This window comes from Myotis nattereri, assembly GCF_964212035.1.
Source record: "Myotis nattereri genome assembly, chromosome: 6".
Taxonomy (NCBI): Eukaryota; Metazoa; Chordata; class Mammalia; order Chiroptera; family Vespertilionidae; genus Myotis; species Myotis nattereri.
In genome coordinates, this window is record NC_138081.1 from 77,568,105 (window position 1) to 77,712,283 (window position 144,179).

The window sequence follows — 144,179 nt, forward strand, 5'->3', positions numbered from 1 at the left end:
TTTTGTCTAAAGCTCATATTTCCTCAGTTGTGTTTACACTGTAATGAACCATTTCAGAATAAAAACTCCGGGAGTACATTTTACATAACAGTGCAATGGGATGCACCATGGAGAAGCAACGGGGTGTAGTGAAAAACATGTGGATTTTGGAATCAAATGGACCTAGACTGCTGTGCTTTGAAATGTTACGTTCTGCAAAAAGACTTGCACAAGAATGCTTACAACAGCTTTATTTATATTAGCCCAAACAGAACAGCCCAGGTGACCATCAGCAGGAACATGGATAAATAAACTGTGATAGACTCACTCCTGGAATACTATTTAGATAACAGCAGAATGAACTACTAGTACACACAGAACCATGGATGAATCTCAAAATCACGGTCAGTGAAAGAAGCCTTACACAAGAGTACACACTCTGATTCCATTCTGCGACGGGCTAGAACTGGCAGAGGCAAGCCGTGTGGAAACTCATCAGAACATTGGTGCTTCTAGAGGTTGAGGTGGAAAGTTACTCAGAAGAGACATAAAGGTACACTCTGGAATAATGAGATGTGGATTGTCCATATGCATGTGCTTTTCTGTGCTCATAAAATGACACCCTTAGGATTTGTGCAGTTCATGTCTCAAAGGAAAAAGAAGAACCTGAAGATATATTGCCGGAGACCATTCATTGTCTTCACTAGCTGAGTTTAGACAGAGACCCCCCAAATGCTAGTAGCCCTTGAAAGTCCTAGTAAAGGTCAGGGCTTGAAAGTCCTAACAAAGGTCAGGGCTGTGCACCACCCAGTTAATCTAGGAACCACTCAGTTAATTTAGGTAATAATAGTTGAAGCATCCCCACCTTAGTTCCCTTAATTCCTTAGATACTTATGTAGATTCTTGTTGATTATTGTTAATCAGATACCCTGCCTACTCCCGGAAAACTATTGATGAGCTAATCAGATACTTAGTCTATTCCTGGAATTTGTCCGCTGATCCCTGTGTCATTGAAACCTCCTTACCCTAGGGCTACCCCAAACAAACCTCCTCACCCTAGGGCTACGCTAGACCAAATAAAAGGTTGGACCGGCCTGAGCATCAGTGGAAGTCTTTCGGGACTTGCCCGCCTGGTCCCCCAATATTGCAAAATTATCTCGTGTCTTTTCCTCTCATTTGTTGTGCGGCTCCTCTTTCAGATACCGAACCCTACTCCACACAGAACGTGGAGGGAGTCATACTCGACATCTATTGAATTCCAGTTGATGATACACACACCAAAGTATTTCAACTTACTTTGACATGCATGAAAAGTAAGATGGATCAATGGATGGATAGAGGGATTTATATATAAGTAGCTGGGTAAAGAGCATGCATAGTAAAATGTTGATTATAGGATCTAGGTTTTCCCTTATGATTGACAATTGTCATGCTTAAAATATTAGAAAGTGGTTTTTGACCTGAGGTATGTTCCATAAATTTTGAAGTTTCAATTTCTGCAAAATGGAGGCAATAGTGATACCATTATAATAACCTGGTTTTTAAATAACAGGAAAGGAGTAACGGGAAGACTAGATAATACAGACATGCCATTTATACAGCTCTGTCAGGAAGCTGCAGTTAACATTCTCCAAGGCTGTTCCCCATAGATCGCTGAGGGAAGGGACTGGACAATAGACGCGTGCCCAGTGAGGTCTGGGTGACATGGGAAGATATTTATCTGTCAGTCACATCTGGGAGCAAGTCAGTGGCCAGAATAGGTGTGGCCACTGCAAGGGTGCAGAATCTGAGATACTTAACTCCTAAACAAAGGAGACCCACACCTCTCTCTCTCTTGCCTCTCCTGCTTGCCCACACTCCTGGGACTCCTGTCGCAAGGGGCACAATCCCCAGGATTCATGCATGTGGCTCACAGCCATGTGGGACCCACACAAAGGACGAATGAACTGAATCTAGTCTGATGTTACGTCAGACCTGGCTCTCCCATGGAAGGGAAACTCTGGATGCTGGTCCTACTTTGGGCTCTGCTGGGGCCCCAGCTGCACAATTTCCAGGACTGGTTTAAGAGACATGGGACTTTGCAAACTAAAAAATATAATTCCCATGCCAATAAAAACCATTCACTCTCCCGTGCGAGTCTCAGAAAATTTCTTAAGATAGCACAAGAACCCTATTCTCACTAGTGTCAGGGAAATTGGACCCACTGATTTCTCCAGCAACAATAGTATTCACTTCACAAAATTGTGAATTTTAAGAAAAATTGCCACGAAAATGGGCTTGGTATATAGATGTTCACACGCTATATGAAGTTGCTTGCCTTCTCTTTCATCCCCTCTTACCTGTCTTGTCAATTTACGTAATGATATGTATTTTTGGATTTGATAGCATTGCCTATGAGCCAGTGGTCTAAAATGGTATGTATCGAAATTAATGAGGCCACATGGGATGAATTATCTGCTGATTATACATCACTTGAGTGGAGGAATAGCTTTCAATGATGGTAATGGCTCAAACTCCATGGAGGAGGGACAGCCTGTGTTGACACTTACTTTAAAGTGATTGACAGGGAGGAGAGAGAGAATGGACCAAGCATTATAAGTAATCCTCATATAGGTTTTGATATTAAAAAAAATAAATAGTTATTTGACTCACATTGTGAGTGCTCGTTTACTTAGATATATATTGAGGTTTCTACTACATGCCTGGTATTGTTCTCAGAGGTGGAGATACCAAGATGGGTGAGTGCACAAGACAGATGTGTGCCTGTTGTCTTGGAGTTTACATCCTGGTAATGATAAAGTTAGTTGGATTCATAGGGGTCAGTTTTTTTAGCCAACAAATACTTACTGAGTATTTACTCTGTGCAAGGCACTTGGAATATCATAATACATCAATACACATAGCCCATGCACTTGTGAATCTTACTAACTAGCAAGTCAGGTAGATTTAATAAAATCATTGCATGTAACTATAATAAATACATTGTAAGTGTGCAAAAGACTGGGTTGGGGCAATACAAGGTTCTTAAACAGATTTAGGCAGGAGACTATTCCACTCTAGGCTGGGTAAAAATAATTTCCTCCCTAAACTTTTCTCTGAGTAAAGAGAGTAAAGTCAGCACAGAACAGAGATTGGGATAGCCAGTGGCCCAAGTCAGGCTAACAAAGGAATGTCAACAGAATTGGTGCACCAGGAGGCTTTGTGGCCAGTCGCTTTGTTTGCTTAGTCCTTTTGATTTCTTGTTGGCTTATGCCTTAGGAGTTCCTGTACAGTTGGGCTACAGATAGCAAAGTGAGAACTGTTGAATTGCTTTCAGCCATTGTAAGGATTCTGGAATTAGGTTTATCTTTTGCCTAGCCAAAGACTACAACAAACACCCCAACACTTCCATGGTGCCAAAAATCTGCTGGAGACACAGAGCTGGAATTTTAAAAAAAACAATTATACCACTGATTCATTGTAAGAACATGTCCCCCAGCTGAGGTCATTAGTTCTGAACAGAAGGAAGATTAAAGCCAAGAAAATATGGAGAGCTGGTGAGAAATATGTGCCTCACAGATAAAACTGCTGCTCCTACAATCGCCACACATTCTGGGCACAAATAAAATCTAAGGCATCATTGCATTACACATTTTTTTTTTTTTTTTTTTTTTTTTTTGGTGGGGACAAGCTGATCTGTGGGATTCTGAACTACTCATTTCTTCATCAGGAGGGGACTGAGCTATGTTTGGAGACTTCCATTTTTCAGCACTATTAGCAGACAAGAGGTGTATAATAAATACTAGTTGAGTTATTACAAGTTTGTTTCTATTTATTACCTGATTCCCTGAAGGATAAGAAAGATATGAAAATATCTAGTGAAGAGCAAAGGAAATGTACAGGTGATATATTCATTTAGAGCTATGTCATGATCCAGCCAAAATACTGAAAGTGAGTCCTGTGTGAGTTAGCTTCTGCCTCTACCAGCATAAATTTGTCCAGAGGAATGCCTAGTCTGCAAACCATATTTCATGGCATCTTCTTAAGGTCAAGATGGGCTGAAAGTGAAGGAATCCAAGAAAATCAGAGAAGGACAAGGCTGGGAATGTAGGATATAGGAAAGTTAGAGGATTAGGCCACCTGGCTTCGTGGTCTCAGCTCTGCCACTGACTAGTTGGGAGGCTTCAGGCAAGTTACTCGGCCTTGACTCTTCTGTGATGTGGGTGTCTGCCTCACACATTTTTCTCAAAAGAATCATTTGAGTTCATCCCCTGATCACAATTTCTGGCACCTAATAGGTGCTCCATAAATTTCAGTTTTCACTCCTAATGGTTTTCTACAATAATTCTGATTTCTGCTCAAGATTTTTCAATAAATATGATTTGTGACTATGTAGCTGAAGGCAAACTATCCTAAAACTCTGTTAGACATTTTCTATAAATATACTCACAACTCAGGAAAACGTCCTCTTTCCCAAGGCCTGATCTTGTTTCAGATTGTATGACCATCACACTCACACGTGGGCACTTAGTCTGGCCTCTCTGAGTGGGAAACACCTCCTCCTACAGTCTATCACACAATCTGGCAGACTTAGGGTTGGTTCTTCTCTTAAAGACAACTGTGCATGAGTAAACTGGATGACTTTGCTCTCATCCCAGGGGCTAAGAAGCCCAAATAATCTATGCATTCTGAGTGTGTGTATGCCTAGTCTCGGGCCTTGATTTGTCTGACAGGCTCTGGAGAGGGAGCGTCCATAAGGCATTCACCAAATCAGGTTGAAACAATTAAGACGTTTCATGCTTTGTGTACACTGGTGAGTGTCATGACTCTTGGAATAACAGCATTCTTGCTGAAAAATTGACACACTTTCCCTCCTGGTGTGTGTTGGCATACAGCGCTCCTCTCTCTGCGAGGCTAACGGATACCATCTGCGAGCGTTCTGGGCCCTCGCTCTCAGCCCGCGATTGAATCTGCGCCTCTTTGCAAAGGTGCGGGCAGCAAGCGCTGCCCCTCGCTAAGGGCTAAGGGCCAAACGCGGTGCCCGACCTCCCTTTCTCCGCCAGCCTTTTAACCCCCGGCGCCCCGCTCTGCCTCCGAAGGCGAAAACAGGGCGGGGAGACCGGGCCCGCCCACTGCCTGTGATAGGCTGCTTGGAATAGCAACAGCCTGTGTCACCGAAAAGGGCAAAGCCTTCGGAAATAGAAACAAAGTTGGTCACAAATCACATTGGCTTTGCCCGAAGTTTTTTTTCACCTTCTTGAGCATGCGACCATGGGGCGAGTGAGCACTGCCGTCGCGGGGGGCAGCCGCGGCGGTGCGGTGCGGAGGGAAGGGCTGTAGCTTCTGCCATGGGACCTGTTGAAAGCACCGAGGGCCCGAGTCTGCTGCACCCGAAGGAGAGCCCGGCCGACACGGACGGCTGCGACAGAGCCAGCGGCGGCCGGCATCCTCCCCCGGCCAGAGGTAAAGGGAGGCAGACGGGCTGAACGCGCATCTCCCGTGTGTGTGTGTGTGTGTGGTGTGTGTGTGTGTGGTGTGTGTGTGTGTGTGTGTGTGTGTGTGTGTGAGCGTGCTGGGGGCGCGGAGAGAAGGGGACAGAATCTGGTGGAAGGAGTGACAAGGAGGTATAATGTGACAATCGAAGTTCCACGAATTGCTGGGCTGGGTCCCAACGATGGTGCGGACAACGTAAGGCATAAATCTTTTTTCATTTTGAGACGGTTGACCAGGTAGTCACGTGTCAACACACAGGCACCCACACACGGGCATACACACGTCTTCTCATTTGTCACAAATGGACAGCTGTCACAAGTGGACATTTTTAATCAGCACTTTAAGTAGGCTCCATGAAGTTATTAGTTACATAATCGATGAACACAACTTTGTTTTTAAGGTCCCAGCATCTGTTCGTAATGAATTAGAGCTTTATGCTATTCGGAGCCTAACACTGCTGCCGTCTTGCTCCTGCGTTCTTTAAACCCAGCCTTTTGAACGGAGGTTTAATATGTTTTCTCCTGGAGGTGAAATTGGCAGAAGTTTTAAATCATTTCAGTTATCTTTGCTACGCCAAAGATAACACTTTTCTTCACTTCCACAAGTACAACTCCCACACACACATTGCATACTTGTAGTTGCCTCTTCCTATTCATTCAGTGTGTTCTCAAAAGAATAGACAAATGTATTTGAAATGAAGCCAAACACAAATAATTCTCCCCTTCTTAATGCTTTCCTCAGCTCTGCTCCCCCTAACCATACAATACACCCCCGGGCCATATATTGAGATTTCATGAATAATCCAAAACACCAAGTGATAGAAAAAGCATTCACCTTGGAATGGCTCTACCTACTTACTTTTGCATTGTGGGCCTGTCTGCTCTTGGAGTTCAATCCAAGACCGCTCTCACGGAGGCACAGAGTGGCACCTCCTGGGCGCTGAGAAGCTGTCCTTCTTCCTTGTCCTGCTCCCTGCTCAGCCTTCTCTTGATTTCCCACTTCTAGTAAAAAATGAATAATATTTGAGGTCATCTTTCAATGGCCCAGTCCTCTCTTAAGCAAGGCTTTCTCTAAGTGTGTTCTCTGGCTGGAGTCTAAGGGCAGGCAAGGGAAACTTGTATTTGGGGGTAAAGAGAAAGAGCTACAAAGTTCTCTCTGAACTTCTGCAAGATTGAGCTGAAGGGCAAGTTGAGGCTGGGACATCAACAAAAAGGTGATAATGATGACACACAGAAGATGAAAAGAAACTTTTGCCTGGAGAGACCTCCACTGTAACAATTTAAAATTGACTATTTAATTTTGATATGGCTTTGAAAGCACAATGGACTCTGAATAGGTTAAATAAGGTAAGATGTGTGTATATTTGCAAAGGTTGAATACATGCACAAAATGTAATTTAAAGTGCAACTGTTTATTTTTGAAAAGAAATGAAAAATGAATAAATACTATAAATTATCTTTTATTATGTAGAAGAGGAAGCCTAAATGTTTCCCTAGAAGTTGAAATTAATACAGCTTTGATTTGTGCTGTATATGGTTTATATTTAGATAAATCCAAACCTCTTATTATTACTTTTGTAATTTCTTTCTAAGTTGTAAACATCTCCTGGTACCCAAAGGCAATTATACATACATACGTATATAATGAATGTGTAGTACAGACTCGCTCTACTTAACCTTGGCTATTGGGATTATATTTTAGTTTGTTTGATGAAGATGTTGCAGCTTAATGAAATAATATTTGGCAAATATTCCTTTTGACTTCTTTATATTTTTAAACTTCCACGGTTTCATTCAGAGTATTTAAAATATGCTTACTAATGATCATACTATTCCTGCATTTGAAGGTAGTCAGTTTTTCTCTGAGTTATACAGTCTAGGACAAGATACTGAAAAGTGAAACAAAACAGAAGGCCTAAGCTCTGTGACTGCACCCCTTAATGCTGTTACACACAATGAAAGGTGTTGGAAGTTCTTCCTTGACCAACCCCTCTTAAGCTGGAAAGAATGCTTTATTTCAATGACTAGAAGCTAATGAACTAAAATTCATTTTCAAAAATCTATGACACAAAGTGGGTACATGTTTAGTCAATTGTTCAATGTTCATAGACACGTTATAATTGACTTTATAGGGCAGGGTTGAGCTCAGTCTGAAATCCTAGTGCTTAGAGCCAACAACAGATATAGGTGAAGTCAGAGACATGGCCTTCTGCAGCATCCCACCCAAGCAGGACATGAGGCCAGAAGATGTGTGGTTGGCCCAAGTATATGCAGTGGCTGGTGCAAAGCTGACTGCGGCCACCTCTGGCCTAGGCCTAATGCTGTTCCTCCATCTCAGACGCTGGGTCTTCTAATTTCATGACTCAAACACCAGGCGAAGGTGAAGGTTTCCTTAAGCCCCTCTCCCCTCCTCTCCCCGCCAGCACTGCTTTTTCTTCTGGGATCTACCCTGAAGGTCAGAAGCCAAGAGCGATATTCTCTGCGTGGGTGCAGTTCTCAGCACTGCAGGTCCAGTGCTGACACATCAGAGCCTAGATCCCTAGAACTGGACTCACTGATCCAGCAGAAAGGGCTGTACTTCATGCTAAGACCCTTCTAAATCCCAGATACCACAGGCTGAGATTTAATAAATGCACACTTGGCCAGTGGTCGGCAAACTGCGGCCCCGTGAGTGTGGCTCTTCCACAAAATACCACGTGCGGGCATGCACATACAGTGTGATTGAAACTTCGTGGCCACACTCAAGGGGCCAAAGAGCCGCATGTGGCTCGCAAGCCGTGGTTTGCCGACCACGGCACTTGGCCAATCAGATAAATACTCTAAGGCAGTGGTTCTCAACCTTGGCTGCACATTAGAATCACCTGGGAACCTTTTTAAAATCTTCATTTCTGGGCCTCATCCTCTGGAAATTCTGTTTCTTTGGAGGCCCAGAAATCAGGATTTTAAAAAGATTCCCAGGTGATTCTAATGTGCAGCCAAGGTTGAGAACCACTGCTCTAAGGCATTTTCAAATATGTTTAAAACTGAACTTTTTATGAATGGAAGCTGAGTAGTGGTCAGTACATTAGATAGGTAACCATGGTCCGCCTCATGGAAAGAGGGAGGTGGGGAAAGGAAGGCCCTATGTCCTGGCTTCCTCACTGCCCCCTCCCTTTCCTGAGCAGGCAGGATCCTGGCTGGGGTTCACACTGAGCAAACTGCAGGTCCATCACTACTCTGGTTAGGCAGGCCCCATTTCTTTGGTTGGGGCATATGTACTGTGCCCCCACTGAGTATTGGGCTCCCAGATTTAGCTCAACTGGCCTCTTGAATTCAGTCAGGCCCAGCTTTCTCAGGCCTCCTTGGGCAGCCCCAGGGAAAGCCTACTTGTAAGAAAGACTGAGGAGACTTTGGGGAGCAAACTTATCCCCGGGGAAGAGAGTCAGGCCAACCAGCTTGACCTGATAACAAAGCTTTAGGTGTGAGAGAAGCAATACTATCAATAGACCAGTCACTTTGGGAACCCAGGTCGGGGCCACTCCTAATTTTCCAGGCTTTCCAGAAATTAAAAAGTGAAGTGGCAAAACCCATGGCAAAAATTACGATGTTTTTCATGGTGCAAAATATAGATCTTATAACATAGAAACCCACACCTGAAACCTATATGATCATTTTAGCCAATGTCACTGAATTAAGTTTAATTTAAAAATCTCTCAGTGAAAAAAAAAAAAGGCAAAAAGTAGAAGTTTCTTAATCAATAAAGAGCATCTACCAAAAAAAAAAATTATTGTGTTTTAAAAACCTATATTTAACAAATAAATGTCTGACCACAATAACAGCAAATTGTTGTGTGTAGCTAGACATTCCCAAGGACGTGGCAGGATTTATGGACATGTGAATTTATGAGGACTTACAGACTCTTTTGTGTGGAAATACCACCAGATTTACAGATAGCCATCTCCCCTTCCACTTCAGTCACTTATCTTTCTGTCACTGTACATTTAACCTCACTTGGAAATCACATCAAAGCTCTAAGCTTGAGGCTTTTGATGACTGCAAGGTCTGGGCACCTGGCTTCTCCAAGATCTAGGAAGGGAGAAGCCCTAAACAAACATGGTGAGCTGTTCCAGGCTCACCCAGATCTTTCCTCCCACCCCCCACCCCCTTTTTTTTGAGGATGAGTGGCATTGATTTGCATGGAATTAAATACCTGGGTTTCTGAGGTCCCCTCTCCCTCCGTCCAGCCAGCAAAGAAGTCCAGCCAGCAAAGAAGTCCAGCCAGCAAAGAAGTCCAGCCAGCAAAGAAGTCCAGCCGTGTCCTTAGCAGGGCTGGGTTAAAGCCCTTGCCCACAGTTTCTGTTCCATGTTTGCACATTCCAGTCCAGCATCAGGCCAGCTTGTGTTCCCAGCTGTAATCCACCAGTCCATTGGGCATGGGGTCCACTTGGCCTATGGCTTCTGGGATGAACTGCCGCTGCCCACTGCTGCCCTGGTTGCAAGCCTCCTTAGTGTTTAGAAGATGCATGCCTGTGGGGGAAGTAGGGGGGAGGGGGAAGAACACAGGTGTGCTCTCAGGAGGGAGAGTGCGCTGGCTCACCCAAATCTTAAAGAGCTGTTGTTCCCCTTTAAGATCATGTCACCAAGAAGGGCAGAGAGGTTGCCACTTGGCACAGACCACCTCTTGGCTGTCACAGCGGCAGCAGCAGCAAACACACACATTAGAGGGAACCTGTGGTGGCAGGTCCTGGAAAACCCGGACAAAGGCAGGCCAAGGAGCCGCCAAGCAGTGCCGCTGCCCTGGATTGACTGAAATGAGCTGGCAGACACCAGTGTGCATGAGCTGCTTGTACAGTGAGTGTCTCCTCTGATAGGTCAGTGCCCTGTGCCAGCTGTTGATTATTTTAAACCTTACGCTCCTATCAGTAAGATTGCCAGCAGGGGCTGAGGCCTAGAGATCCCAGGAACATGCGCGCTGGTCGCTGATAGGACCTTAATGGGAGCATTTTTTTGTGAATTCTCCAGGGAGTACTTTTGAGAGGTCTAGATCTTATAGAAGCTGGTAAGAACAGAATTCAAAATACAATGACTCCACCCTGGAGCTGCCTGGGGTTAATTTCCATTTACAGGTAGATATCAAAGGTAAATCAGCTGGTTTAAAAATGCAATTTTTAATTGCTGTAGCTGTGCAGGTTTATATTTTTTGTCCAAGAATAGTTAGCTCTTAGATCTGGTTTTGTAGATAGCATTTTCTCAACAAGAGGAACCCAAGTGCTATTTAGCTTCGGGGTTGAAAGAGTTCTGAGAGCTCCAGACCTCCATTAGATCGCAATTAACTGGGGCTCTCGGAGCCTAAGCAGCTATTTACTCAGAGTTTATGAGCAAGAACTGGTTCTATAAGGTTCTTAAATTGAGAGGAGTCTGAGCTCCCAATTTCAGTACTGTTGCTCATAAACAGTCTTCCCCAAGAGGATGAGTTATTGGATAAAATAAAGGAATGAAAGCCATGTAAAAGGATACCAAGTCATGGTGATGAGAAGGGAAATGTCGGAATAGGCTTGTTCGCAGGGAATTATTTGACCTGTGGGGGCAGAAAAATAAATTTGCCTCTTACCTTTCTAAGTTCTGCCTGGACTAATAAATTAACAGGAAACAGATGAACAGGAGAAAATGACCACACTTATTACATATGTACATACAAGGGCCCCAAAAGAATATGAGACGGGAAGACAGATGAGGCAGTTAAGGCTTATATGCCATCTTCCGCTAAGGAGGGAGAGGGATCTTGTGGTTTGGGACATCATAGGGCAGGAAGGTCATTCATATGCAGATGAAAAGCAAATGTTTGGTAAATAAATGTTTGCTGGGCCACATTTAACAGTGGGACACAAGAAGACTGATCAAAAGGGGCCTTGCTAGGTTCCTCTCTATCACACCTAGTTCATATTAAACTGTAGTTGGCTATGTGGTAGCTCTCTTCCTGGTTCAGGTCCTCTCTAAATCTCACTAGGCAGTTAGAAGAAGGTCAATGATTTTCCCCTGAGTCTTTCTTTTCTAAAAAATAACCAGCCTAAAACAATCAATATTCCAAAAGGCATACTTTGGGGGTACCAAACCCTTTTACCCCTCAGACCAAAGACCACATAAGAATTATTTTCCGCCCTAACCAGTTTGGCTCAGTGGATAGAGCATCGGCCTGCGGACTCAAGGGTCCCAGGTTCGATTCCGGTCAAGGGCATGTACCTTGGTTGCGGGCCCATCCCCAGTAGGGAGTGTGCAGGAGGCAGCTGATCGATGTTTCTCTCTCATCGATGTTTCTAACTCTCTATCCATCTCCCTTCCTCTCTGTAAAAAATCAATAAAATATATTTAAAAAAAAAATTCTTTCCCGTCCTATCTTCCCTCAAAAAGTATCCAATAATAGCTAATGGCACAAAACCTGAATCCCTCTCCCACCCCTAATGCTTCCCAGCTGAAACTTTGGCTCAAATATATTATCTTTACAGTAAATCATATATTCATGTGGTTTTTTCTACTTTATTTGGGCTCAATGGTATTATTTTCCTTCTTATGTCACAGCACACTCATTTATGCATGTGCTAACTGGCTGTGTCTCAGTGATATACTAATTTTTTATACAATTTAAGTAGAAGTAATAATAAGACTAAGGTAACTTATCATGTTATTCTAATTTTAGGAGGTTTCATTCTTTTTTAACAATGACTCACTTTATACTGTTCTGCCAAAATATCAGGGAGAAAAATGCAATCTTTTTTATGTAACTTGTAGGAATGTGTTTTTCCTTAAGTAAATCAAATGTAATTTACCTGTAAACTGTTACATTTTGTTGCCCTTGGAAACACTTGTTTCTTAGAAACACATCTGACTCAGGTCTGCCTGGCATTGCTAAGCTCTGGGAGTGTTAACTATGTCTGTATTATTTTATCCAAAATGTTGTGCTCCTGCACACACCTGTTGCCACACTTTGTGGAAGTTGAAGTCAGGAGCTATGTGCAATGCTAACTTAGTAACCTGCCTGCAATGCTACCTCACCTCAGGTGTGCAAGGCTTTATAAGAATAGGGTGAAAGTTGCAATTAGAATTAATTTGTACAGTGAGAGAGCATTCCCAAGCTGAAAAAAAAATGTTTTATTTCCATTGGGAAACAAAACTGCAGAAACCCCAAGACAAAATCACAGGTAAAATGTCCCATGTTATAGGCCCACTTATGCAGGTGTTGCCAAAAACAAAGGAATTCGAGAATTTATAAAAAGGCATAATTGTTATGCTGGATACAAGTATCATTTTACTTTCTTTGCTATCAGTAAGAGAGACTATTTCGAAGTTTTAGTTCCCTGTTATAGATTTTATCCCATCGTTTAGACTACACAGATCTTTGTTGAAGATTGTGAGCCAAGAACTTCCATTAATATTTTCACTTTTTATCTTTACAGTAAGCCAATGAGATAATATTGCCCCCATTTCACAGCTAAGGAAACAGACAGAGAGAGCAACAGCCATGCACCGGGTCTCTCCTATCTCATTTATTCTCATAACAACTTTATAAAGTAGGTAATAGTATCACCTTTATTTTAGGAATGAGGACACAGAGGAACAGAAACGTTAAGAGACACATCAAGGACTAGCTGGAAACTAATCAGGCGCCCTGATTCCAGACTGTTCCTTCACCATTAAGACCAGGTGACTCCTAGAGAGAAGCAAAGTGACTTGCTCCAGGTAGCTCCGAAATCTGAACCTCAGAACCCTAAATCCAAGCTAGGGTTTTTTTTTCACTTGACCAACCACCCAGAACTGATGTCTTTACCTCCTGCTCTGTTCTGTGACCTGACCAGGTACACTCATTTCAGAACTTTATTGTGTTCTAGTTTAGCTAGTTTCCTAATTTTACATGTAGCGTGTCTTTTTCTATCAGATTACAAGTTCCCAGATAAAATATGTATTCTTGGATCTATCAGAGCTCCGAGTTCGGACTTAACCCTAAATAAAATGCAAGCATGGAGGTGAATATAAAATAGGGCAGTAGCCTGGCTGGCATGGCTCAGTGGTTGAGTGTCGACCTGTGAACCAGGAGGTCACGGTTTGATTCCTGGATCATCGCACATGCCCAGGTTGTGGGCTCGATCCACAGTGTGGGGTGTGCAGGAGGCAGCTGATCAATGATTCTCCCTCATCATTGATGTTTCTATCTCTCTCTCCCTCTCCCTTCCTCTCTGAAATCAATAAAAATATATTTAAAAAATAAATAAAATAAAATGGGGCCGTAAAATGTTAGATTTCCAGACTCTCACTGTGTAACCCTCGTTGAAAGAATTTTCACCAACTAGAGAAAGAGATGTTTCATAGCCCCTTAGACACGTCTTTAGAGGGAAGTTTTGGTCCGCAGTGCAATTCTTCCCATCCTGTCTTGTCATTATTATTTCTCTTTCTATATCTCTTCAGGGATTACAATTTCTAAGATTCCAGCAACTTCGGGCTAGATGGGAAAGACAGTGTCCGTTGCATTTTGGGACGTGAACTCAGTGTAAGAAGGGGCAAAGCCTCGAGGAGCCACTGGAATGTGCATTCTAGAAGTTGTAGTTTTTCATGTGCTATTTTTGACAAGCAAAGGACCCACAGTCTGCTTTAAATAATGCAGGAATAATGTCCCCTATTCACAGTCAGGGGGCCCTCCAAAAAATTTCTTTCTGAGTCCAATGGAGTCAACCAGAAAAATAACTTCCAAATGTCAGAAATCTGGCTAGTAACTGTGCATAGCAATTGCTCCTCCAGGCCTAAGAGAAGCTTACAGCTGCACCTGGGCAGCTAGAATGAGGTCAGACACTGCCAGCCTAACAGCTGTTGAAACTACCTTCTGGTTTTCTACCTTTCCTACCTGGAGCTAAGAGTCAGATACTCTCTTCTTGGTCTCTCTTGCAGCTAAGTTTGACCACAGATCCCACTGATTCTGGTTAATGAGATTCTGGGCACTTCTCACAGGGTTTTGTTTTGGTTTTGCCCCGTTTATTGGGGTGACTTTGTAGGGGAAGAAAAAACGTTTTCCTCAATCCTTTCAGGGTCCCACGTTGGATCTGAAGATTAAACTGACAAAGACAGATTAATGGGAGAAAAGCAACCAAGTTTCTTTAATACAGGTTTTACGAGATTTGGGAGTCTTCACAAGGAAATGGAGACCCACGGAAATTGTTGAACCTCAGTATTTTTATGCCAGGTTTGGTGTAGAAATATGAGAGGTGAGGGAGTATGAGATACGTGTAATAAACTGGGAGAAATTTAACAAGACCAGTTTGTTTGGATTCCTCCTGGCTTCTTTTTGGAGATAAGATCATTCCTTGTCTCTAGTACAGGGAGGGCACTTCTCACAGGGTTTTTTTTCCCCCTTTATTGATTAAGATATTACAAATGTGTCCTTATCCCCCCAATGACCTCTCATCCCCCCCAATCCTGCCCTCACCCTCACCCCCTGTTGTCCACATCCATCGCTTATGCTTATCTGCATGCATATAAGTCCTGTGGTTGGTCTCTCCCCCTCACCCCCACCCTCCCCTACCTTCCCTCTGAGTTTTGAGCATCTGATCGATGCTTCTCTGTCTCTACATCTGTTTTTGTTCATCGGTTTATGTTGTTCATTATAATCCACAAATGAGTGAGAGCATGTGATATTTATCTTTCTCTGACTGGCTTATTTCACTTAACATAGTGCTCTCCAGCTCCATCCATGCTGTTGCAAATGGTAGGAGTTCCTTCCTTTTTACAGCAGCATAGTATTCCATTGTGTAGATGTGCTGGAGTTTTTTAATCCATTCATCTGATGGGCACTTAGGCTGATTCCAAATCTTAGCTATGGTGAATTGTGCTGCTATGAACATAGGGATGCATATATCCTTTCTGATTGGTGTTTCTGGTTTCTTGGGATATATTCCTAGAAGTGGGATCACTGGGTCAAATGGGAGTTCCATTTTTGAGGAAACTCCATACTGTTCTCCACAGTGGCTGCACCAGTTTGCATTCCCACCAGCAGTGAACGAGGGTTCCTTTTTCTCTGCATCCTCACCAGCATTTGTCATTTGTAGATTTGTTGATGATAGCCATTCTGACAGGTGTGAGATGGTACCTTTTATGACCTGCTTCAGGGGGAAGAGTTAGGGGAAGGCCAGAGGGACCCTTCTGCTTCTTAAACTCCTTCAGCTGAAAATATGCAATATGCCAAGATACCATATTTTGGAGCACTGTGTCCTGAACTTCATCATCTTCCAGGTGCTTCTGGAAATTTCCTTTCCTGGTAAAAGGAAAGAAGTCTTGCCCTAAGCCTTCTTCCATTGTCTCTTGCCTTTGAATCTAGTTGTGAGTGAATCTTATGCGTGAGGCTGTGGCAGCCACCTTGGACCTATGATGACAAGTCTGAACAAAAGCCAACCCTCTGAGGAGGCGGGAACAGCAGGATGCATAGAATTCTTTGGAGACACCAAACTCAACTTGGTCTTCTCTCTAATTATACAACAGGTGCCGCGATGTTTTAAGCCTTTGCTTGTCAGGCTTGTGGTTTCTTGAAGTCAGAAATGTCACCACTGATTTGTGGGGACTGGGTACAGAGAATGCAGCAGATATGGTTTTTGGCAAGCATGTTTTAAATACAAAGGCAATGCATGCATTCTAAGATTTCTTTTTACAAGAAACAAGTTTTGTAAAGTATCTTATTTCTGTCTTCTATAGTTTTTTTTTTTAAATCAACTTTGAAAAAAGAGATTTAAGTCAACATCTAATGAATGGTAAGAGTAAACGGAGGTGAGGCTGGAGCTAGCTGAGAACCAACATGCAAACAGGCCTATAGAAACGCGGACAGAGTGTGAGGAGGCTAAAAGCCCAAGAGAAGAATTGTTACCTGAAATCTGTGATGTGGAGGATAAATATAAGAAGTTATTCTAGATGCACATAAAAAGGACAAGGAGACAGAGATAAGAGAAGAAATGAATATATATATATATATATATATATATATATATATAATCATGCTAAAAGAATGATTCTTAAATAATCTGGGAGAAAAATACCCCAAAATACTAGAAGAAATCTTTTTTTAGTAGAAGGACTCAACTAGTTGCACAAAACCATAGAAGAAACAAGCACTTTATCCTCATTGAAGTTCCACATTGAAGGAGGGAAAAAAGGAAGGAAAGAAAGCAAAGTTCCCACCTTTTTGTCCGAGAAAGGTCAAACAATAGTAGGCACAGAGAGAGGCCAAAGTTTTGTGGTCTGAGTTTCATTGTATGCTAATGAAAGCATTGCCATGCAGGGGAAGAGGTAATACTGGTTAAATGGAGGCTCATACCCAATATTTACTACCACACTCATTCCAGGGATAAGAGGCCGCCTCTGGGACCTTTGTCAGCTGTGGGAAACACCACAGCTCATCTCTCCATGGCACGTGCCCTCTGGGAGAGAGTGAGGGAACTTTCTGGTTAAGCCAGAGCTGCTCCTTTGCTCCTCTTTCCTCATCCAACACCTCTACTGAGCTCTTGCATCAGGTACAGTGGGCCCCCATGATACAGACACTTCTGCTCTCAAGGAACTCCCACTGTAAGGTGGGAAACAGAGGTAAATGAGTATAACTAGAGGTGCTGTAAGGCCCCGCACACAAAGGCAAGAGAGAGCAGAGAGATTAATGCTAAGCAAAGAGAGGGAGTCTGGGAAGGTTTTGGAGAGGAAGGGATGTTTCAGGTGGATCTTCCAAGATAAATAGGGTTTCTCTAGACCAGTGGTTCTCAACCTTTCTAATGCCGCAACCCTTTAATACAGTTCCTCATGTTGTGGTGACCCCCAATTTCATTGTTACAAATTGAACATAATTAAAGCATAGTGATTAATCACAAAAACAATATGTAATTATATATGTGTTTTCCGATGGTCTTAGGTGACCCCTGTGAAAGGGTCGTTCGACCCCCAAAGGGGCCGCGACCCACAGGTTGAGAACCGCTGCTCTAGACTCTGAAGTAAGGGGAAGGCCATGCTGGGAGGGGGAACAGCATGAAGAGAAGCACCAGTCTGCAAAGGTACAGAGCATCTCCCAGAAACAGTGTGTGGTCTGCGTGGGCTGGACAATTGATACCTGGAGACGCAGGGAGACTGCACACCTGCTCCACTGCTAAGTGCCGAGTCCGGGCTGAGGCACTGGGCTGACATTCAATAAAATACAAATACACGAGTGACAATGAAACACTTCATGGTCTGTGCAATGCTTTTCGTGTTAGCAGGTTAATAATAACGGTGCTGAAAGCTTTAGAGAAATGCTAACAGTGTGCTGTTTAAATGCTAGGCTTTATGTAAACATTAAGTTCTAGAATAGATGCTAACCATTACGTAATACTAGGTATTAACCTTAGTCTGCTGACAAAACGGCGTGGGGGAGACCAAGGGCCGGTATTTACTTATTCACTCCAGAAACATTTATTGATTAGTCACCTTGTGCCAAAGACTAGAGGTGGGAATAGAGATATAAGTAAAGCAGAGTTGTTGGCTTCGGGAAACTTTCAGTCTAAGAGGGAGGACAAACAGGTAAATAAATGAATGCCTTAAAAAGTGACAGGTGCCCTAAAAACACACATTCCGTGCACAGTGGGGCTGGGGCCGGAGCAGCAGAATAAGGCAGAGCAAGGTGGTTGTCACGGGAGGTGGCACTGAGATGACTCTTGAAAGATGGTTGGTATTCAGGGAGAAGGAGCAGAGAAAGGGGAGACCACAGATACAAGGAAATTTGGGGGCTACTATAAGATTTCTCAAGCAAAACAAGAATTAAGGGGTCTTTTAAATTTGTGAAGCATTCACAGTTGGTCAAGCTGTATAATTACCTGGCTACTGTCCCCCCACCCCCGGCCCCCCCAAAAAAGAAAACATGGGTGCACATGCTTTTCATGCTGCAGGATTGGGTCAGCCAGCAAGTGTTTATTGTGTGTGTGTTATGGACATACGCTGTGCTAGGCACATGGGGAGAAGGGGAAAAGAAAGCAGGCAGAAACTCAAATATTGTGAAAAAGTTGAGTGTTTCCCAGTTCATTGTGGTTTCATCTGCGTCCTGGTGAGCTGGGCAGACAATGCAGCCTTTGTTGTAGTGGTGGCTGCAGTCTCCAGGCTTGTGGGGCTGCCTGTCCTTTGTGCAAAGCCTCCTGGCCGTGATCTCATTTGTGATAGGACCAGTTTCACTTCATTACCTGATTAAAGAACCCAATCCTCACTGCATCGTCAGACGGCTGGGCTCTGGCGAGGCAGCAACACAGGCGGTAGGCATGACCCAGAGCCTGTGGGACCAGCTGCTGGTCCCCAGCCAGTGGCCACTTGTGTGCTGTCCACAAAGGCTGAGCATTCCTTATGGCACTTTGGAGACCACAGGGGGCGTCAAGGAAGGGCCCCTGTAAAGCGAGGCCATGAGCAAAATGGCTGGGAAAGCTAACCTTCTTCGGGAACATTAAGTGCAGACTGTTTGATTTCAGGGTTGGGTGTTGGTTTTTTTTGGTTTTTTTTTGAAAAGATACTAATTGTGATTCCTTGCCCTGCTCTCTCCTTCAGCACTGGCTGCTGCTCCTGTCCCCTCAGCCGCCCCAGACTCTCCTATCGTGTTCAGGCAAATAGAAATCCCACCTTCCTGCCACTTCCTTTCTCTTTCCTCCTGTTCCCTGACCGATTTCCTAGAAGAGTTCTCTTTACTTTCTGGCATCCATAGGATAACATCTTGCTTTTATCATCGTCAGCCAAAAAGCAGACACAGGAAAACATCCACCCTTTATGTCTCTCCTCATTGTGTTTATGTGGTAAAATAGCACCAGGAAAATGATCTGTGAAGGAAGTTGAGGGGGAGGAAAACCTTTCCTCTACCCTCAAGGTTCTTCTGGCTGGTTTCATAATCAAACAGACATGAGGCGGATTAGCACGAGAAAATAACCAAATTTAATCACATACATATGTATGGGAATGCTGCACACATGAGAGTCAGAGGTAGAAACGGAAATGGAGGTCTATAGGACTTTCTGGGCTAGGGGTGAGGTAAGGTACCTTGGGGCTTCAAAAGGCAACTGCAGGGAGAGAGCATGTTCAGTAATAAGCAGTTTGCCCTGCCAAATAGGTGGGTAAAAAGATATTTCTGGTGATAACTCATATAATGGGCCAAACCCCTAATTTAATTTTTTCTAGGTAGTTAAGGGGAGGAGTTTCTCTAGGGCCCTTAGAGTCTTGGTCTCCTTTAGCTCACAATAATCTGCAAACCCCTGCGGCACATCTTGGGGGACTCATTCTGCATCGCTGCAAAGTCCTCAGGGGTCACAAGGCTGCCCTGTCTGGAGCATTAGGGACTAGGTTTCCACACTGAATTGGAATTAAAATCCTGAGTGGGCAGGCAGCAGTAACAAGTAGCAGTCATAAGGTGAGTGGGGAAGCTCGTTTGGGGTAGTACCCCTTAAAGCATACAACGGGGAAGGTATACTCCTCAAGTAACATTCAGACAATGAAGACCTTAGCTTAATTCTAAAGCATATAACCCATGTTGGTATACACATCCCCGTGTGAGAATAGGATCATAGAATCCTATTACAACTTTGTAAGCTTTTAAAGGCACATTCCCTAGATAGATTAGATAAAGGGATATTCAATTTTTTTTATATTGTAAAAAAAAAAAAAATTTAAGCAATTCTTTTTTTTATTATAAAGTCAATGTTTATTAACATACTGTTCATTTTCAAAATTTAAAAGAATTTACAAAAATTAATAATTTCTTTTTTTGTCAAACCTGTTTTCAAATTGATATCATTCTGGTCCAGGCACTGCTGATAACACAAAGCAATGGAATAGCAAACCTCAAGAATCATTTTGTTCAGGATTTGTGCGCCCTCAATTCAGCGACTGTTGCGGTTTTGTACCGTAAACTTTATCTTTTATGTATTGCCCCCCCCCCCAAAAAAAAAAAAAAACCTCTAATGGCACTTTAGGATACATTTTCTTTGTTTAAAGCTTAGTCTGGCTTCACCCATGATTTCAAACCAGTTAAACCTGAAAAGGAGTGAAAATTAAATGACTTATCAGATGTTAAAGTGTATATACCTTTTGGGGGGGTACCCAATATATGTATATACTGGAGTGGACCAAATAAGTAGGTTTACAGTTGTGAGCACGTGAAACACAGACGTTATTCTTGTGTTATTATTTATTAACCTGCAGGTCTTTTCCCATATGAACAACTGTAAACCTACCTTTGCTCACCCCTGTATGTACAGAGAGGCGGACACATTAAATTGTATTGCAGACAGTTTCTCTTCTCGGCCAGCTTGGTTTTGACAGAAAACTCTGCGGCTCGTCCTTCTAAGTTCTCCCCCAGTTAGTTGGGTCCTCACATCCACTTTCCACCTTCATTGTAAGCTCTTCCCCAGGAGCCACCATGGGGGGCAGCCAGCAAGGTGGGAGTCCCAGGAGGCGGGGTCCCGGACACCTGGGGTGGGGAGAGGGTGCAGCTGCTGCCTCTGTGGAGATTTGGAGGGTGGGGAAGAGGGTGTAAACAATTCTTCTTTAAAAATATTTTTTAAATTGATTTCAGAGAGGAAGGGAGAGGGAGAGAGAGCTAGAAACATCAGTGATGAGAGAGAATCATTGATTGGCTGCCTCCTGCACACCCCCTACTGGGGATCAAGCCTGCAACCGCATGTGGCCTTGGCCGGAATCAAACTTGGGACCCTTCAGTCCACAGGCGGATGCTCTATCCACTAAGCCAAACCAGCTAGGGCTAAGCAATTCTTATAGAAATAGCTTATTATACTCAGTGCTAGCTGCTGGGTCTCAAGAGGGACATGGACAAACTAGGATGATTTGTTTCCAGACCCTTTGCACACACCCCAGCCTGTCAGTGTCCTATGAGCCCTGGTTAAAAGAATGAGGCATATGAAATTATGTCTAGAAAGCAGAAGAAAAAGCTGGGTCCCTTTCCTCTTGGAAGATACTTCCCCCAGACTACAAGAAGCTGGCTTGTCCACCCCTTACTCCCACTCTTCCTTAATCTGTCACCTCAGGCTCTTTTTAAAGTAGGTTAATAGAGCACCAAAGGAAGGGACGCTGGTATTTCCTGGGGTCTTTCCTTCTGTGGGGAAGCAGTCATTCCCATCTAACAGGAGGGAAACACTAAGAAGGCGGCATGCATGGTCAAGGTGCCAAGGACAATCTTCTGCTGCTTGAGCAGTTCTGGCATCTATGCCCCCACGCCCTTGACTCAGTATCCCCATGCTGTCCTCTGTCACTCTAAATCCCCTTCTGGGGTGCCTCACTCAATCTGTCTCTCGAGTGTTTCATTCTCCAAATCACTTATTTCTCCAATCTGAATATCAGAGACCAATCGCTAAAAGATACATGCTAATTAACACATCGAATATAAATAAAATGAAGAATGACAAGCAGAGATGTGAAGCAATGTAATAATAGTCTTATCCAAATGTGAGAATTTAACCCAATTCTCCTTGTGGTTGAGGATTTTAAGATCATGTGGGAAAAAGAATATGTGGAAACTGAGGACATAAGTGAACCTATAATAGTGATTCGTGCACGGGTGGGGTCCCTGGGCCTGGCCTGCAGGGATCAGGCTGAAACTGGCTCTCTGACATGCCCCAAGGGGTCCCAGATTGTGAGAGGGCACAGGCCAGGCCAAGGGACCCCACCAGTGCACGATCAGGACCAGGGAGGGACTGTGGGAGGGCTCCAGGGCGTGTCTGGCCTGTCTCTCCAAATCCCAATCAGCCAACCCCAGCAGCAACCTAACCTACAGGTCGGAACATCTGCCCCCTGGTGGTCATTGCGCATCATAGTGACTGGTCAATCAGTCAAACATGGGACACTTAGCATATTAGGTTTTTATTATCTAGGATAATTATATGTAATAGAGACTCATTAGAATGTTAAGTTTCTTGAGGGGTAAGAGCTACATCTGTTTTTGTTTCATTGGTATATATGTACCCCCAAGTACCTAGGAAAATGCCTGCCATGTAATGTTGCAAATATTTATTTGTTTTCATGATTAGCTGGATAAACTGCTGGTTTAATTTCAATTCAGTGGCTTGTGTTCTTAAATTACTTTGATTTTATTTGATTATGGATTATTGCCTTCTTATTTGCTCCTTCATCTAATCGGGTGGGGAACATCCACCCTGCAGGCCTTATAAGGCCTGCGAAATCATTTGGTCTGGCCCTGCCAAGGCATTAGGGGTGAGTTGATTAAATGTCTGACCAAATATAGCAGGGTAGTTTTTAAGCTGATAATTTTATATGGCCTGAGAATGATGTTATAAATATCCAAATGGCCGTTGGCAGAAAAAAGGTACCCAACCCCTAATCTAAATATTCAATTCTTTTTCATTTATTTTTTGGAATCTCCCACTTCTTCATGTCCCACCAGGGTCCTGAAGCTGTAAAGTACCTTGGATATGTGTGGGGGGAAGAGATTTAGAATACCGTTATTTGACCAGCTTCTTTCACTAGAGCTAAGCAGTATTTTTAACCACACTCTCTGCCCCTGTTTCATCAGGTTTAAATAGCTTTAGCTCAGCCTGTGATCATTGTGTCTGAGCACATGTTTCTACTTCTTTTACACGCATTTTATTTCTGCTTCTTCTCCATCTCCTTTACTGCTACCTCCTCTTCTAAATGTTGGTGCACCCTAGGCCCAAGTTCTAGTCCTACTTCTCCTTTTTCTCTCTTCTGTCTCCCTGAGTGATCTCATTCATTCCCATTGCTTTAAATACCAAATACATGCCCCTGAATCCCAGATACATACCTCCATCCTTGATCTACCTTTTTAAGCTGCAAATCTCTATACTTAGTCTCTTACTTGGGTAAAACAAGCAAGACATTTTCATAAGTCTAAAATGGAACTTCTGATTTCCACTGCTCCTCCTCAATCTCTACGCAACCAACTACTCAAACCATTGAGCCATCTTGGGTTCTGATCCACTTCCTTACCCTCTAGTTCCAGTTCATGAGCATGTGTAGTCATTTTTATAACCTCCAAATTAACTCTTGAATGTACTTGCCTTCAGTTTCACTCCTCACACCCAAGTTGAAGCTAGCATCATCTCTTGTCAGGACTAAGGTAACGCATGGCTCCCTGCTACCCATCTTTGCCCTGGAAATACTCGTCTGCACACAGCAGCAAGAGACTCAGTGACAGTGCCCTCTTAGCAGTCAGTAGGCATTGACTCCATATAATTGGGATACAATAAAAAGTTGTCACTGTGACCTGCCAGGCCTACATGAAGTGTCCCCTCTGTACTTATGCACGTCATGGATGCCCTCTCCACCTACCTCTTCAAGCTTATCCTGTGCCCCACACATGATGTGCTGGCTGTTTGACAAGTTTGAAACATGATCTCAGGCCTTAGAAACGGCTGTTTCCTGTGCCTGCAATGTTTTTTCCTCAACTACTTTTTGTTTGTTTTGTTTCTGTTTTGACAAGTTACAGACATCTGTATACCTACCACCAAAATTAATATTAACATTTTGCCATTTTCCTCAGATTTTTAAAAAAGATATACTTTTATATATTTTTTTATTTATTTAAGAGAGGAAGGGAAAGGGAAAGAGAGATAGAAACATCAATGAGCAGAGAGAATCGTTGATCGGCTGCCTCCTGCATGCCCCACACTGGGGATCGAGCCCACAGCCCGGGCATGTGCCCTGACTGGGAATTGAACTGTTCATAGGTCAACACTCAGCCACTGAGCCACGCCGGCCAGACTTCCTCAGATTTTAACATTATAATAATAGAAAAATGGAAGTAACGATTGAGCTTTCTTCCTTATGTCCCATCCTTTCCTCCTTACTCAGAGCCAGTAATGGATATGGTTGGTTTCCTGCCCTGCATCCATGTCTCCCTCCCCTCTTTCTGACAGCCTTGACTTCTTTAAGGCACTCACACCTCCTCCAATTCCTCCCCACACCTTCATGTGCTTCAGCAAAAGCCAATGGTGGCCCAACTGTGGCCAAGAGACAGCAAAATGGCTTCCTGGGAGCTGTACTCATTCTCCCCAGGGTACACAGTGGGAAGCTGGTAGCACTTCTTGAGGCTCCTACCCTCTTTATTCTGCCCTCAAGCATTTGCCTTTAGAGAACCAGGGTGGAACCAGAGGAGCCAGGCTATATAAATTTCTGATCCAATGCCAAGGCAGGAGCTAAATGTACTCTTGTTTGTTCAGTCTTCATCATGTCATCTGCTTGTCTTGCATAACTGTTGGCTCAAAACTTAGAGCAACATAAACATCACAAATAGAAGGAACTAGCTTCCTAAATGTCTCCACCCTCCTCCCAAACAGAAAGAGGATTCTTTCTCTTATAGCTAACCATTTTTTTGGTTAGCACATTATCTTACTATATTCTACTTATGTGTGTGTTTGTACTCAGTGCTATGAAAAACTTACACAAGGTTAAGTCCCCATTCAGACATAAAGTGTTTAAAATGACAACCAGAACTGACCTCTCTGTTTCTCCTCTCTGCTTGCAGGGTGCGGCATGTTTACTCTCCTGTCATCGGTCACGGCAGCTGTCAGTGGCCTCCTGGTGGGTTATGAACTTGGGATCATCTCCGGGGCTCTTCTTCAGCTAAGAACCTTATTAGTCCTGACCTGCCAGGAGCAGGAAATGGTTGTGAGCTCCCTCCTCATCGGGGCCTTGCTCACCTCTCTCACGGGAGGGGTCCTCATTGACAGGTATGGAAGAAGGGCTGCCATCATCTTGTCGTCCTGCCTGCTTGGACTTGGAAGCCTAGTCTTGATACTCAGTTTATCTTACACGGTTCTTATAGTGGGACGCATTGCGATAGGGGTTTCCATTGCACTCTCTTCAATTGCCACTTGTGTTTACATCGCCGAGATTGCCCCCCAACACAGACGGGGTCTTCTGGTGTCACTGAATGAGCTGATGATTGTCATTGGCATTCTTTTGGCCTACATTTCAAATTATGCATTTGCCAATGTTGCCCATGGCTGGAAGTACATGTTCGGCCTTGTTATTCCCTTGGGAGTTTTGCAAGCGATTGGAATGTATTTTCTTCCTCCAAGTCCCCGGTTTCTGGTGATGAAAGGACAGGAGGAAGCTGCTGGCAAGGTTCTTCAAAGGTTGAGAGCCCTCTCAGATACAGTGGAGGAACTCACTCTGATAAAATCTTCCCTGAAAGATGAATATCAGTATAGTTTTTGGGATCTGTTTCGTTCGAAGGACAACATGAGGACCAGAGTAATGATAGGCCTAACACTGGTATTTTTTGTACAAATTACTGGCCAACCAAACATATTATTCTATGCATCAACTGTTTTGAAATCTGTTGGCTTCCAAAGCAATGAGGCAGCTAGCCTAGCCTCCACTGGCGTTGGGGTTGTCAAGGTCTTCAGCACCGTCCCAGCCACGCTTCTTGTAGACCATGTCGGGGCCAAAACCTTCCTCTGTGTTGGCTCTTCCGTGATGGCAGCCTCATTGGTGACCATGGGCATTGTGAATCTCAACATCCACATGAACTTCACCAATATCTGCAGAAGCCATAGTCTTATCAACCAGTCCTTGGATGAGTTGGTGTTTTATGGATCAAGAAACTTGTCAGCCAGCAATGAAACTCTTAGAGAGCCCTTTAAGGGGATCACTTCCCACAGCAGAAGCTCATTAATGCCCAGGAGAAATGATGTGGATAAGAGAGGGGAGATGACCTCAGCATCCTTACTAAATGCTGGACTGAGCCATACTGAAAACCAGATAGTCACAGACCCTGCGGAAGTCCGACCATTTTTGAAATGGCTATCCTTGGCCAGCTTACTTGTTTATGTTGCTGCTTTTTCAATTGGTCTAGGACCAAGTAAGTATTTCATTTTTTATTCCTCCTCCTTACCCCTTATAAAGGCTAGAGAATTGCTTTTGACCAATGAGAGCATCCCACTGCTATAGTATCTCATACACAGGCCTACTAGAAGCAGGACATGGATAATATCGGAAGAAAGTATGGCTGGCTTATACCTGCTTAGTGAAATGTGCAGGGCCAGTATCCACCCAAAGGGAAGTTTGCAATTATATGTCCCACAAGGATACTTTAACATCAATTGATTGGAGGTGAACCAGACTTTGAAAGATATTTATTGTCCAAGAGAATATATTGTTTTATGAAAGCAAAGTTTACTGAGATAACATTTTTTAAAATATCATTCCTGAGTTTTTCCATAGGTGAGAGGGGGAAAGTATCAAGGTTTTCTTAAAGACACTGTAGTGGGTGCATTCCAGTAATAATGAAGAAGAAGGGGATTATGAGATGGGAAGGAGAATGCATTATTTCTTTAAGCTATTTTATCCCTAGAATAACCTCCCAGGGTACTTTACTCTCCCCTTTGAAACAGAGAATGGGAGTCAAGTTACTCTTATTAAACAGAATACAAACAATTTACAGGGAGATAGCTACAGGGTGTTTTATTTTTGTAGCCAGTCTACTCCAATGACAAAGTTTAAACCCTTCTCTGGAGCAAAGTCTCTCGGTTTTGCTAGAATAGGCTGTTTGTTGAAGTTCCCTAGTCTTTTAGCCTCAGCCTGAAAGTCTAAACCTCTCTGTAGAGAAGTTGGAAAAGGTCTTTTGTATATCTCCCTAGAAAATAAAGTGCTTACTCTATCATCCTCAACTCCCACTTGCATGACTTTCAAGACCTTCCACCATCTCACCCAACTATATCAGGCTGTTTACACAACTCCTTGGGGTACCATTTATAATGTGGTTTATGGAGTTATGCTCAAGAGCCACCATTCATACAGGAGTACATACTAGTATAGACTCTACATGGACAGCAAAGTGAACAGTGCCCCTGGCATTGTGCAAAGGGGCAATACCTTATCACTCTGGGCTTCTTTATTTCCCACTGCTTCACACTTCCTCGACCCTACCCAAAGCTCAATGAAATTCTTCCTACCTTTAAAGCTCAATGAAATTCTTCTCTCCTCTTGGAATTCACTTCTTTCTTAGAGGTCTTTATGTGTATGAACTAGTAAGTTATTTCTAGTGTAGAATAGGTCAGTTCTGGGCTATAAGAAGCCTGAATTTAAATCAGAAAACTTTATTCTAATCCCAGGTCTTCAACCTACTGGCTGTGTGACCTTTAAGTCAACTATCTTCATGAAGCTGTTTTTAATCTATGAATTGTGTATAATAATATCTGTTTTATGTCACAGAGTCAGCATCAGGTGAGCAAATGTATGTGTGGTTTGGATGCTACAGGGTATGATATAAATGGAAGTTTATACACATAGTGTAATATAACATAGTCCTTACTAATACAGTTATTGCTACTGTATGTTTTTTTAAAAAATATATATTTTATTGATTTTTTTACAGAGAGGAAGGGAGAGAGATAGAGAGTTAGAAACATCGATGAGAGAGAAACATCGATCAGCTGCCTCCTGCACATCTCCCACTGGGGATATGCCCGCAACCCAGGTACATGCCCTTGACCGGAATTGAACCTGGGACCTTTCAGTCCGCAGGCCGACGCTCTATCCACTGAGCCAAACCGGTTTCGGCTGCTACTGTATGTTTTGGTTTATTAGCTAGAATATGGTTACTAGATTATCAGCTCTTTGAGGAAAGAAATGACATTTTATATTTTTTCTTCTCTCCCTTTAAGTGAGTATAGCATAAATCTGTTTGAAAGCCATGCACGAACACATTTGTTTCTAAGGGGGCGGGGAGGACTTTAAAAATAAAATGCAGATATAGGAAAAATCTCAAAGTGTGCTTCTTTACATATGTTAAGTGATCTATGGGCAAACTAAGTAGCACATAAGTTAGAAATGCTAGGCGGCCAAAGAAACTCCTGTTTCTGCCAAACATCATCGCGAGTTCTTTTGCAAAATAATTCGTCACATGGGCATGTGATGAAAATCTCTTCCTGTGTTTGCTCATAAGAAAAGATGCAGGGGAGTTAGTAGTGCTTGGAAACAAGTAGTGGGAGGCATGTAGGGCTTTTCTTTGTTAAGTCATAGTTATTGGGACATTCAGGCACAGAGGACCTAAAATTAGTCCCTGTTTTGTTTTTGTTGTTGTTTGTTTGTTTGTTTGTTTTGACATCTCTGCTTTTTGCTACTACCTAGAGAAGTGAGTCCCTTTGAGAATTTCTTAGACCCCCCTGCAACACTAGTGAGGTAGAGAATCTCAGAGTTGAAGGGGGTTTGGGTATGGGAAAGGGCTATAGCTTGGTTTCTCCAGCTTGTAATTGTAATGCCGAGGACTGAGCTAGGCATTCACTCCCGAGGCTGGGAAGCATGCAGCCTGCGACAGCATTCCCATCAGCCGCTTGCTCTAAGTAGAACAAGCAGCGATTTCCCATCTATGGTTTGGGGCTATTGATTCTCCTTGAGCTTTTAGAAGGGATTTGAGTAATTTTCCTTTCTTTTTTTCCCCTCGCTAAGGATCAGTCATTTTTGTCCATATTTATGTTGTAGTTTATTTTTCTTTTCTGAAGAAAGCATACCACAGGAATTCCAATTCAATCACCAAAATTGTATTCTAGAGCATTGGTATAAGCTGCAAAAACCAGTGGGAGGTTTAAGAAGATTTTTATTAGGAGTGAGATTTTCATACTAGATCTTGAATGCTTTCTAAAACTTATTAACCTAATGTGATTATTCTCAGATATTTCATTTAGAGAGTTGATTGCTTGTAATAAAGCAAATCCTTTCTGTAAATAGAGGTATAAAAGAAAATGTACATGTTGTTCTAAAGTAAAATAGAAAGCAAGATTATACCATTTTCATTAAACCTTAAATATGGGTTGGCTTAAAAAAGCATTCCTTAATTGCATTAAATCATGCCATAATTTCTTCTGCCAAAGGAGTGTTTCTATTTTTTTTAGAATTGCGTGTATGTTCTATGTCATTCCACTCTCTGGTCCTCTAACTGTAAAATAACAGGTTGCTCTAGAATCTGGAATTCAGGAGGGGAAATGAATTTGATACCAAGCAATCTCATGTATTATATTTTAATGCATTTAAAATATTATTCTAAAAAGGAATTCATGACCCAAAGAGTTTAAGAACCTCAGCCCTGCATTTCTTTACAACTAATACTAAAATTCTTCCATCAAATAAAATCAGAATATATACTCCATTGCTTTTACTGGAGACTATTATTAAACATTTTGTTTTCCATAACTGATCTTTCACTTCAAAATATGTTCAAAATCTTACCCTCACTCTCCACAGTGTTTCTGGAGTGATCCTGATCATTGTTTTAGCTTCTTTTAATAACAGTATTTTTCTGTCGTGGTTCAAGCATCGGGATAGAATGGAAGAGTCCTGACATTGTGAGGACTTAGAGCCCCATGCTTTATAAGTAAAGCAGAGCTGAGCCCAAACACAAGGCATAAAGTTATTATCTCATGAGTTCATTTGAGGTGATACTTGTGTAGAAACCCAGCCTTCTTAAAATAGCAAATGTAACTCAGAAAAATGTGTGTGGCTGTTCTGTTCACAGTGATTCCCAGTGCTTTTCTAAATCCACAGATTCTTACGTCTGTACAATTAATTAACCTCCTCTTCCATCTCGTGATTATATATATTTTCATTATGACCAAATGAAAGGAATTTGTCCAAGGTCACATATTAAGTTTGGTATGCGACTGTGACTGCCATCCTTTTACTACCTTTGTATTCATACTGAACACTGACAGGTGATCCCCAATCATCTGCCCCAATCTCTTCTGTCGAATAAGCAGGAGTTCAGGCAAGATAGCACCTTGGAGTGACCAACAAAGGAAGAGAGAGGGAAAGCCTGGGGGTTCACTGATTCACTCACTCATCCAGCACGTGTGTGTTGCTCACCCAGATTCAGAGATGGCTGAGTGAAAACCACACCCTGCCCTCATGGAACGAGTGTGGGGACAGGCAATGAGCAAGAAAATAAAGAGAGGTACTATCCCAGGTCAGGAAGAGAGAGGTTAGCATTCAGGCGGAGGACGAGTGATACAAAATGAAGAGGGATAAATGAGAGAGCATTCTTGGAGGAGGGTTATTTCCGATGGGATGGCCAGAAGAGGCCTTTCTGTGATGGTGACATTTGGGCTATGGCTCATATGAAGAAGGCAGTGTGAAACTCTGGGAGAAGGGAGTTTTCAGCAGGGAGAATGGCAGGTTGAATGGCCTTGAGAGGGACATGAGCGGAAGGTTTAGGAGAACAGCAAGAAAGCCTCCCAAGGCTGTATAATGTGGTGTTTGAATTGGGACGAGGCTTTGGCATCATTTTGTGTCCCAGTCCCACAAGGTAGGACTTTGGACAAGTCAATTCATCTCTGCAGGCATCAGTTTCCCTACCTAGAAAATGGGGCAATATTGTCCATCTCACAGTGTAATTGTGAGGTTGAATGGAACAATCTGCATGTGGTTTAGTGTCTGGTCTGCAGCAGAGACTCAGTACATTTAGTTCCTGGTGCTGTTATGTATCTGGCTGTGGTCAAACTGAGATGAGTAGCTCTGATAATGCCAGGACTGACCTCAGCAGGCATTTTGCTTAAGTCATGTCAGAACACAGGTAGTGCTCCGTACCTTATGCTGAATTGTGATGCCATGGTCCTCCTGACCTCCCTTCTATAGACCATTTTAGTCGGGTCAAGAAAAAAAAATACATTGGTGGCTTGGAATATGGTTCAATTCTGGATGACCTACAGTCAAGAGAGCTTCCTAGAAAAACAGACAGGCGGTACAGAAAATCCCTAGGCTTTGTGAAAGGTGATCGATGCGATGGATGTCGGCTGAGAAACACCCAACGCCTACTCGTATAAGGTGGTGCGACTAATGTAGACTCTATGTCCTCTGTGCACAAAAACTGTCTTGCTCACTGTTGTTTCCTTGGGTCTGACCCACAATAGGGACTCCATAAATATTTGTTAGATGAGTCAAAAACATCTCAAAGAGAGAGAGAGAGACAGAGAGATGTTTCTGGACCTCTCTCAGCTTCTGTGATTAAAGGGAAGCTCTCTCTCTCCAGTCTGGGGTTGATACAGCCTGATCTCCTCTGGCATGAATCTGAGTCAATATCTAGGGAATAAGAGATAAACGTGGCTTGTGTAGAACTCTCTGGACATTTGATCAAAAATTATATCTGAGTAAAGCTACTCAATTGAGAATTCAGGGTCATCTCCAATTCAGTTGATGACTAAAGAAAATTGATGTTTTTTATGTACTAAAATTAAGGCATTTAAAATTTTTATGATGTTAAGATGTAATATTCATCCCCAAATATCTATTGTTTTCCCCAAATATGAGACCCAGACCTTCCCCTGGAAAAAGAAATAAAGATTGTGATTTGCCATATCATGGGGTGGCTATTCCTATCTTAGTTTAATAGTTGAATGTTTTAAAACCTGTCTTTTTACCAAAAATAATTTAAGGTAATTCTTTCATGGTTTTCTGAAGAGAAATATGTGAAAATCTGAACCTGGAATTTGGGGGTTGTTTTTGCTCACTTAATTAGTATTAGAGCTCTTAGGAATATTTCAATGGATTATTTCAGGCTTAAGAATCACATTAAATCCCTCAGATATGAATGGGCAGTCCAAAGTTAATAATAGCAATAAAAGATCTTTGTAGAAAAATTATACCATAGCCACAAGTAATCAAACTCTCAAGAACTGCAAACTGGATGGTATGTTAGACCACTTGCAAACTAGCAAGTTGGCCTGTCCCAGTTTTATGGATGTTGGCAAAAGAATGCATGGTCAGAGGCAAAGAACCATTTATTACTGCTAGCAATAACAATATCAGCCAGAATATCAGCAGCTGCACCAGCTTGATTTTTTTCTGCAGGAAGACTTTATCTTTAATTTACTGGACAGTAAAAAATACCTTTGCTTCAGATGAGACACTATGTCTATCTTCCTGGCACAAAGGCAGTTAGCAAGAGACCCATGGGGAACTGTCTCTCACCTCAAATATCCTGCTTTTTTGCTTTTAACAAAAAAATAGATTTTTTTTAAGGCTCAAAGATTATAGAGCCTAGCTTTGCTTAGTTTGGTTTTGTGGAGTTTAACCAGCTTTTTGGAGGATGGGTATCAGTAGAAAGCATAAGACCCATCTGCTGTAACACTTAAATTTATTTTTATTTTTAATCCTCACCCGAGGATATTTTGATATAAAGGGAGTGGAAGAGGGAGGAAAAGACAAAGAGAAACATTGATGTGAGAGCAACACATCGATTGGTTGCCTCCTGCACATGCCCCACCAGGCCCCAGGCTGGGGAGGAACTGGCAATTGAACTACATGCCCTTGACCCAAATCAAACCCTGGACCTTTTGGGTTGCAGGCCATGCCCTATGCATTGAGCCAAACCAGCTAGGGCTAAATTTAGATGTTATACCTACATAACTGTAGCTCTTCAAATTTTTCATGAGATTTTTGCACAGTTAAAGATTATGACAACTCCAGAGATGTAGAACAATAGATTCTAATTTAGAAGTTTATTTGGCTGCTTCACTCTAAAATATATTGGTTTTAGAGCAGAGAGGCTTACAGACCAGAAGGACATCAAATGTTTCAAAAGATACTCTTCATATTTTTCCTTAGACCCCGGCCCCTGATATGCAGAACTATCACAGTTAGTGTTTATCATCCTTTCCCACCATTCTTATGATAATTACATATCTTTACAGAAAAGGTATATTGCACAAATTGTTATTCTTTACACAGGAGAGCTTTGTTATCAAGTGCAGCCATTACACAATCATACTCACACACAGGGTTTGTGTTACCTTTAAGATCTTGCAACCCTTTTATCCCCCCTTTTTAAATCTTAGGTTTCAGTAATTACCAATATTCATACTGCTACTGCTCCTTTTTTAGTTAATTAAGTCAGAGGTCATTTTGATTGATTAAAGTGGTGAATTATTTGATCCTCTGGTGTTAGGAATTAAAATAATGAAAAAATAAACAAAAAAAATAGTGTCTGAAGGGTTTTACACTATAGTTGCATTCAAACAAAAGAGGCAAAACTTTTAAAGAAATATTGTACTCTAATCTAATTAAATCCTATTTTCCTCTTTGGAGTCAGATGATGAAGCAGTAGTACTAACAGAACCAAGGAATCTAAAATTGCGTTTGTAGTGTTTGGACAGGATGACACCATCCATCTGTTACCGTCAGCAACTGTTCACATAATACATCTATGCTGAACTTTATTTCCAGCTCAGCACAACCATAGCCCTATGACCTTGAAACTTACAAATATTGGACAGTAGCGATATTAAAGAGACAGACTAAGGTTTTAACACTATCTTAATAAGCACAAGCATTCACTTTTTACTTTACTATTTTCCAGAACACAAGGTTACGAAATTTTCCAAGGAGCACTTGCAACATTAAAAACTATAAACTTTTCTGATTGAAGTCCAAAGCATCAGGCATGAAAAAGCACAACATGGAATGTTACGTCTGAAACTTGACATTCAAGTTATAGTTTAAACCAGAAAAGACTAATTTCTTATAGCTTCCCTTCCCTCTCCGTCCCCTCCTCCCGCCCCCTTGCATTTTGAACACTGATTCAGTGGTCTGCAAATTAGGATATGCATACTTGCATACTCCTGGGCTTTATTTTCCAGAATGGTCCTTTAATGATACTTCAAAGGAAATAAATTTGAATTTCAAAAAAATCTGTTTCCTAACATTTCTCCTTCCCCTCTCCCCAGTTATGTGTTCTTCCACTTAAAAGAAAGCACACCTTTTGCCCATCAGAAATCTTATGATACATGTCACACATTATAAAAACCCCGGAAACACTAATTAAAGAGACGACTGGAAATACTGATGTATGTGTTGGGTGAAAAATGACTCCTATAACTAAAAAATATATTTTTATTGATTTTTTACAGAGAGGAAGGGAGAGGTATAGAGAGTTAGAAACATCAATGAGAGAGAAACATCGATTAGCTGCCTCCTGCACACCCTCTACTGGGGATGTGCCCGCAACCAAGGTACATGCCCTTGACCGGAATCAAACCTGGGACCCTTCAGTCCGAAGGCCAACGCTCTATCCACTGAGCCAAACCAGTTAGGGCAAGACTCTAATAACTAGATAATAATCTTTTTATAAGCCTAGATGTTTTCAATAATTTGCTTTCAACAAAACTGAAGTATGACCTATACAAGTTATCAGCTGATATTAGAAATAACTTTGGTTGTTAATTAGAAGAATTGAATGACTTTACTATCATAAAATTTCTTCAACTCCCCATCCACTTTCATTATTCTTCAGAACAATAAATTTTACCTATTTAAAGAGAATACATGAATCATGTAATTCTAGAAGTAAGTGACATTCACCTTGGAATGTCTTGGTTTGTCATTTAAGAAATTCAGCTTGGGTGAATTTTTCCCCCCGACAAGGCCAGGAGTGAACAAAACTCAAAGAGACTTAGAGAAGAGAGAATACAAAAATAAATAAATAAATAAATAAATAAATAAATAAATAAATAAATTAAAGCTACTAACACATCATTGTTGATGTGGGAGATGGTGATCTATGGTGGAATATATTTCTTAAATACTGTAATTTTCCCACTTAGGGAACTTATGAGGCCAGAACCTAAACATCTGGTTGGAAGAAAGTGGGTATATTCTCTTTCTAATTCACATGAAAGTAGCCCTTTGCAATGAGAGAGATGGGTGTGCTGCATGCTACTTGCAAAGGCGGTAGAAACCGTAGGAGTTTGGCTTCACTCCTATACTTCAAAGTATAGGATTGGCTCCTGGGCAAATCAAGTTGTTAAAAAGTCTGCAGCCAAAGCACAGAACTTCCTCCAAACTTGGTAGGAGTGTTCTGGTGAGAGTTTCAAAACTTCCATGTGACTTTCAAACCTGCGGCTACCACACCAGGTGGTTCAGGAAGAGCTCCAGCCAAACAGAAAGTGTGCCCGGAGCGCTCCGAGGTTTAAATCTGGGAGCACAGGGAGGGAACTGACAGCCTCAGTGGGAAACACTGTGCCAGTGGCAGCAACATGGAGGAGGGAGGAGATGCGCATGGCGGTTTACATGTGGCAGGGCTCAGCCATTACCACTGACAGCCCCTGTTAATCCAGGCCCATGTCCTCCACTGCACACACAGCCACTTTAACTTATTGCCCATCATGGTCTTTTTATGACACTCTGTGCAGCCATAAACACTCTGCAGATTTCATCAGAACCAGGCAGGTTCTGACAGGCAGTCTGATTTAATATCATGTGAAATGTGAGTCCAATATCTGTGCACAGTTATCTCCCAGCAAATCCGTGCAGCGTAGGGAAGGCCTGAACGGCGTGCAGATGCTGACATTTGCAGAGAGAGAGAGATTGCTGAGGTAGTCCTGGGGTGGTGGGGTTGCAGGTGGAATAATAGGGGTCAAGGAGGATTGTTTCAGGACCTGCTAAACTGCAGTGGTTGAGCTCACGGCAGGCATTCACTTTGTCTCTGGATACTCTCTGGATTCCTCCCAAGCAGATAGCACATAGCATCTCCTGTGGGCCATGATCAGGGAAGGGGACAGTGAGGACAGCCAGGGAGAGCCACCGCTTCTCTACGGTGGCGTGTGGGAATAGCTTGATTTTCCTTGGGGGAGAAATTAGGCCATCTCCTTCGAAAAAGCATCAGTGGTTTTAAGAAACTTTACATTATAAATACCAACGTATCAAATCCGCAGGTGAGGGTCTGTACCCTTGTACGGACTGAAACAAGGCTTCTCTGCCTGTTCTGTTTGGGGCATTCGCAGCCCACGCCCAGGGACACGGAGGCCTGCCAGAGTCTGGCCCTGTCTTGCTCCTAAGTCCTGGAGAGGCTCTGACCCTTTCATTAAGTTCTCTCTTGCTGCAGGTGCCATTTTGGTTTTTATTTCACTCTCTCTGGATCTGAAAACCTGTGATTTTATGGCTCTGAAATTATGGTTAAAATAATATTCTCCTTATTTTTGACTTAGACTCCATATTAGGAGGTGAACTATCCTTGTTGAAACACATCAATTTTGTTGCAACATCCAGTCTATGAGATAAACCAAGGCTTCAGTTCTGGAATTCTTTCTCTGAGAAGTAGAATTTAGAAGGAATTCAGAATTCTTTCTGAAAAGAAGTAGAAGCTTTCAGCAATGCTACATTATCTTTTGAAATGTCAGCTGTAAGGTTTGCCCAACACATTTCCATGAGAGGCCGAGGGAAGTCACTTTCAATATTCAGTGCATTGCCCACTGACGGGTCAGACTGCCCGAGGGCGTGGCTCGGTGCTGCATTGGATACGAGCCTCGGAAAGGCGATCAGTGTGGAAACTGGGTGGGAAGCTCTTAGGCAAGCTCTTGGCAGTTCAGACTGAGCACTTATACCTAGTACCTCCTGCATCTGTTCCATCTTCTGGTTGGCGAGACCACACTTCCTGTAACAGCAGGACCAGCTCATTCTCATCTGTGGCCAACACGGCTCTGATGACCTCAGCAATGACAATCCCCAGGCCCCACTAAATGATTCCAAGAGGCTTCAGTATGACAGGTGGCAAAGGAAAGAACAGGGTGAAGAGGTGATGAGGTGGGGATGGAAGTAAATCAAGAAAACCTGTGCTGCCAGGTTGGCATGGCTCAGTGGTTGAGCATCAACCTATGAACCAAGAGGTCAAGGTTTGATGCCCAGTCAGGGCACATGCCAGGATTTCGAGCTCCATCCCCAGTGAGGGGTGTGCAGGAGGCAGCCAATCAATGATTCTCTCTCATCATTGATTTTTCTATCTCTCCCTCTCCTTTCCTCTCTGAAATCAATAAAAATATATTTAAAAAAAGAAAAGAAAACCTGTGCTAATGCCCTCACTTAAAGAAAATGAGCGTGTGCTTCCCTCACCTCCTCCTCATGGCTGCTGAGCAAAAGGCTGTTGGGGCCCTCTGCTCTACCATGAACCATGTTAAAGAACCGTGGCAGGAAGGGACACAGGGGCCTTGGTCTGTGATATAGATTGTTTAGCTTCGAAAAGTAGAATTTACATAATTTTATCTTGTATTTGCCCAAGGACAGGTTATTACAAAGGCTTCACCAGAATGATGCAGTTGTCATTCTACTCTGAGCCGGATCCCAGTCTTGATCCCATCAGGCAAGGCTGCCGGAGCCCTGCACTGATCTCTAAGGACAGAGTCTGCGAGAACCTAGTGAAGGGCAAGAAGTGGGGGGGGGGGGTGGGTGATGTAGAAGTATGTTTCTGAATTCCCTGTGAATTAGAACACTAATAATCATGGTCATTTTCTTCCAGGCTTTAGAGATAACCCTATATCGATTTACTTGGAGAAGATAAACAAGAAAAAAATGTTTTTCCTGCCCTCTTCTATTATATTTTTATTTTTCTTACTTGAAAACAGCAAATTTATTAGGAGCAGATGTTTCCTCCATAGTGTGGTAGTATCACGGAAGACATTAAATTAGAGGCACAGCTGACTGTGTGATTCTGGCATAGGTGGCCCGAGTGGTTGCTGGCTGGTGGGACCCTCCCTGGCTTCTGGCTCCTTCCTCCCACCACCTCCTCTGGGCTAGGACAGTGCAGCTGGTCGACATATAATTGTTGGCCTTTCAACACAAGGTGACTTAGTCAGCAGTGAGCCAGGGCTGGACAGCTCCTAAATCCTTTCCTCAGAATCAAACTATGTTTGAACTCTGCATTTAATTAATCATTAACAAATATTTATTGAGCCGCCACCAATCACAGCACCGTGATTAAAACGCATGAGTTCCAGAGACTGGGCGCCAGGGCTCCATGCCACCTCTGCCACTTATGTGCCCCATGACCTTGGCTAATTATTAACTCTTTAAGCCTCAATTTCCTGTTCTATAAAAGACAGACAGTAATAGCTCTTGTCTGGTAGGATTTTGTGAGGATCAGATGAGGTAAATTTTGTAAATTGCTCAGCCCATTTGTAGGAACTCGCAGCCAATGTATTAGGCAAACTCGGTTTGATAGGCTGGGAGTAGGAGATAAGTTCATTTGCTCCTCCACTCCCCTTTCTAAGTCCGTAAGGCAGGTCCTATAAGATTCCCTGTCACTCTCAGATAATAAAAAGTCTTCTGATCAGTGTTCATGCCAAGAAGAGTCTCCTTTCAGAGATTCAAATGTGTTGAGTCTGGTATGCTAATCAAATCTTGGAGCTCTATTTAATTTAGAGGTTCTCTCTATTTAGCTTGCCCCAGGCTAAGGAAGCACAAGCAGGACAAGTGAGAGTATTATGTTCTACTCACTCAGTAGCTATGATGTTGGATTTCTCCAAGGTCAAGAGCAAACGAGATTACAGGAAAGGGCCCGGAGGCACTGACGTTTAAGGTTCTGTGCTTGGCAGGTGGCCCCACCCACTGCCCTTCTCATTTGCATTTGTCAGGCCTGTGTCACACACAGCATTTCAAATCCCCGTCTCTACTCTGGGGACCATTGCCAGGCTTTCTCAGAGTTCCTCCTGAACCCTTCCCCACTTGGCTGGAGGTAAGGCGGAGGCACATGGCTCTGCTCTCCGACCACAAATCAGGCAAGACTAGGGCAGAGATCCGTGGGCCACCCCTGGGTGTCAATGGCTTTTTGATAATTTTGCTGTCCCTGCCCCCTCTGCCTTTTCCTCCAGTGCCCTGGCTGGTGCTCAGCGAGATTTTTCCCGGTGGAATCAGAGGTCGAGCCATGGCTTTAACTTCAAGCATGAACTGGGGCATCAACCTCCTCATCTCGCTGACGTTTTTGACTGTGACCGGTAAGGATTCGTCCTCTTCCACTAATGCCTTTGTGCTCTTAGGGCAAATGTAAGGGAAGCACACTCAGCTAAGAAAAAAAAAAAAAAAAGGCAAAACAAAGTATTTTTCTGTGGACATTGTCAAACACATTCCAAAGTAAAGAGTAGCAAGGAACCTGATGTACCCACTACCCAACTTAAAGGGTTGTCAACCATAATTCACTTAAAACCCCACCTGCTCATCCCCCCACATTATTTTAAGGCACATCTCAGACAGCATGTCATTTGTGTATAACATTTCAGCATGGACCTCTAAAAGATAAGGCATTTAAAAACTATAGCCACGCCTGGCCAGTGTGGCTCAGTACTTGAGCCTTGAATCATGAACCAAGAGGTCACAGGTTTGATTCCTGGTTAGGACACGTACCTGAGTTGCAGGCTAGGGCCCCAGGTCAGGGGGCATGCAAGAGGCAGCCAATAAATGATGTTTCTCTCTTATCATTGATGTTCTATCTCTCTCTCCCTCTCCCTTCTTCTCTGGAATCAATAAAAACATATTTTAAAAAAATAAAACAAGAAATAAAACTATAGCCACACTATCATTATCCACCTAAAATATTAATAAAACTTCCTTGGTGTCAATATCCAATCTGTTCATTCTTCAGAGTGTCTTATAATTGTTTTTTATATTTTGTTTGTTTGAATCACAATCCAAATATATAACTTACAATTGATTGATATGTCTCTTGTATTTTGTAGGTTTCATCTTCCTTTCTCCTCCCCTCTCCCCTACTTTATATTTTTAATGAAGAAATTGGGTCATTCATCTCATCATTTTCCCCAGGCGGGATTTTGCTGATTGCCGTCATATTACGTGACCGTCTGTCCCTTGTGTTTCCTGACAACTGCTGTTTAGATCTGGAAGCTTGAAGAGATTTGGGTTTTCTTGTCTCTTTATTTGCAAACTCCTTTGTAGGTGATTGCGTGTCCTGCCATCGAGGCATATGTCGTTTGCTTGTCTCCCACTTTGTTGCAACCACTTCCTTTGAGCATTATTGCCCAGATCTGTTATTTTCTCTCTATCATTCCTTCTAAATTTTTATCTCTAATACTATGCTAAGGAGAAATTTCTTCTATAACTACTAGAAGGAATTTATAATAAGTAATAGTTATTTACCTACCCTGACGTATGGGTCATATAAGAAAGGAAAGATAAATACTTGAAACTTTCTCTTTATTGTTTAGTTTTTGAAATAATGAGATAGTTCCCCAGCATCCTCCAAAATTGACCAAGGAGTTGAGTTTTCATATATATATATATATATATATATATATATATATATATATATATATGGATATAGTGGGGGAGGGGGAGGAGGGAGAAAGAGAGAGAAAGAGAGGTTGCAAACAAAGAAACAAGAAAATCTAAATCTTCTTAAGCCTCTATTTTCAACTGGTGTTCCACAAGAATTTTTTTAAATGCAATACCTGGTGCTCCTTTGGCAGCACATATACTAAAAATTGGAACGAAAAAAAAAATGCAATACCTGACTATTCAGTCAGGGGCACAACCTCTTCCCTTTAGATTGTCAAATAAAAAAATAATATCAGCCAGCACAACAATAACTGTCCCATGTGAATGAATCAAAATTATAAATTTTATTTGCCAGATTGGCAAAAAACTGTATTTTTGGTGTGCTGCAGAATTTTAGTCATTAGCTTATGTGTGCATAAGATGAAAAAGGCTAAAAATCGCTGCTCTAGATCTAAACTGCAGCTTACAGGAAACAAAGGACAGAAGGTCATGTGATATGACGACAATCAGCAAAATCCCGCCTGGGGAAAACTATGAGACAAATGACCCAGTTTCTTCATAAAAAATGTAAAGTGAGGGGAAAGGTGGGGAGGAGAAATGGAGGTAAAACCTACAGATTTTAAGAAACATATCAATCAATTTTAAGTTATGTATTTGGGTTGTGATTGAAGCAAAGTATAAAAACAATCATAAAATCATTGGAAGAATGTGAATAATATGCATATATTATATATAAATTCTCAAAAGTGGATGTATATTAAAAAATGTAGATATTTATACTAGTACTAGAGGCCCTGTGCACAAAAATTTGTGCACTTGGGGGGGTCCCTCAGCCCTGCCTGTGCTCTCTCGCAGTCTGGGACCCCTCGGGGGATGTCCACCTGCTGGCTTAGGCCCACTCCCCAGGGGATCGGGCCTAAGCTGGCAGTCAGACATCCCTGTGGCAGCTCAGGAGCCCTCGGGGGGATGTCCACTTGCCAGTGGGGAACAGGCCTAAGCTGCAGTTGGACATCCTTAGTGCTGCTGAGGAGGCGGGAGAGGCTCCCACCACCACTGCTGTTCTGGCAGCCATCAGCCTGGCTTGTGGCTGAGCAGAGCTCCCCTTGTGGGAGTGCACTGACCACCAAGGGGCAGCTCCTGCATTGAGCGTCTGCCCCCTGGTGGTCAGTGTGTGTCATAGTGACCAGTCATTCCCAGTCTTTCTGCTGTTAGGGTCAGTTTGCATATTACCCTTTTACTATATAGGATAGAGGCCTGGTGCATGGGTGGGGGCCAGCTGGTTTGCCCTGAAAGGTGTCCCGGATCAGGGTGGGGGTCCCGCTAGGGTGCCTGGACAGCCTGGGTGAGGGGCTGAGGGCCGTTTTCAGGCTGGCCACGGCCACAGCTGGAAGCAGGTATCTGGGATTTATTTATCTTCTATAATTGAAACTTTGTAGCCTTGAGTGGAGCTCAGGGCGGGCCAGGGCAGGCGGGAAGCTTGGCTTCCTCCATCGCCGGGGGCAACCAAGCCTCCTGCTTACTCCAGCTCCGTGGCTGCCGCCATCTTTGTGACGGAATGATGGAGTAAGGGTGTGATGGTTATTTTGCATATTACTCTTTTATTAGATAGGATATCTTTATATAGTACTTCTGAATCTTGTCAACCACTTTTTTTAAAGTACATCTACTTACGGAACGTTTGCAGTTGTTAAATAAGCATGGCTTAAGTTTTTATATAAGATTTTAAAATGTTTGTATCCTTCCTACTTTTTTAGAAATAGCCCAAGATTAAAGGAAACACAGGAACTAGTCATTAACACCAACCATACCTCTCCCGCTCAAATCACACTCTGAGACCTGTGCCTTCACTTTCACACACACACACACACACACACACACACACACACACACACACCCTATCTGCTATTTGATGTGGAGAAAGAGAAATATAAGAGGAAGGATGGAAATGATAAGGGACAGAAAAAGATGACACGAACCTCTGGGAAGAATAGCGAATATGTGTGATGTCCTCATGGGTTTGTAGAACCAACACTGGGAAAGTGAATCCACTTTTTACAAATCCCGGGGTAGTCTGAAATCTGTAGATGGCATTTAACTGGGCTAAGTTTGAAATTCTATACTTGCTTTCAAATAATCAGTTTTCCAAGTCAAAACATAGGGGTAGCAAGTCCTTGGACACCAGCCTTCCTAGTGCAAGTTCGCTGTCAATAAAGGAGTGTTCCAGAGAGACAGACTTACTCGCAGGGGGCATGACACAGCTGCCGTGCTGTGCTCGGCTCTGAGTAAAATGTTTTTTAGAAGTTTGTTTAAATATTTTAAGAGGCTTGCAGTGTGTCCACCAAGCAAGTGCAAGTGCAATCTGGATGACATGGACATGCGACCTATTGTTACCAAACTCAAGGGGTCCGCTGCTTGGGTGTTCTAGTCAAGAATGAGACATGTTAGGTAGTTTTATTTACTTGCAGCAGGTAAAGGAGACAGGAGATTGATATCCAAAACTGTCCCCCAAGGGAGGCTTAGCCATTGCTTATATGCACTATTTGGTCAGTTATATGTTGTTACATGTATTACGCCGGGTTCCTGTCCAGCTTATCTGCCTTACAGCTGGTCTGCAAAATACTGTGCTACATTTTTGCATTTGGCAAGAATAGCCTTTAGTAAGAATGGCCCATGCCTGGAGACACGTGTCCTCTCTAACGTGGTTTGTGAAGAACAGTTGCAGGAGTTCAGGATGTTTGACGGAGGAGAGGATGCTCAGGGAGGGGTGGAGGGGCACAGACACATTTGAACGCTGTCTTGAAGAGGCATGGGGAGAGCCGACCCAGAGGGCAAAGCAGAACCTCCGGCCAGAGTTCCTGAAAGGAGGACTTGCATGTAGGAACGGAAAAGGAAGGCCTTTTCAACAGGTGGGGCCGGCTCACCATGCACAGAAAATCTTTGGAAAGTGGCGAGCCCTCTGTTACTGAAAGTGCTACTAGTAAAACAGAACAGGAGACACGTTTGATGAGACAACCTTTGGGGTTTTTTACTCTCTATTCTGGTTTTATGCCCCAGAAGGGGAAAATGACCAATTGTACAAGCACTTTATTAAGCACTCACTTGTGTCAGACTCTATGCTGACAGCGAGAAGAGCACAGACACATCAGTTTAAATAAAACGCCAGGACAGCAGTGCTGTGTCTGCTTCCTGCCTCTCCTCCCGGCACAGCTGACTGGTGGTTATACGTTCAGCTCCTTCCACTGCACTCATGGAACTGCCTCATACATAACTGTCCGGTTAGGTTCCTAGCTGACTAGTCGTGATTTGTGGCTGCAGCTGCTGAGGGCTGTTTGCACAGTTCAAGCCTGTGGTTGGTCTGAAGGGCCAGCTGCCTCCTTACTACCCACTGCCACTCTGGACTTTCTGCTGCAGAGCCAGGGGCTGGCCCAATGCAAATGCAGGCTCAAGTGCATAGGGGGCCATCTCGCATCAGTTAGCCAGCTAGTGGTTAACGTATCTTGGCCTTGGTCAGTAACCACAGAGGAACTGTACCTTCGGCAGGAAGTGGTTTGAGGGAAAACTAGGCTTCTTGCTGCTGAATCTGAGCAAGTGAATGCCTTTCATTAGAACCATCATCCCTTTTTTTTTGTAAATCCAGGAAGAAGCATTGCAAATACACTAGCTACTAAGTGATAAAATATTGCCAATAGGTAAATGATTTATTTAAATCAGAGTATAGAAGGGTGAGTTTGTTCCAAGAAAATCCATCTGTATCAATGTGTCTTTTAAAATGTCCATTAATAGAAAGCAAACTGCTACAGCAGTGATTCTCAGAGAGGAATTGTGGAGCCTGAAGAGAGAGAGGAGATATTTTACCTTCTGCTTTATATGTTTCCAGTTCTCTTTTTGCAGTGAGCAAAGAGAAAAGCATGCTCACCAAAAAGATAGCATTGGGTATACATTGTGATGGTTGCAAGACTGCTACTTATTCTGCCAGAGAAAGCTGGGGTGGTTTGAAAACATGAAGCTTTCCGAGGCTGGCTGTAGCTTTAATTTCCCAGGATACTGTCTCGTGTTTGAAAATACCTGTTTTTATATATGTTCTAAGAAGCGGCTGTCCACAAGTGGCATCAAAGCAATACCGACTGCATTTCTAACCAATCTCTTTCATCCTCTGTAGATCTCATTGGCCTGCCCTGGGTGTGCTTTATCTATGCGATCATGAGTCTCACAGCCCTGGGGTTCATTGTTGTGTTTATACCTGAGACCAAGGGATGCTCTTTGGAACAAATATCAATGGAACTGGCAAAAACGTAAGTATGATGTGCATTGCTCTCCAAACAGCACTTTTTGGTAAAAAAAATAAAGTAAATAAATAAATAAATGTAGCTTTTATATACAACCAAATCATAATAACATCTGAAAGTATTTTAGGATATTTTCTTTGGTGTGGAACCGTATCTCATAGCATAATTCCAGTTACTCTGACGTGTATTTAGTTTGGGTGAGTCAGCTAAGGAATTAGAATAATCGATGCTTTCTTACAAGTGAACCGTTCAAAGCTCTTTCTGCAATGATCAAAGGACCCTCACATCTCCTCAGCTTTCCCTGATGCAGGGTTTGTTTGTTTGGGGTTGAGGGTAGATCCTGGAACATCAGGCTCACCTTGTGTTAGAAGCACGGGCTTCAGTTCTTCCATCTCTATCCTACCTGATGGTCTCTTTAAGCCCTTGCTAAGGCTAAGATTATCAGGAAAATTCAGGTTTAAATGTCTACACATTATTCCAAATAAAGCACAAAGTAAGTTTAAGAAAGATTAAGAGTTTCTGAGGAAATTTGCATTCAGAAAACCTGTTAAATAAATTCCAAATGCAGGCATCACTTTAGCAATTTCACTTAGAAGTGGGCGGTCAGAAATTCCTTTTCTTTTAGTAGCAGAACTCACAGTTCTAACGGCTGAAACAGGCCTGGGGAAGGGGTGGTGCATCGGGAACAGGAATGAAGGGGAACTGGTTATTCTTCCCAGGAGTCAAACCTTATACTTGAAAATGTAGAGATACTTGTTCTTGGGTTTGAATAAAATGGGAGGAAACAATATATTTATAGTTTGTCCACTAGAGAGAAATGTGTGATTGCTACTGAAACTGTGGGCATAGTGATTCTCCAGCTTTTGTCTGAGTGATGGTAGGCATGTGTATTTATATAGACCAAACTGTTAATCCTCATTTATTAAGGTGCGTGGTCAGCAGGATTGTGGGAAATGTTTTACTTTTTACTTTATACACTTTTAAATGGTTCACATTTTAGAAACAGATCACTTTAGTAAAAAGCAAAAAAACTTTTCTCTTAATTCAAGCCATAAGTTAAACATCAAACTATACAGGTAATTTTTGATAAAGATAAGGTCCTGTTTTTATTATTTTTTAAAATATATTTTTATTGATGTCAGAGAGGAAGAGAAAGGGAGAGAGATAGAAACATCAATGATGAGAACCACTGATCAGCTGCCTCCTGCACACCCTGCAATGGGGATCAAGCCCGAAACCCAGGCATGTGCCCTTGACCGAATCAAACCTGGGACCCTTTAGTCCGCAGGCCGACACTCTATCCACTGAGCCAAACCAGTTAGGGCAAGGCCCTGTTTTTAAGAAAAAATGAAAATGATACTCATTTACAAAGAGAAATACAATAGTCAGGAAGGCAACTGCTCTGTGGGTCACAGGATGTGACTTAATCTGTGCAACGGGAGGAGGAAGAGGTCTGTTCAGATGAGTGAGACACTGGCTATCCCAAGGCACTCCCTCTCCCACTCCAGATATTCCTTATTCAGTTCTTTGTGGGCCATCTCCTATGGGCCAGCTCTGTGCCAAGAAAGAGCTGAAAATACAGGGGACAAAGAGTCCATAGCTTCTTTAAGAGGCAGATAAGAAAACAGACATTTCACACACTGCGTTGGAAGACACGAAGGAAAGTGCATTGGAGGATTTCATCTATAAACGCTTCCTGAAAGAGGCAATTCCAGAGCAAGGTCTTGAAAGAGTTATCTGGGCAAAGGGACTGTGTGGAAGTCAGAGGAGGGGTCGCACGTAGAGGCCAGTCCACTTACCAGTGGTGGGTGAAGAGGGCAGGTTCTGAGCTGGGGATCGAGAGGTGAGCCCAGGGCACAGGGCACAGAGAAGTCAGGAAGGATCTTGATTCATCTTGTAGAGTTTGGATTTTTATCCTGAAAGCAATGGGCATGAGAAAAACAACAGGACAGGAGGGGTGGCGAATGAGGGAGACCTTTGAGGAGTGTGTTGGAAGAATCAGACAGGAAACTACGAGTCTGGTCTTGGTGCAGGGATAGAACCTACACAGCTCGGAGCAAGACTGGAAAAGGCAGTTAAGGGAACAGGGATCTCTCTAGCTTAGAGAACTAACCCGGTATACACGGGACATTCACTGAAGTCAGACCCAGAAGAGGAGAAAGGCAGGTTTGGGAGGCAGGAGTCTGGTGGCTGGTCAGGGATTAACCCTCATCAGTTTGCACAGGGTCTGAGGTGCCTATGGGACATGCAAGTGATGGGGAAAGAAGGCCAGTGTTTACTGGGAGCTGGAGTTGAGGAGAAATATCTACGTTGGAGAAATAGATTTGGTACTCAACACAGAGGTCCACAAGCAGGAGCAGATCCACATTTTGTGGAGCTTAATAAGCTTTAGGGCCCAGTTTAAGAAAAATATCACAAATTATGAATGCAAAATTATACACAACAGTGTGCGTCTTGGAAGGGCTGTGCGGGTGAGGGGTCCTGGGGCCTGTTTCATTGGCGTTATGGAAACCCACCTTGGGTATATGCACTTTTGAGCTACCCATCTACTAGCTGGAGGAGCAAAATCCCTTAAAATATAAAGGTTTGTTAAAATTCTTAAAACACTGAACCAGGGAGAACGTGGTAATGAATTCATCAAAGGAAGCTACCCTATTATCATTCTTGTTTTGCACTCTTTCTTATAAAGTACAACTTGAAGGCCGAGTTCAGGTTAAGAAACTGTTAGATCTATTTTTCACAGGGGGCTGTCGGAACGTATCAAACTGCAGACCAAATGAAAATTTGAAAGCAAAACTTAAGAGAAGCCTGTCTTTCCTTCTAGCAGATCTCCAGAATAAGACATTCCCCAAGAACATGTGATCCAAAACTGAACAAAACTATTGTCAGCATCTGGGGTGGGGAAGGAATCTAAATTAGTAAGACTGAATCAGGACATGTTTTTACAAGAATCATATTTCTGTTACTTTTGAGTCATGCAATAACTCAAACTTAAAGCCAGACCCTCTCCAAGAAAGTGATAAATTGCAACGTAGGATAGAACCGAAAGCCAAGGTACTGTCGACCCCTAGACAGACCACACAAGCGCTGGCAGGTTGGTGTTGAAGAACAAAACCACGTAAGGGCTCTGGTGCAGAGAAGTATGAAAGATGAGGTGGCAAAACAATCCTGCATTTTAAACGCATTCATAGCAGCAGGAGCATCTGCTGGGGTGTATCCATGTGGTGGAACCCAGGACTGATGGCAGGCAAGAGACAAAGCTGCTTGCAGAAATCTTGGAGAATTCCCATTTATGCAACACTAAGAGGCTGGGGCTTGTCTTAGCCTGATGCAGCAGGTTGGCAAAGGCTTTGAAAATGAAAATGTAAGCAGCTTGAAGTGTGTAGATTGATCAAAGTATGTGTGAAATATGCCTGTAGCAAGGTTCCCTGGAGGGAAATGTCAGAGACAGAAATAAGAATAAAATACGTAATGGTACTGGAAAGTTATGGAACCAGCGAAGGAAATGTGGGGTGGCAGGAAGCCCGGGGACCTTGCGAGGACTGGGAAGCGGAAGTTAACCTAAAGACTGAGGAAGGACACTGCTGAGTTACGGGGGTCTGTGAATTTAGGAGTTAAGGAAACAATGAATTAACTTTTGTCACCAGGGTAAGCGATAGTCCTGATGTGCGTATCCCGATGATTTGCTAAGGAGTGAGAAAGGAAACTAATATCAACTCCAAATCTGATAGTACACATCGCCTAACATTTTCCTCTCTGGTATTTGGAGTTGGGTTCTTTTACTTCTATTCCTACCAGCCTGAGAAAACAAATATTCTTCCAAAGTTGTTAAGTTTCTTATAAAATAAAGTGACTCAGCTGAGAGGTTGGGAAAGATTCCAGCAAAAATGTAATCTGAAAGGATTTTGTTTTGAACTCCTGCCTTGCAAGTTAAAAACTCAATATGGGACATTTGCCACATGTGCTATTTCAGTTGGACTTTACTCCAACTTAAGTGGAAACATATAGAGGAACCCAAGTTCTTGTTTTGTAAATATTTTAGTTCTGAGGCCTATTTTTCACTTAAAAAACATTTTTTTTTTATTGATTTCAGAGCAAAAAAGAGGAGAGAAACATCAATGATGAGAGTGAATCACTGATTGGCTGCCTCCTGCATGCCCCCTACCAGGGATCAAGTCCACAACCCGGGCATGTACCCTGACCTGGAATCAAACTCACCTCCTGGTTCATAGGTCTACGCTCAACCACTGAGTCACACCGGCCAGGCTCTTTTTCACTTTTAATAATTAATTTTATGTGGCCATTTCTTCCTTCATTCATCCAAATTCATTTATTCAATAAATATTTACTGAACATCTATTATGTGTCAGACATCATTCTAGGTGCTATGATTAATCAGTGAGCATAAATGCACTGATAAAATAGTGATTGGTGGCTACTTTCAATTGAGTGAGCTGAGAAATTATTCTGAGAGGTAACATTTAAAATAAAATCTAAGTGATAATCAAGAGCCAACAGAACAGTCGGTGTAAAGGATAAAGCAGAAACACTTGAACTGTTCCAGGAATTGAAAGAAATCCAGGAGGCTGCAACCTTTGAGATCCAGTTTAGAAATTCGATAGATACTGGTATGTAGAGATTTATAATCTGAGTTTGGATTCATTCTAAGTGTAAGGGGAAGCTACTAAAATATTTTAAGCAGAGGAATGACATGATCTAATTTACATTTTACCCCTCTGCAGTCACATAGATGAACCTGGCTGAGAAAGCACACAAGCATAGGCCTGGTCTCATTTAAAACCATGAACACTGACTTCAGGTGGCCTGCAATGCTGCCTGGCCATTACACACACATCCCTAGTCCGTTACTGGCCTCTCTCCTAGGTAACTGCTCAGTAACACCTCTCCGGAAACCTCCCCACCTCCTCGCCCTCCTTACTCCCATTGATGGCTTTGCGCCTGACTTCATTAAAAGAAAGGACACTTAGAAGGGAACTTCTATAACCATCCACATCAACCCTCACATTTGTATCCAATACACCTTCCCCGCTCTCTCTCTCAGCTCCATCATTCCTATGTGAGGTCAAACACTTGGCTCCCTTTCTCTTCTCCAACAGTTCTCCCTGCTCACCCCTGCATCATCCATATTTTACCTCTTCATTAGCATAGAAACCTGGTATGGTATTTTTTCCCCATCTTAAAAAAAAAAAGTCTTTGATCCCATTTTCCTTTCATGTACTCATCAATGCTCCAGCCATTGGTGGCTACTTTCTGTAGGTACAGTACTTTACTTGCAATTCCTCACTTGGTTTCCTCCCTAACTTCATTCCAGTTTCTGATCAAATGTTACCTCTTTAGAGATGCCAACAGCATATGCCACACCGCCCCCCCCCCCCAAAAAAAAGTCAATCCTTCCCCCTTTTCCTCATTGGCATTTTCAGTACTTGAAATTATATGCTTAGGTGCTATCCCCTCTACTAAAATGTAGCTTCTTGAAAACAGGAGTCTTTTTCTTTTCTATCCAAAGCCCCTACCCTAGTACTAGGCACGTTGCAGTCACTTGATAAACTAGTTAAATTCCAGAAAAAGCTATTTGAAAGGGGAGAGAGGTTCAAAGGTAGACTTCTCTTTTTTAATAAATGTGAAATACTAGAGCATATTTTCACGCTGAGGGGGATAATCCTGTAGAAAAGAATTTAATGCAGGAGGGAACAATGAAAAATAGGATTATGTAGATATATATATTTAAAGGCATATTGGCCTAAGTTTAAGAAATGGAAAAGAATGAGAGATCTGGGATGTACCTCCATTAGTCCTATGCAACTCTCTACTTGGAGTCTTTCTCTGAATATCATATAGGAATGACTCGTGCCTGAGAAGACCCCAAACCGACGTTCTGTGGTATACTCAATTCTATGATACATCAAGGCTCTGCCATAAAAACAAAAAAAATCTTTTTTTTTCTTTTGCATAGCTAAAACATTAAAGCCCAGAGAGATTTAAAAAAGAATAGCTTGCACATTTTTTTCAAGTACTGTAAACTAAGAATGACATTTTCATTAGTGCCTCTTTCTCTTTCAGGAACTATGTGAAAAACAACATTTGTTTTATGAGTCATGACCAAGAGGAATTGGCGCCAAAAAAACTCCAAAAAAGAAAACATCAAGAGCAGCTCTTGGAGTGTAAAAGCTGTGTGGTGGGGGACAACCAAGGCAGTCTGGTCCAGAGACCTACTGGCCTCAAAACCTTATAGATGTTGATACAGTGTAAGAACGTTTAGTACGGAGTCTTCATACCAATACATGTTGACCAATGCCATGTTTTGTCTTTAGTGTCATGAAGTTAATTTATTAAAACAACCTTTAATCTCCATTCACAATAGGTGAATGAGGTAGAAGGCCCCAAAACTCTCTTTATTATTCTGAGCAGGATACCAGGTAAAAAAAATACTGGCTGGTTCTACACTTGGCACCTTTTCACAGAGTAGCTTTGACAGACTGAACTAGGGATACAATCACCTTTGCCTTCAGTTGTGTATGTATAGAGGCCAGTTGTGGTTTTATCATTCAGATACATAAGTGTCTAAACACAAGCTTGTGGTTTTTTGCCTACTAAGACTACTTGCACTGGGTCTTGTGTAAAAAAGAATCAGAACACAATGTGGACAATTGCACATACGTTCTACATTAGGAGAGGGTGCTGGCTAGGCTTTTAGTGATAAATCCTAATTACAGTTTAACAGGTTACAAACATTATGCATCTTATTTTATGAATTGTGAACTACAATGTAAAGTACCTTTTGTGAATTTCATATTAGCATTATAAAATAATGCGAAAAATAATTCTTTAATGGCTGAGAAAAATAAGCATGTTCTCATCCACTTAAAAAAGATGAATAGAAAGGACAATATGAAATTCCTGGGACCATATTTATTTAGAAGTAGCTGTTAGTAAAACATTAGGAGTCAGGCCATTAGATTACTTATCCCAATCTCGAAGCAATTACATTTGACTTTTCAAGCCAAGCTTATAAAATTCTCTTTGTAAGGCATTCGTAACTTAATAGCGATCCGGTTTCCTGTAATTATTTGCACTCCTCAGGATTATCACTACCTCAGGTTATGGCATACAGGCTATAATCAATGCTGACTTTCAGATGATTACAGCCATAATATATGACATTCAGACATCAGGACAATTGCTGTTCTTCTCTATGCTGAAACAGAGATCGCCGACTGCACCAGAAACTTGGGTTTCCACCCACACAATGAGTTGCTCTCTTGTGCATTTCTCCAGTTGACTTTTAAAACTTGGTGAAGCATTTTACCTATAGAATTTAGATATGATAGAAAATCTACAGTGACGAATCTCAAACCACTAAGTAGTAATCCATTACATTACTAATATTATAAGTTATGGAAGACACTAAAAAAACTTAATGAGCAACCTAACTTGAGAATGAATACAAAAATATGATTAATCTGAAGAAAAGAGAATCCTGAGTCAAAAACAAGGACCCTTTTTATTTAGCCTGGAATTTTCCTCCTGGGACGTAACAAACTGTCCCAAGCTTGATAGAAGGGTATATGATACTACAATTCCTTGTAACAAAGTGGAAGACTAACTGTTGTAAGAAATAGTAAAACTAGCCCGGCTGGCATTGCTCAACAGTTGAGCATCAACCTATGAACCAGGAGGTCACGGTTCAATTCCCAGTGTGGGGCATGTAGGAGGCAGCCAATGAATGATTCTCTCTCATCATTGATGTTTCTCTCCCCTTCCCTCTTTCTTTTTATCTGAAATCAATAAAAATATATTTTTAAAAAAGAGTATTAAAAAATAGTAAAACTATATTATCAGAGACTCAGGAGAATGTCTAACAGTCCTGGTTCTGAAATGTACTCTCTCGATTAAAACTGGCAGGTGAAGTTATGAGGAAAAGAGATTTGAGATAAATGACATTCAGAAGCACTACTTGCGCTGGGTCTTGTGTAACATTTCATATGCAAGTTAGAGCATGCATTGGTGTGGTTTTTTCCCCCCCCATTTATTTGTTTTGAAGAAGAGAAAGTGTGTTCTGTAGAGGATAAATTTAAGAAATTTATTATAAATCTTCAGTGGAATTATATTGAGATTTTAAAAAATCAAGATAGGTAATCGATATAAATTTTTGTGCTTTGACAAGCATCACAGAATATAAGATATTTAACAAAATTGTTATGTTTTCTTTGAAATTCAAATGCTATGTATACTTTAGCTATCTTGGTTTAGCCATTCTTTGTTAACGGGCAAGAAACTGTTTATCAACCTATTTATTATGTTTATTACTAGTGATTTCAACTTCAGTATCTTAAAATGCTTTGTAATATTTTTCTTTTCTATTGAGTCTATAACTAAACAACTCTATCTTCAATCTAATTTTCACCCAATACACCGCCAATCAGAGCTTTTTGATTTTCAAAAATAAAAGGGGAAATACTTCGAATTTGTATGTATATAGTCACAGTTTTTATTTATAAAAACATTTACAGCACTTGTGAAAAGCCAGCAAAAGACACCAACTGGCTCCTTTCTCACCAGCTTTGCTAAGTTCCGTGGGTTGTCCAGGCCAGTCAGCCAGGTGCCGCTCCTGCAGCCTGAAACCAGCCCTGGACAGATTGTCTTTCCTCCTCTTTTCCAAGAAAGCATTTTGATGAGCTGCTTACTGATCTACTAGTTTTTAAGTCACTCGAATACTGACAATGTCATGACATCTGGTTACGTACCCTGGCCATATAATCATGTTTTTTCCCCTTTTCCGTATTCCTTTTTTGGGAACACAGCAAACCGGACGTCACTTATTAATTACTGTTAATTAAAAATAAGTGGAAAATCTCAAATTTAAAAAGTCTTCACAGAACCTGTAACCTTTTGATTGAATTTTATTCTCTATTTTATGAGGTTAGCTATCCTATTGGAACTTTAAATGAAGCAAATAAACACAAATGTAAAAGTAAGGACAAGAGAAGTCTGAAAATCACAGTTAAGTTTTTCACAAGAAAGAAAATACAAAAGTTAGCATTTGCCCTTGCTTATGAGGGAGTGAGAGGCAGGGTAGGGGAAGATACAGAGAAGACGACAAAAACAAAGTAATATGTATTGTTCAGTGCAGTGCTTAAACTAAGTTTTCAAGATTTATAATACGGTAAGGAAAATGTACTAGAATATAGAGGTTAAGATATTGCAATTTTTCACAAAGATTTCAAACATTTTTGAAATTCAGGTTTTAGAGGAAGACTGTGTTGGAATATTGTCCCTATGGAGAAGCTGACTTGATTCTGGACTAGGTCTTATTTCTAGGTAAAATCACTGTTTATACTAAACTCCTAAACACACAGGGCAGAGCACAATGGCAGCCTGATCCTGCATTACCATTCCAAGGCTTGTGGCTGAGCCAGACAGCCACTGTTTCACAAAGGCATATTTATTACTTTAAGAGTAGCCATCCTATATACTCAGTAGTCACTCTTTAGCTCCTTTACATAAGACACAGCAAGGGAAAGACAGATCTTGCAAAACGGCTTTCAAGTTCAAGTTGAACTAGATTATGATACCGTGGCACAGAGGCAACTAGTGGAACTTCTTATTAAAACAGCACAATATATCACCATGTGACAAGACAGTATAGCCTTGAGTACCAACCTAAGATTATTACTTTCCTACAACTAGAGTTGAGTCTTTCCAGAATACAAAGGTACATATGAGGTACAACCCATCATACCTTCTTTCTTATAACCATCTTGTAAGTAAGAAGTTTCTCTTTTTAAAACTACACTTTTGTAACTTTTAAAAGATATCTAACATTTTCTAGCATATTAAATTAGCAACATAAAACATTACGCTTAATCTATAAAGTTCTACTTTGGTTCCCTAGAATTTGTATACATGTTTTTATTTCTAATCTGAAAAAAAATCCCTACTTGATATTTGGTAACAGAGAATTAAAAGATTATATATATTCACAAAACATACTTCAAAAAGAAGCCAACACACTTTAGCAAAAGTCTAAGCTTGCATAGATTAAAAAAAATTATGAATACAATTTTTATTCATAGAAAATGGGGAATAAAATTTATAGAATGGATATGAAGAAAGACCTTTTCCAAACTTTTATTTGTGCATATTCAATTGAAAAAGATAACTTTTACAGGTTCTTTGGTGCCCATATTCAGCATACAAAAATGTAAAAGACTATTCACAAATAAAACACATTAGCTCAAACTGGAAAAAAATAACAACAAAACAATTTAAGGTAGTGCACGCTGTGACAGCTCTGCTTATGGGGACATGAGAATTACTGCGAAAATAAATAGAACGTCCTTCTGTAAAAGCAGCAATGTCATGTCTTGTAAACTTCCTTTTTATATTACAGCAAAGTTTGAAATAAAATCCAAAGGGACTGGAGCTTTTTACACTGTAGCCGTGAATGAATAAGAGTCTATTTTCTCAATTACTGTTGGTCCAGTTTCCTTTTGTTTTGAGTCCAATGTGCAGCAGGTTTTAAAAGGTGCTCAGTTAGGGATTCTAACCAATTAAGTGATGAATTATAAAATCTCTTTCCTGCTTTCAAACACAAACGGGTAAATCTGTTCCACGGCAGTAGCGACAGCCTTTACATTGGGCCCTGAAACACATACAACGGAGGAAGGGGTGAGAAGAGGCACGGAAAGCACTGGGAAAAGCTCAGTTCTCACAATTAAAAATACCCAAGCAGTTCAGGGGTTACTGTTTTAAATAATCTACAAACATAAGTATACACATAGTCATAATGAAAACTAAGAGAATAAAATTTTCCCTGGACAATTAAAGGAAATCTGAAACAAAAATGATGTTACTCATCTCGTTTTAGGGCACCAGTGTGAAAAGAGCGTAGATAAAAAACTACACACAAACTATCCCAGAGGAGAATAGAAAGTGCTGATAGGACTAGTAACGGGAGAAAGGACAAACGGGCCCAGAAAACCATTCTCCTTTTGGAGGCTGCAGTCTGGCTTTTTGTGAGGCTACAACTGAAGCCTGCGGGAGTCGGAAGCCCAGCAGAGTAAAGCAAAGCTGCTTCCCAGGTGCTGGGACGCGGAGGCTGTTAGAAGCCACCTGGTCTACAATGCCCACAGGTTTACTGCTCCTTGGCAGCAACATGTTTACTACCAATCTGGCCATCTCACCCTCGCAGCTTACTGAGGCAACAGAACACAAAAAAGCACAAGGGAATGAGGTGACGCTGGGAATAACTTTTAAAAAATGTAATCTTTCATTTAAATAGCTCAAAAGAAACATGAAAGTGGGTAATAAAAAATATTTTCATAACATTTTGAATAAAAATGGTTTCACTAACTATACTTACCACCTTTGAAGGATCCTAAAAAACATACATATGGACCTGTATACTCTGACAATCTGAATACGTCTTACACTGGTCCACTCCCTTCCTGACTCAGTTTACCCCTACACAGAGTACAGTGCTTTGCCCATGGGAACACATACTGAGTATGTGTTCACTGAATTGTTATAGAATTCCATAAAATATTACAGATGTAAATATATAACGCATCCTAATGAACCAGGTCAGTTGTCTTCAGTTTGTTATTGTGTTGTTTAAATATCTATTAACTCGATAAAAGACAGATTTTACATATGCATCATTTTATTCTGTACTTAGTAAAGACTTATCTGTAGACTTTGGGGCCCCTCAGAAGTCTGGGTTCCAAAGTACAGAAATGACAGTTGAAAGAAGGGAACAAATAGATGTGTTCCTCACCACTCCACTTTTAATTCAGGCACAGCCCTGGCAATAAGCTTAAAAAGTTTCAGAAGTAGGTGTGAAAACCCATGGGATGAGTCAAAACTAAAACTTATTTATTGAGTGTTTAAAGGTGTTAATAATTTTTATTCTCCTTTAAGGATTGAGGGAAGAAAAAGAAAAACTCAAGGACACTAAAGAAATTTCCCTTAACACAAATGTGCCAAAAGTTGGGTCTGATTCCCAAGTAATGTCTCTGTACAACGTACAACCACGGCACCTGTACAAATCATCCTGTGGAGTCACTGCTACCCTCTGACACCTAGGCCTAGTGTTTAGAAACCGCCCCTTCCAAATAGCTGACTCAAAAGATATGTAACAAATAGGTACAAATTATATTTACATCTTTGCTTATGTAAAACCTTTATAAAGTTCATAAAACTGAATTCTCTTAAGTATTTCAAATGCAAGATATTATAAGTTTAAAAGTAATATTATGAAAAAATATACTAGAATATTTTTAATAGCTCAAAACTGGAAACTATCCAAATGCCTGTGGACAGTATACTTATACACTGGACACTGCACAGCAATGAGAATGAATGATCTATCACTACACGGAGGATGAATCCCACTGCGATAATAATGAGTGAAAGAAGACAGAAGCAAAGTACTATGATTTTAAAACAGTATATGAAAGCAGGTAAAACTAACCTATCATGTTAAAGTCAGGAGACTGGTTCCCCTTTAAGGGCAAAAGTGACTAAAGGTGACAAATTAGACATTATTTCTATTTTGGTGTGGGCACCTCTTATTTCATTCAATACAGAATTGACAAGTTTGGTTTCAATATCATAAAATACCTGTTACTGTGATGCTTCCTGTTGAAAAAATCTGTAATGTAGCTCGTAGAGATTTTATCCGATAGCACACAGCAGGATGAAGTTCAGGTTCATAACTACACAAAGAAAGCCACAATGTAAGTATTTATAGCCTGACAAGTAATTTCAAATTTGGTAAGTTACTTTGATTTCTCAAAGACCTACCTGGCATGAGGTCTATTGTTCTTCGTGAATTCTGGCAAACGGATTTCAAATGGCATGTTACACACTGCTAAAACATTAACAACCTTAAAATCTGTAAATATTACCTTTAGGAGAGAAATAAAACTCAGTGAATTATTTTGAAACAAAAAAATCTGCTCATCAGAGAAATCCTTAATAAATAAGTTTCAATCTTTAAAAAGCAAATAAAACAAATATCTTAAGCATGGACCCAGTATTTTAAGTTATCAGTGATTCATTAAAGAAAAACAACTCAAAAACTTTAATAAGAAAATAAAACCTGAGATATTTGCATGATTGAATTTCATGTTTAATTTAGTTTGTTTTGTTTTTTTATATTTGAAATGGGATATTCAGTCTACTGGGATAGGAGAGCAAATAGAAAAAAAAATGAAAACACAGTCCTCTTCTCAAGAGTTTAAATGGAAAAGTTGTTACTTTAAAACTCAATGAATAGTTGAGTATACACTAAACTCCAAAGATCAGACTTTTTCTTATATGCAGTAAGATAAAATGATCTCTCTGTGAGCTTAGATGTTTGCTTTCTTTAGGGGGACAGAGTGAGGGATAAAGGGATAAAATTGTGCTTTTTAATTTATTGGAATTTCTCTCAACATTTCTAATTTTATGCTAAGATAAGAAGCTCTAAGGCTAAAAATAATGTCCTCTCAAATTAATAACTTCAGCAACTCCTTGACTGGTTTTATCTTATCTTTTCAAATGTTCCTAGTAAAACCACAATTCTGGATAAATACCCATCCTCCAACTCAGTACCTGCACAAGATAGCTGCAGAAAGCCATAAAATTGTGCAAAGTGCCCCACCATTTTTTGTCTCTATACCACCTCTCTTCAAGCACCAGAACTCCCACACCCACCAGCTCGTCAGTGCCTTCCTCTCACCTTCTACCTCAGAGGAGACTGAAGTTATCAGAGGGAAACTCAACTTCCCATCACTTCCCATCTAAATTCAAAAGAGCCTAGGCTCATCTCTTTAGGGACTCGTCTTTATCTTTCATTTACTCATTATCTTCAAGAGACTTAGCAAGTGCATAATATGTATTAATTTTATTCAAATTTATGCCTCTACAAAATTATATTTGATGAGGTTACCCAGCCAGCGATGATCACTGTTTAAGTGTGAGAGCCTGCCAACTAGTGTGTACATGTCAACAGGGTCCTGCAGCTCTCAGCTCATCCTGATATATATATATATGTGTACTACCCTTGGGATGATCAGAAATATGTGATGTTTTTGGTGGTTGTTTGTTTTGGGGGGAGGGAGAGGTGGGGCATTGTTAAAGGTGAAAAAAACTTAGAGTTAAAAAGGTAGTTAAGAAGTGGTAGACGGAGGCCAGTGGATCCTGCGACTGTGGAGGGCGAGCATTTGTAGCATTTTATCTTGTCTACACATGGGGGACTGAGGAGTTTGGGAAATCCAGAAGGAAGAACCCATCCACCTATGAAAACGACAAATGAGCAATTCATATGGAGGATGGCTCCCTGTCTCTGAAAGACCCTCCTCTGGGAGATGAGTCTACATCGTATAGTGTCTTGAAGACACAATAAACTTCTTATGGGCTGCAAAAAAAAAAAAAAAAAAAATGTAGTTAACTTGTAAGAAAAAAAGCCGGTGTCTCTCTATAAGAAGAATCTGAAAAAAAGTCAGGATCCTTTAAAAACATCCACGTGGACAAATTTTGCTACTAACTTTTTATACTGAAGAACAGTATAAAAACCTTAGGAAAAGGTCAATCATGAGGGTAGTTTCTGTCGTGATTTCTTTAGTCTACTAAATTCAAAGTTTTAACTTTACAATAATAAATCCTTGAATATTTGCAGTTTGGATACACTTTGAAAACGTTACCTGAAAACCTAGTTTCTGCAGACTGCGGGCTAGACGTCTGGCACCAAATTTAGCTTCTTCTTCACTATGGTTTTAGGGGAAAAAAAAGATTGTTATATAGGAAATCAATTTTATACTGAGGAACATGACAAATTGTACATATGATTTTGTTTCTAAGTTTACAAATGTTCCTTTCATGAGGCGGAAGTTAAAAAATTAAAAACCCAAATAAAATTTACCTTGTTGCTCCAGTGCAAATAATTTTTCCTGAGGACCAAATTGTAGCTGTAATTCTAGGTTTTCTAAGTTTCATTAATACTTTCTGGAAAAAAAAAAAAGTACATAATAAGGATTAATTTTCATTTACAGAGTGGAACAAAAGTAGGCTTACAGTTGAGATTATGCAAAACAGTTATTCTTAATAATTATTATTAATTATTGTATAATTTTTCATCCAAACAACTGTAAACATTCTTTTGCCCCACCCTGTATGCTTCTGCTCTATGTGGCTATTTTAATGTTTAAATACTATTCTAAGCTTTCCCACAATCAAAATAACTGTTCCCTGCATCATCTACCCATTCTGAAATCAAGTGCCATACTGAACAAAAGAATGCATTAATCCAAAAGGACACGTAATTAAAAAATACATGGACCATATAAACCTCTCACTAATAACACCTAAAACCAATGAGCCACCAAGTATGTAAACATTTCTTCTCTCATTCCACTCCAGTCACATGACTACAATTTATAATTTGCACGGATCCTCAAATCCCCACATCTCATGAGCTGTGCAGAAGCTGTTATTTTCAACTGGAATATTTTTTCTTCATATTTTCATTTCATTCAAGTTTCTCACCAGATGTCACCTCCATAGAGGGGCCTTCCCTGACTCTTCCACCAAAACACCCATCCCTTTATTGCCCTGTAAATGCTAACCTTGCTTTATTCAGCCTCATGGTATCCATCACTACTTGACATTGTCTTACAGTTAAAATGCCTATTATATATTCTAGTTCTATATGCAAATTTTGAATGCAGGGGAAAAGTTGGAGCTAGAAATATAATTTTAAATATGGAAGGCATTTAAAGCTATGGGTTTGAATAAAATTATTTACATTGTGAGTATAAATAGGTCAAGAGCTAAGATCCAAGATAATATGTGAATTTAAATTTTCATTGCAACTTTTCATTTATGGAAATATTTATCATATTCCCATTATATGTAAGAGATAAATGTTTACTGAATAATGTAGCACATAAATGAATCAGATATTTCTCCTTAAAACTCTTGTTACAGTTTGAGGTCTTCCTTTTCTCTGTTATATGCCATATTATCAAACTAGAAAGCTATTAAATCTGGGAAGACAAAAATTAACAAAGACACAAAATAAAATCTGAGTAAATAATTATAAATTTTCAAACACAAGTGGCTGGGAAACACTAGACTGAGTTTATTCTACGTTTGTTTTTCACCACCAGCTTGTCCATCAACTCAGCCTTTTCAGTTAACGTTCCTAGGAAAAATGACTTCCCTGCCATATGGTATATTAAAAGTCTCAAAGTAGCATTAGGCAATTTCTTCTCTAAACTTTTTAGCAAACCTATTTACTCTTTTTTAAAAAAAAAAAATGAAGAAGGCATTATTGAACTTGAAAATCTTTAATTGCGGGTCACTGAAAATTTTAATTCAACTTCACTTAGTTTCTAGCACTAAGAGCTAATTATAATTTTCCTAAGTATACTGGCATCTAATTTTTAGAGCTTAAATAAAGCCTTCAAATACATTCTTAATTTTCATAAAAAATATGATATATAATCTCATCAATCATTGGTTTATAAAAGCCAAATGAACACCCACTGTATTGTATAATATTAATCTCAAAACACTAAGGTTAAAAAAGCAAGTTAACAGCTTTTATTTTCAGTATTATAGGTTTTACAAAAATTAAAATTTAGAATGTACAGGGTAGGATATGAACCATATTTTCAGCAATTTGCTACTGAAAGAATACCAACTATCCTGGCTAATTAAAGAGGGCTATGACAGCATGCTACAAAATTTACAATCTGACTTTCTCTATCCTAGGACACCATTCAAACATAATTATCTATATATATAAAAGTTCAAGCGATTGGCTGGTTGACGTGCACTGATTACCAGGGGGCAGACACTCAATACAGGAGCAGAAACCACAGGCATGGAAACATGGGACAGACTGATGAATCTCAGAGGGAAGAGGGGAGGGAGAAGGGTGAGAAGAGATTAACCAAAGATCTTATATGCGTACGGATTCGTGTACTGGTGGGGTCCCTTGGCCTGGCCTGTGGGGATCAAGCTGAAACCGGCTCTCCGACATTCCCCGAGGGGTCCCGGATTATGAGAGGGCAGAGGCCAGGCCGAGGGACCTCACCAATGCACAAATTGTGCAACGGGCCTCTAGTATTTAAATAAATATACATACATAAAAAGTATAAAAGTCGCCTTCTTCAGTCAAAAGAAATTGAGAGAACAGTATAAAATGTCTAGTAGCCAATGAGTTCTTTGGTAAGACTTGGAGATAAGTATCTCCAAAAGCTGCTACTTCATGAGAAAAGGTGCCACTTCTACAGGGCTCACTATTGTATCCAGCACAACTAGCACATGGTAAGGTGCTCATAAACTATCTATAGCAGTGGTCGCCAATCTTTGGACCTCACGGACCACCAGTGGTCCACAGACCACCGGTTGGCGACCGCTGCTCTATAGAATAAATACATTTTAGTACATCATTCTTAGCACTATACATTTAGCATACATACCAAAATTCAGATACTTACTCCAACATCACGCTTATAAATTACATTTGCTCCCTCCAAAGCAATCTTCCTTAAGTTCAAATGGCATCTTGTTCTAAAAACACAGACTACATTTGTAATTAGAATGTCCAATGCAACATCACTGTCTGCATCCATTGGGGTAGTTTAAAAACTTAGCTTCCTGCCACGAAGATCACATCCTGAGAAACAAAATAAAATAAAGTAATTAAACTTTAATGTTTTCTGAATTTTTCACAAATAAACTTGAAAACTAAAATGCAAAAAACAAATCTATACTATTTATTTTTAAATGTTACTCAAATCAAATCATGTCCCTTATTTTCCCCACTAAAAACGCCATTTTAAAAAGATAACATCATTAAAATCTAACTTTCATTCCTTAAATTTAATTAGTAACTTTTACACGCCAGGCGGCTGCCAAACTTATCTCCTGCTACTTGCCTATACCACCACTACGTTCCAGGTGTATCACAGTTATGGCAATTCTCCAAACACACCAAGTTCAAGGGCTGCACTTTGTGGTTCCAATGTCTAATAATTAATGGCACTATAACCCTCTCACATTTGCTAGGGCTATAAAAAGTCAGACCTATTTTTCACTTATTTTGAGTAAATGACTTAAGTTTAAAGAAGCAGAAACATTATTTGTAACATTTATAAACAAATGTTTCTCATTTACCAGTCATTCATTCATTGTTCACCTACTGAACACCTATACATTGAGGATACTGGAGGAAAAAAGTGTATGAGGCCAAGTCTTTTGTCCTCAAGGAGCTCACAGACATATGTGTGTGTGTGTGTGTGTGTGTGTGTGTGTGTGTGTGTGTTGTGTAGTGTAGGAAGGAGCTCTAACAAGTAGTTAGCACAACACCATTTTTACTGAGATCACAATCTTCCAAAATATGTATCTTTTTAAAACTGACAGGAAGCATTTCCATAAACAAACAAAATGAGCCCTAGTTTGTACTATGCATAAAACCCATATTCCAGCTAAAAAAATTTTCTTTGAATGGGTTTCCACATCTTAAATAAGTAAGTAATGATAATTCATCTTACCTAATTTTCAAAGAGAAAATCAGAAAATAGCAACAGATATAAATTATTACGTGACTAAACAATGAAGATGCCAAGTGTCCAAATAAAGAAAATTCAATTTTCTTTTTCCGCCTTCCACTATACTAGAACCCAGGAACAAATCAGACCAAGACTTCCGGCACCTCTACAGGATCTGACTGCACCCAATTCTGTGTACCAATTGTTCCTCAACTGCATTGTATTTTCTCACTCTTAGGTTTCCTACAATCTGCTTATTTTCTCGTTTTTCTGTTCTTTGTGTATGTTTAAGCAACCTCAAATGATTTTTATATATAAGGTGTGAGGCAGGGATGGCAGTGGCCCTTATTAATAGATATATAGGTAGATTAATAAGCAGAGGACAGAGGCAGTTTTCAATACTGATCTTAAGCAGCAGGCTCAATGTTTGAATAATCAATTACTAGTTATGACAACATGGACAAGTTATGCAGTCTCTCTGTGCCTTGGTTTTCTCAGATGTGACATGTAATAATGGATGGTGCCTATGAGATAGTATTGGGGGATTATATAAAATGTATGAAAAGTATTTAGTACATGTATCTTGGAATTATAACACAAAACCAAAAGTGATTATGGATAAAATGAGTGTTCAAATCAATTGGCAGAACAGAGGTTTCTTAGCATCACTTCCCATGATGACATTTAACTGTGAGGAAGAGGCTCCAAGTTGCTCACCTCAACATCCACTCCGTCCTTCCTTCACAAGGAGCAGGACCCAGCTGTCTAGCCACATACATTGTGGCAGAAATAAAATACTACACATTTCAGGCTCCCAGGCAACAGGTACAGCCAAAAAGCCACACGACTCTGTGACTGCCAATAAAATGTAAAATGAAATAGTTTTGTGTCTTTTGGAAAGTGTGCTTAGAGGGACTGATCTAAGCCAGCAAAAAAACCCTTTGCCTTTCTGCCCTTCTTCATACTTGCTGCCTAGAGTCTGGATGTGAGAGCTGGAGCTCAAGGAGCCATTTGGAACCATGAGACTCTGGGTAATAAAACTCCTTATTATCCCTGCACTTCCTAATTCTAGATGTCATGAATATGAGAGAAAGTCTATTTCTGTTAAGACCCTCATACTGGATTTCTGAGGTATGCAGCCAAACCTAATCCTAATTGACACACATCCCATGAGAATAAGCTACAAAACACTATTTAAGGAGAAATTACATATAAAGAAACTATGTCAAATTTACTGCTTCACAAAGTTGGGGTATTTTTTACATCAAATAGGCTAAAACAAATTCACTCAAATCTACTTCTCTGAGTATTAAATTAGTAAACTGAGGAGAAAATTCAAGGACAATATGTAGGGTAAAAATAAGTCAAGATAGACGGGGTAAAGCAAACCTTTGTGAATGCAAAGAAGCCTTGAAATTCAAAACAGATGATTATTTTTATACTGTAGCAACTTAAATTCTAAAGACGAGGTCACACACATAGTTCATCATAAGTATATATTTAGATACTTAAACAGCCAAAAAGTTAACAATTATTGTATTCAGAGAGTTGGCATCTGAGTGATTGTAAAACTTTTTTCTTCTCTTGTTTTGTAGACTAGATTTTTCTTTTTAAAAACAACAAATATATATTAGATTTACTATAAGAAAAATAAAGTTAATTCCATTTTTATTTAAATATAGTTATCAGTTATTTTTCCACTGCCCAAGGTCTGATATGAAGACATGGTTTAATCAGGTGTTTTTTCCTGTTTCTGAAGTAAATACCTAGTATGAGTTCAAATATATCCTTCAAATAAGAAGCAAAGTTCAAAATTGCAGCTGTCCTAACTTCAGGAAATATTCTATTTCTAGCTTTCATTTTAATGACTGTAGAGCTGAAGCAACTTCTTCTTCGATCCATGATTTTTCAGACAAGAAAGAATACACTGTTCTTTAGGTCCTCTGACTTTCTAGTGGTATTTAAAAACATTCCTCCAGCACCTGAAATCTTAAAGCAGCACCTGGAAAACACTGCCACCTCCTGGCTTTTAAGACAAATTGCACCTAAGACTACTACATTTTAAATTCCACACCAGAAAAGACACTTAAACTGAAAGGCCACAATAAACATCGTAATAATATTAACTAAAAGCAAAACAAACAAATAACCCTAAAGAAACCTTAGTATACAAAAAAGTAGATCCTAGCTACTTTAAGTGTATACAAGTTGCATATGAAGATACTGAGGGAGGGGCTTAAAAGGTTTAACCACGAAGTTGCCATCCATGATTTAAGAGATGGCAGAAGGGAAGGCTGGATATAGACTAATTTGCAAACACAACATGAACGCACTTGTTCCCCTAGGGATCATTTTTTTCTAAAAGTAAGACATGGCATTTAAACCAACTCTTCTTTGTAAAGCTCCCAAAATCGCAGATTAGAAAACAGTTTGTATGGTGATTCCATCCAATTACTATACTTGACAGTCTCCCAACACATGCCTGTGACCAAGATGGAAAAAAATAAAACATTTTGCCTTTGAGAAAGAGGGTGTTCTTTTACACCTGTTTAACAGTACAGCATATACCTTACTTTTCTGGAAATTGGTAATAATATCACTGTACCTCCCAGAGTGCTTCTAAGGATTCAATTTCATTATCTATGTCAAGCACATAGTACACACACCATGTTTAATAAAGGGCAGCTATTACTGTTTGATAGATTCACATCGTTGAATGTTGTAACCAAACAGTATTTAATGAATTGGTACAAAACTTGACAACAATCACATTACCAGACAGAGAAAACGGAGGTCTTAATAGGGCAGGCAGGAGTCAGCGGTAGCCAAAGGGCCCGCGCTTGTTCTATAAAAAAGGTTTTACTGGAACAGCCATACTCATGTTGTTACATAATGACTATGGCATCGTTGAGCAGTTCTGACAAAGACCAAATGACCCACAAGTCCAAAATAGTTACAATCCGGTCTTTTAAGAAGGTAAGTGTAAGAGAGAGAGAGATGAAGACGCACTTAGACAAAATTTAGGAATTATATTTTAATTCTGGAGCTACTGCGTTAGTTTAGTTAAATTAATATCCCAATTCTGAACTTCCCACTTACCTTCAACATGCATTTGTGTTCAAAGGGGCAGTAAAGGAAGAAAGTTAGATGCACTAAGGCAGCAGGTTCTCAACCCGTGGGTCGCAACCCCTTTGGGGGTCGAACGACCCTTTCACAGGGGTCGCCTAAGACCATCCCGCATATCAGATATTTACATTACAATTCATAACAGGAGCAAAATTACAGTTATGAAGTAGCAACAAAAATAATTTTATGGTCGGGGATCACAACATGAGGAACTGTATTTAAAGGGCCAGAAGGTTGAGAACCACTGCCAGCAAACAGTGAACAAGATTGCAAAACCTTTCACTTGTTTGGCAGGGTAACATTCTGTCATGAGGACATGTTTTCATGCATGACCCAAGAGCTTATACTTCAGGAACCAGTCCTCGGGGTTGGCATTTTTATTTTCTAACCACGTGAAAAAAAGCCATTAATAATATGCTTGGTCACAAAAACCCTTGTATCTCCCAAGGAAAGGAGGATATATTATATCAGCATCTATATAGATAAAAAAGGCTAATACGGCCGAAACCGGTTTGGCTCAGTGGATGGAGCGTCGGCCTGCGGACTGAAGGGTCCCAGGTTCGATTCCGGTCAAGGGCATGTACCTGGGTTGTGGGCACATCCCCAGTGGGAGATGTGCAGGAGGCAGCTGATCGATGTTTCTCGCTCATTGATGTTTCTAACTCTCTGTCTCTCTCCCTTCCTCTCTGTAAAAAAATCAATAAAATATATTTAAAAAAAAAAAAAAAGGCTAATATGCAAAATTTCCCCGTGGGAGTTCGGAGACCAGGAGTTCGATCACTCACTATGACGTGCGCTTGACCACCAGGGGGCGGCTCGAATGAAGGAAGGCCCTTGCCAGCAGCCAGAAGGCCCCGATCCGCCCTGATCACCGGCCAGGCCTAGGGACCCTACCCGTGCATAAATTTCGTGCACTGCGTCTCTAGTATAATATAAAACATTTAACAAATGCTTACATATTTGTTAAATATGTAACAATCAGATAAGGATCCATTGCTCAGGGTAAGTCTAGGTCTAGATTGGAGGTGAAAATTTGGAAACCCCAGTACAGAAGGTAATTAAAACCACAATGGGTAAAATAAGTATTTGATGTACAAAATCTTCATCACATTACATTAAACAGAAAGTTAAACTATGTTCACTACATGTCTGCAACTACTGTATCTCTGACTCACTCTAAATACCAATTCTGAAGACTGGTAAGCATGTGAATAACTTGCATCAAAATAAAGTGTTACACTTTTTAAAATTTCATATTAAGAAAACTACAAAAAAATGTTAATGGAAGTTAATTAATAATAACAACTCTGACGGTCACCAGCAACTATCTATTTTTTAAAATAGTAAAGAGTAGTGTATTGTATGCTTCAGTCGATAAAAATACTTGTAATGGTAAAAGGGGGTGAAGAAAATGTAAATGATACTGATTTTCTGAATGGATGTTAAGGAAAGAGAAGTCAGTGGTTTACATTCTCATGAAGAAGTTCCAATTAAAGGAGAATGAAAATGTGATTAAGTTAAACTTAATACTCAGTTAATTTAAACCTATGTTCATATATATTGATAATGTTTAAACAGCAGCCTTCTTAAACATTTCAGGCCAACCAGCATGGCTCAGTAGAGCATCAACCTTTGAACCAGGAGGTCATGGTTCGATTCCCAATCAGGACACATGCCTGGGTTGCGGGCTAGATCCCTGGTGGGGGACATGCGGGAGGCAGCCAATCAATGATTCTCTCTCATTATTGACACTTTTATGTCTCTCTCCTGCTCTGAAATCAGTAAAAATTTATTTTAAAAAAAAAAAGAATTTCACTATTTCACAATGTACTATAGTGTATCTATTGCTAATGGAATAAAACTTGGATGTTGAAGATGTGGACCCCAATGGAAGGTACATGACAGCTCTGAACTGTTCCTACCCTCACTTGTAAAATGCAAACAACCCCATTTCCTCACCACATAACTGTTTTAACAGATTAACGAGCACCTCACTAATTAAAAATACTCTATTAAAATAATGTCATTAGTCAGTGCTAACATTAATATTAATCTGAACCAATGTCTAATTACAGATAACAAGAAAAAAACTGTATTTTACTGAATACAACCTAAAATTTGGGGATTCAAATATCAAGCATATCAATTGCTTATGTAAAAGCAAAATTTGGACAGATTTAGTATTTCAAATTAATGGCTTGGTGTATGGCTTTTAAAGAAGACAGCATGGCCCTAACCGGTTTGGCTCAGTGGATAGAGCATCAGCCTGCGGACTCAAGGATCCCAGGTTCGATTCCGGTCAAGGGCATGTACCTTGGTTGCAGGCACATCCCCAGTAGGGAGTGTGCAGGAGGCAGCTGATTGATGTTTCTCTCTCATTGATGTTTCTAACTCTCTATCCCTCTCCCTTCCTCTCTGTAAAAAATTAATAAAAGATATTTTTTTAAAAAAAGAAGACAGCATGTCATTTTCTAATTACATAAGAAATACTCAAAAAAAGTCACCCATAATCCTACCACAGTGATATTTACTAATTTTTTTCTATGCTTATATTGACACATGTTTTGAGGCTGCTAAATCCATATATTTATCTGTGCATATTAAACAAGATTGGGGTCATATGTATATGCTGTCGTACCTAGTCAACAAAGGACTTTGTAAAAATCTTTTGACAACCTGAGATATAAAAATCAGCAATATTAAATTAATTTTCTTTGAATGCTAAAGAGGTTGAACTTTTCAAATATTACTAACTACTATTTATTATGTTAACTGTCTCATATCCTTTATTCATTTTCCTTCTGAGATTTCTTACTGATTTATAAAGGCTCTTACACGTAAAGAAATATTAGTATTTTGCCTGCTTATGCTATTCCTTTTGCTAAAATTGATCTATCCCCACTTGTACACCTGGCTAACTCCCACTTGTTCTATAGCTCAGCATCACCTTCATCCAATCAATTCTATAACAATGAACTGGAAACTAAGCAGTCGTAGCATGCTAGGGGATGGGGATCCAGCAGTAAACAAGACCTGGTAAAAGGAATAGCAGATGTTCTCAGCTCTGAGGGGAGTTAAAAGTATGACCTGTTGGACCCTGAAGGAGGGCCGGCACGGCTACAGCGGTCATAGTGAGTGGGAGACTGGCATAAGATCAGACTGGAAATGCAGGGAGGGGTCCCATCATAACTTCTAAACCATGTTACAACTTTTCATATTTATCTCAAGAGCACGGTGAACTAAAAGAAAAGCAAAAGATGACATTTTTGTTTTTAAAAAATATCAGTGCCACTTTTGTAACAGAAGAATGAGCTAGTAGATAAGAATGGGCAGAAAACTCAGTCAGGGTCTATCGTGCAGCAGTCCCGGGGAGAGATGACTGTAAGTAGGCTGATGACAGGGTGAAGGAAAACGGAAAGAAGCAGAGAAGAGAGACATTTTCTGGAGACAGAGTGAACAGAGCTTTGAGACTGACTCAAGGAAGAGGGAGATGGTGCATGACTCTAGGTTTGTGGCCCAAGATACCACCTAATCTATTCCACTCAACTGACTAGAATAGAAACACTGGAGGGAGAGCAGGTTTGCAGGGGCGATGGTAACCAGAGGAGGGGTATGGATTCTGTTTTAGATATGATGAACTGAAGGAAATTGTGAGACATCCAAGAGGAGAGACAGAAAAATCAGATAAGGGTCCAATGCTCAGGGTAAGTCTAGGTCTAGATTGGAGGTGAACATTTGGAAACCCCAGTTCAGAAGGTAATTAAAACCACGATGGGTAAAATAAGAAATCAAAGGGACTAAGACATCTGATCCCCAAGACCAAGACAGAGTATCTCTACTCGGAGTCCCATTACCATGTTGCTATGCATACCACTATCACTGCATTTTCCCACCGTCTAGTGAATGTTTCTATTTATATATGTTTCCTTGGTTGACAATAAGCTTTCCAGATGTATGATCAAATCTTACTTATTTCTGTACCCTAGCCTTGGCATAGTTCCCAAGGCACTAAGCACACTCAATATAATGTCTGTAAGAGCTTAATTGTTAGTTTGAGATTATTAAGAAAGCAGTATCTATACATATGCACGCATGCACACACACACATTTAAGAGCTCAGACTCTGGGGCAGATTAGTTGGTTAAATCCAGACTCTACCATGTTATCAGTCATATGACCTTGGGTAAGTTATTTAATGCCTCTGTGACTCAATGTCCTCACCAGCAAAATAAGGCAGATAACATTACCCATCACAGTGTTGTAAACACTGAAATTTCAAAGCCCACAGCATAGTACTTGCACACGGTAATATGCATTCAAATTTAACTATTCTCATTGTTGCTATTATTACTTTCCTTCCTTCATTCTTCCATGGTTAGAGAAATGTTCAAAAATAAAAAGGATTTCCAGTTATTCACTGTGATCCTTAAGCTTTGGAGCACAAAAGCAGATCATGTTCTTCCACGTCTAAAAGCAAGGGGTAAAAGTAAAGAATACTATTTTGATGTATCTGGTAAATGAAACTGGTATTTTAAAAATAACTAAATTTAACAGCGAATTTAAAAAAATCTCTAGTAACAAAATCATTTCAAACAAACCAACAAAAAAGTTATTGGTTGGAATTATTAAATTGAAACAAAATTGTTCATCGTACTCTTTTCATTTAAAGTGTAAATTTATCATGTTCATTTCTCCACAGGTCTTACATATATCTCTATTTTCCCATATTATGGGTGAGCATTTAGAAAACTAGAAAGTTTATCTTTTTCTAGAGAATCTTGATATTTGTCCCAAGTTACTGATAAATAACCACAATTTGTAAGACTAATTTAGCCATTATGCTGATGCTACTAAAATAGCATCATTTTATAAAGATTATTTTCTTTCCAAGTATAAATATTAATTCACTAGATAGCTCACAAACCGAATAAACCCTCTCTCAGCTTCTGGTTGGTGTCAGGGTTGGCATGCATAAAGTTCAAACTTCTCTGCATTCTGATTTTTATTTCAAGAGTATGAATGCAGGGGTCCTAGCTGGTTTGGCTCAGTGGATAGAGCATCCGTCTGGGACTGAAGTGTACCGGGTTCGATTCCGGTCAAGGGCACATGCCCAGGTTGCATGCTGGATCCCCAGGAGGGGGCATGCAGGAGGCAGCCGATCAATGATTCTTTCTCATCATTGATGTTTCTATCTCTCTCTCCCTCTCCCTTCCTCTCTGAAATCAATAAAAAAATGTATATTTTTTAAAAACAGAGTGTGAATGAAGGGTTCAAACTTGAACTGCTGACAGCTCATCAAAAAGTTAATCAAGAGAAAGCACTGCAAGGTGAAAAAACATAACAGATGAAATTTCCTATTTTGACAGTTTCCTTTCAACTACTTTTATAGGTTTACCTTTCATATAAAATGCCTGTGTTGATGTACACAACCTGTTAGAGTCTATGCCATTTCTGACTGCCAGATTAAGAAAAGGAAGGTAAGCCTGATTGGTGTGGCTCAGTGTTGAACGGCGACCTATGAACCAAGAAGTCACTGGTTCAATTCCCCTGTCAGGGCACATGCCCAAGTTGCGAGCTCCATCCCCAGTGAGGGGGGGGGGGGAGGGGGGAGGGTGCAGGAAGCAGCCAATCAATGTTTCTATCTCTCTATCTCCCTTCCTTCCTCTTTCTCTAAAATCAGTAAAACATATTTAAAAAGAAAGAAAGGAATGTAAGATTATGAAATTAGCTCCTTGGAAAATAGTGTATAGAGTTCAAGAGTTCAAACTATTCTAGTTAAGTTTTACTATTTGGTAAAAAATCTAACATAAATAAAAGCAAACAGGATCACAGAATAAATACACTTTCCATATATAAGCACAATTAAGAATTTCTGGTTTTACACAGAACTGGTCAGATTTTAAAATGATAAAAATGGAGAACTTGGCTAAAGATCAGAAGAAAGCCATAAATTTTTTTATAATGGAAACTAAGTTCTATGAGAAAGACTAAAGGACAATGATTTAAAAGTAGCACAATAGAAAACTGAGTAATTAAATAATAACATACAACTAAAAGAACACATACTAGTAACAAGAGTGATAAGGAAGTATTCTGACTGGAACAGTGGTTCTTAACAAGAAATTTAAACAAACAAAAAACTATGAAGAGGCTCAACTCCCAAAGCATTGATTAACTAAGGTTGGTAGGGCCTTGGTTTTTAAAACATTTCCAAGTTGTTTCTAATGGGCACCTGGTTAAGAACCACTGGGCTGAAACACCATACCACAAGCTGTCAAAATAACAGAATTATCCTTTCAGTAAATAGATCCTTAAAAGGAGCTATAGCCACATATCAGGACTATTTATCAAGATTTCTGCACACTGTTTACCATGTATTGATTGTTTCCTTAACTCAGATTCATGCACTGTATCATCGCAATCTGCCTTTGGCCTCTGCATGACATAAAACGTTACCATGAATGGCTCTTTGCTTAATACAAAGTCACAGTTGAAATTCCTTCCTACTCGACCACTCCAGGGCATAACTGGAAACCCCCAAGTCTCAAAATTCTTCCTCTGGCACCACCCCACCCTCTGCTTGGCTTCAGAGGCACCTTTCTTCTTAAATTCTCCTCCTAGCTCAAATACTTTACCATCTACTCCTTAAATCAGAAGTTCTTAACTAAATCCCATTACAGGCCTGACAGCTCAACAATAGTTTCCAGAGGCGAGAAACCCCTTGAAATTGTTTATGTACACACAAATATGAATGTGGCACCAGAGGAGGCCATTGTTTTCTTCAAATCTCAAAAGAGTTTAAGACCCCTGAAGTTTAAGATCACTGGATAAATCCTTTTCTTCATTAAACCTTCAGGCTTCAATTGCTATACATGAGTTTATGGCTCCTAGCATCAATGATGACCTATCAGAAATCAGAACTCATATTCCTAACTGCCTATGAGGCATATTCATTGAAGTAACACATCCAAAATTAATCCCCTCAGAAATACTTGCTGTCCCTTGGTTCTTAATTTTAATGGAGCTACCATCCAACACTTACACACCTGAGTCAGACATTTCAGAACCATCCCTCATCTCTTTTTTCTCCTATACCCAGTTAACTTCTGATGTAGCTTCTTTTCTGCATCCAAAGCATCAGTGTTTTATTTTAGGCTTTCAGATGTCATTACGGCTACAGTCTTCTAATGGAACTCTCTGCTTCCCATCTCCACAGTCTGGTCCATCCACCAAAGAGGCAACCAGAATTATCTTCCTGACTGTGCCACATCCTGCTTAAAGACACATCTCTTGGCTCTCTCAGATGGACAAAATAGACTCTAACTTGCTTTGTTATAAATTCAGTGAGATTCACGTTTCCAAATATACTATAACCTTTTCTACTTTCAATACACTTGAGCAGTCTGAAGTTACCAATCCTCTTGCAAGTTACCAAACCCTTTTCTGAGTTTATATCTGCCTAGGATGCCCTTCCCCACTCCTTCAATTAAATTACTACTCATAATTGCGTTCATTTAGAATACAACTAATGTATCTAAACACTAGGAATAAAGCTCAGAACAAAACAGTCAGGTAAGGGACCCTCGTGGAAGTTGTATTCCAGTGGAAGAAACAAACAACAAATAGAGAAGTAATTAAAATAGAGAATATGATCTACGTTATAAAGGAAATAAGACGTCACAAAAGAAACTTTAGGAGAAGAATCCAGGAAGGCCTCTTAACTTCCTCAAAGATGAGAAATTCTTAGAGTTAGATCTTCAAGGATAAGGACCCAGGCAACATGAAAAACTGAGAGAAAAGATCCCAAAAGCAGAGGGCACAGCAAATGCAAAGGTTCCGTTATAACTGTCTCATGATCCTTGAAGAGAACTGTTTAATATAAATGTGTTTCTTTAAAATTTGTTTTAACAACGGGCACTTGGTCATCAACTCAATAGTTATGAATTAAATGAATACTTTAAGAGCAATTAAAAGAAAGGATTGTTGGGGTGGGGAGACAGTGGGAAGTATAGACATTTTTCACTATAATAATAATCTCCATAGGTCCACACCACTCAAGCTCTCCAACAGTACCCTATTATTTCCTTACTAGAGGCCCGATGCATGAAATTCGTGCAAGAGTAGGCTTTCCTTCCCCCGGCTGCCGGCACCGGCCTCCCTCTGGCACTGGGGACCCGGGCTTCGTCTGGAAGGTAGTCCAGAAGGTCGTTCGTTTGGCTGTCCGGTCTAATTAGCATATTATGCTTTTACTATTATAGATTTCACTTTCTGGTATGTTCTGCTTAGCACTCCTGCACCTAACATGTTATTATTGGCTTTAGTTCAGACCCCCAAATCCTGAAGGACAACTGTGTTCCAGGAGCTTTGACAAATACAGAAATATAATGCATTTCTGATGTAAGAAAAGAATTTAATTAAAACACATATACAGACCCTCAGCACTTTTGATACATATTTCCTTTCCCCTCCTCTAAGAGTTTTGCACTCCATTTCTCCCCCAAGGGTCCTAACTCATCCATATGCTAAGTCCGTTCCATGATAGCTGGTTATAGACTGGCTACCTATCTGTTACTTTCAGCACAGTAACCATCCAATTAAACAGGGTTTGATAGAGCTATTACTCATCTCTTTACAAAGTGAGGGTGAGAATACAACACAAGATAAATTAAGTTAAGAATATAAGACATTTGAAACTCTTCCAACTTAACAGGCCCAAAACAAAAAGCCTAGAAAGAGTAAATTAAAAGACACATATTCTTAATGCACATACAAATTAACAATTATCCAAGTAATTTGACCCTACACATTGAAGCAGAATTTTCAAGATTATTGGCTAGCCAAAGATTTTCTCTGCCAAATTGATCTAAAGATTTACAATAGCAATGTACTGCTGAGAAAATGATAAAAGTATTAATATAGCTTTTTGTCAGTTGTAAACTGTTAAGATATGTCACATCACTTACCTCAGGCTCCCCCTATCACCACCACCAAAAAAGAGTAGAGAACTGAGTTAAGAAATCTAGTGTGCCTTTGAGATTAGCATACAAAGTTTGTGTTGAGGAAGGTTTAATGAACTGTGTCTGTCTTCAACATGGCTGTGTTTCCTACAACCACCTAATCTGCCACCAGTGGAGATGCTGGGATGTGGTCAACCCATGAGCAATTATGGGATGCTCATTCCAACTTCACTAGATTGCACCTGCACACAAGAAACTGGAGATACCCAAGAAGCAAACTGTAGCTATAAGCAGGTAAGAAAAAAAGGCTTGTGGTTCAAGGAAAGTATCTGGTCAACTAGAAAGAATGAGTTAGTTCTTGTTACACAAATTTCAGGTTCACCACTAATCTTAGCTGAGGTTCAGGTAACAATTGTTTCTATAAATATTGACCATAGTAAAAAAACCAAATACCCATCTTCATATTTGCACTTTTAGGTTACATAGTGGCTTTATTAGCTTTATATCTGAAGGATAGTAACACCTGCCCCTGAAACAGTTGGTGAAAAGAACACTAGGGAAACATTAACAATGTGTTAGATAGATCTTTATCTCAAAACAGGCAGGCTTTATTATGGACAATAGTATTGACACCTTGGACACGTTTTCCTAAAAAGTCCTAATATAGTGAGTGTGTGTGTGTGTGTGTGTGAGAGAGAGAGAGAGAGAGAGAGAGAGAGAGAGAGAGAGAGAGAGAGAGAGAGAGAGAAATAGCTATAATCATTTCCTGGCTTATCTGTATTTTTTAGATTTAGAATCTATGATGGTTACGGGAATAATATTAACAATATCACATCAATACTAAATTTATTCTGGCCAACGCAGTCATTACTCAAATAAATCAACAGTATCAAAGTAGACTTTACTCTCTTCAAACAGAAAAGCAAATCCACACTCTAAGCACAAGCATATTTGCCAATCTTTCTTTCAGGAGGGGTATAAAAACCAACTAAAACAAATAAAAACAGCACAATATGGAAGGAATTATAAAACTTTACCCCTGTACACTTAAAGCAAAATAATACTTTTAAAAAATATATATTTTAGTGATATTTGACAGAGAGGAAAAGAGAGGGATAGAGAGTTAGAAACATCGATGAGAGAGAAACATTAATCAGCTGCCTCCTGCACAACCCCCACTGGGGATGTGCCCGCAACCAAGGTACATGCCCTTGACTGGAATTGAACCTGGGACCCTTCAGTCTGCAGGCCGACAATCGATCCACTGAGCCAAACCGGTCAGGGCACAAAATATACTTTTAGTAACATATTTTATATAAACCTCTATAACACATATTTTATATAAATATTATTTCAACTAAAAACCAAGACCTGGATAGGAGCCAAAATAGGAAAGACAGTTTGCAATTCATTGTATTTTAGCATTATTATTTATTTTCTAGTCAGCAGTTTCAAATGTGCATACTAAAACTAAACTATAATATTTAGACTTAACTTTAAAGTTAACCATTTCAGTAGCAGCCCAAAAAGCTATAATCGTCAAGTTATGCCCCTAGCTAGGTAGCTCAGCATTTGGTGTTAGTCTTGCCATAAACAAGTAATTTTGCAATTTCATGCAGTCATTCTCCAGCCACTTGAATTATTGGAGCCTGGCAGCAGTGTCAGCTCCTGCTAAAGTTACAAGGTAGCCACTATCTAGAACATTTATAGTGACACAGAAAACTCAAGTTCAATGGCTTGACAATGATACCAAGTTTCAAGTTTACCATCATTTAAGGTTATACAAGTAAAAAATAGTGTCTTCTAAAGAAAGACTAATTCTGCTAAATGAAACCATTGGAGTCTATTGCTTTTATTCAGAAGTACCATACAGCTAAACAAGCAGTCAAGTCCACAGGGAAATAGCATTTCAATAGCTTCAACACAGTGCCAGACAAGGCTTTGTTGGCCTTCCTTTTCCAAGAAACAGAGATATCTCTTTTTACTTAGTCCATCTGCCATAAGTGATAACCAGATGCCTGTGTGACAATTCAAAAATTAAAACAAGTGCTTCCCCCCCCTACCAAAGCCTAAGAGTAGACAGAGATGAGTCGAACAGTCAGTGCTCACAAAGAATTTCAATGCTTTCATAGAAAGCCTCCAAATGAAAGAAACAAAGCATTCAAGCCAGCTAATGGTTCACCTTTAATGTACTACCAAGTACCACTGCTTCTGGCACCAATGGATACTTTTTCATCTAACTATGCTGAGCATTGTTCTAAGCATTACACTTAGTAACTTGCTCAAGGCCACATTAAGCAGCATCGCCACCATGCTGAATGGAAGCAGGCTGTATTCAGAGTCCATATTCTTAAACTCTAATCCCAAGAAAGTGTAACTAATTTTGATCAAAACTGTTCTGTCTCAATGTAATTTATCAGGAGGAGAAAGGGTAACACCATTTAATTAATAAAACAACATTTTACTTCTGTTTAAAAGTTGTGAGTTAAAAAAAAAAGCATACCATGGACGGATGTCTATTGACAGATGTTTATGATGCTAAACACAAAGCACTAAAGTCATCCATACATGTCCTGAGAAAACTCCTCCTTAACACACAATGGGATGTTCAGTATTCTTTCTTGACGGATGAATATTGCATGGTCCAAGTCAGCAGGCAAACTTTTATGTAGCATTTTTGGGGGTGAAATTTGAAAGTCTCATTATTGACTCCTACATGAAGTCTGATTTGAACCATCCCAGAGTTCACCTCTGTGTGTGTTTTCTTGAACATTTTACAGGATCCCCAGAAGTGTGCTTCCAGTATAAAACTAGCCATTGAAGCAAATTCTGCATTTTATCACCCTTTAGTCAAAAGATAAAACCAGATGTATACAATTTCTGACATGACCTGATTCAGAATAATGACATACTTCTGGAATATTGTTTTCCCACAATCACACACACACACACACCATCTCCCTTCTAAATAAAAGGTTGATTGTTACTATCTGGCCTGAAAGACATCAGATACGTATATAATTTCACCCTTTTGAAATTTCTCAAACTGGGAGTCTTGTGACCAGAACAAATACTGTATCTACTCAAGGCAAGTAAACCATTATCATTACTACTACTACTATTATTATTTATTTACTTATTTATTTTTAGAGAGAAGAATCAATGTGAGAGAGAAACATGGATTGATTGGCTGCCTCCCTCACCCATCCCAACCAGGGATGGAACCTGCAACCTGGGTATGTGGCCTGACCGGGAATCAAACCCGCCACCTTTTGGTGTATGAAACTACGCGCCAACTAATTGAGCCACACTGGACAGGGCAGTAAACCATTATTTTTATTGTTTGAATTGGTTAAAAAAACAAAACCTCTAATCATGTTCAGGAAATGTTTGCTGCTTATAACTAGCAGCTAGTATAAAAAGTTGATATTTTAAGGATCAAGAATTAAACCACTAATTAGATTAGATGCCTAAAGGTTGCCCTCATCCACTAGATTAACTCCCTGAAGTAAAATAAAAATATATCCATTAACATTAATCTTCAAAATACACACACACACACACACACATAAATATACAACATGATGACAAGTCATGGTCCGAAACCTCAGGGAACTTCTAATTTAGCAGGTATGGATGAAATCCATACACCAGTAACTACAGCTCCAAGCAGTATGTAATAAAGGATTTAAAATTCAAAAATTCTGTCTGTCATATTTTGGTGTTCATGCATGTCATTTCTCTACTATCTGCATGTGCACAAAAGGCACTAGAAGAGAAATACTTTTCATCCAGCTTTGCACACCTGACGTGGCATCAGGTTTATAAAAGGTGCAACAAGTATGGGTGTAAATTACAGGAAATCCTTATTTATTATTTCAAAAATCACAATATAGCTATATTTTCAAAACACTAGAGGTTTTAGCTCAGAGACACTATGGAAACATTCTACTATAAATTCTTCTAAAATTGATTTAAACTTTATTTTTCATAGCAATAATTTCTTCACATGGTCTATGATGCAACAGAATGAAATGAATCACCAGGTTATCACAGCCTACTTCACCTAAAACAGCACTGATACTCAACTGTATTATACAATATTTGCTGATTTTTAAATAATGTATCACATCCATAAGAAATAGCACTCTCCAAAAATATTCATCTATGTGTTTCATATATATTTCTTCTACTTTATAACAAATTCTATATATGTATACATCCACAAAAATTTTCCACATGAAGAAAAATTTGTGGGAACCATCTCAATTGTCCCCCTAATCTGGCAAAATGTAATTTTGGTCTAACATTCAGGTGCAAAATGATCAGAAGAGATTGATGTTAAAAGTGTTTTAGGCCGAAACCGGTTTGGCTCAGTGGATAGAGCGACGGCCTGTGGACTGAGAGGTCCCAGGTTCGATTCCGGTCAAGGGCATGTACCTGGGTTGCGGGCATATCCCCAGTGGGAGATGTGCAGGAGGCAGCTGATCGATGTTTCTCTCTCATCGATGTTTCTAACTCTCTATCTCTCTCCCTTCCTCTCTGTAAAAAATCAATAAAATATATTTTAAAAAAAATAAAATAAAAGTGTTTTAGACTAAGAATTATGAAAATCTAAGGTTCAATAAATAACCCAAAATAGTCTTTTATCTTTAAAAAAGTGAGTATGTCTACAATCACAGTATTACTTCTGAACTCTTAAAACACCTTCTATTCTAAAAATTTAAATATTTTTCATGGCTTATTTCCATACAATCTTTTGATTACCTGCTGTACTGCACAACCAACAGTTATTCAGAATGAATACAGAACATCTGACATGACCACTCCAATTCTCCAAATAAAGGGAGGGGCACAGAAGGAAAATGCAACACAGTGACATTAATGAAGAGGATCTACAGACCAAGGACATATGATGAAAACTTCCTAAGAAACAGAAATAATACAAATAGCATAAAAAATCCTATTTTTTATTAGGACACAAGAAAGGTGAGGAAAAAAGACATCAAATGTTGGAAGTGTTGCAGCAGAGTGCAGGGAAAGCAAAAATTGGATTGTGAATAAAGGTGGAAAGTAGGGCTCGACGCCCCACTCAAATATAGAAGGAACAGAGGCAACAGCTAAGAGGTCTAGGTGGACTGAGTGTGATGCAGCCTTGACACAGAGGACTGAGCTCACTGTGTCTCATCTACACTATGAAAATCCTGGGGCTGACCATCCAACAGCCGCAAGTGTGATCCTCTCCCAGTGCAGCCTCCACAGAAGAACAGCTACATGAAAAGATTATGCAACAGTCCATTCATTTAACCTGAAGATGACAATACCAGGTTTTTCTTCTTGGCGTCTTAAAATGCCATTTTAAATTTCCCAGTGTGTTGTACTTCCCATCTTTGTTAAAGGAAACTGCTCACCTCTTCACACAGGAAATTCCTTTAACAAGAGACACTGCACCTCTCTTCCATGAAAAAGCCTGAGTGTTCCCGCATCAAATTCAAGAACACACAGTAGATCATTACAGTTTCTGGGGCTCCTTTGGAGGACAGAAGGTACAAAAAGCGGGGGCTGGACATAAGGATGATACCTTTTTGTTTAAGAAGTAAGGCTTAGCAAAAAAGGTGGGGGACAAACAGAAGCTGTGCTTGACATAATTGCTTCTGTGACCTATCCGTTTTATTCTCATCCTCAAGTTTATGTAAAGAGCTTTGTTCCCATTGAACACACAAAAAATGGTATTATGGTGGTACGTATATGCGGCCTTTTCAGTATGCCACAGGGAAATCTCATTCACTGACCTAGAATAGTTTCGGAAAGTATAAAACCTTTAAATAGTGAGTGATGTAAGGCTTACGGGGGCAGCATAAACCTCTAAGTATCGAACTGCCCATATGAAACAGTAATTCTTTAAACGAGATAGTGATAAAAGCCTCTTGGAATTAACTGACCATTTCCCTAAACTTCCAAAGAGACTGCAGCTTATAGCCGAACCTTCTTATATTTCTTTTTCCATTTCCCCAGAGACCCTGCCATTGTTTCTTCACACAAAAATCACACCAAGCTTGCTTCCTTTCCTTTTCTGGAACCGGTTGTAAGGCACTGTTCTTAACGCCGGTGAACTGCCAGTGTCGCCTGGGAGCTGCAGGTGACAGATGCAGCCGCAGCTCACGGATGTGGACGGGCTGCAGCCCGAGCCTGGTTGCAATGCGCGCACCGACACCACCCGCGGATGCACGTCTCGGCAGCAGAAGAGAGTTTGAAAAACCGTCACTTCCAATGACATTTACTTCTAGGATTCTTCCTGTGGTCAAGCGCTCACCCCAACCCTTGTCCCGGCTCACCCTACCCACAATTCATTCTCTCTTCCTCAGTTTCTAGAATCTAGATCCTTCGTCACATCTTTTGGTTAATAAAAATAATAACCACCAAGCGGGTCTCTCGACGCAGATGGGATGTGGGGGCCCTCCTGCCGCGGCAGAGGCCACTCAAGTTTCCTGGGAGACCACGCACCCTCCGCATCTGTGCACGACCCTCCCGGGTGAGGGCTGCACGGGGGCAGACAGGGGATCTCCGGCTCCCGTCTTTCCCGGGGGCGGCGGGCACGAGAAAGAAACACCGCTTTCCTTCTCGACACCCCGTTGGAAGACGCTCCCCGGCAGCGACGCCCCACCCCCCACCTCGCCGTCCCCCAACGAGGTCCCCAAATGCCCCCCCTGCCCTAAGAGCCGGACCCTCCCTGGACTCGCGGACCCGTTTCCCAACCGGAGCGCCCCTCCTCCGGCGATCCGCCCCCGCACACCCCGCTCGCAGCCCGGCTCCGGCCCCGCACACCCCGCCCCGCGCCCCGCACCCGCACTCAGGCCGCCCGCTCCCCGCCCCGAGGGGCGCCTCCGGGGTTACCGTGGGAAGAGGGGGCGGCGGCAGAGGACGCGGCAGGAGCGCTGATACCGGTGGCGTCGGACGCGAAGGATAAGCTGGAGGACGAGGATGATGATGAGGCGGGCGCGCTCCCCAGTCTCCATGGAACTCCCGCCCCGGCCCGTTGCTAGGAGCCCCCGAGGCACGGGCTCCCTCTTTCGCGCTTTGTTGTTCCGGGTCCGGGGCGGCCGCTGCTTCCCCGCGACAATAAATAGACTAGACGCGGGGGAGCATAGAGACAGCGCTCGGAGGCTAGAGCGTCACCGCACTGGGCTCCCCCCTCTGTGCCCCGCTAGCCACTCCTTTCCGGCTCTCACTGCTCCGGTCACTGTCTCCGCCCTTCCTCCCACTTCCGCTTCCTCCTTCCTGGCCCCGAAGTCCGGCCCCGCCTGCCCACGAGCTTGTCGAAGTGGGGTAGGGGTAGGGAAGCGCTACTGTTGCTCGGACTTTTGCTTGAAGCCGTTTAAAAAGATTTTGAAAAATCTCTGTACCCCTTGTGCATATTTGGCTGATACCTAAACTCAAGTACGTAATTTCTGGCGTAAAGTATAATATAAATGGACTTAAATTTTGTCGAAACCTTAGAGCTTTCTCTTCTGCTCATTCAATTTATAGAAAAAGACCACCATTTAACATAATTAGCAAAGCTGGACTTTAACAACTAAATTTTCTAAGACATTTTCTGTCTGAAAAAAAAGCCCTACTTCGCTTTTCCAGTTAAACGGGTTAATTTACGACGTCGCGTAAAGCGCTCATTAAAGAATCCTAATCTTAGTCCTACAAGAGAGCGATAGTTGACGGATGATGGATGGATGGCTGTATTGATAAGAGGGGGGTGGGTAGGCAGATAGGAAGATCTATAGATACATAGGTAGGTGATAGGCAGATAGATGCCAGATAGATGGATAGATAGATGGACAGGTGATAGATGGATGAGCGGGGACCCGAGGTCGCACGCTGTCTCCTGTCTCCTCCAGATTCCTTACTTCGTGTTGGTTTGCGGCCAGGACCTACCTTGGGAGTCGGAGGCTTTGGCGCCGCGCGGCCCGATGCCGGGAGGACGGGCCGTGGGAGGGGGCGGCCGAGGCCGGGGCTGGGGCGCCGGGCGGGAGAGGCAGCTCGGGCTGGAGGGCGCTCACCGGGGAAGCCGGGCGCCTGGGGACTGAGACCCCTTCGGGGCTCTGCGCCCAAGTAACCAGGAGACGACCCGGGAACCCCGAGGGGGCACGCTGGCCGGTGTGAACGGCTGCGGTCCGCGGGCGCCCTCGGGGCTCGGGGGTTGGGGGCGTGGGGTGGCCTGAGAGACGCGGGCGGGAGCGAGACTCGAGTAACGAGTAACGCCCGAGAGCCAGGCGACGCGGAGCCCAGCGGCGCCCCGAGCCCACTCCCGGGCTGCGCGGGCCTCCGGCTTAATAAAAGGCCACGAGGCGGGCTCCTGGGTACCTGGCCTGTGATGGATGTGAATCGTAGATGGAAAATGATAATGCCGCCCTCCTTTTGGAGGAGAAGGCAGGGGCCGACTTCTGGGAGATGTGGGTGTAGGAAACCATTGGGACATTTCATTGTTTAGGGAGTCGGCAAGGATGCCTCTTGATCTTTTGCTTCCCCCTCTGGGTGTTAAGAAAAATGTCTGAACACTTACAAGCTCTGTAGAATCATGGCATTTCCATTTTGTTTCCATTTCTGTACTAAATCATTTTTGAATAGTAGCAAATAATTACAGCTTGTGGTAGGTAGCGTGAAGAAGGGCTGGGTTAGAAAGTAATGCCTGTGGTACTAGGGAGACAACTTTCAGGAGGTAACATTTCAGCCGTTCTCCAAAGGGGATGGGAATGGGAGGGATGTGGATAGTGTTCCAGACGGAGGGAACAGGATATGCTGAGAGTGCTGTGCTGGCGTACTAGCTTAGAGAGGGCATCTTGGTCAGAGCAAGAAGAGCAACATGAGATGAAGTTGGAGAGAAGCTAAGGTCTTGAATATTCAGTGCCTTGTAGATCATAGAAGGGAGTTTGGGTTTTCTTCCAAGTGCTAGGGGGCATGACGGGTTGTAAGCTGTCCTGTATCACGGTTTGATTCACCAAGCAATGAGCGGCAGGAGGAAGGCTATCTAGTCTGGTGATTACTGCAGCTGCTGAAAATCAATTTTGCAGCGACGGTGACCCAATTTTAAGATCTTTCTGAGGCACCCTCCTTCCAAGGGACCAGCAGGTACCTGATATCAAGCACATCAATTACTTTGGACTCCCTTTTATCATAGATCAGTCAACAATTTGCCTCACTACAATAGTTCCTCGTTTTGGAATTGGATTTGGTTTTACTTATTGAATGCTTATACATTGTCACATTAGCCTATACACCAGTCCCCTGACAAAGGAATTCATTTCATGAAAGAAGACAATGAGATAAAGGCCATGGGCTCCACTGGACTTAAAAGGTGCTCCATTATTCAGGTGCCAGATAAGGTTAAAGTATACAGTGATGTTCTGAATCAAGATTCTCAATTAATACAGAAATTGACACATAGGCTAACCAAATAGCGAGCTTTATCAATTAGATCAGTGCTACTTAAAATGTGATGTATAGACCAAAGCCAGTCTGCAAACTACTTACCAGCAATGAAATAGATATAGAAATTAAGAGGAGCACTTTGAAACTTTTAATAACTTGACACTACTGTGACAATTAAGCATGCAGTTTCATATTTATGAAAGCATTTTTCTGTGTTTGGTTGGTAACTAAAACACAAAAAATTGATCCTTCACCACAGATAGTTATGCTCACTAAAGCTCTAGCTTTATGAACTTACTTTAAAATAGTCTATTGGAATATGTTAGCTACTGCTTGCTGCCCTTCATACTATGAGATAGACAGACTGGTTCAGCATGGCCTTTATGAAAGAGACTAGAGGCCCGGTGCACAAAAATTTGTGCACTCGGGGAAGGGGGGGTCCCTTAGCCCGGCCTGTGCCCTCTCACAGTCTGGGACCCCTTTGGGGATGTCCACCTGCTGGCTTAGGCCCGCTCCCCAGGGGATCAGGCCTAAGCTGGCAGTCAGACATCCCTCTGGCAGCCTGGGAGCCCTTGGGGGATGTCCACTTGCCAGGGGGAGCAGCCTAAGCTGCAGTCGGACATCCTTAGCGCTGCTGAGGATGTGGGAGAGGCTCCCACCACCACCACTGTGCTGGCAGCCATTAGCCTGGCTTGTGGCTGAGCAGAGCTCCCCCTGTGGGAGCACACTGACCACTAGGGGGCAGCTCCTGCATTGAGCATCTGCCCCCTGGTGGTCAGTGTGTGTCATAGTGACCAGTCATTCCCAGTCTTCCTGCTGTTAGGGTCAATTTGCATATTACCCTTTTATTATATAGGATAGAGGCCTGGTGCACGGGTGGGGGGGGGGTCTGCTGGTTTTCCCTGAAGGGTGTCCTGGATCAGGGTAGGGGTCCCGCTGGGGTGCCTGGACAGCCTGGGTGAGGGGCTGAGGGCCATTTTCAGGCTGCCCACAGCCCCTTCAGGGTGGAGGTCCCTGCTGGGGTGCCTGGCTAGCCTGGGTGAGGGGCTGATGGCCGTTTTCAGGCTGGCCACGGCTACAGGCCAGAAGCAGCTATCTGGGATTTATTTATCTTCTATAATTGAAACTTTGTAGCCTTGAACGGAGCTCAGGGCCAGCAGGGCAGCCGGGAAGCTTGGCTTCCTCCATTGCCAGAGGCAACCCAAGCCTCCTGCTCACTCCAGCTCCATGGCCGCCGCCATCTTAGTTGGGTTAATTTGCATATTTGCTCCTGATTGGCTTGTGGGCGTGGCTTGTGGGTGCAGTGGAGATATGGTTAATTTGCATGTTTCTCTTTTATTAGATTAGATAGGCAATAGTAGGGTAATACTTACACAGCGTTGTTAGGAGTCCTTTCTGCCGGTGGTTTACTTCTCTAATACTGATGGGGATAAGATATCTACCCTGTCCATTGAAACAACTGAAATTTCTGCCCCACATAAGGTTAATGCACTAGGAATGTGAAGACCCTGCAGAGTCAGGAATGCCTCAGGAGTCCTCTCAAATATCTTCTGCTAAGGCCCCTTCCCGTTATGCCAGTTAAGTGGTATACAGCTTAGGGCATAAAATCTGATGCTGTAACCTGGCTTTATGACCCCATTCTGTTCCCTCTGGTTGCCCTCAGATAAAGTCTATGGCAAAGATAATGAACTAAGATCTAGGGAGATTGACACAGTTGCCAGGCCAGTTTCCAAGAGATAGAAACCAGAAGGGCAGAGTCCATATTCAAAGCTCATGTCTCAGTGAGGTTTCTGATAACAGCTAATGGATTCCCCCCAAATGACATTGATTGAAAGCCAAGAAAGATTTAAGGTATTGCCAGAGTACCTCAGCCTGGCAAAAGGCATCTACTGTTGATGCTGCCTGAAAGATAATGTCCCAGTCTCTGGATCTGTAGAAAGATGAATTCAGTTGCCAGGGCAGTCCCAGGAGATTTCTTCTCACTCCTCCTCTAAGGCAGGGTCTTTGAGGATAATAGACAAAGGAAGTCTTGCCACTTTGACTGACCAAAGGTCTCATGTCTCTGCTGGAGAAGTGATGTCCTCCTTACCCTTATTACTCTTGTCCAGCAGTTTATGATATATGCTTACAACCATTGCATATTGTACCCCCTTTTTTGCCCCTTCTCATTCATTTTTATTATCTCATCCCCCCTTTATTATATAGGGTGTCCCAAAATTCACGCATGATTTGAATTTTGCGTGAGCATTTACAACAACAACAACAAAAAATAAAAGCCTAATTTTACTTGGTTTATTGAATCAGATTCTAATATCTGTTGCCCTTTGATTTCAATCCCTTCAATTTGATAAGCATTACCAAGTACCAATTATGGCCCAGGAGCAGGGACAATGAAGACCAATGAAGACCACGGCTTTGCGTATGTGCCAGCAAAGCCGTGGAAGCCATTTACCCGATGTGCTATTCCATACATAACCCTATACTGTATACTTTATGAATCAATTAAAAATTTATACTTTTTAATTATAAACCTGTTTTCTATCAAAATTACTTCTTGAGTGAATTTTGAGACACCCTTTATATTTGTGCATTGGGGAAAATTTTATTATTCACCATTTAGCTATAGCTAGACCTGATTGAGAGTGACTATACTCAAAGATCCTGAATTTGGACTGGAAGTGACATTGAGTTTCTCCTCCTACAATGTAGGGATTGAGTACATTTTCAATTGCACATGTGATAGTTGCTTTATGTTAGGAGAAACTATAGATAATGGTGAAAATGTGTGTGTGTGTGTGTGTGTGTGTGTGTGTGTGTGTGTGTACACACTGAGCAGCCAAAGAATGGTGTATAGGGAACATTTATTGTTTTGTCAGCCCAGAACTTTTCTTTTTGGAAGAGTACTCTTCTCTCTTATATGGGGGAACTACTTCTACTCTTTGCCTACCTCCAGTCTTATGTGGGTCCAAATGGGAGGTACAGTAGCCACAGTGATTTATAGGTGCGTTTCTGAGGTAAGTTGGGGCAATTATATAGTCCCTGTACTGTGTCTGAGTTATTGCTCTCAATTCCAATTCACTCATTATACCTGCTGTGTGAAGATGAATCTTGACCCTTTAAATATGCTTCTTTTGCTAGCTATCACAGTGTTAAACTTTGTCAACTAAGAGTGCTGGAGAGACATTGAAATGGGAGAGGGTTTTACCTCTTGGTGTCAGGCTCCTGAAGCATGGAAGGCTTCTTTAGAATCTACCTCCTGCATCACGGGTGGCTTCCTCAACCCCATTTGGGGGTGAAGGAAAATCTTCTAAATGGGCATAATGCAAACAGTATATTTTTTTAATCTACCATGTCTGGAGTGAGGGATGACCAGAATGGACAGTTATGCTTTATCTAGATGGACAGGGACCTGGAAGGAATAGGATTGGAAGATTAGTGACAAGGAAGTATGGGGAAGAAGTATATGAACAGATGGATTTCTCTGAGTGTGAAGGTACACTAAAGATATTCCAATGCAGAGGAGACTGTTAATAATCCAGTAGACAAAATGGCACACTCTGTGGATGTCAGCTAGCCTCTATCCCCAGCCACCTCAGTGCTTATTCAGTCATCCCAATGACAAAGTGACCATGGTAGTAGGGATGCGCGCTAATCATTGACCCAACAACCTGGATTTCTCCTTACCAAGGCTCACTGTGCTGGCACTACTGCCAAGTGCCTAACTTGTCAAGAGCAAAGAACAACATTGAATCTCATATAGTCCTATTCCCCAAGGTGAGGAACAAGTCATCTTGTGGCAGGTTGGTTTCAGTGGCCCTCTTTCATCATTGAGGGAGCAAAGATTCATCCTGATTAAAATGATCACATATTCTGGAAATGGATTGGCCTTTAATGCTCGTGTTTTTGGCAGCACCACTATCTGTGGATTCACAAAATGGTTTATCTACCACAAGTGCATTCCACACAGCACTGCATCTGATCAGGGAACTTATTTCACAGCAAGAGAAGTGCAACAATGAGTCTATGTCTATGGAATTAACTCAGTGGTTCTCAACCTTCCTAATGCCACGACCCTTTAATACAGTTCCTCATGTTGTGGTGACCCCCAACCATAAAATTATTTTCGTTGCTACTTCATAACTGTTATTTTGCTACTGTTAACGAATCATAATGTAAATATCTGATATGCAGGATGTATTTTCATTGTTACAAATTGAACATAATTAAAGCATAGTGATTAATCACAAAAACAATATGTAATTATATATGTGTTTTCCAATGGTCTTAGGCGACCCTTGTGAAAGGGTCGTTCAACCCCCAAAGGGGTCGCGACCCACAGGTTGAGAACCGTTGAATTAACTGATCTTACCTCATATACCATCACTTGGAAGCATCTGGCTTAACTGAACAGTGAAATGACTTGCTAAAGACTTAGTTCTGGCCCACTGGGGAGACATCACCCTGGAAAAATGGGATTCTTTCTTACAGGATATATTTTGATCAGTGACCATTATATGGCACTCTCTTCCATAGACAGAATGCATTTGAATCAAGGTATGACAGTGGGAGTGGCTCTTATCACAATTTCACCTAATAACCCACTTTTAGAATTTTTCCTTCCTTACCTGGAAACTTGGACTGCTGCTGATATGGTAACTTTAGTCCCCATGAAGAGAATGCTTCTTTCTCAGGAGATACAACAATGGTTTCACCGAATGGGAAGAGGAGACTACCACCTGCTCATTTTGGGTTCCTTATCCCCCTGAAACAAAAATTCAAACAAGGGGTAATCTACTGGCTGGAGTGATTTTTTTTCCTTCTACAAGTATTTACTGCATAAATAACTCATGTAAATTAATAAAGAAACCAATAATACATTTATATCAATGAAGAAAGTATACAGCAAAGTCACATACAAGCAAATTATAGCAATTTTAAAATATATATATATTTTTATTGATTTCAGAGAGGAAGGGAGAGGGAGAGAGAGATAGAAACATCAATGATGAGGGGGAATCATTGATTGGCTGCCTCCTGCAGGCCCCCCCAACTGGGGATTGAGCCCACAACCCAGGCATGTGCCCTTGACCAGAATCAAACCCAGTACCCTTCAGTGTGCAAGCCAATGCTCTATCCATTGAGCCACACCTGCTGGGGCAAATTATAGCAATTTTGAACTCTCTCTTATACTTTCTAAATTAATAACAATAAATAACCCTCACCCCAAAGTATAAACTTTTAGTGAACTGCTACATTCAAATGGTGGCGCTAATAGGGAAATTGGTTTGCTTGTACATAATAAAGGCAAAGAAGGACAGTCTGGAACCCAGGAAATTCTCTGGGACTCTCTTAGTACTTCAGTGTCTAATATTAAAGTTAATGAAAAATTAGAGCAACCAAAAATAAAAGGTAGGGTGCTTGAGGACTCAGACCCTTTGCAAATGAAGGTTCAGGTCACTCCACTAAGCAAAGGAACAAGCTGAGGTCTGGCTGAGGGTAGGAGAGGTACAGCTTGATTAGAGGAACATGAAAGCCATAGATATTAATCATGGTCTTAATTATTAATTACAGAAATGGGGACTTTAGCATCTTTGCATATTTTCTGTTGGCCTATTGTATCATTTTATTCCTTTCTCTCCTCCCATTTGTGTTCAAGTTGCCAACAATTCTATTAGTTTGTTAGGGCTGCTATAACAAAACACCACAAACTTGGTGGCTTAAAACAACAGAAATTTATTTTCTCGTAGTTCTGGGAGCCAGAACTTGGAAATCAAGGTGTTGGCAGCATTGATTGCTTTTGAAGTCTCTGAGAAAGTATGTGTTCCATGTCTTTCGACTAGTTTCTGGTGGCTGCCTGGTAGTCCTTGGCATTCCTTGGTTTATGACGCATCATTCCAACCGGTGCCTCCATCTTCATGTTGTCTTCCCTGTGCGTCTCTCTGTCTCAAATCCACCTCTTTTTCCTATTGCAAGGACACACGTCGTTGATTTAGGGCTTACGCTAAATCCAGAATGATCTCATCTCAAGATCCTTAAGACCCTATTTCCAGATACGGTCACATTCAAGGCACTGGGGGCTAGGATTAAGACAGACATTTCTGAGGTCACAATGCAACTCACTTTGGAAATTAACTTTACAGTTAATGTTTAGATAACAGAATATTTAGAACTGTGACTGAATTTGAGGATTAATATAGCCAACAATGGACTCCTAGGACTCTGTGTCTCTTTATTTTGGGGAAAAGGTGAGCAATTCACTTGTCAATGATAGCAGTATCTCATTACATATAAATACAGCATTGTTTTGTTGTAGAAAGGGGTTGTAGGAAGCTCAGTAGTCAAGCAGCTCCTGTAATGCATGGAGCTTCTCTTCCCCCTCCTGCAGCACATGGCAGCTCTCCAGTGCCCCAGTGCAGCTCATCCCCAAAAACTTCCCTTATGTGGTTTGGTAGGAGCATGCCTTCAGTGAGGCACCAGCCTTCGAACTGCTTTCCCCACACCTAGAGGGTGGGTTCCAGTGAATTCTGTCTGTCAGTGAGCCATGGCCATGACCTCTCCAACAAAGTCTGGAGCTCAGCCATGTTCGAGGAGTGGAGTCTTCCTTGGGTGTTCCATCTCAACTCTGGGGGTAGTGGTTATTCCTTATAGTGCTATTCCTATATTCTTTAGAGTTTTCTTTATTTCTTTCTAGTCAATTCTCAACACTCCAATCTCCTGTTATGGTTAATTTTTTTTTATATTGTACTATCTCTTCTGAAATTATGGTTTATTTCTTTTGATTGGACTCATTACCCCTCCCCCCACCCCCACCCCCACCCCCCAGCTCCTATGATTGGTTGGGAACAGGGTATGTGACCAAGTCAGGTCAAAGAGTGTTCTACCCCAGGATTTATTGAATTGGATCTGGGGGAAAAAACAATTTCCCTTTTTGTTATTGAGGGCAATAGGCTGACATATCCTCTTCTGTAAGGAAAGGACAATACTATGAGGAGATAAAGCTGACAGAGAGAGAGAAACATAGAGAAGATGGAGAGAAAAAAGAAGCAAGTGTAAAACTGCTTGGTTGGAAAGGATGAATGGTATAAAGAAGTTAGTTCTCTTCAAATGTATCTATAAATTGAATGTTACCCAATCAATAGTTAATTATAATTTTTAACACAATCAGATTCTAAATGTTATAGAAAAAAGAAAATGCCAGCGTATAACAGACAATTTTGCAAAAGGAAAATATTAAACTGCCAGATATAAAAATATTAAAAATCAGTAATACAGTATGAATTTAGGCAGGGATGGACAAAAATATGAGTGAAAAGAATAGAAAATATAGATCATGATTTAAAGGAAATTAGTAAATGATAAAGGTGGCACTTCAACTCTGTTGGTAGAGGGTAAACAATCAAGACATGGTATTGAGATGGTTGGTTATTCACTTGAAAAAACCATATAGATCTTTACTTAATAACAAAAATAAATTCCACATGGATTAAAGATTTCCTCTGTCTTATTTTATTTATTTATTTTTATTGATTTCAGAGAGGAATGGAGAGGGAGCTTTAGAAACATCAATGATGAGAGAGAATCATTGATCAGCTGCCTTCTGCATGCCCTCTACTGGGTATTGAATCCACAACCTGGGCATGTGCCCTGACCGGGAATCCAACCGAGATCTCCTGGTTCATAGATCCACACCATATAGATTGACACTCAAACACTTGGATGCTATCCACTCATTACTTAAAGTGACAAGCATTGTCAAACTAGGATAGCATCTCTTATTGAAAAGTATATTCACCTCAAATAGACAAAATATATATGCAATGTGATCAAGACTTTTTCTCCTGAACAATGCTGGAGGAGACTTTCAATTCTGTGTATCCCCCTTCTCAGACACCATAGATAAAAGCAGGTAGCAACTGCTGTCTTACTGTTAAATTATTTTTTCTTCAGAGAAAGAAGTTACATTATTATTGATCAGGCATTGGTCTTTTTCCTCCAGAAACTGTGCCTTGATTGGATTGTGTGGTTTTGTATTTCTCCTCCAAGAAGCTGTTAGAATTATTTTCATTAGAAATTGATTTTTTTTTTAGTTTTTCTCAGAGATGGTAATTTTATACATAAGGATTGATGTTGGCACATTTTCTAGGGGATGGAAATTAAACCCTTATCACAAGTGTTTTCTGGCTCATTTGTAACTTCCATCACAATCTTCATTTCTTTTGTCCCTCAACTGTGCAAGAGGTTTGCTGGGCTTGTTTATTTGCCTTCCATTTAGAAAATGCTGGGAACATTCTCAGCTCATGCCCTCCGTCACTACTTCCCTCGTCTCTGCAGGTGCTTGTTCAGCTTGCTCCTGAAGGCTTTGTTCCACCATCTTCTTGCCACAATTTTAGTAAATGTAGTAGATTCAGGTTCAGTATCAAGTTGGTTTCAGAATCCTAAGTTATAGCTAGAAGGGATTTTGTAAATCAATTCAGTTTTATAAATAAAGGAAACAAAGGCCACACTACTTTTCCTACTAGTTTCCGAGTCTAGAATGTGGTTCTGCATCCGTAGGTTTCTTCTGAAACTCAACATGGATTCAGGGACAATGAGAATCTCTGCCCTGAAAATACAGAAGAGGAAACGAGAAACAAGGCTGCCACCCTGTGGTGTGATAATAAAACTGAAAGGAGCGGACTGCACAGAGAAGTGTGAGAATTGAGGAAAGCAGGCAAGGTGGATTTCCATTAATTACAACAGCAATTGCTATCTTTTGTAATTGTTATTATGACTCATTTAGAGAGATTTACAATAATGTGATGCCTTCTTAGGCTACATCAGGACTCCTGGCACAGCATTAGACCAAGCCCTGGAGCTGCCTGACCTCCCAGGAAGATATAATTGGCAGGACTAAGTCATCCACAAAAGGCCCTTCAGAATATATTTTTTTTTATCTTAAAAAATAAGTCTAGATATGCACAATTTTATTTTATAAAACAGAATTAAATAAAATCCGTTATAAGATATTAAATTCTTAAAATTATCTTTGTTCCTACCTTTTTTCACGATCAGATACTTTGGGTGTGATAGTCATGTTATATAAATGACTAGAGGCCTGGTGCATGAAAATTCATTCACTGGAGGGAAGGGGGGTAGGGATCGTCCCTCAGCCCGGCCTGCCCCCTCTCACAGTCTGGGGGCCCTTGGGCAGGAGGTGACCTGGCCATCAGGGGAAGGTGACGCCCCCATCACACCTATGCTGCTGCCACTGCCAGCAGTGCAAGCCTCAGCTGGCCCTGGTTACCTGAGCCTCAGGTGACCCTGGGTGGCTGGGGGACTCTGGAGGCAGGTGCACAGCAAGGTCTGCCACCCCAGCGGGGCTGAGGGGACTGGGTGCCACCATCTTGTGGCTGTGGGTGCCGCCATCTTTGAGGGTGGTGCAGTCAATTAGCATATTCCCTCCTTATTGGCTGTGGGGACCACCATCTTTGCGATGGCATGAGGGTCAATTAGCATATTCCCTCTCTATTAGGATATTAAATAGAATTTAATGAATGGTAAGTGAAGCAAATATTTAAATATTAAGTAGATTTCCTTTCAGCAGTTATGTAAATTCTGCTAGTTTGAGTGTCACAGAAGTGTGCACTGAAATCTATTTTTGGTTAAACTTAAGTAGAGGCCCAAGGGTTGTGTAGAGCCCCCTCCCCCCTCCCCCCGGCACCCCACCCCTTGTGGATGTGATGCTTCCAAGAGCACACTCAGGGTAAGAAGCAAGACCATGAAAAGTAAGCCCTCCAAAATGTTTACTATATCAGCTACTATTCTCATCCTAGACAATTACAAATTACATCAAGTTCCTGGGGTCTGCAGTACCTCACCTAGAATTAATGAGACTGGGAAAGGGGCACTATATCAGCAACTCTTCCCCTGCTAATCTAACAGAGTTAGTAATGGGCTGCACCCTGTAAAACAGCTTAATATTCTTAAAGGAGCCAAATTAACTTAACAGAGCAATCCCCTTTATTATTTAAAAGAAGCTGAGAAGTATATTAACCTCCTTCTATATTTTTAAAACAACACATCTAGATAATTAGAAATAAAGGTGTAAAACAGAAGGCGACCAGATGGCCTTATGGAGTCAGACCTGAGTCAGATTTATTTAGATTAAAATTCCAGTGCCACCACTTAGGTGATGACAATTGGTGAAAGTGTTTAGCTTCTTCAATCTTAAGTTTCCTCATCTGAAAAATTGGGTAGTATTATCTACCCACTAGGTGGTGGGCAGGATTACACAGAAAAGGTATGCATTGCCCTTAGCACAATGCCTAGCACATACTCAGTGCTCCATAAATGGTAGGCTGGAGAGAATCCCCCAGCAGTGGAGATACGTGTACAACTAGACTTTGTGTGATCACTATGAAATGTCAAATTTCATAGAGAAAAATCATAACTTCTATTGCCTTTTTTAGGCATTCATCCAAATGTGTCATCCAAAAAATAAAAACTGCGAGAAGAATTCCTTAAAGGCTTTAGTGAGGCACCACGTTTTCAGCCTAGAACCTGAAATTTCTTGGCACATCACACACACAAAATTAGTCTCTTGGCAAGAAATTAGACTGAGTTAGTGAACAGATCACAAATTTTCCCAATTTCAGATTTTTACACACATCACTTACTGTGTGTTCTTAAGCTTCAATTTCCTCATATGTGAAAGTAAAAAGAATGGTAGCATGCACTTACATGTTGCTTACTATATAATATAGTGCACATTACATTATCCTACACCAGGGAGGTAATGTAGGCAAGCATCTACTCTAAATCAAGAGTCAATTATGTTTTTTGTTCCCTGGGATTCTTTTATGACTGTGGTATCTACAGATATCCTTGGGAAGTTGATTTACAAATTTATTTTTTTCTGCTAAATAGAAAAATAAAAACACAAGAAGAGAATGGCCTTGGCAGTGTTCCATTTATCAATGTATTGCCTCTCAGCTCTCAATCCACTGTTCTGGAGCTCTCTCTGTCTTCTAAGCATCCCTCCTTTGCAGCTGGTACAGTGTTAATATTCGTCAGTAGAGGGCGCTGGAGGGACACTGCAAGCGGAAAGTGCACTCTTTCTGGTTCACCCATTGTGCTCCTTCCAGCAGCCTCCTTCTGTGGTCCAGCCTCTGTAGGTGAGGCTCCTACAGCAGGGTAGTGGCCAGCAGCATCTAGTGGCCAGTGGAGCACAGCACTTCCCTATGAGGACCTCTACCCAAGATCTCCTCTGGTGACATCTCTGTGGATGACTGTCACTTGCAACATTCCCAGCCAGGGTTCCCAATTTGCCAGTCTCTGCTTGCCTGGATCCTAGGAGAATGTTCCCTGTATGCTAGTCTCTACCCAAATCCGTTGCTTGTCAGCCTCTGCTCAAACCAGCTGTGGACCAGCTCTGGCCCAGAACAATGCAGGAATCTTTTCTTTCCAGTGGACCATAGCCGGTGAAGGGGGCTTCTCTTCCAAGTGTGTTCCATCTGTGGGTGTACCTCCTCAGCCCCGGGGTTCTCCCTTTCTAGTTAATCCTCTGCGTTAGTTAATAACTTTAAATTAAACTTTACCTGTTCAGATTACTACATGGTTTCTGCCCTCTAATTGAACATGGACTATCAAGTTGGGTCCTTTATCCAACCTCCCTGAAAACCAATAAACTTGATTTTACCAAAAAAGTGCCTTTCTGGTGACAAAATTTCTTCTGGCCCTCATATATCCCTGGGAAGTTCTGAGTATAGAATGGAGATTTTGTTTCATTATGTCAATCATGGCCCTTTTGTCAATCTACCCTCAATTCAGATGTATAAATTTTACTAAACGGTCAAATCTATGTTGATGGGAACCCCCAAAAGTTATGCCTTTTCCAGTTAGTAGTTGATTTAATTAGATCAATTTGAACTATTCTAGAACCCACCTTACTCACAGGGCAGCTAATACCTTCAAGGCAAGGTGTTTGAGAAAGGCTTTCTGGAGGAGGGGGCATTAGAGTTGGACTTTGAAGGCAGGATAGGATTTCACAAAACTGAAGTACAGCCATGATCATGGGCTATTTTAGACATAAGGAAACGGTGCAGAGGCATACTTGTTTACCTGGACAAACACATCGGATAGGGAAGCTGCAGGATTACAGTTGTGAAAATAGAGTCAGATCATGAAAGGCCTTGGATGCTAGGCAAGGAAACAGAGAGAGACACTATGTTTTCAGGCACAGTTTGTGTCAATGTTGTATAGATTCAATGGAAGATGATCCTAAGACCGAATCAAAAGCACTAATAACAAACTGTTATATTAATAAAGATCTGAGGCAATCTGGACCTATAATAGAACAATGGAAGGTAGGGAAAATATAAAGGAAAGAACAGATGTATAAAAACTATGTAAAGAAAGGATACATTGTTTGGTGTATATAAGAGAGGAAATCTTGATACTCAGTTTATGTGTAGCACAGAAACAGGATCATGGAGAGAAAGAATTAATGTTAATCTTTCAACTTATTTGGAAAAGAAAGTCCATATAATAAATATAGCTGGTTTGCCGATGCTTTCCAAATATTTATTTACTTATTTATTTACCCATTCTCCTATTGCCTCTTTAGAAACATGTTCAGAGGGAAAAGTCTTTTTTATTCTCCTGAATGAAAATTTGGCAAGTCCTATAACTTTTGTGTTAATTCTTAGTACAAAATTTAAAACGTCATGCAATGAAATAATAATAATAAATAAAATGCCATAGAATCACAATTCAGTAATTTGGATGTCCAACACAAGTATTAATAGCAATTTGGAACCATTTTATGTTTTAAACCTTAACTCTTCAGAACAGGCCTACCTGAGGCTAGAAGAGGAGAAGAAAAATATAGTTGGCCTCATCGCAGTCTCTCCTCCCTGCGTTTTCTCTTCCTCTAGCTTCTGACTCCCCAAAGTTGAAACAGGAAGCTGTGGATCCAGAGACTTAAAAGCACAGAGTATCGTTCTAATGTGCTCTCGACCTGGAAGATATTCAGAGCCAAGCTTCATCTTATGGGCACTCCCCTTTGCCCAGGCAGATGCACCACCACTTCTGGAGGCAACTGGAGGCCCCATCTGTGGATTTTAACTTACTGCCTGTATCCCTCTGCCTTTCAGCTTGGATTGGGCCTATGATGACCTCGTGTCTGCTCTTTCTTTCGTAAGGGGAACAAGCTCTGGGTATATAGATCCCAGCACAGTATCTCAGACCTGGTTCTAACCTCCCCGCGCCCCCACCCCCCACCCTCGCAAAGTTAACTCTTTGACTTCAGGAAGGAGCCACCCCTCTATCCCCAAAGAACACACAAAGCTCTGAGCAGCTCCAAGGGAATCTCTGCACCCCATGAGACAGCAGACCCCTCCTTCCCCCTTGGCATTGGGGTGCGATGGAGCTCACACCTTAGCCCCAAATCACATACAATACCTTCTTCCCCCAGGAGCAGTGGTCCGATATTTTATAACTTAGTGTTTACAATGGTTTGATAGAACATAATTATCACAAATAAAGAGACTTGACTGTACTAACAGATGCCCTAGAATCTCCTGTATATTCTTTTCTAAATTCTATTGTGTAGTAGCAATCCAATTTCCTTGTTCATCAGGACAAATCACTCCTGCCAATAGAGTAACCACTGTAGTGACATCCTCCAAGGAAACGTAAACATTTGTGGATTGGCATTTCTATTAGGGCTTATGAACAACTGGGTAGATTAGCTTTGCTGTCTCTAATCATTATGCCAGTGAGTCCTGCCTTCCTCCAACATCAGCCATCACCACAGTGCTCCCTGTAGTCTTATAAATAGGAAGTTTTATCTAGAGTCATGACCTTTTTTTTAAATGCTAGAAGGAATGTTAGAAATCTTCTTACTGGTGAGGAACCCAAGACACAGAGAGATTAAATTATCCAGGTCAGAGCAACTTGTGCCAGAGCCCCCAAAACCCAGGCCTGTCTATGAGCTTTTGAAAACATCACCTTTTAAAACATGTATTCTAATAAGTTAGAATGTACCTGATATAAAATATTGAGAAAAATAGTGAAATCCAGTAGCATATAATTTGATTTATAAGGCTCAAAAAAGAAAAAGATGGATTTTTGAGACAAAAGATCTGGAAAGCTTATAAACTGTTTGAAGGGAAGGCCTCTGAAATGATGCAGAAGGATTGGCAGGTGAGAAATGAAAAGTTAAGCTCAGTTATCACAGAGCATGGCTAACTCTAAAGATCTATTATTTATTTATTTATTTATTTATCTATTAAATATATTTTTATTGATTTTAGAGAGGAAAGGAGTGGGAGAGAGAGAGAGAGAGATAGAAACATCAATGATGAGAGAGCATCATTAATTGGCTGCCTCCTGCATGCTCCACACTGGGATCAAGCCTGCAACCCAGGCATGTGCCCTGACCAGGAATCAAATGTGACCTCCTACTTCATAGGTTGATGCTTAATCACTGAGCCACTCCAGCCAGGCAAGATCTATCATTTATAGTTTTGGTGTTAATTATCTATATACATAAAAGGCTAAGCAACCGGCCAACTGGTTGACCGGCCGGTAGGTATGACATGCACTGACCATCAGGGGGCAGATGCTCACCACAAGAGCTGCCGAGTGACAGTAACTTTGCAGAATGCCCTCTCATACTCCGGGACCCCGCGGACTGCTGGTTTTGGCCCGATCCCCTGCAGGCCAGGCTGAGGGACCCCACCTACTGGAGGGACCCCAGGAGGTTGGCTCCAGGGCGTGTCTGGCTATCCCACCCAGTCTCGCCCCACTGGCCACCTTCTAATGAATTTCCTTTCATTGTGCACCAATTCATGCACAGGAACTCTAATCCAGTAATAAAGGTACATTTTTGCTAGTGCACCTATCATATGCTATCTCCCCCCCCCCCCCCGCTCCTCCCCCCCACATACAGACACCTTAGGATTGAGAGCACATACTAGTATTTGTAAAATGGCTGGTTGTATCAGTCTAGCAAAATGATGGCCCATCATATTTAGTCCATCTCCAAATGGTTTGAGATTCAATTTTAGCCTTAGGAAAATAAAAACCTCCAGGGCAACCACCTTAGAGGCAGAAAGGAACCTTTGAAATCACTTTCCCAGATATTTCCCCACTACCGGGAGATGAATTAGTCTGGGATAGAGGCAGCTGGGGACACTCCATGTTGGACTAGTTTGGTGAATGGCAGTCTGAGGTGCCTGTAGCCTAGATGCAAGAGTAGGGCAGGGGTAACCAGCATGTCCTGGTAGCCCATCTTTCTGGAAACTGGCACACTTGGCGCTTTTCAGAATATAAGGTTGCCATACCCTTTCAGGTCCTTGCATAGAAGAGAGTCTGCAACTACTGGAGAGGAAGACCAAAGCTGGAGGCCATGAGGGTATTACCTTATTCATCTATTTCCAGTGCACAGGGTCCTGCATACAGTGTATACTCAGTGATGGTGCATGGAATGAAATGAGCTATTATATCTCATCATTCTCAGATGCATTATTTTTCACATTCACACATTCAAAAATTGGGATGTATCCCAACATTGGTCTCTTTGTTAGAATTATCTACATTGTTGGTATAGCCCATGCTGGGTTTAATTGAGATTAAAAATGTCTTTAAAATATTATACTCTGATTCAGTATTGGAAAAATGTTATTTTGTTATATAGATAATAAATATAAAATAGTATTATGTTATGCACAGGAAAGCATGGAGATAGAAAAGTAGTGTGTAGGAACAAAGGCCTTCGTCACTGAAGAAATAGCTATAATTCTGTATTTTCTTACAAAGTAACATCCAAGTACATTACAGAACGTAGGAAAGGAAGTAAACTATAAATAGATGACCCCATTAAATTTTGTTATTGAGATATGTGCAAAGGATTGCCCATCATATGCTGTATTAGTTTCCTGTGACTATCATAACAAGTGACCACAAACAGTGCCTTAGCAAAACAGAAGCTTACTTTGTCTTAGTTGGCCAGAAGTTCAATATCAGTTGCGCAGGGTCAAAATCAAGGTGCAAGTACGGCCCCACTCCTTTTGGAGGTTATTAAGGAGAATCTATTACTCGCCTCTTCCAGCCTCTGGTGGCTGCAATATTCTAATCTGTCTTCACAGCACTGTTTTCTCTCCTGTGTATTGAAGCTCCCTCATGGTTTCTCTTATAAGGACAGTTGTAAAGGTATTTAGGACCCACACATTCAATCAAGGATAACCTCTCCATCTCAACATCCTTCACTTAATCACACCTGCAAGGACCCTTTTTATAAATAAGGCAACTTTTCTAGTTTTCAGGGATTAAGATCTGGTATCCTTGGGTCCACTATTCAGTCTCCTATCCATGCAAAGCAACAGATCTAGACTCACAAAAGCCTCCACATTTCTAAGAATAGGTAAAAGGAAAGGTTGGAGTGATTAATTTATGCTCCCTTCTAACAAAATCAAGAAAGTGAAGTATTGAAATTTGTAGAACAGGTATCAATGACTTGGGGAAAAAAATCACAGTGACAATAAAGGAGAACTCTTCTAAGAGATATTCTTAATAACCCAGAGGACAAAACTGGGTAGTAAATCACTAGATCTTGATAATTCAAAGTGAGAAATGACTCAAAAGGGCCAGACTCTGAATATGAAGAAGTTTTAGGAAAACCTTAATAGTGCAAATTAATTCTAAAAATAACCTGGAATCTCCACTCTTTTCTATATCCATGCTTTATTCAATGTTACATTGCAGCTTCTCCAAAATGGGTAGCCTGTTTTAATCACACTCAAGATGACCTGAAGCTACTGGATTATCACAAAAATTTAATAATTGTTTGCTATTGACTAGATAAATATCTAGGAAAAATGCATGTCATTCTTTCAGTCATTTTGGTAATCAAATGACTTGAAGAAGAGGAGAAGAGAGAAAGAAAACCAAAATTAATTAATTTCCCCATCCTTTGAATATAGGAAGCTCTTGTGACTGGCATTAGCTAATAGAACCCAGGCAAAGTGATGCTATGCCAGTTCTGAACCTAGGTCTAAGAGGCCTTGTGAATTTCTGTTCTTTCTTTGGTCTCCCTGAGAACAAATACAGGCTAGTCTACTGGATGGGGATCCGTCACCCTCCTCACTCCAGTCAATACCCATCCAGCCACTAGACATGTGAGTGAGGTTATCCTTGACGAGCTAACTCTCAAATCACCAGTCCACAGATATAACCAAGTCCAGCGAGAACAGCAGAGTCCATCTCCGATCAGCAGAACTGCCCAGCTGTCCTCAGACTCATGGGTAATAACAAATGTTTATTGTTTTAAGCCATTAAGTTAAGGGGTGGTTTATTGTAAGTAAAAAACTGATACTTGATGGTGGACAATCACTAGATTTTAATTACAGAGTGAATAAATAACTAGGAATGAAATGCACTCTTAATATAAAACAGTTTTTGTAGTATTTTAATGAACTTATTTTGCTTATAATTTCCCTTTTTGTATCCTTAATGGTGATAGAAGGTAAAATAAGTCTAAAATAGATCTTTAAATAAGTGTAAAATAATTCTATTTGGAATAAAAAAGCATCACGTTATGTTCTTTTTTTGGAGGCATTTCTTTCCTTTCTAGGGTTATAATCATCCTTACTTTTAACCTGAGGATTCTCCTATGTTCAAGACTGGAATCCATTTCAGTTTTAATGAAATACAAAAATTCTGTACTCAGATTTCTGCTACTTATTCACTATATAACTTTTCAAGATTTACTTCCCCTCTCTGAGTTTCAGTTGCCCTATATGAAAAATGAAGATGATTAATACTTCCTTGTTAGGGTTGTATAGGTTGAAGATAAAATATGAATGTACTCTGTGTGATGCAAATGGAAAAGAAAATTAAATGAGCTGTATCTATGCTATTATTTCTTAAATATGCCAAAGAACTGCATTTTATTGGCTAAAAAGTGGTGGTGATTTTCTCAATGAAATTGTTCTTTTCCATAAAGTAGAACATTTAGGTTTTATGAACATATGCTTTTATGCTGTTATTCCTACCCTTTCCCCCACCAAAGACACAATAGCACCTGTGAACATGACCTTTTCCCAAATGCATGTTGCTCACCATTGGTGTAGCAGAATAAAACCAGGTGGCCATAGACAGCCCAGCCCTGATTGCAATAGATTACATTTGTTGCAAACAGATTTGGATTCTTGTTGCACCCAGAGCCTCTATCTCAAAAAACTCTGCCTCAGCCAGCAGCCAACCTGTTCACACATCCCAGCCAACTGTAGCTGACAGAACAAGAGGCATACCTACAACTGACCTGAAGAGTGCAACATGAGCTTATCTGGCAGACAGAAGTATCTCTAAAAAGCTTCTTATTAAGCTTTATGCATTCATTTTTCTTCAAGCACTTACCATGTAACTGTCACTGTGCTAGGTGCTAGGGAAAGCAAGGTTAACCAGCCAGACATGGTCCCTGCCCTCATGGAGTGAGGAGAAAAAGATACAACTCAGTAAAGAAAGTAATAATTACCTGTTATTGATAAGGTGATAAGTGCTGAAACACAGAATTAGGAGCAGGATCCACTGCAGATAATGTGATAAAGTCTCCCTGAAAAAAGACAAGACCTGTATGATAACCTGTTTTAATCACACTCAAGATAACCTGAAGCTACTGGATTATCACAAAAATTTAATAATTGTTTGCTATTGACTAGATAACTAACTATCTAGAAAAATGCATATCATTCTTTTAGGCACTTTGGTAGTCTAATGACTTGAAGAAGAGGAAAAGAGAGAAAGAAAACCAAAATTAATTAATGCCTATCATGTACCAGACAATGCCCACATACATTATCCTACTGAAATAGTCATTACTATACTCATTTTAATTATAGTAATGACTATAAAATAAGTATAGTAATTTGGAAGAACCAAGGCCCTGAAAAGGCAAATTCTTTGTCCAAAGACTCAGCCAGAAGCTCTCTCCACTGTACTTCTCACTAGCTGTAGGTATAAATTATATCTGTAAAAGTTAACAATGACTTCCTCATCACCAACTGGGTTAATTTTAAAATAAATTCCTGTGAACATTTTATTCTTCGTGTTTCACATTATTTTCACTCTTCAAAGCACCTTTTAGGTGAATGATTCTGATCTAAGGGCCATGTAAATTCAAAATGGATCATGTCATTGTCAACAGGAAAGGGAAAGGACAGATTTCATCTGAGTGTCAGGGAGGTCAGGGCAATAGCCCACCTCCGGTTGATGCCATCTAGTCCCATCGTGTCCGTTTGCTTTCTTTTTTTTTAAAATTTATTTTTATTGAATACCTGCTTTAGTCTTTTCTCAAATAGGCACCTAGACTTCAACATGACAGGTTCCGTTTCACTTCCAGCATAGCAGCAGCCCCATGGTCAATTCTTAGCGCCTGCTGCCCTCTATCTCATCTACTCTCTTCACCAGAGTCTGAGTTAATGATTCACCATTGATTGAGGTGCCCGGCGCTATGATGCATGATGGGTGCAGAAATGAGGGGATGTTGCTCTCCAGGAGTGAGTTCTCACCACTCTTGCAACATTCAGGCTGTTCTCTCCGCCTCTCCACCCCTTTCTCCTCCTTCTGCCTGGGAGGGGATCTCAAGCCTCCTCCCAGGGGTGGTTAATCCTTCGGTGAACCGGCCGGAGGGCGCACAGGGAGCCGGACCAGATCTCAGGATCCAAGGCACGTGCAGGAAGAACCTGAGGAAGCCGGTGGGGCCCTCAGAAACGCCGCCAGCACCACCCAGTCTCCAAGGGCAGAGCCGGCATTTGGAGGGAAGGATGAAAAGCGAAGAGAGGAAGTTTGCCTCGCCAGCAGCGTGGGATCTGAGCATCCCCTCCCGGGCGGAGCTGGGTCGTAACCCCAGATCCTTGCCTGGACCCGAAGCTGCACCCGCACCCGGAAAGGGACGGCGACCCTGCCGGCTGTGTGCGCTCAGGCTCGGAACTGGGCGCCTCGTTCCCTTTCCTCCCTCCTGCTTCCACAGACTCTGTAAGGGTGTGTGAGGGGCGGGGGCCGGGGGGGGGGGCGGGGAGCGGGCAGGGGGGAGCAGAAAAGCCGCAGAGGAGTCCTTCCCCACTCTGCCTCGGGGCTCTCCCCTGCCCACCCCCTCCGCCCTGCGCTCACCCCGCGCCCGTCTCACTCCTGCACCTCTGCGCCCCAACTGTCGACCGGCTGCCAAAGAGCTGGACGGCTAGGGCCCCAAACCAGAAAGAAAAAAACAAACAAACAAACAAAAAACAAAACAAAACAAAAAAAAAAAACCACAACCCGAAAACAAGTAAAACCTCCTCCCACTGGGGTGAAGGGAAAATCTTTGCTGACCTGGACCCAGGGACCCTCTTTGCAACTGAGGAGTCGCAAGAGGCTTGGGTCCCGGGTTCCCAGATTTCTCTCCCTTTTGGAGGTCGCCTCAGAGGCCAAGGCAGCCCGGCCCAAAGGCAGTCAGGTCTTAATTCATCAACTGGGGCCTGAAAGCTGTCCTTGAGCGCCGGAGATGCGCGCGCGCGTCCACACACCAGGACAGCACAAGTGATTCCCGAGGATCATTTAAGCGTGAAGAACTCACTGCATGCCATCGTGGAGTGAATAGAGAAGTAACTGAGCCTGGAGCCCAGAACGTGCAGCCTCTTAAGAAAATTTCCCAAATATTTCCTTTCCCTCGGCATTAACCTCTTTTGTTTCTCTAATGAGACAGATCCCCAAACAGTATTCTCCAAGTGTGGTCTCAGGACTAGCAGCCGCAGCAGCCGCAGCATCGCTTGGGACTTGGGAACTGGGTAGAAATACAAATTATGGGGCTCCTCCCCAGATCTCCTGAATCTGGAACTCGGGGGGATGGAGCCCAGCAGTTTATTGCCGCCAGCTGTGCAGGCGACTCTGCAGCCCACGGAAAAGCCAGGGGCTTCAAAGTCTGCTGGGGCAGTGTTTCCCTCCGGTCACTGGGTGTAGCCAGCTGCTGTCCACCTTATTTATCACATACATCTCTTTTTAGAAAGAAGTCTCCGACCTGACAGTGGGGAACCCTGCTAGATGCACTAGTTACTTGTAAAAAGTCATATAAGGAGAGAGAGAGAGAGAGAGAGAGAGAGAGAGAGAGAGAGAGAAAGATGGGACTTCCCCAGCTACAGTCCATTTTCAATATCTGTCCCCTCCTCCTGAGAACTCCCAGACACACCCTAACTTGAAGCACTTCCTTCTCCTTCCAGGCTTCTACAGCCGGTTTCAGATGTTCTCCTGGCTCTTCCTGAAAGCACCTTCTAAGATAATGTGCTTAACCAAGAGGTCACAGAGAGAACACTCCCCACTCCTTACCCCTAAATACACTGGCTTGTGGCAAAGGGGGAATCCCTTTCCTCCTCAGGCAGCCTAGCCTCCTAGTCAAAGCAGGACACTCCAAGCTCCTGGGCGGTGGGCAGGTAGACTGGCGGTGGAGCCCTGTGGGACAGACTCCAGGAGAACCAGGGGCACAGGGAGGAAGGGTGTGGCGGGCGTGGGGTGCTGATGGTCTGCTGTAAGAGGAGGGCACGGGGGGGGGGGGGGGGGGGGGGGGAAGAAGAGATGTTGAGACGGGAAATGCCTGTGTGGGGCAAGCAGGTTTTCATGTTCTCTGGGCTACTGGTGGCCACAGCACAGTAATCAGCACCACATTGCTTGTTCCTTTCAGAGTGTCATCTCCAGTGCACCCAGGTTCCAGAGCTGAGGCCCCTATGGGGAGGGCTTCCCCGCAGCCAGACAGCCATGTGTGTAGCCCTTCTATTTGCTGGTCCCACTCCCCATCTTTGCTCTGTAAATTTTTCTGGATTCACTATTTCTAGGAAGCAGTCACATTTGCAAAGCGCCCTGGACAAATTCGGAGGACATTGGAGAAGGGTGAAGGTGAGAGAGAGAGAGAGAGAAATGTGAGGTTAAACATAGCATCCAAGGGGAGTGTTCTGATTCTTACAGTAAAAAGGCCATCGCCTGTACATTATAAACATACACTCTTTGGAGCTTCCTGCCTGACACACTTTCAGGTTGGGTCTAGCATAGACAGCTCACTGCCACTCAATAACAGTAATAGATATTTGCACAGATCCTTTCCTTTAGAAATCAATGGCACGCATATAATCTCATTTGAGCCCACTAATGCTTTGTGAGGCAAAAGAAGAAAAGTATTATTATTATTATCATCATCATCACCTTTATCCCCATCTGCAGAGATGAGAAAACTGATGACCCAGTTCCTTTTAGGAAAACACTGGACCCAGAACTAGAGCTTATCCTACTTGTTTCAAAATCCTAGCCTCCTGGCTCAAGTTTAAAGCCAAGGTTTCAAATGGTAGGCAGGGAGCACCGGGACTTTTATAAAAATTCGTTTGCATGTTGGGGTCCTCAGAGAATGAGCACTAAGTTTTTTCTCTATGGGGCCGCCTGCACCGAGTGCTCAGAAGTTTGAGCTTTTCGTTTGCTTAGACAATGTGCTGAACTGAAACCCCCAAACTGAATCACGCTGAGATTCACCTCGGACTGGAACTCCGGCCCTTGGAGGTGAGGGCAGTGTCCTCTGGTCGGAGAATTTGGGGATCAGGGAGGTGTCCAGATCTTGAAATGCGCTCTTCAAGGTCCAGTTGGGGTGGGGGGAGGTAGAAGGACACCTTGAAAAGCCCTCTGAGAGGCCAGGACAGGCAGGTGGATGCGGAATCGCCGCAGTTTCCTGCCTGGGAGAATGAGTTGCACTTGCTAAGGTGCTAACTGATCACCGGCGGCGATGGTTCCCTCTTCTGGACAAGCCCCTTCGGCGAGGGCCGAGCTGAGGACTCCACCCCTCACCGCCTTTGGGGTTAGTGGGAGGTGAGTGCGGCGAGGGAAACAGGGGAGCTCTTCCTCCAGGTACCAAACTGAATCGAGAAAAAGAACGGAGAAAAAAAAATGGAAAAGAAAGAGCAAATGAAGCGGAAGTTTCAAGGCCCTCTGCGAGGAGTAACAGTATAAATAACCGAAGACGTCTTGTAAACACTGCGGTCATAACCCCGAACATTAAACAGCCTCGGTGGCATCTGGCTCGGGGGCTGCCGCGGGCTGCGCTGGGGCAGCGCGGGAACCGGGTCCCAGGCTCCCGGGCCTTGCCTCTCTGTTTATCTCAACTTAATCTTCCCCAACGAGCTGTTCCGCAGCCTGGGAGATGTTTAAATTAAAACCCAGGCCGCCGGAAGTCGCGGCGGGGAGCTGTACGCCCTGGCTAGCCTTCGCCCAAAGGCAGGCAGGCAGGGTCCTCATTAAAATGGATTAATTATTCATAAGAAATATGTCATGCATGTGGTAGCGCTCTGAGAATCGGAAAATACCTCCTAAGGATTATGGAATTGACATTTTTCATAGCTCCCAGCTTTGCTTCACTGGTTTCTGACCGCGGATGCCACGTCCTCGCCTGGGAAGTTATAAAACTGGGAGTTCACCTTCCTGCTCATGTCAGCAATTACACTGTGGAATACATGAACACCAGGGTTTCCTTTTCTGTGTAACAATAGCTCTGACCCCGCTCTTTCTTTGTTTACGGTTACATTATTTCTAATTGTCCTAAAAATAACCTGGGAACCTGGGAGGGCAGAGGTGTTTCTGAAGTTTCAGTGCGAAACCTGATCTGGACCATCAGAGTGGAAATCGGATTTAATCCTCTTCTATCTCTGGAAGTTGGGGTCGAGGCGCGAAAGAACCATTTTTATTATCAAGCTTTCCCATAGTCCTTCACTTTTCTATTCCAAGTAACATTTTTTTTTTTTAAATCACACCAATGTCAGGGCTTTTAGCAATATAAAGAGAGATTTATTTTCAAAAAGTAGAAAAACTTGTTTGAAAAAAATATATATCTTTTGAGTGAATTTATAAATGTGACTGTCAAAGTCAGCTATTCTATGATCTACACTTTACAACATATTGTACAACAGATACACATCGATAGGCTCTTATTAGCTATTCATATATTTATAATTACATATTGCACTTGGACCAGCAAGGCTCGCAGAGTCATTCACGGTACCAGGAATAAAGTTAAATAGATGGGAATCGTTGTCAGCACGACCGATCTCCTCCGGTTTGGAAACGAATCTCCTCGTCGCTGTAAAGTGTTCTCGCGGGGTGGGCCAGGGAGAGGAGCTTGGCGGGGGCAGCAGGGGCAGGGAGCAGGGAGGGCAGGGGTCGCCTTCGCGGGGCTCTTCCCCCGGGAGCGCGCCTTTCCCAGACTCGCACCTCCGAGGTCAGGACGCCGTGGTGCCACACAAGCGGCTCGCGGTCACCACTTCTTTCAGGTCGCTCTCTGGCTTCCCGGCCACCATAAAGGGCCACGTCTGCAGGAGAGAAGAGGGTGGAGGCGGTAAGTGGCCATGGAGGAGGGATGGGGTGGGCTCCCTGACCCCGAGGGAAGGACAGGGCGCGGCGGGGGCAGGCAGCGAGTCTCCCAGACCCGTTATCTCTGCAGTTCCCTCGGAGCCCCAGTGAGCCTCGTGGCTGGATAAAGCAAAAAGCAGCACTGGCTCAAGGCACAGCTCGGGGAGGCAGAGCAGAGAGGAGAGTCCACTTCTTGGGGGCAAAGTGAAACCCAAGAGAGGAGGCCCTTCGTTCAGCCCAAGGAGCTGGTGCCAGAGCACAGTGCGGAGGCCGAGCGGGAGCCCAGGAGACTTCTCGCCAGGGAGGCACCGGGGCGCCCTCCTCGGCCCTCTCTGAGGCCCTGGTCAGCTTTCCCGGACCTCCTGCTTTTAGCCCATCTGTCTTCCCTCTGCCGACTTCTCTGTCCTCCATCACAAATGTGAGCTTTGACCACAGTCTCTGAATTAATCGCTACCTCTTAAGGAAAAAACAAAACACTAATGAAAGAATATGCACGCATATTTTATTTAAGATCATCTTCCCACTGGGCTGAGCAAGGGTAACCTCATCTCTTCTGGGCGTTTTGTAATAAAGCTCACTGACGATAAAGGCAGCAGTAACATGTCAATGAAGGCACTGCTTTCATTTGACTTCCTGATTTTAAAAAGCTATTGACTCATCTCATTCGAAAAACAAACTTTCAGTTGGAGGGGGAAATATTTTTCGAGGCAAAATGTGGTTTTGCACCCCTCCCCCCAAATTCTGAAACTAACTCGGTGAGAAGACAATTCAAATCCTCAAACCTCTCACTAGCGCTGGCAGATAAGACGACTTGTAAGAGGAAAACCTCTCCTTCTTATCGGACACAAACAGAGGGGCTGGAAGTGTTGTTTTTCTTTGGTGCCTGTATGTTTTAAAATCAAATCAAATGAAACAAGAATCAAATATGTTTCTTTCACAGTAAAATGCATGCGAGGAAACCATTAGGCTCAATGAGCATTACTTTTAAAAATAAGAAATTAAAATGTTCTTAAATCTTGGATGAAAGTGACCTTTTCAATATTATTTATTACACCAGTAGTGGCGAGGATGTACTAATTATGCTGCTATTTGCTAGAACTTCTGGGATTTGAAAATGTCAACCCACCTACAGGCGAAGCGCAGACTATCGAAGTGGTTGAGGACTCACATGACAAGTATGGGGGACATGACGTGTCCATGTCTAACGGTCCTATAAGGTGCTTGGGAAAGAAACCGAGTTGGGTGGTTTTATTTACAAGAACTGGAGGGGAAAATCGAGTTCTGCTCTCTAGCTGGAGGAAGAATCAAGGGATTAATAAAATGCCTCTTGGGGCGCAGCCTCTGGTCCGTGGTCCCCGTCCCGTCCCGCACCAGTCCCTCCACCCGAGTCCCCAGGGCGCGGGGACCAGGGGATCCTCCTCTTTGCCAGCTCCGTCCACTTGCACACTCCTAATGGGGCTGCCACGTCCAACACTTGCATAAATCATCCCCGCTCCGGCGGCTGGCAGGGCAGAGAGCGAGGGCCGCGGGGGGATCTCCTGCCACGGCCCCTGCAGGCGCTGGGCGGGAGGGAGCGGAGGTGCGGGAGTCCCAGCCCCGCGCTCACACTCAGCGCCGACCGGACGGCGGGCGCACGGGCGGGGGCACCCGGGCCGCCGCCGCCGCCTCCCCCGGGGAACTTACCAGGTTGACCGGGTGGATGTACCCGTTCTCGTACTTGTCGTTGGCCAGGATCTGCCTCAAGTGGGCGATGTAGCTGGACGCCAGCCGGAGCGTGTCCAGCTTGGAGAGCTTGGTGTCCGGGGGCACCCAGGGCAGCGTGGTCTTGAGCCTGGAGAAGGCCTTGCTCAGCACCCGCATGCGGGCCCGCTCGCGCGCGTTGGCCGCGTTGCGCTGGACCTGCTTCCCCTCCTGGCTGACCCCGCTCAGGGGGCTCTTCTTGGTGGGCGCCTTCCTCCTCTTGCCCAGGCCGCCGCGGCCCTTCTGCGGAGACCCCGCCTCGCAGTTGGAGCCCTCCTCGGTGCTCTCGTTGGAAGTCACGAACTCCTTGCCTGAGTCCATTTTCAGCCCATCGCAGTCCAGCATCTCCACTTCTTGGAGGTCCTCCACGTCGCTGAGGGAGCCGGTGGACATGTTTGCGGGAGAGGGTGCGAGGGAGAGAGGGGAGGGAGAGCGGACAGAGAGACCCGGAAACCAGTGGGCCCCCCTCGTGTGCCGGGTGGAGCAGCCACCGCGTGTTGGGAGCTGGAGTTGGGGTTCTGGTTGGGTCTCACACCCCTTCCCCCTGCGCAGAAGGAGCCACCCGGGCCAGGGCTTCTTTGGGAAGGAAACCGACGCTCTGCTCCCCACCCCGGAGCCGTGGCCGCAGAGGCTGTGAGGGAGAGAGCGCTGAGGAATTTGGTGGACACTAGGAATTTATCTGGGGAATAGAGAGGCGGATCCTTGCAGCCCAGGGGAGGGGCCTCCCGGGCCCCAGCGACGCTCTTAGACCCCTTTCACAACCGGAGGGAAACCCTCACTCGCAGGCCCTGATTTCCAACTTGTAGCGTAAATCTACTCAACAGCAACACGAAATACCATCACCTTCTTCCCCTTGGAGCTGGGCCTCGGAGGAGCGGGGCGCGCCCACAGCCCCTCTCCCGTGCTCACCGCTCATCGCCCATCGCCCATCTCCCAAGGCCTGCGTTCCCCCCCTAAGAGGTCATAGCTGGTTGTAAGTAGTGAACTTCAGGAAAACGACCAGATCTTTTGGGTTTTTTTCTGGGCCTTCCACCTACGAATCTCGCAAGCATCCCTCTGGCCTCCCCCTCGCAAGAAAATGCCACTTAAAATCCAGGCAGAGGCCAGCTACCTCTTGCCAACACCCTATAGGACTCCAGTCTTATCAAGATCTCTTCCAGCCGTAACTGGGATAAATGAAGAAAACAAGTTCTTCGTAGAATCTTTAAGGGGATGTCAGAAAAAGTACCAAAGAATTCACTTGCACCTGGTCACTTTAAAGATATCAAGGAACTGCCTGTGTGTACACAAACACACCACCATTGCACACCCACAGGCAGCCACACACATAGTGGGAGTGAGGGGGATGAGGTGCGGTGACGTGAGTGTGTGGTGATAACCTTTTCTCAACTGAATTAAAACTTCCCCCTAGATTCCTCTCTAGAAATGTATGTAATATTGTCTTCAGAATCAGTTGCTCTCAGACATCCCCTTGTTTTCTCCCTCCCAATGCTGCTGCCTTTGCCTCTCTTTACATCCTCTACACACTGCCAGGGTTCCTCATGTGAAGCTGACAGTCCAAAACACTAAACAGTAGTATCCCTTTGGGAAAGGTTCTTTTCCATTCCTGACCCCAGTCCAGGCCATCTTTACTAGAGAATAAGACAGTCTGGGGAGTAAGTTAAGAAAGCAAGGGGAACCAGAAACCAGGAGATGGAACGAAATTGATGAGATGACACTGGATAGACTGAATGCACGAATCCCTCTTACTAGTACTTCCCTGGGTTTTGTTTCCCTGCAATTAGGCACTGAAGATGAGGGGCTGAAGCAACGCCTAAGCCTGGCATCTGAGCTTTTGGCTGGGAGCCTGTACCCCTCTCCTACATTAAGATATCATATCTCTAATCCTGGGCTCAGCTGGGAATTCCCTAACCTCTAACGTTTTGTTTTGTTAGCAGGGTCTTGTTTGCTTTCCCCCTATGCTGTAAACTAAACAGATTGTCAGCAAATCAGTCTTTATTAATGAATTAGTGAGACCCCCCCATACCACCATAATATCTTTGCCTAGGATTTAAAATTTGTTAATCACCAGTGTAGAGATTTATGAGCTCTCTTATTTTCTGTTGTTTGTGCAGGTGGAGATTTAAATGACCATATCCACCACCAAGATTTATTGCGAGGGTGATTGATGTTATAAACCAGGAAAAAGACTCTTCCCACAGCAGGGATGACAGAAATATCAAGTTGAAGTTGCCTTTGTCCTCATGCACAAATGACCCAGTCCTAGAATGCAGAAAGTATAATAATTTAATCGGAGAGCCAAGACAGTATTAAGAGAACACCCAGCAGGCCTGTTAAATTTTTCCCCACTGATTCCCAAACTAGTTTTCTTTGATTTGCCCTCCCTTTTCTCTGTCTTGGTAAGACATGAAAGTTAAAGTTATTTTTAGACTAAAAGAAATATGTGAAATGGGCATTGGCCAATACTTTATGAAACGTGTGTGTATGTGTGTGTGTGTGTGTGTGTGTGTGTGTGTGTGTGTGTGTAGCTACTGAATAAATGCAAAATAACCACAGAAACTATATTCATTTAGGCTCAGGAATGGGATAATGATTAAGAATCAGAATGATGGCCTTACTATATACCAGGCTATGAAGCTGTAAAAATTTTGCTTCTTGGAGTCATTCTTTTTTGGAGAAAGGGAGAAGGTGTGGTTTTCTGCTACACCTGAGTTTATAGGCCAGTCAGGCTGTTTGGGGGATAGCAGCAATCACAGTAATACATACCACTGAATAGATTTCTGCTGTCTATTTTTCAAGGTCTGCAACTTAAAACAATTTATAGGAAGGAACAAAACTAGTTTCATGCCACATGCTGATTTTTGTGCCTAGCAATTATTATTTTTTTAGGTAAGCAAAAATTAAATACACTTATCCTGCAGTGATACATTTTGGCTGGGAAGGGTAAGTTAGTTGATAATGAACTTTGGGGGTGTTTGCAAAAACTTCCTAAGGGATGGATGCCAGTTTGGGAGCAAGTTGTGAAGAAGGCTGTCATTTAGGTATCTTGATGTGAAGTCGTGAAGAAAGTAGATTAATATGAATAATACTTTTTTCTTTTGACATTTTGTGTCTATTCCTGCTAATAAACACTAAGGGACAAATGGGTGAGGGAAATGACTTATTGTTGGATTCTAGTAAGGAAACCAGTGAAGCTGTAACTAAAGCTGTGCCAAATTCTCCCAAAATATAAACTACATTCTGTGAGAAGAGAAGCACTTTGGAGAAACTGTATCAACTCTTTCAATAACAAGAAAAATACTTTGAACATTACTGTTTCAAAGCACTAGATACAAAACTTGTGGTTTGAAAGCATGAGGTCGTTATTAGAAGTTCTTACCTTTCTTTGGAGAGAGTGTTTATGCCCCAGAGACATCTGGCCGATTTGTTCCACGCTTCTAACAATTTGTTTTTCACAAAAAGGGCTATCTCTGAAAGATTTCATGCAGAGGAAAGTTTATCTTCAAAAGTTGTAAAATGAAGATTAGGCATGGAATGTGTCCTTGAACTTAAATCCTGGTTTATCTACTGGTAAATTTTCAGGAAGTTCAAATTTGAATCAGTTGCATTGGATGGAATAATTCGCTTTATTTTTTATAAGAAAACATCACAGGCTTCTTTTGAACGGACTTCACATTCTCTTTCCCAGGGAAGAAAAATAGGCTCTAAATTCAAATTTTAATTATTTTCTCATACTGCTCATTATCTGTCCAGGAGGCACATAGGTTTGCAAATTGGCCAAACTGCCAATTCTCTCTTTTTTCTCCACTTATAATGAATACTTCCTGATGTGTCATTCTCTTTATTTGAATGTGCTGACTTTGTATGCAAATCTGCACCTCTTTGTCCATTCCACTTAATTGTCACTGTACCCTTGGTGTGTTGCTGACCGATTGATTTTCATCTTCTGCTCAAAAGCCCCCTGAAATCTGACTCAATTTTATTTAAAAATTTGTTTTTGTTAATTCTCACCAGAGGTTATCTTTTCAATTGTTTTTCAGAGAGATTGCAAGGGAGGGATGGAGAAAGAGAGAGAAACATTCCGAGAGAGAGAGAGAGAGAGAGAGAGAGAGAGAGAGAGAGAGAGAGAGTTACATTGATGTGAGAGAGATGCATCAACTGGTTGCCTTCTGCATGTGCCCCCAGAGAACAAACCTGCAACCCAGCCCTTTGACATGGGCCCATGCTCTTAACTACTGAGTCACACTGCCCAGGGTTATTTTTATTAAATGTTAACTTACTGTAAAGTGACCACTATGTCCCATTACTTTTACCAAATTATAACTGTGCTGGCCTATTATTTTGGCCTCCGAAGTGATTGTAGTACAAGTGAGTGAGATTGGCGGCTAGCTAAGGAGATCCATAATGGCAATGTGAAGTGTTGCTGTTATCTTTGCCTTATATCATTTATGATCAATGGTTCATAAATTCATTCAATTATCAGAAGTCCTCTTTTCACATGTAATTCAATGAACTGCAGGTCAGATGCCACAACACTAAGATTTAAAGCTGGCAAACAACATACAAGTCTAAAGAAAGACTCACCATGGTTCTTTAGACCCAAGAGGTAATCTTGAATCACACATGCTCCATAACACAACTTTGAAAGCAGGCAAGTCTGTGCACATGAAGGACAGAGTTTACCTTAATGAGCAAGTGGGATGAGAAAAACTCGGGCAAATAGTGAGAGGTAAAAACTTTACAAATCCAGTTTAATGTTCTCCTAAGTCTTCTAATTCTAGGATTTTTTAAAATTAGGTTCACTTAATATTAGGAAAGAGAGGAGGAAAAATTGAACAATCCTGCATTCTCCCATTTAATGTAGAATCTCTCCTTTCTGTTATCACTACTGCAGAAAGAGCTGCCACATGAAATGAAAATCTTAATAGCCATGTGTGCCACAGACTTCTGCCATAACAACGAAGCTTTAGAAAGATTTGCTTGAGCGATGACTTTTCTGTATTTTAATGTAAAGCTCAAGAACAAAGCCTCCTAAGTTTTCCTAAAGAGAATAAATCTAGTAGATGATATGAAAGATACCTGTAAATCACTTATATGTTAAATATTGTTTATTGATGGCTAGAAAACAGATACAGGCCAACTTGCTATCGGCTTCCTTCCTATTGGGTTAGGAATGGGCACTAGAACCATGGGCTTTGCATGCCTGGTTTAGTTGTATGACCAGAGCCTAGAGCAGGGCTGCTACAAATTATGTACTTAATAAATAGTTGCACGATTGGATGAATGTTCCAGACCATAACATATGGGAGGTACACTGCCAACTGTGAGATCTGCACATTATTTAAAATACTAACACAACTCTAAAATACAGTGGCCCTGATAAACCATACATTTATTTCTCTTTCTTTTTTTTTTTTAAAAAAAATGTTTCTTATTGATTTCAGAGAGGAAGGGAGAGGGAGAGGGAGATAGAAACATCATTGATAAGAGAGAATCATTGATTGGCTGCCTCCTGCACGCTCCCTACTGGGGATCGAGCCCACAACTTGGGCATGTGCCCTTGGCCGGAATCCAACCTGGGACCCTTCAGTCCACCAGCCGATGCTCTATCCACTGAGCCAAACCAGCTAGGGCTATTTCTCTTTCTTAAAGGCAGGTGGTCCCAGGTGGATGGGTGATTCTCCTCTACAAGGACACCAAGGACCCAGATCCCTTCTATCTTGTTACTCTGTCATCCTTTGGGAGGCGCCTTCACATATATAGGTGAAGTCAGCTTACCCTCACCAGCCCTCAGGAAGGGGGGAAAGGAAGCTGGAGGGCAAGCAGATTTCTTATACTAATGGGATGTGGAAGTTACATATCACTTCCTCTCCCATCCTATTGGCTGCCCTCTTTAGTTGCAAGGAAAGTCTGGAAACATAGTCTCTAAATATACTCTGCTAAAACTCAGGATTATAGATCTCTTAGTAAAAAGAAATGGAATCAATTCAGTTTCTGCCAGTGTATTTGCAAGCATAAAGGATAAAGTTAACTGTATATAGAGTAGAATATTTTGTTTGATAGAAAATGCATAGCACAAGTTCTCTATGGAGGTTATAATTAGTTCAAATCAAGTATCAGTGGGCTTCACTTCTTAATTGGAATTCAGAATTAATTGAAAAATATTGAACAACCTTTTTCTGACTACATATCTGAGAACACTCATCAATGTGATCCATTTCAACTAATGTTGTCACTAACTTATACTCAATAAAATGGCTTTATAAAATCACTATTTTTGAGGAATTATCAGTACAAATGTGCAGGGTGTCCTCTAAGTTGCTTGTTTAAGTGCTGTCAATCTGATCATGCAGCAGGTATATTTGTAAGGGCTTAGAACAAGTAGGAAGCTTCTTTTTTAATTTTCATTTTTCTAATATACTTTCAAGGTTTGATAGTAGTTTACTTTCTTAACTCCAGTTGCTATAGCAAATACCATTGCCTGGGTGTCTTAAACAATAGATGCTTGTTTTCTCACAGTTTTGGAGATTGGAGTCAGAGATTATGGTAATAGCATAGTTAGTTTTTGGTAAGAACTCTATTCCTGGCTTGCATACAGCTGCCTATTTGCTGTGTCCTTACATGATTTCCCCTTTACTTCTGGGAGAGAGAGATCTCTTTCTCTTCTTATTTAAGGACACTCAGGAATCCTATTGTACCTCACTCTATGATCTCATTTAACCTTAATCACTTCACAAAAGTTTTATCTCCAAGTACAGCAACATTGGAGGTTAGGGCTTCAACATAAATTGAGGATGGAAGACACAAATTAATCCATAGTATTTATTTTTAGAAATTATAGGAAATTTAGGAAAAAATTTAGAAAATTTAGGAAAAAATGTGGTTTATTATTTTCAATTTCAACTTACACAGGGCTTTTCTGTCATTTGAGGGTTTACTATATTCTAATGTCATTATACCAATGACAACGATAATAATGAGAACAAACCTCAGGCTTTCTGTGTCTTGGTTTTCTTTTTTTGAGGAATCATTAGGATGAAGAGCTTTAAATCCAGATTCATGGTCTATGACGAGGAAGGTCATCTGATACTCGTTCCTAAAATTTGCAGAGGACAGTCCTCTGAAAGAGAGAGAGGAGGGTCATTTTATAGTCAGAAGTTCTAAATCAATTCTAAAGAACCCATTAGTAGAAGAATTTAGGAATTCTTCACCCAGTCATTTGAGTATACCACACAGCTCCCACACAGAAATAGACATGGGTTAGATCAATTCAGTAATAACATTTGGCAAACATTTCTTGGGTTAGTCTATAAACAAAACAGTTGATTGACTGTACTGGGATCTTTTTAACTGGTCACTCTGACATATTTTAGATGAAGCCAGTATTATTTTTAACTAGAGTGTTAGGGAGATATTAACCTGCCTTTCACATGAATAAATAAGTTCTTTTTTCTTTTAACCCAATTGCAAGACTGACCACAGTGAGAACAACCTTCCCAGGATAATACTTCTCAAATGAATTTGGACAGGAGAGTAAACTAAATATTGAATGGAAAAGTTCATGTTCACATCCCATTAAGTTATACAACATAAACATTCTTAATAGAATTTTAATTTTTATTGTTCTAATGTTTTTTTTTCCTTAAGATATTATGACATAGTAGAACACCAAGGGTCTGGGTCCAAGTTCTGCTTATACAACTAACTAGTTGTGTGAACTTAGACAAGTCCCTTAACTTGGCTAGATCTTCGCGGGTGTCCTATCACTTAACATGGCAACAGCAGGGATGCGTTCAATAGTGTTTTGGGTGTGTTAATTGAGATGATATATGTAAGTGACTTAGTTTGGTGCTTAACATATAGTAAACACTTGTAAATATTGGTTGTTGTTATGGTAATCATTGTTTTGACTATTATCTCTATGGCCCTTTTTAACAATAGACTTCCAGTTCTTCCCCATTTGTACTCGGGGCTGGTGTAAGATTATAAAGGATATAGGACTTTCAACAATAACAAAAGAAACCCCTTTTCTAAAAATTAAAATATGTGGGTGGAAAAGAAGCAATTTCAATCCTATTATTTTGGATGAGAAGCAAAATAAGTTCTTAATCACCAAATTAAAAATCTATTCAGTATTAAACTCTAATTATTTTAGTCTTTCCTTTTACTTTCCGGTGATTTAAATGATTGTTTCATTAACGATCATTCTTTTTTGCTCCAAATTAAACTTATGAACTCCTGACCACGGCAGAATAAAGATATAGAATGTTTCGTAAGGGCCTAACAGTAGGTGAACTGATATCGCCCAGATTTGACCCTGGAAAGTAAAAATTAAAAATTTCTTTGCCATGCTAGTAACTACACTTAAAACAAAACAAAACTATCACCAAAGATCAAAATGCAGATACAACTATTCTTTTTTTTTTTAATATATTTTATTGATTTTTTTACAGAGAGGAAGGGAGAGAGATAGAGAGTTAGAAACATCGATGAGAGAGTAACATCGACCAGCTGCCTCCTGCACATCTCCCACTGGGGATGTGCCCACAACCAAGGTACATGCCTTTGACTGGAATCGAACCTGGGACCCCCCAGTACGCAGGCCGACGCTCTATCCACTGAGCCAAACCGGTTTTGGCAGATACAACTATTCTTATATTTATTTTAAATTGATGCTGGGTTAGTATCTCTTCTGAATGTTTTGTGATTTTAAAAAGTTATGGAATTCTATTAACAAATGATTTTCTTGCTGTTGAAGAAAGAAATGCTTGGTCAAACATACCTTTAAACAATTTTTTTTTTGTTCTTTCAGTTGGTGTTATTACTTCTACACATACCTTGAGAGGTCAGAATATACTCTCCTAAGATTTTTAAACAAATCTTTAATTAAAAGATGACATGAATATGATACAACCAATGGAAATTTGTTCTGAGCACAGGCAAACATCCATATGTTTGACTATTCAGTTGGTGGAAGTGGGAGCCAGGGAGGACCTGGGTCACTCCAGCTAGCTGCTCAGTCGGGCTCAGTGCTATTGTGTCTGTGCTCACACAACCAGTTCACCACTCAACGGGAGAGAGTTAGCTCTGATTTCTTCTCTTTGTCAAGATGTAGTAAACCCTTGGCATGCACAACTCCGTCTTCCAACACTGACAAACATAAATTAAGAAATAAATGAATATCTGTTTCTTATAAAGAGCCATTAATTGTAAAACTGAAAATAAGTAAATCAAATAATTACAAACACAGCTACAAATGAAAGTTGTGTTTGAATCAAGGAATCCATTGTTAAAAGTAGAACAATAGCCGAAACCGGTTTGGCTCAGTGGATAGAGCGTCGGCTTGCGGACTGAAGGGTCCCAGGTTCGATTCCGGTCAAGGGCATGTACCTGGGTTGCGGGCATATCCCCAGTGGGAGATGTGCAGGAGGCAGCTGATCGATGTTTCTCTCTCATCGATGTTTCTAACTCTCTCTCTCTCTCCCTTCCTCTCTGTAAAAACTCAATAAAATATATTAAAAAAAAAAAAGTAGAACAATAATTTAAGGGTCTTCTGAGAACAGATATTTATTCAGATATTTACTTGAAATTATGCATATGGTAAACTGTTAAAATTATTATTTAATACAGTGATTTGGTCAGATTCTAGTCTCAGTGACCTTTGGGGTTGACTCCTGCAACATGGAAATAAAAGCGTATTTCTGTTCTTTCCTTGCAGGGTATTATCAAGGCAAAGATCTTCTGTTTGCACAACAAGTTCGTAAGAATTACGAAATGCCTTAAATGGTGTAGAAGGGCATGGGCCCATAGCATAATGAGCTGTCTGGTTCTACAAATTTATAGTTCTATGCTTTACACTCTTTTGAAAAATATAATTTTAGCACATGACCTTGATGGGTTGAAGAAGGGGTAGGGATGGCAAGCAAACCTTTTTCTTCCACGGTTCTTTTTTTTTATTATGGGTCTTTGGTGAGATATGAGAACTGACTTAGGTCTTGAACAGCAACTTACACTAACAGAAATCTACTAAATCGTGGGAGAAATGCTAGAGTGACTTTAATGAGAAATTCTCTAGGTGAGCTATCATCACTAAATTCCTTAGTGATGTTTGGTTCAGATGTGCTCTTTTTTAAAATAAAACTGACATATAAAAACAACTCATGTTATATTAGACTTCCATCTTTGATACCAGAAGTGTTATTGATATATAACATGTGAAACTAGTTAAAAGAATAATATTATCTTAAAAATCTCTGTTGATTTTTAAAATCCTTCACCGATCAAAAAATGGCATATTGGAATAAAATATTCTCTCTCACATCCTAGAATACGCTTAAATTTTTAAATCAAGTGACTGATATCTATTTTTTAAGAATATATTTTTATTGATTTCAGAGAGGAAGGGATAGGGAGAGAGAGGTAGAAACATCAATGATGAGAGCGAATCATCGATTGGCTGCCTCCTGCATGCTTCACACTGGGGATCAAGCCTGCAACCTAGGCATGTGCCCTGACTAGGAATCAAACCGTGACCTTGTGGTTGATACTCAACCTCTGAGCCACACTGGCAGGGCTGATAATCTATTTTTTAAAAAATACTTAGAGTGCCATAGAACGTCAGACCTGTTGGGAAACCAAATATCTAGAACAAGATTTTTTTTCATAACAAAAGAAAACTGAATTGCAAACTTTGGGTGATGGCTATTTCAACACCTTTGTAAGATTCTATCATCTTCCAAATTCTCCGCAGGTTAAATGCTGAGAATGGTAATCTTCTTCTTTTTTTTTTTGGTAATCTTCTTTTTTGACTGTGCGTTTCTGGAACCTTAAACTCTTCACTAATACACTTTATTTACATTATTTCTGTATTTGTAAAACCATTATAAGACTTTTCATCATTAGGACAACTCATGCCAATTTTTTTCTTCTTAAATATAAAGATAACAGAGACAAAATTGGTTATTTTGGAAATGAGCTCAAATGATCTAAATTGACTTTTCTTTTCCTCTGCTCCACACATTATGATAAATTAAAAATCTTTTAAAAATTTTTAGCTTTCCTTTGTTATATTTTAGGTCTGGATCTGGTTCATATTGAGGTAAAAAAGTTAATTTTTGTTTAAAATTATATCCAAAAGAATGGGGTTGATTTGGCCAAATCATCCTATTATCCCTGGCTTTCTACATTGGTTTCCTTCGGAGACTTCGGTGCATGATGTTCTACTTCAATTAACAACTACCACTTCCCAAACCAAACGCAACTGAGAGTTACAAACTTGTGGAAACAAAACACTTACATGCTTCTGAGTAAAGAAAAGAGGGTTTTAAAAACAGCAGGCAAGACATAAGTGACAATGCGGGCTGTGGGAAACCCTATGGTGTAAGTAGCTATTGACCTGTCCACAGAGTTACTGACACCTCTCTCGGTGCTCCAGGAAGGAAAATAAAGTGTTAGTAGTGTTTCCTGTAATCTTTCCTCCTCATGACATAGGATCCCTTGGGAAATCTGCTGCTCTTTTGGGATATCCCTTCTCTGTAGAGGGGTGGTGATTTTCCCAATGCCATAGTCAATGTTCCTTAGCAAGTAATCCAGCTCACTCAGATGCTGCCTTCATGAGGGGCCATCTCTTGCTGCCCTTTCTCTCTCATTGCAGTTTTACTTTTAAATGGGCACATTAAACTGTTCACGTAAATGTTAAAATTTAGCAGACCGCAGCTTTTTCTTCAAAAGCACAAACAACTAATAGAGTGGATTAATTAAGTGAAATCAAAACAAACAAACAAACAAACAAACAAACAAACAAACAAACCAAAAGAATCAGATTGAGTATGTTAGGGACATTAGGACAGACATTTCCATTTTTACTAACTTTATTGAAGTATAATTAACATATCACATAATTCATCTGTATACTTAAAACATTTTAGTAAATTTATAGAGTTGTGCAGCCACCACTACAATCTAATTTTAGACCACTTCTATCTCTCCGAAAAATTCCCTCTTGCCCATTTGTAGTTAATGCTCACTCCTGTGTGCAGCCCCAGGTGATTACAATCTGTTTTCTGTGTCTATAAATTTTACTTCTAGACCCCTATTATATAAATCATAGAACGTGATCTTTTGCATCTTCCTTCTTATGTTTTTTAGTTTCATCCATACTATTGCACATATTTGTAACTTGTTCCTTTTAATTGATTAATGATATATATGTATATGTAAAATATATATTTAAATATATTTTTATTGATTTCAGAGAGGAAGGGAGTGGGAGAGAGAGTTAGAAATATCATTGATGAGAGGGAATCATTGATTGGTTGCCTCCTGCTTGCCCCACATTGGGGATCAAGTCCCCAACCCAAGCATGTGCCCTGACCAGGAATCGAACCATGATCTCCTCAATGCTCAACCACTGAGCCATGCCAGTTAGGCGGGCATTTTTGAATTTTAATTTTTAACTAGGTATTTGGCATAATATGGAAACACAGATCCAACTAACAAACAGAACTTTGACTTTAATATTAACAGCTATATGTTAAGTATTTTAAAGAGAAACAAAATACTTTTCCTTTCACTTCTGAAACCATAATGGAGTATGATGATTAAAATAATTAGAGGATTTTTCCTCATAGTTTTTGGGGAATTTTTCCCAGTTTCTATTTAGTTTCTACTTAGTTTCTTATGAAGATATCACTGTGGTTTGTTCTGGGAGGGGGGCTGTAATAGAGTTAGCAGCCTTTTCTTTATATCAATAACTCCTGAGAGAGAAACTATGTTCCCACCAGGAACGTTTCATACAGACACAGGCTAGGATATATTTTTTCCACAACTCTTCCCCCAGGTCACATTAGGTATGCAGAAAGAGAAAAAGATGCATAATAATACACGATAGCAAATAAGGGCTCGATATTATACAACAGGGAAAGTATGTGAACTGCAACTATACTTAACATTATAGATGAATCGTAGGAACATGTTGAATGAAAAAAATCAAGCCATAATGGACTGCATACAGTATGATTGTTTAAGGGTATGTATATATATGATGAAACTATATAGAAACATAGGGAATGCTGAACACAAAAGTCAGGACAGTGATTTTATGTTAGGATAGTAGGGAAATGTGACTGAGGGAGCACAAGAAGAGATTAACTGGTGTTGGCAATGTTTTAGTTTTATATTGAACTAGAGGCCCGGTGCATGAATTTGTGCATGGGTGGGGTCCGGCCAGCCCACCCTAATGGGGGCCCATCAGGCCAGGCCAGCATGGGGGAGGAGTCATGGGCAGTTGGCTGGCTGGCCCCGCCCCTGATAGGGGTGTTGGGGCCGATTGGGGGCTGGGCCAATGGGGGGTGGGGAGGATGATTAAAGCCTGGATCAGGCCGGTTGGCTGCTGCAGTGCGTGCCATAGCCACCGGTTGTTCTGGTCGTTCTGGTCATTCCGCTGTTCTGGTAGCTGGGCTTTTATATATATAGTCTAGAGGCCCGGTGCACAAAAATTTGTGCACTCTGGGGGGAGGGAGTCCCTCAGCCCGGCCTGTGCCCTCTCGCAGTCTGGGACCCCTTGGGGGATGACCACCGGCTGGCTTAGGCCTGCTCCCCAGGGGATTGGGCCTAAGCTGGCAATCAGACATCCCTCTGGCAGCCCGGCAGCCCTCCGGGGATGTCCACTTGCCAATGGGGAGCAGACCTTAGCGCTGCTGAGGAGGCGGGAGAGGCTCCCACCACCACCGCTGTATTGGCAGCCATCAGCCTGGCTTGTGGCTGAGCAGAGCTCCCACATGTGGGAGTGCACAGACCACCAGGGGGCATCTCCTGCATTGAGCATCTGCCCCCTGGTGGTCAGGGTGTGTCATAGTGACCAGTCATTCCCAGTCTTTCTGCTGTTAGGGTGAGTTTGCATATTACCCTTTTACTATATAGGATAGAGGCCTGGTGCATGGGTGGGGGCTGGCTGGTTTGCCCTGAAGGGTGTCCCGGATCAGGGTGGGGGTCCCACTGGGGTGCCTGGCCAGCCTGGGTGAGGGGCTGAGGGTCGTTTTCAGGCTGGCCAGTGACTGAAGCTCCCAGCCTCTCCTTTTTTCTTTTTTTTTAATTCTGAGATTTATTTACCTTTTATATTTGAAACTTTGTTGCCATCACTGGAGCTGAGAGCCGGCTCCTGCTTGCTCCAGCTCTGAGGCCACGGCCTGCTGAAAGCAGGTATCTGGGGTTTGTTTAGCATCTATAATTGAAATTTTGTTGCTTTCGGAGCTCAGAGCTGGGCCACTGCAGGCGGGAAACCTTGGCTTCCTCCATCACTGGAGCAAGCAAGCCTCCTGCTCACTTCAGCTGTGTGGCTGCCGGCCGCCATCTTTTTGGCAGTTAATTTGCGTATCACCCTGATTAGCCAATGGGAAGCATAGTGAAGGTACAGTCAATTACCCTTTTTGTCTTTTATTAGATAGGATTCTGGTTTTGGGTGTTAGTCTTAGTCCATTTGGGCTGTTATAACAGACTACCATAGACTGAGTGGCTTATGAACAATGAAAATTTACTTTGTACAGTCCTAGAGGCTGGGAAGTCTAAGATCAAGGCATTAGCAGATTCCGAGTCTGGTGAGGACCTGCTTTCTGGTTCATAAAAGACTGTCTTTTCACTGTGTTCTCACATAGCAGAATGATCCCAGGAGCTATGTATGTCTTTTTTATAAGGGCACTAATTCCATTTATGAGGGCTCTGCCCTTATCCTAATTACCTCGCCAAACCCCCACTTCCAAATAGCATCAGATTGGGGATTAGCTTTTAATACATATTGGGAGGGGAAACAGTCTTTAGCAGTGTTTCATAACATACATATGTGTTAAAAACATTTCTTTTGTATGGATCAAATATTATATACTTATATCATGACATAAACAATAAATCAAGCTCAGTATAACCACATGAGTTTTAGGAAGTCATTAACTTATTATGTCCTCTCAAATAATGTGAAAACGAATAAAGCCAGTCTTTGATGGCATTGAGTATTTTAAATGCTAACACTCAAAAGAAGAAAATCTACTACCCACTCTCCATCAGTATACCAGGAAGAACTACCTGTGACAACATCAGTGAGGCCAAACAAGTTTTTACCTGATGGACTGAATATCTTTGGGGTTCACTGCTCTAGCTTTTGGGAATCAGAATCACACTGTCTTTCTCATTCACCTTTTGAGACTTTTCACTACTCATTAAGCACCTCCGTTAGAAAGGAGGGAGGGAAAGGAGAGGAGGTGAAATTCAAAACGCCCAATGTTATTTCAGTGTTGGTTAACAAGCTGTGCTGGTCAGAGCTATGGGACAGATACTGAAATTAATGGCCATCCTAAATTATTTTGGTTATCTTAAAATTCACTCTAATGTGTCCTTTCTTACATTATTTAGGTAGAGTTTGAAATAAAATAGAGATTTTGAATGGGATCAGCATCAAGTGACAGAAAACCCATTATTATTTAATCAAAGAAGGGGATTTATTGGCTCTTACAGGTGCACAGTCCAAGGATATACAATAGTAGTTGGTTCCACACATCAGGGCTTAGCACTTAAATTCAGCATTAGGTCTCAGCCCACATTTATCCTCTGCTTTCTGCTGTGTTAATGTCTGTATCAGGCTCCAGATGGAATCAGCATCACTGCCTGGAGGTCTAGTCATACCTCTCCCCATGTATAACCTTGGTGGAAAAAGAGGGAATGCTTTCCAATAACTCCAGCAAAAGTTCTGATGTCAGTGATTCTTTTTTTAAGGATATTTTTATTAATTTCAAAGGGGAAAGGAGAGGAAGAGAGAGATAGAAACATCAATGATGAGATATAATCATTGATTGGCTGCCTTCTGCACACTCCCTATGGAAATTGAGTCCACAACCTGGGCATGTATCCATGACCAGAATCAAACCCAGGACCCTTCAGTCCACAGGCCGATGCTCTATCCATCAAGCCAAACTAGCTAGGGCTCAGTGCTTCTGACAGGCTTGCTGGATACTGCAGAGATTAATCCTGATACATGCGAAAAAGAATAAAATTGGACCATCTTCTTACACTGTATACGAGAATAAACTCAAAATGGATTAAAGGCATAAATGTAAGACTCAAAACAATAAAACTCCTAGAAGAAAACAGGGAGTTAACTCTGAAATTGCTCTTAGTAATGTTCTTTCTGATATTTCTCTGCAAGTGAGGGAAACAAAAGAAAAGTAAACAAATGGGACTCCATCATTTAAAAAAGATTTTTGCACAGCACAGGAAACCATAAGCAAAACAAAAAGACAACCTACTGAATTGGAGAAGGTATTCATCAATGATATGTCTAATAAGGGGTTAATATCCAAAATGTATAAAGAACTCATACAACTCAACACCTAAAAAAACAAACAATCCAGTTACAAAATGGGCAGAGGTTCTGAATAGACACTCCTTCAAAGAGGACATACAGATGGCCAGTAGACATATGAAAAGATGCTCAACATCATTAATCATCAGCAAAATGCAAATTAAAACCACAATGAGGTATCACCTTATACCTGTCAGATTGGTTATCATCAATGAATCAACAAATAACAAGTGTTGGGAAGGATGTGGAGAAACGGGAACCCTTTTGCACTGCTGGTGGGAATGCAGATTGGTGAAGCCACTGTGGAAAACAGTATGGAGTTTCCTCAAAATATTAAGAAAGGAACTGCCTTATGACTCAGCAATTATACTTCTGGGTATATATCTGAAGAAAACCAAAACAGTAATGTCAAAGAATATATACGCACTCATATTCATTGCAGTGTTATTTACAATAGCCAAGATATGGAAGCAACCCAAGTGCTCATCAATAGATGAATGGATAAAGAAGATGTGGTACATGTATACAATGGAATATTACTTGGCCATAAAAAAGAATGAAATCTTAACATTTGCTACAACATGGATGAACCTAGAGGGTATTCTGCTAAGTGAAATAAGTCAGTCAGAGAAAGACAAATACCATATGATTTCACTTGTATGTGGAATCTAAAGAACAAAATAAATGAACAATTACAATTGAAACAGACTCATAAAAACAGAGAAAAGATTGATGGTTGCCAGAGGGGAGGGGAATTGGGGATTGGCTGAAAAAGATAAGGGGATTAACAAGTATGAATTGTTAGTTACAAAACTAGTCACGCGGATATAAAGTACAGTATGAGGAATCATAATAATAAAAGGTCAAGAGGCATCACGACCAAAACGACCAAACGACCAGTCACCATGAGGTGCATGGAGCACCTCTTGGGTCCTCCCCTCATCCCCCCACCTCCCTGGGGCATCAGCAGCATCCTTGGAGCATTGCGGGGCACCAGCAGTGTCCAAGGAGTGTGTGAAGCGTCGCGAGGCGGCAGACGTGCCCTGATGGCAGGCTAGGCCTGGGGGACCCTACACACGCACCATTTAATCATGCGCTGGGCCTCGAGTATATTTAATAATATTGTAATAACTATGTATGGTGCCAAGTAGGTTCTGGAAATATCAAGGGAGAACACTTTGTAAAGTATATGATTTTCTAATCACTATGCTGTACACCTGAAACTAATACAAAATAATATTTAAGAATATCTGTGGGTATTTGTTCTCTTTAATTTTTCTCCAAGGCACAGATAAATGCCTTGAGTAGGTCATATCTGTGACCTCCACTTCCACCTATTCTCATCCATGTGATTAGGATTCTGTCTTTACCGGTATTCTGAACTTGCTCTTTAAGGGCCATCATTAAATTTCTAAGGATGAAAATAGTGGCCTTTTTAAAAAATCCTTTTTTGTTTCTTCCTAGAGCACTAGTTGCTGGTTAACTAGAGGCCCAGTGCACAAAATGTGTGCACGGATAGGGTCCCTAGGTCTGGCCAGAGATCAGAGCTGATTGGGGCCTTCTGGCTGCCGGCCAGGGCCTTCCTTCCCCGACTGCCGGCTGGGGCCTTCCTTCATTCCACGCCACCCTCTGGTGGTCAGCACACATCACAGTGAGCGATCCAACTCCCGGTCTCCCGATTGAACTCCCGAGGGGAGACTTTGCATGTTAGCCTTTTATATATATAGATTATAAAATTATGTACAGTTCATCACCATTGTACTCAAGTAATTCATGAGCATAGTTGTATTGCAAAGCTTCAAACAAAGCAGAAGTACCCAAATCAAAATATAACACTTCATATTTTTCTCTCTTATCCAGTGTAGTGGTCAACCTGAAAGTCCACTAAATACTATATTCTATGTATATCAATCAATCAATCAATCTAGACATGTAGATGTGCACATGAATATATATGATATATATATATATATATATATAGGTATATATATATTACCCAATGCTTTTTATTTTCCTCTTACATATTTAGAATCACACACTATATATATTTCCAGAATTTACTTGTAAATTTAACAATATGGCTTAGAAATCTTTTCATGGTAGTAAGCATAGATCCACCTCATTTTAATGGTTATGTAGTAGTCTATGGTATTACTGGACCATAATTTCATCACTTACTGATTGATGGACATTTAGATTGTTAACACTTTTTTTTATTGTTATTTCAAATAACAATACATCATTTTCTCTCTCTATTTTTTTTTAAATTTTTCTCTTTGCTTGGATCCTGTGACATTACAGTTTTCATTTTCCTCACACTATCTTTGATCATTTGTTTTGTTTTCGTTGTGTCTTCTTACACAAATCACCTAAATGTGGACATTTCCCAAGGGTCTGTTGCTGATTTTCTCATTTCTTCCCTTTAAATTTAATGATCACATCTATTTTCAAGTCTTTAGTATCATTCCTAAGCATATTGTTCTCCAATTAGGTCTTTACTTTGGTTTTAATTCCTAAAGGCTAGGGATGGATTTTTATGACTCCTGGCATTTTCATATGAATATATCCCATAGGCAGCCTGTCCACAACTAAGCTTTTTACTGTCTCCTTCAAACTAATTTCTCTGTGTTAACATTGATGATTGATGGGAAGGAAGAATTAGGATTACAGTGAAACAGACTTTTCAGAGGCTTCCAGCCTGATCAAACCAGTCTAGGCCCAAGTTATGCAAGAGGATGAAAATAAAGTTTTATAATAATAAAAAAGTAAAACCTTAAAAAACCCCATTAACAAACAAGCTTCAAATAGAGAAAATAAGATAGTGAGATATCAACAATTATCTGTCAGAGCCTTGTATATTTTGAAAAATTATGGTGGCCAAAATCCAACCATCAAGAGGCCGAATCAGATCATCTCTGGTTAGGGTTCAAGTCATCTTGGATAGCGTGAACAGACACTAGGCCTCATATAATTGGTCAGTTGGTCAATAACCCAAATTAACCTTGGCTGGTCTGAGAAAAGAGCCTTTCTTCTCTGAGTCTTGTAATATTATTGAGAATGGATGATATTCAGCTGGTAAGTACAGCAATGGCTACACCAGTGGATAAAATGGAAATAATTCCATTCAAGTTGGTAAATACTCCAACTTTGCTGTGTGCCTCCTCAATTCTCCCTTGCACTTCTACAGCTCTCCCCGACTTAGTTACTGAAGGTTTATACCTGGGACAAATAAAGGGGCAGGGAGGTGGGGGAGCTTAGGAGCTTGTTTCAGTACTGTAGGCATCCAGTTTTGCATGGTCAGCAGTACTAGTTGTTTAACGTTTGGAATATTGTCTGTCAGTTACTAGTCTAGACTCTAGTACATGGAAAATTACTTTTAAAATGAAAATAAGTATAGGAATGATGAAGGGGCAAATTTAAATTCAAGGTATTAATACATTTTAATGCATTTTAGTGCAGTAAGAAGTTTTATAACTATTGTGATCATTTGTGTGACTTGAAGTGTTTAAATATATATAATGTATAAGATTTGTGATTGCAATGATTACTTTTTTAAATATTTTTTTATTGATTTCAGAGAGGAAGGGAGAGGGAGAAAGAGATAGAAACATCAATGATGAGAGAGAATCAATCATTGATCTGCGGCCTTCTGCACGCCCCCTACTGGGAACCAAACCCACAACCTGGGCATGTACCCTTGACTGGAATCAAACCCAGGACCCTTCAATCTGAAGGCCGACAATCCATCCACTAGGCCAAACCAGCTAGGGCTGTGATTGCAATTAAATGTGAGAATTTTAATTAAGTAAATTTGAAATCATTATTGAAATGGTTAAATATTTTTGTTAAATTATAGGTTTTAATTATGAGTTGTATAATAGTGTTTGCTTTTAATAAAACTATAAAATCAATAAACTGATCAATATACAAAGTCCAACAGGAATTATTCCTGTCCAAGCAGGACTCTCCTTAAATATATAAAATAATGCTATCAATGCCTATAACAACCCATGCCTGCTGTCTGTTCTTCAGGCTCCCTTTTTCAGTAGGCAAACATTTATTAGAACCTTCCATGTGTCAAGTCACATACAAGACCTTGTGGACTTTATTATTCACATGCCTCTTGCTCATCTCATCTCCATTTTAGTCATTAGGTTGGAAGGCAAGGTGCTTAGTTAGCCACAGCACACTGTTTAGGGCAGCAGACTGTACTTGCAAACTGTAAATCATCAGGTAAAATGTTGGATGGAATTTATTTTTCTTTAATCTCACGCACATTTTTAACACAGGCATTTCTCTGACTTTTTATAGATTTAAATTTGTGCTCCAAATGAAATTGAGTTAGTTGACTGCAAAATAGGTTTTAAGCAGAAAGAGTTCCTTAGTTCTTTGCTAGCCTTGTCTTCTTTCAGTGACCTGACTGCTGGGAAGAAATGGGTACCTATGAGGGCACAGTTCGTTTTGGAGCCAGATACAAATAACATTTAATTTTTGGAAAACCTGGTATTTTAGATCCATAGAAAATATATTTTGTAATAAATTGTGTTAGGACAAATAAGCTATTCGTTGCTTCACTGTTGAAGCCATGGACCAAAGATTTAAAAGTAAAAAAATTAAAACTGAGTGGTGAAGGCCTGGGAGGGGTGGGTGTGGGGTAGAGGGGGTCAATGGGAAAAAAAGGGGGACTTCTGTAATACTTTCAACAATAAAGATAAATTTAAAAAATCAAAACTGAGAAACTACTAGAAGAAAAGTGAGAAACTTAAAAAAAAGTAGTGTGTGTGTGTGTGTGTGTGTGTGTGTGTGTGTGTGTGCACGCGTGCGCGCGCTAAGCAAACATAAAACCTGAAAGCATGAACGAAAAGACTGATCAGCGGGCTTACATATACACTTTAAATATAAACAAAATCAAAAGACAGACTTTGAGTAGGAAAAGGATTTGAAAACACACGACAGAAAAAGGACTCATTTTCTTACTTGATTAAGAATTGCACAAACCAATGTGAAAAAGCAGACAACTCAAATAGCAACATGAATAGAAGATGTAAAAGAGAAGACTTCTGATTGTGTAATGTTTTTGTATTTTACAATTTATATACATGTCTGTAATCAAACTTTTAAACAAAAAAGTAGAATACTACTACTCCGTGATAAACCATCATTATATATATCTCCCCAAATCTTTTCTATGAATATATTTTTCACAAAAATTTATTATATTTTATAATGATCTATTTTGTTATCTTAAATTTTTGTATGTCATTAAAAATTCTTCTATGACATCATTGAATGGCAAAACCAGTTTTCATGTTATATATATTTATTTGTAGTTTTTTGTTATTGTGATGTTCCTTATGTAAAATCTTTGTGCATATTAGTAATTCTTTTTATTGAATAAATTCACCAAGAGAGAACTGCTAGCATAAGAGATACATGCATTTTAAAGTCCCTTGGACATCTTCAGTTAATCTAATTTACACATTCTCAGGCAGGATTTGGTAGTCACTCTTTCACTCACTGGATTCTTGTCAAAATTGGGTATTAACATTTTAAGAAATACTGATTAATAAGGTCATTGGAAAAATATTTTATTATTGATTTATATTACATAAATGATTACTGTTGAGATTGAATTTTATTATACATGCATACCGGCTTTTGAGATTTTAGGCATCTATTTAGAGGAAATAAATGCTGTGTCTATTTGGTTAAAATAATTATCTGGACTAGAAACAAACGATCTGATCATTTTCACTTCCATAATCACTACAGTAGGTATTCATCCAATCAGTTTTAGGAATAGTGTCACAAGTAGTATCTTAAGTAAACTTTTAAGTAGCTACTATTAGTAAAGGGACCTATATATGCAAATTCACCCAACAGGCCGATAAGAAGAAAAACCTGATGAACCATTATAGGATTTGGATGGTTCTCCAGTGTTCTTGCTTGTTGTTGGTAGACTTTTCACAACTGTTTCCTATACTTTTTTTTTCTTATGATTTTTTTTCATGCTAAACTGGATAATTTAGAACTCTCCCTTCAACGGGTTGATTTCATTTCCAACCGTCAAGGGAAGACACAAACAGCTCGGTGTTACATTGTCAATTAAACCAAGGTGGAAGAGGGGGAGGGTGGGCACAGTGATAAATGAGCAGTCATTTCAATGTTTTCTTTCCAGCAGAAATCAGAGCCAGATTACACTTTATCTCATCCTGACTTTTAGCAAGATAGATAGCCACGCAAAATTTTCGGGTTCAAATAGTTTCCATCAAAAGGGCTAAAACCCTCATCTTCTGGCCACACCGAACTTTCATCTTTAACTGAAGGGATCCAATTTCTTTCACCTAACAAGAAAAAAATTTATTCAAATTACTCTCCTAGTCTTAGCTCTTTAACCAAAATAAAGGCAAACAAAGAAAGAAATTAACATCATTGCTAGATGCAGAGGTGTTTTTTTTTGTTTTTTTTTGTTTTGTTTTGTTTTAAGAGATTGTTCAAAAAGGACTGTTTCAGATCCAGAAAGCAAAGTGGTCAGGTTTACTTGTTACCAATAGTCTGAGTTCTTGTTCAGAATTATGCATTAGGTGTCTAGCCTTAAAGTTTTGCATAACCTGATAATACAGTGTTGGCCTGAAACCCTAGGCAACAAAAACTTACATTAAAAGCAACGTACTGTTGGAAAAAGAATTCCTCTTGATTGCATTTCAAGTTAGAATTTTACATATTTATCTTTATTGGTTGATCTTTAGTACAAATGTCTTGTTTCTAAAGAGCTTTACTTTTTATATATTAATGACAAAGACATTAAGAGAAAAAACTAAGTTCAAAATTATCGAAAAACATGAATTTGGTGGTGGTTTGTTCTTTTCTTGTTAGAGGTATTAGGGTTGTAGGCTTTGGAGTGGATGGATCTATTGCAGACTCGCTGACACCAAGGTCTAAGTCATCTTCAATTAAGAACCAGTAGGTACATGACGGTCGCATTCCATATTAAGTAGTGGAATTAAATTTCAGGTTTAAATCATTTGTCAGTACTTAGGGAAAAAAAAGGACTCCTAAAGGACCTCTCTTATATGACCCGGATGCTGCCAGACCAAACGATTTTTACCAGGGTGGACCCTCCAGGGTGGGCTCAGGACCGCTCACCTGTAGGGCAACCGGGCCAGATCGCAGACGGGTAACCTTCCTGAACTTGGCGGTAAGGTGCCGCCAGAGAGTGAGCGGGAGCCCCTGAAGGCCCGAAGGTAGCAGCCCAATCCCTCCAGCCCGGAGAGGGCATCTTGGGGGGGGCAGGGGCCGCCGCCGGCCGCAGGTGGAGACGCGCGTCTCTACGGGGCGCGCGCCCCTTCGAATGGAGCCGGGAGCAGGTGGGAGGATCCTGGTTTCCGCCCAGCACCGCCGGGTCAGAGGGACTGTCCTCTCTCGTCTTGCCCAGCCCATTTGTCAAAGCCCCGCATCGGATAAATAGCTGTCTCCCCCGACCTTTATAGTGACTAATCCAAATAAATCGCAGTCGCTTTTCCTGAGCGCTCGGCGGGCAGCCGGGCTTTAATGGCCCTCCTGCCAGACCTCCAGGGAAGACTGGCCGTGGCCTCTGCGCTCACGTCCGCGCCCCCGGCCGAACGCCTCCGCCTGCCTCCCCGCGACGTGGGGCCGCTGGGAGCGGGACAGCCCAGCCCCGGCACGCTGGCACGGTCTGCCGGCAGGAATTGCCCTCTGGGGTCCTCGGATTAACGAACGAGGGCAGAACCCCTCATTGTCTCCGAGGCCTTATCTGGGGCTTTCCTCCTCGGCCTGGTGTGACGATCCCTCCTCCGAGGCCGCGCTTACTCCCGGCCTCCCCACCCGCTAACCCCAGGGCTCTAAACCTCCGACGGTGGACATGTTTTCAGCCTCCCACTTGAAGCCTTGGGGCCAATCCATCCGGATTTTACCGATTTCCTCCGAGATCTTTAAACTTTGATCCCCAAACTTACGGCTCCATCTCCCCCACTACCATCCTTCCCCTCTGGGATCCCTCTGGACGCCGGCCCCAAATACCTGCTGGCGCCAGAGGAAGTGCACTTGTAACAGATACCCAGCGGGCGTAAAACCAACACCCCGCTTCCAGGGTCATTTTCCTCCCCACCTTCTGCCCCATCAACTTGTCGCTTAGCGAGGCTAACACCGGGAATTACTGTGCATCCTGAGTGCCGGCCTGGGCGACTAGGAACCGCGCTAATAGATGCGATGATTGCTATCTTACACGTGGCTTCCCGGGCTCTGCCGGCCTCCGCTCCGCGCGTCTGTGAAACTGATGTGAGGCCCAGGATGGGTCCACAGGTAGCTTTTGTAAGAGGATCCAGCAAGTCTTCAAGCAAACCTCAAAATATCTAAAGTAAAACCGAAGTATTCCATTTGCTTCTAAAAAAAAAAAGAAGTAAAAAAAAAAAAAAGAATCCAAGGAAAGCTTAAATCTCATTCATTTCATTTTGGCGAGAATCAAATACACCATCAGAAACATTTAACATAATTTTGCAATTAATTTATTTGCAGATATCATTTACTTTTTATGTGAAAGATGAATCACTCATGAAGGAAGAATCCAGGTTACATTTGAGAGACATGATCAATATAAGGGGAGATGAACTTTCTTTTCCCAAACATTTGTAAGCGCATCAAGTGGGTTTTATTTGAGTGAATAAAAACATTATTAGAACATTTCTTTTCACAAAAGCAAAACCTAGTACTCCAGTAACAGAATGTTTTGGACTCTTACTTATTTTCTTATCTAATATTTCATCCTTTTTAAGTTTTACTGCTTACAAATCGTTTGGCATGCATATGATTGTTATGCAAAGCTCTTGAGCTTTATAAAACATGGAAAAGAAGGGATGTGTTGTGTTGATATTTCTAAATATTTAAGTTTGTTGGAGAGACAATGGATACTTCTAGGTGATTTTAGTTGAAAATTCACTTGAAAACTGCTGTCTTTCAGAGGAGAAGGGTGGCTATGGACTTATTTTCTGCTTGGCCCTGCCTTGGTGCTGCTGAGCAGAACTCTGGGTTCTCACTACATGCTCACAGAATTCATTTTGGTTGATGGCCAGAGAGGAAAGCCTGTGCAAAAGAAAGCCCTTACACCAACTTCCCTGTCACTTAGAACAACTGGAGATGAGCTCAGCTGGCTCGAGGTACAATGTTCAGCCAAGATCCCTGACACTTCACGTTTTACTCTCTACTGTGGCATCACTCTTATGCTCATGAACTCAGTTTTGGAAGTCAGTTTTTGGAAGATCTTGCCTGATTTGTTAATCGGAGATGGCATTTAAATAGTAGCTAAAGGTAAGGTACAGATAAACACTGGGAGTTAGTAATATCTTCCTATAGGGAAAAATATGCCACCTTTCAGAGATTTGGATCTCTTTGTGGAGCCAAGGGTGACATGCAATTTTTGTTACTTGATGTATTTCTGGTTTATAAGGTTTTCCAGTTTGTTTCTCTTCCAAAAAGAAATGATAGCAAATAGCAGCATATGAAAATTGTAACTGAAAGACAGCATCTTCTAGGTTCTAGGAAAGCTAAGGTGATTTTAAGAATACCAAGGGGGAATGTATGAAATACTATACAAATTAGACCTAGATGTCAATGCCATAATTGCTGTGTTTTTTGAGCCCTTTAGAGAGGAAGGGGCTGGGAGTAGGAGGGAGTATCTCAGGATTACCAAATTAGATTTCTGAGTTGTTCATCATAGGATTTATTTGACAGTTAAACTGTACAAGATCACTTAGCCAACTGAATTTTCTTTTCTCACTTCAGAGTATGTTGGTGTGTGACAGAGCATAACAGAGTTGTTTTTGATATTATTAACTTAATCTGAAATTATATCATTGTTTGACATCACTCAAAGTAAACGATTAGCTTCAGGTTAATCCTGAAAAACATGAAAACAAAGCTTCATTTTGGTACAGTTGAGGCAAATTATTGTAGTGTTAGAACAGAAAAACAGCAACAAGAAAGAAATGGAAAATAAAAAGATAAAAGCAATGATTTAATTAATGCCATTTGTAATGATTGTACCACTTTGGATTATCCTCTGTTGACATAATTTTTAAAAATTATGTAAATCTTCAGATTCTTTTAATGGGGGAGATATAAAGAAAAGCTTCTTAAAATAGTTTTTAAATAGAGGAATTACATTATAAAAAAGTAGAGTGGCCAGTAATTTTCAAGTGAATCTGATTTGTGTAGTTAGTAAATAATTATGCCTCCAAATAACAGATAATTATTCAAATCTCCCTTATGCTTTTTGAAAACAACTTTATTGAGGTATAATTCACTTACCATGCAATTTAGAGTATAAAATTTGTTTTTTTAGTACATTCACAGGAATGTGCAAACATTACCACAATCTAATTTAAAATATTTTTATCCCTATCACTACAGAGAAACCCCTGCCCATTAGCAGCCACTCCCCTTTTCTCCTTCCACCCTGCTCTAGGCAACCATTAGTGTACTTTTTCTGATAGATTTGCCGATTCTGGTCATTTTATATAAATGGAATCATATAATATGTGCATTTTGGTGAGTAGCTCTTTTATTTAACATAATGTCTTTGAAGTTCATCCATGTTGCAGCATGTATCAGTATTCCATTTCTTTTTATGGTTGAACTAGAGGCCCGGTGCACCAAATTCGTGCACTGGGGGTGAGGGAGGGGGGTGTCCCTCAGCATGGCCTGTGCCCTCTCTCAGTCTGGGACCCCTCGGGGGATGTCCGCCTGCCGGCTTGTGGCTGGATGGCTTTCTACTGCTGCACGGCCTGCTGTTTGAGCTTCAGCAATTGCTGCCTGTGCACAGGCTGGGCCACCACAGTCTGTCCTGCAAACACCATCGATTGGGTGAGTCAAGCATGGAGGCAGGCTCACCCTCAGTTCCCTGCACTTCCCTGAGTCACTGAGTTGTTCAGACTGACTACCTTCTACAGAGAATGGCACCAGGATCTGGCCGAAACCAGCAGTCGGACATCCCCTGAGTGATGTAGCAGTGCACCAAGTGGCAGGTGGCCAGGGAGGAGCCCAAATTGGGGCTGGGCACCGCCCCAATCACACTCATCACAGCCCGCTGCACCTGCTGCTTCTGCTCGGTAGTGCTGCCATGGAGTCAAGAGAGGCTCCCGCCATGGCAGCTGTGCTCGCCAGCCATGAGTCTGGCTTCTGGCTGAGCAGCGCTCCCCCTGTGGGAGCATACTGACCACCAGGGGGCAGCTCCTGTGTTGAGTGTCTGCCCCCTGGTGGCCAGTGCACATAAGAGTGACTGGTCATTCCAATCGTTCCACCATAATGGTCACTTAGGCTCTCTCTCTCTCTCTCTCTCTCACTACATATATATATATATATATATATATATATATATATATATATATATATATATAGACTTGGGGCCCAGTGCATGAATTCGTGCACCTTGAAAGGAACTCAGGGCTGCGAAGCTGTGATGGGCACAGGGGTGGATCTCGGCCCATCCTCTGAGTTCCTGCCTAGCCCCTCCCACCATGGCCCTTGGTCCCCTCTCTGCTGGCAGCCCAGTGCCATTACCATCACTGCTCGTCCTGCTGACAGCACAGAGTGGTAGGGGCTGGCATCAGCAGCGAGTGTGAGAAGGGCCAGGGCTGCCATCAGCAAGTGCAAGCAGCCACTGCTGCCCTGATTGCCCATCAGAAGCAGGGGGAGGTGGAGAAGCCCTCAGGGGTGATCGGGGCTGGTGCCGGGTGCTGGCAGCGGGTGTGAGCAGTGGCTTTGGCACCAGCAGCGGGTGCGAGTGGGACCAGTGCAGGAAGTAGGTGCAAGCGCCAGGCAGGACCATGGCATGCGGGAGCAAAGAATTTTCAGTAAGCACCAGAGGCTTACCCCGATGACAGCAACTGGTGCCCTGCCTTGGTCTAGCATCCCCGCTTACCTGCCCCATCATTCCACTGGGGCCGATGCCCGCCATGTTCCCCGCTCTGGCGCCTGCTGCCAACGCCTGCCATGTTCTGTGCGCACCCCCTGGTGGTCTGTGCAGGTCATAGCGACCAGTTGTTCAGTTGCTCCACCATTCGGTCTTTGATCTATTTGCATATTAGGGTTATATATATATATATATATATATATATATATATATATATATGATATGCCATGGCATAAATAAACCACATTTCATTTATCCCATTATAAGGTGAAGGACAGTGGGTTCTTTCTATTTTTGGACTATTATGAATAGTGCTGCTAGGGACAGTTACGTACAAGTGTTTGCATTCCACTCTGCTTTGTATATAGTGCCAAGCACTGCTTGATCTGTATGTCCATGTGATACTATGAACACTTGCTTTCCACCTGGAAAGGCATGCAATTGTAACCTATGCTTTTCTGGCCATTTACTAGGTTATGGATTGTTTTCCCTGATACATGCATACAATTTATCTCTAAGGGGTAAATAATTATTTAATTTGTCTATTCATTTGAGGCAGTTAAAAGAAAGGCACCTGGAAAACAGAAAACAATTGTTTTCATTCCCACATAGACAAATTAATAAAGTTAATCAAATTAAGCTATATTCAAGTATTAAGAATTAGCTATCTTGCCAGAACTGGTTTGGCTCAGTGGATAGAGCATCGGCTTGTGGACTCAAGGGTCCCTGGTTCGATTCCGGTCAAGGGCATGTACCTTGGTGGCAGGCACATCCCGAGTGGGGGGCGTGTAGGAGGCAGCTGATCGATGCTTCTCTCTCATCAGTGTTTCTGGCTCTCTATCCCTCTCCCTTCCTCTCTGTAAAAAAAATCAATAAAATATATTTAAAAAATTTAAAAAAAGAATTAGCTATCTTCATTTATGGACTTTCCATCTGGCACAACTTGGATGCTATTTTGGTGTTGTTTTTGACTCTGCTAACCCTAAATTCTTGGATACTTGCTTGCTATTGTAATCCCTATATTCCCACAGAATATTCATGCTACACTTTGGTTAGTATCCCTTTTCATTTGGTAAGCAGAAAGTCTTTAGCCCTTTTTGTTTTGTTTTGTTTTATCAATAAGCTTTTGACTTTCATATTGCAGATTTGTTTGCATTTTTAAGAGAGGGTAGGTAGAATACTCATGGTGTTCTGCCTATCAAGTGTGATGAATCTGGCTCCAACACATATGTTAAAACATTTCTGGTTCCCAAAGCAGAACTCCAAGAAAAACAGATGGTATGATATTAGATGGACTGGACAGCTGTTAGCACTTGTATATGTTCTCTGTAGAAAAGGGTCATACTTCATTTAATAGCTATTTATTGATTGCCTGTCAACACAGTGCTGATATTGTTGATGAGTTTCTTCTATTTGTTTTTTATGTAGCTAAGGATTTACATTATCCCCATTAAAATAGATAAATACTGTTCAAGAGTGGGTCCCTTTGAATTGTGGCACCCTTTGATATTAAAATTGCATAATATACTTAAATATAACTTCCAAACATTAGCATTATAATCTTTTTGCTTTATGATATTATTTATCACATACATTTATTACAGATTCATCTAGCACCTCCTAGACTACCTGAGACCTTTTTGGAACTAAAAACTTGTATGGAACATAATCTGTAGCATACAACAATTTAATTTCTTTGACATGCCGTTGATTGTTTTGAAATACCATATAATTCACCTAATTCCAACTGAATTAAGGTTTAAATTATACAGAGTGGATTCTAGAGCTGGTGGTTGTTATGACATAGTTAATAATAACCAGTAATTGGCAAAAAAGAAAAGCCACTGTGGTAGGATCAGCAACACCTTTGTAAAAATCTCAATGTATTTGATGTTTCAAAGAAATAAAGTAGATCTCATGCAATTTGCAAGGAAAATATTCAAGAGATGGATTTTAATTATTTAGGCTCAGCTATGGTAGAAGGGTTAAAAATCATAATCCTCCCATAATGCCACTGACTCTTTTATAACCTTGGCAGTCAAGAGTTAGGATTATATTTCATTTGAAAACAACACACAGACTTGCCTGAGCTATGTGAGGTACAGAGTTAAAGCAAAGAGAGTCAACAGGAATTCAGGGCTTTCCAATTCCCTTTATCTCCTGTGTCACTTTGATTAAATGCATCCATGTTTTCAACCCAGACCCAAGCTATAGTCCTAAAGTCCCGTTAGCCCTAGCAGGTTTGGCTCAGGGGACAGAGCGTCAGCCTGTGCACCGAAGGGTCCCAAGTTCGATTCCGGTCAAGAGTCTGTACCTAGATTGCAGGCTCCTCTGGCCAGGGCCCTAGTTGGGACTTGTGCAGGAGGCAACCAATCAATGTTTCTCTCACATTGATATTTCTCTGTCTTTCCCTCTCTCTTCCACTCTCTCTAAAAATCAATGAAAAAATATTCTCAGATGAGGATTAAAAAAAAAAAGTTGTATGTGCAGGAAGTGACTTTGGAATTGGGTGAGGTGAGTGGTATAAGAATAGGTCTTAGACATGGCAGCATGAATCTTGGGGTATGAAGTTCAGATGAAGATACTCCATTGTGTTGACATCTAATTGGCCAAAGTTTTTGAACCCTTTTCCTGCTCTAGCACGTCCTGCACAGAGATCTCGCACAGCATACATCCCCCTGAACTTTGGAAAGCTTGGGTACAAGTGTGCTCCTGCACAAGACAAAACATATTTTGGTGCTAAATACTGTAGGAAGGTGTTCTGGTGCAACGCAGAGTGTTAAAACTATTTGATGTGCTTGGGTATCTTAGACATAGGATTCTTCATTGCAGAATGATTCTCTGACTTCCTTTCATGGATATAAATAAACTTAGTCCAAGTAGCTGTGCATGTTTATCTTCTTAGCTATACATAAACATATAACTCCATATTTTTTTCCATATTACAGGACAAGTGGCCTCCTGAAAACCCGTCCTCAAAATAGGATACAGTAATTAATCTTATTATAGCTATATTGACATTAGTGGCACACAAATCATTTCCTTAAAGCTTCATATAGACTTGTCTACTGGCTTCCAATTAAACGTAAAAGACACAAGGCTAAGTGAATAAATGAGAGAATGAATGATGGAAGGAATATATCATGAAATCTAGACATAGGTTATCTATGTAAGAGGGAAGAAGAAATTTAACATTGTCTTTGGCAATTTAGCTATGTAATTTGTATTTCATTCTAAGGATACTTGTCACCTTCTTATTTATCCCCCTGCACTACAAGAATATTAGTTACTATATTATTATCGGGGCAATTAAACAGTTTGGGCTACTTTATTATATAGATGGTCAAGGCTCACATTCTGGGAAAAAGAGAATAAATAGTACTTGGAAAATAAATGTGTATCTTATTAGGAATTTAAAAATGTTTACGTAAGTCTTTTGGAGATTCTCTATTGATGAAGAGAGAGCTGGAACATGAATAACGTACAGAGAAAACAGCAAAACAACTAGGGTAAACTGATCTTCAAGCATAGGAACCTGGGCTCTGAGTGTTCATCAGCAGGCCCTGAACTACAAAAAGTACCTTTCTGTAATGTTATGAGTTGAAATGTCACAGGAAGAGTGTCCTTGCCTAACTAACACTATGACTGTCCAGTAAATGTCAACAATTGCTTTAATAATTCCTGTGTGCCAAAATATACAATTCAGCTTGTGTGTGTGTGTGTGTGTGTGAGGTGGGTAGGGAAAGAGGGGATATGAAATAGTTTTAACTTGCTACTCTAGTAACTAGACACACAAATGTTCAAAAGAAATTTTGTTGGTAAGCATTATTGGTATGAAATAAAGAGAACATTGTTAAGATGTTAATTTGGTAATGGGGGACAGAATAAAGTCAGTTTTCACTGTAAGTATAGTGTTGTTTTAGCAACAAACATTACAAAATATCAGCTGAACCCTTGTTTTTCCTTTGAGGGGAGATCTTACACTTTTTTTTTATTAATGTCTCTGTATGTTTGAGAGCTGGACCTGGACATTGATGCTGTTTCATTTGCCACAAATTCTTTTAACTTTAGAAACCATGATTTGAATTTTATCATTTTTTAAAATAGCTACATTTTATTCATTTTGGAAATATTTTAAAATGAAGAAAGCACAAAGCAAAGAATAATGACAGCTATGATTAAATTCTGAATAAATCTCATGATAATGCTACTTTTTATAGATGATCTTTTAATGTCCGGTTGCACACTTACCACTTGTGTATTATACACATTATGGGAAGGTGAGGCATCTCATTGGGCAAATAAGCATGTAAATGAATGTCTCTTCAAGCTTCTGTTACTTTGCATGAATAGAGTTGGCATTATAACAAACAGACCAAAGAGATAAATGTTTGATTCTTTTATCCTGAGGGGAGTATGTCCAGCCAGTGGTAAGAGCTACATGTTGTTTCATTTTAGAGAAAATGAAGCTTTAAAGTACTATCTGTGCTCCTCTTGGTTGTAAAAATTTCAAAATATGTGCTAAAATCATAAATAATACATTTTTTCTTTATGGTTCTTACTAGTGGAAACAAGAGTGGAAAGCTGAGCAAATATTTATTTGGTCCAACTGAAACTTTCTTGTGAAATAAAAAGTACTGTCCTCAAAAATGATAATTTTTAAAAATTTCAAATAACCCAAACCAGCTAGGGTAAACCCCATTTAAATGATCATCTAAAGCTTCGGGGGGAAAACATGAACCATGATTTTTACTTTAAAATACTTATTATTGTGCACACTGCTATAAATAATTCAAGTCAGAACTTTTAAAATCCCACTATATATCACTGAATATTAACTGAACCACTCAGATCAGTATGATCTTGTATTTAGTATTTGCACAAACTTCCAATAATTATCAAGGTGGCCTTTATTTGTTTTTTCTTGCCACTGACCCAT

At 41.2% G+C, this 144,179-nt stretch overlaps 3 protein-coding genes across 9 annotated transcripts; 1 reads left to right on the plus strand and 2 right to left on the minus strand.

Moving 5' to 3' along the window:
- The first annotated feature begins 5,171 nt into the window (after window positions 1-5,171).
- On the plus strand, window positions 5,172-52,569 carry SLC2A12 (solute carrier family 2 member 12). Its single transcript, XM_081094041.1, has 5 exons — window positions 5,172-5,421; window positions 24,961-26,301; window positions 39,068-39,190; window positions 44,644-44,776; window positions 50,852-52,569. The coding sequence occupies exons 1-5, from the start codon at window positions 5,307-5,309 to the stop codon at window positions 51,021-51,023; spliced, it is 1,884 nt and encodes a 627-aa protein (XP_080950167.1). The 5' UTR covers window positions 5,172-5,306; the 3' UTR covers window positions 51,024-52,569.
- A 2,334-nt stretch (window positions 52,570-54,903) lies between these two features.
- Window positions 54,904-109,145, minus strand: LOC308521179 (TATA box-binding protein-like 1). 6 transcript variants are annotated; one of them, XM_081094046.1, is made up of 10 exons: window positions 108,835-108,868; window positions 107,364-107,740; window positions 103,354-103,431; window positions 89,462-89,598; window positions 62,281-62,459; window positions 59,697-59,779; window positions 59,479-59,542; window positions 57,596-57,699; window positions 57,413-57,507; window positions 54,904-55,433 (listed from the first exon to the last, which is right to left on the minus strand). In XM_081094046.1, the coding sequence occupies exons 5-10, from the start codon at window positions 62,413-62,415 to the stop codon at window positions 55,354-55,356; spliced, it is 561 nt and encodes a 186-aa protein (XP_080950172.1). In that variant the 5' UTR covers window positions 62,416-62,459; window positions 89,462-89,598; window positions 103,354-103,431; window positions 107,364-107,740; window positions 108,835-108,868; the 3' UTR covers window positions 54,904-55,353. The 6 variants fall into 6 exon arrangements, with proteins under 6 accessions (XP_080950172.1, XP_080950170.1, XP_080950171.1 ...); XM_081094044.1 differs by lacking the exon at window positions 108,835-108,868 and adding an exon at window positions 97,674-97,833; XM_081094045.1 differs by lacking the exon at window positions 107,364-107,740 and having other exon boundaries at window positions 108,835-109,145.
- On the minus strand, window positions 90,548-111,610 carry TCF21 (transcription factor 21). 2 transcript variants are annotated; one of them, XR_013996143.1, is made up of 5 exons: window positions 110,910-111,359; window positions 108,835-109,186; window positions 103,354-103,431; window positions 97,674-97,833; window positions 90,548-90,799 (listed from the first exon to the last, which is right to left on the minus strand). XR_013996143.1 is itself a non-coding variant. In XM_081094048.1 (2 exons), exons 1-2 carry the CDS (start codon window positions 111,357-111,359, stop codon window positions 109,097-109,099), a joined length of 540 nt encoding a protein of 179 aa, XP_080950174.1. In that variant the 5' UTR covers window positions 111,360-111,610; the 3' UTR covers window positions 108,623-109,096. The 2 variants fall into 2 exon arrangements, 1 of the variants encoding a protein (XP_080950174.1); XM_081094048.1 differs by lacking the exons at window positions 90,548-90,799; window positions 97,674-97,833; window positions 103,354-103,431 and having other exon boundaries at window positions 108,623-109,186; window positions 110,910-111,610.
- Between the last annotated feature and the right edge of the window lie 32,569 nt (window positions 111,611-144,179).

Bases quoted from the DNA above. Each gene is read 5' to 3' on its own strand.
- SLC2A12 (XM_081094041.1), top strand. From the start codon at position 5,307: ATGGGACCTGTTGAAAGCACCGAGGGCCCGAGTCTGCTGCACCCGAAG. The intron at 39,191-44,643 runs GTAAGGATTCGT...CATCCTCTGTAG, and splicing joins GACGTTTTTGACTGTGACCG to ATCTCATTGGCCTGCCCTGG. The intron at 44,777-50,851 runs GTAAGTATGATG...TTTCTCTTTCAG, and splicing joins TCAATGGAACTGGCAAAAAC to GAACTATGTGAAAAACAACA.
- LOC308521179 (XM_081094042.1), bottom strand. From the start codon at position 82,432: ATGGAGACTGGGGAGCGCGCCCGCCTCATCATCATCCTCGTCCTCCAG. The intron at 59,780-62,280 runs GTAAGTATCTGA...TTTTTTTTCCAG, and splicing joins TTTATAAGCGTGATGTTGGA to AAAGTATTAATGAAACTTAG. The intron at 59,543-59,696 runs GTAAATTTTATT...CTAAAACCATAG, and splicing joins ATTTGCACTGGAGCAACAAG to TGAAGAAGAAGCTAAATTTG.
- TCF21 (XM_081094048.1), bottom strand. From the start codon at position 111,359: ATGTCCACCGGCTCCCTCAGCGACGTGGAGGACCTCCAAGAAGTGGAG. The intron at 109,187-110,909 runs GTAAGTTCCCCG...TCTCTCCTGCAG, and splicing joins ACATCCACCCGGTCAACCTG to ACGTGGCCCTTTATGGTGGC.